Source organism: Mytilus trossulus, chromosome 4 (assembly GCF_036588685.1).
Source record: "Mytilus trossulus isolate FHL-02 chromosome 4, PNRI_Mtr1.1.1.hap1, whole genome shotgun sequence".
NCBI lineage: Eukaryota > Metazoa > Mollusca > Bivalvia > Mytilida > Mytilidae > Mytilus > Mytilus trossulus.
Genome location: NC_086376.1, coordinates 20,755,676 through 20,899,442, shown reverse-complemented (window position 1 = coordinate 20,899,442; position 143,767 = coordinate 20,755,676). Strand labels below are relative to the sequence as shown.

Here is a 143,767-nt window from a genome sequence, read left to right as displayed (position 1 = left end):
TGTCTTTATGTCCAAATTTCCTCTAGGTGGCGTCCAAGGATCGGAACAGCAGGTATGTTAAGATAAGATTGTGTATATGTTTGTATGTCTTTTTGTCCAAATTTCCTCTATTTAGTGTCCAAGGCTTGGAACAGCAGGTATGTTAAGATAAGATTGTGTATATGTTTGTATGTCTTTTTGTCTAAATTTCCTCTAGGTGGCATGCAAGGATGGGAACAGCAGGTATGTTAAGATAAGATTGTGTATATGTTTGTATGTCTTTTTGTCCAAATTTCCTCTAGGTAGTGTCCAAGGCTTGGAACAGCAGGTATGTTAAGATAAGATTGTGTATATGTTTGTATGTCTTTTTGTCTAAATTTCCTCTAGGTGGCATCCAAGGATGGGAACAGCAGGTATGTTAAGATAAGATTGTGTATATGTTTGTATGTCTTTTTGTCCAAATTTCCTCTAGGTGGTGTCCAAGGCTTGGAACAGCAGGTATGTTAAGATAAGATTGTGTATATGTTTGTATGTCTTTTTGTTTAAATTTCCTCTAGGTGGCCTCCAAGGATCGGACGGGCAGGTATGTTAAGATAAGACTGTGTATATGTTTGTATGTCTTTTTGTCCAAATTTCCTCTAGGTGGAGCCCCAAGGATTGGAACAGCAGGTATGTTAAGATAAGATTGTGTATATGTCTGTATGTCTTTTTCTCTAAATTTCCTCTAGGTGGCGTCCAAGGCTTGGAACAACAGGTATGTTAAGATAAGATTGTGTATATGTTTGTATGTCTTTTTGTTTAAATTTCCTCTAGGTGGCATCCAAGGATGGGAACAACAGGTATGTTAAGATAAGATTGTGTATATGTTTGTATGTCTTTTTGTCCAAATTTCCTCTAGGTGGAGCCCCAAGGATTGGAACAGCAGGTATATTAAAATAAGATTGTGTATATGTTTGTATATCTTTTTTGTCCAAATTTCCTCTAGGTGGCGTCCAAGGCTTGGAACAGCAGGTATGTTAAGATAAGATTGTGTATATGTTTGTATGTCTTTTTGTCCAAATTTCCTCTAGGTGGCGTCCAAGGCTTGGAACAGCAGGTATGTTAAGATAAGATTGTGTATATGTTTGTATGTCTTTTTGTCCAAATTTCTTCTAGGTGGCGTCCAGGGATTGGAACAGCAGGTATGTTAAAATAAGATTGTGTATATCATTGTATGTCTTTTTGTCCAATTTTTCTCTTGGTGGAGCCCTAAGGATCAGAACAGCAGGTATATTAAGATAAGATTGTGTATATGTTTGTATGTCTTTTTGTCCAAATTTCCTCTAGGTGGCGTCCAAGGATCGGACGGCCAGGTATGTTAAAATAAGATTGTGTATATCATTGTATGTCTTTTTGTCCAATTTTCCTCTTGGTGGAGCCCTAAGGATCAGAACAGCAGGTATATTAAGATAAGATTGTGTATATGTTTGTATGTCTTTTTGTCCAAATTTTCTCTAGGTGGCGTCCCAAGGAACGAAACAGCAGGTATGTTAAGTTAAGATAAGATTGTGTATATGTTTGTATGTCTTTTTGTCCAAATTTCCTCTAGGTGGCGTCCAAGGATCGGAACAGCAGGTATGTTAAGATAAGATTGTGTATATGTTTGTATATCTTTTTTTGTCCAAATTTCCTCTAGGTGGCTTCCAAGGATCAGAACAGCAGGTATGTTAAGATAAGATTGTGTATATGTTTGTTTGTCTTTTTGTCCAAATTTCCTCTAGGTGGCGTCCAAGGATTGGAACAGCAGGTATGTTAAAATAAGATTGTGTATATCATTGTATGTCTTTTTGTCCAATTTTCCTCTTGGTGGAGCCCTAAGGATCAGAACAGCAGGTATATTAAGATAAGATTGTGTATATGTTTGTATGTCTTTTTGTCCAAATTTCCTCTAGGTGGCGTCCAAGGCTTGGAACAGCAGGTATGTTAAGATAAGATTGTGTATATGTTTGTCTTATATTAAGATGATTTAAGTTTGTATTACAGATGGAGGAGCCCAGATGAAAGTTCAGTACTAGACCTGCATGAAGGAAAATTGTTTCATTTTGGTTGATAGATAATGATGATGCAAGTATTTGGTCATTACAATTGTGTTTAAAACTATTTAAAAAAAAAATTAAAAAAATCTGTTTTTCCTTTGAAAGGCCACTTGAAATTTTATTACAAAATTGTCCATAATTTCTTATAATATCTAATGAAAAACAATTTTAAAAGAATCATTCTAATTGTAAATAGACTAATCCCCCAATTTAGAATTTGAAATTAAACATGCACCACATTTATTTCTGAGTTAATTTATTACAACAAATGTATAGTCTTAATAGTCTTAATGTAATGAGTGACAATTTGGAAATTTACATAATTATTAACATTTTAATTGGGAAAATATGACTGTTTAGAATGTTCAAAATTGATACATCAGATTGTTTTGGTTAGCCACCTGCACATTCTGATAATTATCTGCATACATTAATTTCAGAAATAATGATGTTATCATTAAACAGTCTTCATAAATCTGATTTAAAGTTAAAATGAAAATGGTTAATGAATTATAGGCAAAAAGAGCATACTATTAGACACAGAAAATTGCGCCATTGATAAAGATCTGGAAAGAAGCTTAAAGGAAGGACCAAGTGTCAGTCGAGATGGCAGATGAGTAGCAACTCCATGGAAGATGTTTACTATAGATCGATCTTCAACCAAGCCCAAGGTTTTTGCCATGTAAGCAACCAAGCAGCAAGGATGGCAGCTGGAATGAAGATTAATTATTATGTTGATCTTCAACCAAGTCTGAGGCTTTGTCATGAAAGTATAAATGCAAGTATATTCAAGGATTATCTATAAGGCAACACACATTTTTGTTATTTTTGTTATTTTGTACATTTACAACACACAAAAATAGATATTTATCAGTTTGATAAATGTTTTCAGGTACATGAATAAAATTTTATACCATGAAAAGTCAATCCTGACAGCATTTTTACTTCAAGAGAGACTAGAACAATAAACAGTAAGAATGTTTCTTTCAGTGGGAGATAACTCACTTTTACGCAATCAGAATACAGAATAGATTAATAAAAATTTAGGGTGGCAATTTAACAAATTTGTTAAATATATAATTTGTGTCAATTTTAATTCCTTTTTAGGTTATAAAACAGTGCCAATGTTTTCATGAAGGGGAGTAAGACTTGTGGTATAATATATCTTAAATACAAGTACGTATATAATTCCTCTATTTGAACAAATTTTATCATCATAAAATAAGTTTACAGGGAAAAAATGTTCACTAGGCTTAAAGTTGTAAGAGGTCAAATGTTTTTTGTTGTTGACTAAAGGTCCTAAACTTTTGAAGTTTTTCCTCCCACAGCTCACTACTGATGACCTCTATTTTCGGCGGCATGACCTAAACAGGAAGTTGTATAAATGACTGTTTTTCCCAGATTTGACTAAAAAGCGATAAGGTGTATTGTTCACCAAATAAGATGCTGAAAATGGTCCCATTGATGCAGGTCAGGATATGAAGCTTGAAGGAATATAAGTATATTTCATTTATATTGACAAACAGCAGCCTTATAAATATAATCTAACTTATAATTTTAGTTTTTGTTCCAGTAGGCAGCCAGTCCCAAGTTTCAGTCCAGATGGCAGATGAGTAGCAACTCCATGGCAGATGTTTAATTAAATCTTCAACCAAGTCGGAAGTTTTGCCATACAAGCAATACAGCAGCAAGGATAGCAGCTGGAATGAAGATTAATCATTACATTGATCTTCAACCAAGTCTGAGGCTTTGTCATGAAAGAAATAATGCAAGTATATTCAAGCAAATTAATTCTGCACATTATCTGAAAAAAGTGATAAAGTCTATATTCTGGATTAATATCTAAAAGGCAACACACATTTTTGTTATTTTGCACATGTACAACACATTAAAATTGATCATTATCAGTTTAATAAATGTTTTTCAGGTACATGAATAAAATTTTATACCATGAAAAGTCAATCCTGATAGCATTTTTACTTGGAGAGAGACTAACTAGTACAATTAACAGCAAGAATGTTTCTTTCAGTGGGAGATAACTCACTATTATGCAATCAGTATACAGAATAGATTAATAAAAAATTTAGGCTGGCAATTTAACAAATTTGCAAAATATTTAATTTGTGTCAATTTTAATTCCTTTTTAGGTTATAAAACAGTGCAAATGTTTTCATGAAGGGGAGTAAGACTTGTGGTATAATATATCTTAAATACAGGTATGTATATAATTCCTCTATTTAAACAAATTTTATCATCATATGAGTTTACATGGAAAAAAATGTTCACTAGGCTTAAAGTTGTAAGAGGTCAAATGTTTTTTGTGGTTGACTAAAAGTCCTAAACTTTTGAAGTGTTCCCTCCCTCAGCTCACTACTGATGACCTCTATTTTCGGCGGCATGACCTAAACAGGAAGTTGTATAAATGACTGTTTTCCCAGATTTGACTAAAAAGCGATAAGGTGTATTGTTCACCAAATAAGATGCTGAAAATGGCTCCATTGATGCAGGTCAGGATATGAAGCTTGAAGGAATGTCTTGTTTTCATTTATATTGACCAACAGCAGTCTTATAAATATAATCTAATTTATAATTTTAGTTTATGTTCCTGTAGCCAGCCAGTCCCAAGTTTCAGTCAAGATGGCAGATGGGTAGCAACTCCATGGAAGATGAATATGATTTTCAACCAAGTCTGAGGCTTTGTCATGTAAGCAATCAAGCAGCAAGGATAGCAGCTTGAATGAAGATTAATTATTACATTGATCTTCAACCAAGTCTGAGGCTTTGGCATGAAAGAAATAATGCAAGTATATTCAACCAATTAATTCTGTACATTTTCAGGAAAAATATGATAATATTTTCAGGAACAATGTGATAAAGTCTTTAAGGATTATCTATAAGGCAACACACATTTTTGTTATTTTGTACATTTACAACACACAAAAATAGATATTTATCAGTTGGATAAATGTTTTTCCAGTACACGAATAACATTTTATACCATGAAAAATAAATCCTGTTAGAATTTTGATCTCAAGGGAGACTTAATAGTACAATAAACTGCAAGAATGTTTCTTTCAGTGGGAGATAACTCACTATTATGCAATCAGAATACAGAATAAATTAATAAAAATTTAGGCTGGCAATTTAACAAATTTGTTAAACAAAATAAAAAAAAAATAAAAATTTTTGAACCAACCGTTTTGTCAGAAAAATTACACTGGTTATATAGCGGTTTGACAAACACCAATTTTGATCATTGAGAAGCTTAATATTCACTTTACAATACAACGTAATTAAAACGTTTAGCTGACTTTACAGAGTTATCTCCCTGTAGTGTTAGGTACCACCTTAAATTGTAAAAACATTGTAAAAATCATGGGAATTTACATGATCTTAAATAGAAAATTTTATAAATCTATAAAATAGTTCTTTCTTACTTTTAAAAGTCAATTCATATAGCAATTTCCAACATCAATCTGCACAGACAAGCTGTAATACTAACCTGAAAAATAAAATGCTTAGTCATTGAAAATGGTAAAAAAAGAATCACTGTTGGTATGTCTACTTAAGTACATTCTATAGAAATAGGTGAAATATAACATATCAAAGTGAAAGAAGATGCAGAGAACACATCAATGTGACAATAACTGATTCAATCCACTTCATTTGAACTTTGGTGGATAGTTGTCTCATTAGCAATCATACCTTATTTTTATAACTATACACGGGAAAACAATCCAATTAGGTACAGGAGCTTTCTGTATAAGAGTCTTGATCAGAGGAGTTGTGTTCAGAAGTTTTTTCTTATGATCACAATACTTAAAATTGTGAAAGACTTCCCATAACTTCTTTCAAAATTGTCAAATCAAAATGGTGGTACATTATGGTCTACTACTACACATGATGGAATACAATTTGACCAAGTATGATGGTTTTCCGTCTAATCAGCCAATCCTACGTCACCCTTAGACTTCTATGAAAACCACATGTCTAGCTTTCGTCTTAAATTCACAGGCTTAACAAAATTTAAGGGCATTTGGGTGATCTGTAATTAACAAATAACAGGCTATTATTTGAACTTGAAACTATTTTTAATTATGACATTTACATTATTTCTTCTGCTTGAAATTTAAAATAAATTCCTTGGTTATTTGGTATTATAATTTTTGAGCAGTTCTCAAGTTCATAAACCTATGCAATGATTCTTTCTTACCTCAAAAGTCCACTCCAATAATAATTCTAAAACTCTATCCATACTAAAAAGCAGTAATTATTGCTAGCCTGAAAAGTAAAATGTTTAGTAAATCAAAAGTTCACAAAAAATATAAAATCAGTGTTGGATCATGGTTTGTATATGATTGTGGATTTCCTTATTTTCTTGGCCACTAATTCGTTTTAGATTGAGGAACAATGGTATTTTTGTTGGTACTTTGTTTCGTTGTTTAGCCAAGGTCTGCATACATTAGTCGTTGCAATGACATCAGTGTAATCAGTTCAAATTTTTAGAACCTTCAGCCAACACAAAAAAAGGATTAACCTCTTACAACTTAAAGCCTAGTGCATGTTTTTTTTCCCTGTAAACTTATATTATGTTGATAAAATTTGTTTAAAAAGAGGAATTATATGCAGACTTGTATATTAAGACGTTTTAACATACTGATAAAATATCTATTTTTGTGTGTTGCCTTATAGATCATCCATTTATACGTACTTGTATTTAAGATATATTATACCACAAGTCTTACTCCCCTTCATGAAAACATTGGCACTGTTTTATAACCTAAAAAGGAATTAAAATTGACACAAATTATATATCAAAGTAAATACATAGGTAAAATTTTATGAAAATTAAACGAGCCAAATTAATTTTAGTGAAAGTGTTGGGTACCACCTTAATGTTTTCTGGATTGACATGTCAAGTTTTAGGAAGGGAAAAAATATTATTTTGAAAAGTTTCTCTGCTTTAATTGTATAATGTTTTAAGCCATTAGCCCATATGGGGATAAAGTGCTTTTCAAAAATTTCAATAAAGAAATACAGTTATTCCCAGTTTAAATGCTATTTGTTGCCTATTACAGTTTCTGAAAATATGACAGAAAATTGAAAAGTTTTATTCTTTTTCAGATATTCAAATTACTGTGGCTGAAGGATATAAATGTGTGATTATTTCTTCATACTCATAAATTAGAGATGTTGTGAAGATTCTTAACATGTTGACAGCTGGGCACTCTCTCTTCAGAAGACATAAGATTTAAAATCCCCATTCTGACAGGACATGACTGCCAATCTGTATATCCTACCTGAGTCTCCTGTGCTACCAAACAGATGCATTGCTTTTGCAAGGATTTTACTGCCAGTCTGAAGAAGACCAATAGTGACCATATTTTCCTTTGGGGTCTTCTTGACTCTACAAAACAGTTTCCATTATGAACGGTTCATATAAAATAATTTTATTTCTTCTTTCCATATTTTATTGGTAAATTTATTTTGGTTTTTACTGCCAACTTCACAAGGCAGAAACCACAGGTAAACTTAGGGGTTCTGCATAATCCTTTCAAAAGTTTTGATTGCTGTTTTTACAAGTTGTGTAGTGTACATGTGTTCATTCTTTCTACTTGTATCATATACCTGATTTTTTATGGATAAAACTCTAAAACTATTGTAATTTGAGCACTACCAGAGTAAATGAACTGTTTTACAAAGCATTTATTTAATTTTTTATGTATTGAGTTTAGGCCAAGTCCTAAAAAATAGTAAAATATTGATGAAACATCTTACTTTCAAGGAATGTAAAATAAAAGTTTCTGTAAAACAATAATTTGTGTACTAAATGTAATGTAAAATTTTGTATATTATTGAATTCATATGAAACTTTTTTTCTTCTTCTGTAGGATAGTTAGTGGTTCAAATATATGCCTGTTGAGAATAACATTACATGCAAGTTTTCGGAATTTCCACTAAAAAATAAAAATAAGATTTGCATCAAAGTACACTGTCTGCAAAAAAGTTCAATGCAAGAGTCTTATAATACTCAGGACTTTTTGTATCATGTCAATTAAGCATAGAAATAACCAAAAAGAGACAAATTTCTCTTTCCTAAAGCTTCTATATGCACTTGTATATGTAAATATGTGTTACAGCCTAAATTGACCTGAACTTATTTTTAGTAATGCATCGCCTTAGACCATTTCCTAACTGTGAGGTATGCTGTTGTAACTTTTCCATCCAGAAAGAAGTATTTATGGCAAAATTGCTTTTAATTTGGTGAACAAAATTACAATTGCTTAGAAGCACCCCCTATTTTATTTAATACATGTACAGAAAATAGCAAGCCCCCTATTAATATATGGTGAAATGAGATAAAATCAACTTGGTTGTCAGAATGTGATTATCTCCCCTTATTTAAAAGAACTTATGCCAGTGTAGGAATTTTACAGGAAATATTTCGCCTCAAGTCTTTAAATAGGCCTAAATCAAAAATGATTCATCAAACACCTTGTTCTAAACTTAGCAGAACAGTTAATATGCTGGTCAATGCCCCATGTCCTCTGCAAATTGGATAACTGTAAAGAAAGTCCTTAAATGATAAACAATTGTTTCTTTGATAAAAAAAATTAATATAAGGGGTAGGGGTATACAATAATCAACTAATGCAAAGGTTGTCTGATTTGATTTCAGTAAAAGTCAATAAATTGGCTTTCATTTTTATGATTGAAAAATGAGGGGAGATAATTTTGACATAGTAAAATCCTGACTGCAAAAGTAGTAGGACTGAAAATTTCAATATTTTTTATCTTAACAGCATGCTAGGTTTATTTTGAATAATGAGTTTAACAAAAAAGTGTAAATTTCAAAAGTTATTGTTAAATGGAAAATGAATGAGAGGTTTCCTGATTTTAACTTGATCTTTTGAGGAACATTTTTTATGCATTTGGTTCTAACATAATAACCTCAATAAGTAAATTCGTAGTTTCCAATTTCTGTTAAAATTAATTGCAGAAATTAACTTAAGGTAAAAAAATAACAGCATTGTAGACATATTTCTTGTTCATTTGGGTCTTTTAAAGGCTATCTCTTTACTCTTTAAGATATTTTATTTTTAATCCCTAAACAAAATTTGCTAGACTGACCTGTAAAATAAGATTTTTCTTTCTTTAATTCGTAATTATCTAATATATCGATCTATTTGTTTGTTCATCAATATCTCCAATTCAAATCTCCAGTATTTAATCCCTAAAGTGCCTCGGGTATATATATGTAAAGTTGGGTTACATTAAAACAGAATTTAAGGTTTCAGCAACACCTAAGGGATTGCTGCAGTGATTTAATAAGATAGACAAGTGTTGGTTCCTACAGCACCCTCGCCAGGATTAAAACTACAGAAGAGCACAAAATTCCCAACTGAAAATGTGTTCTTCACAATTTGTCACCATAAGAAGAAATTACAAATAGAGTGTGAGTGAAGGTATGACAGTAAACTGGAATAAGAATGTTAAATAAAATATGTTTTTGCAAATTTGGACGACAATTAATTGCAATTATGTACCATTTCAACAATAGAAGTAGTATCGACTTGCAAATCCATACCATTACAACACTGGAAGTAGTATGGTTGTCTGAGCGAAGCCAATTGGAAGCATGTACCTCTTAGTGAAGCTTATTGGGATCACACCCTCTGTCTTGTTGCGAAGCTAATTGGAAGCAGTACATATATACCTCTGTCTGCTAAAGCTAATCAAAAGCAGTACCCCTGGCATAGTGGTCCTAATTAGAGGCATGTAACTCTGAGGGAAGCCAATTGGAAGCATGTACCTCTGCAAAATTTGATTAAAAAATTATTCAACAAATTTTATTTAACATTCTTTTTAAAGTTTACTTGCATACCAACTCTCATTTTCTATTTATAATTACTCCCCTTGTTGACATTGTGACATTCAAATTATGACTTCACCATTTAGTAGATCATTCTAATAAATTACTACAACACACGATCAAGTATTGTTATAAGGGTAAAATACTTTATTAATTTTAGTTTATGCAACTTTAAATGATAACTTATCTTACTGTAACTTTTTGAAAGCTAAGGTTCCTCAAGATCTATAGGGAGATCAATGATATAAGTTTGCTGTGAAGGGCATATGATACAGTAATAGGGGAGGTAATGACGTTGCTACTGTTAAATGTTACTTTTAGCCATGTCAAATAGTTACATATCAGGAAAAGACCCATTTATTGACTGATTTGATGAAAATTAATTCATGGACATTTCTTTTTAAAAATTACATTAGGCTTGAATATGTTTAAAGATTATTTGTGCCAATTTGAAGAAACCACCCATGGAGTTGTTCTAAATAAGATAAATATACAGCTTATTATGATGTTGTTGTTTTTTTTACTAAATTCATGTATAAAGATCATTTGTGCCAATTTAAAGAAATAATCACCAATGATATATTTTAAATTAGATAAATATGCATTCAAAAATGAAGTTTTTTTACTGAAATCGTGAAAATATGTTTTTACACAAATTTAAGTCAAAACACACTTAATATGTGGAGATGATATTCCAGGTTTTTTTTATTACAAAACTCCCCTTGTGTTTATCTTTTATGACAAAAAAGTTCAGTATGTCTTCGTGAAATCGGATGCATGACAAAAAAAATTTTTTGTAACTTTATCTATACAAGAGTTGAGGGACAGAGTAACGTATTGATTGATGGGGCATAAAATATGTTTGTAGCTACAACTACATGAAGTTGGAATATCACATTTATAGATGTTCCATTAATTGTATGAATTTTTATAAATTAATTTGTATGATTTCAAGATAATTATGGTTTTGATTTGCTTTGAAATCTTTTTTCGTCTCTTTCATTGAGTCCATCAGGTTCAAGAGTTCGTAACTGGTGCATCCAAAATCTCTCTTTTTTGTCTTCCTTGTGTATCCCAATTTTGATTTTTAGCAATGAGTTGAAATGTGACGTTTTCAAAATCATGTCCTGCGCTTAAAAGGTGTCTTGTAATTGGGCAGTTCTTTTGTTTAAAATGACCGATGGTTATTTAGTCAGATGTTAAATGGTGTTTCTGTTTCACCAACATATTGTAGTTTGCAAGTTCCACACGTTAGAACATAAATGCAATTTTGTGTTTTGCAATTTGATATTGTAAATATGTTCTGATTTTTTTTTGTGACTGTGCTGATGAACAAGGTTTCTATACTAGAATATCAAAAAACCTCAAAGATATTCTAGTATCATCCAAAGTATCTAAATGGGAGATATCAACAATCAGAGGTTATAAACCATGCGGAAGGGGCAATTGTAAGTGCTGCAAAGTCGCCAACATAGAAACCCAGTTCATTAGCACAGTCACAAAGAAAAATTACAACATATTTATAACATCAAATTGCAAAACGCAAAATTGCATTTATGTTCTAACGTGTGGAACTTGCAAAATACAATATGTTGGTGAAACAGAATCACCATTTAACATCCGACTAAATAAACATCGGTCATTTTATACAAAAGAAAGGAACTGCCCAATTACAAGACACCTTTTAAGAACAGGACATGATTTTGAAAACGTCACATTTCGAATCATTGAGAAAAATCAAAATTGGGATACACAAGGAAGACAAAAAAGAGAGATTTTGGATGCACCAGTTACGAACTCTTGAACCTGATGGACTCAATGAGAGAGACGAAAAAAGATTTCAAAGCAAATCAAAACCATAATTATCTTGAAATCATACAAATTAATTTATAAAAATTTATACAATTAATCGAACATCTATAAATGTGTTAAACTTTTATTCCAACTTCATGTAGTTGTAGGTACAAAAATATTGTATGCCCCATCAATCAATATGTTACACTGTCCCTCAACTCTTGTATAGATTAAGCTACAAAAATATTTTTTTGTCATGCATCTGATTTCACCTGGAGAGATACACACGCTTGATGAAGCTAATTTGTTTAGCGAAATATTACGTATTTCTATTTAAAATCTAATAGAACCTTTAATGTATTAATTAGCGTGTTTAAGTTATATTCTTAGACATTTATATATATATATATATTAAGACATATGTATGTAATTATTTAATAAATTCTGTTGTCCACTATGCTTGATGGGCTATTGGCAACACTATATATATTGTATTCATTTATGCCTTATAATAGATATGAGCGTAAAGTATACATATAGTTATTCAAATGCAAAAGGTTGACTGGAGATTATATCTTTAGTACTGGTACAAGTTATTGAAATCATATTGTATAATGTATGTTTATATTGATAATTTGTCTTATTAAATGGCAGCTCACAATATGCTGTACTCAAGCTAGTCAAGAAAAATAAGTTTGTTGTGGGTTTTTTTAAGGAGTTAAAGATCAAATGTATTTAGTGGAAACAAGACTAGTTTAAGATCATATGTCCTTCAAGCTGTCTGAGTTCATATTGATAAAAATAAGATGTGGTATGATTGCCATTTAGGCTCAACTCTCCACAAGACACTAAATGACACTAAAACAAACAACCATAGGTCACAGTATGGACTTCATCAATGAGTTAAACCCATACTGAATAGTCCGCAATAAAAGGCCATGAAATGACAAATTTAAAACATTTGTTTTGTTAAACCTATATATTTGAGGGAAAGAAGTTAAGGTAATATTATATATATTTTATATATAAGTATATCTGAACCAGTGACAACTCTACAATAGATTTCATCCATCAGATCACCAGCAGTGATGGTGATACAAGGCTGACATTACATTCTGTATATATAATTCCTATTAAAATCTGGTGAGCGTTTATTTGGCGATTGCAAATGGCAGTCAGCAGGGTTTAAGAACATGCATTGTTCAACCTGCTCAAGTCAAATGCATTTTGTTAAAATACACTTTTTCACTTTTTTGGTCTTTTGGAAAATGCTGTTTGTGCTGTATTTAGATCCCACTAACAAGAAATTTGTTTTGCATTCACACATATAAAAAAAATTGCAGTTTTTATCCAACACAAACATGTTTGAACGTAGTTTTCAATTTCGACTTATATTTTTTGCGTGTGAATAAACTGGTATAAAAAATTGATTTGACATAACCTTTGTTAATACCCCTGCTATAAAGAGCGGTATATAGTGGTGGCAGATGTCCATCAATCCGTCCCTATGTACTTCTCTTAGAACTATAATTTCCACTCCAGATTTCAAGTACAGCTTGAACAAATCTTTTGAAATATCAAGGCAATGTCATGGATCATAAAATTGAGGGACAGTTAGATTTTTATGGTTTTGACATAAGTTGAACAAGAAATGGCCTAATTACCGATAAAATATGGGTTTCCATGATAACACTGCTTCACCAAATTTATCAACATGAAGTTAGTATAAAAAGTTGTGGTATGATTGCAAATGATACAACTCTCCTCAAGAGACAAAATGACAGAAATTCACAACTATAGGTCACTGTACAGCCTTCAATAATGAGTAAAACCCATCCCACATAGACAGCTATAAAAGGCCACGAAATGACAAATGAAAAACAATTCAAACGAGAAAACTAATGGCCTAACTTATTTACAAAAACAGAAAACAAATATGTAACCCATCATCAAACAACAACCACTGAATACCAGGCTCCAGACTTGGGACAGGCAAATACATATATATATAAATAAACATGTTATGTGGATCACAACCCTCCCTAACCTTGGACAGTGGTGTAACAATACAACATAAGAACAAGCTATAACAATTAGTTGAAAAAGGCTTATAATGGTCCCTTTTGCAAACTTGAAAAACTAGAGGCTCTTAAGAGCCTGTGTCGCTTACCGTGGTCTATGTGCATATTAAACATAAGGACACAGTTGGATTCATGATTTGTTTTTTTGTGTTTTGGTGATGGTGATGTGTTTGAAGATCTTACTTTACTGAACATTCTTGCTACTTACAATTTTCTCTATCTATATAGACTTGTCCCTTTAGATACAGTGGAAAATATTTTGTAAAAATTTACAAAAACTTTCCAAATTAATGAAAATTGTAAAAATGACTATAAAAGGCAATAACTCCTTAAGGGGTCAATTGACCATTGTGGTCATGTTGACTCATTAGTGGATCTTACTTTGCTAAACATTACTGCTGTTTACAATTTATCACTTTAAATAATAATATTCAAGATAATAACCAAAAATGGCAAAATTTCCTTAAAATTACCAATTCAGGGGCAGCAACCCAACAACCAGTTGTCCGATTCATCTGAAAATTTCAGGGCAGATAGATTTTGACATGATACACAATTTTACCAGACACATTTTTTAAACAAGATACCTCAATGATGATTGTGGCCAAGTTTGGTTAAATTTGGCACAGTAGTTTCAGAGGAGAAGATTTTTGTAAAAGTTAACAACGACGGCGAGACTTGGCCCTCCACCTCCCCTGTGGTCCAGATGAGCTAAAAAGTACAGCAAAATAAACCACAAAAGAGTTAACACATAAATTAATTGAATGTTAACAAGAATGTGTCCATAGTACAGGGATGCCCAACTCACACTATCATTTTCTATGTTCAGTAGACTGTGAAATGGGGGTCAAAACTCTAATTTGGCATTAAATAAGAAAGATCATATCACTAAGTTGCAAGTTGATTGGAATTCAACTTCATCAAAAACTACCTTGACCAAAAACTTTAACCTGAAGTGGGACAGACAGAGGAACAGACCCACAGACCAGAAAACATAATGCCCCTCTACTATCGTAGATGGGCATAAAAAATAAAGTAAGATTTGCGCATGTTCAAGTAAAAATGTAGTGTTGCAAGAAGGCCACAAACAAGTTGGGAATTTTTTCCTCAGAGGTCTAATTTTTAAAATAAGGCTATCTCAATGTTTTGCAATTGGAAACTCCCAAAATAATCTGAATAAAAAATAAAATTACATGTGCATCATCTCCTTTGTAGGAGTTATTGATGCACCATAATTCATCCAGTCCATGCTTAGGTAAAAGGGGACATAAAATAATAAGGGATGGAAAAAAAAACGCCATTATAAAACCATTATGAAATCATGTTATATTACACAATGAATTTAAAGGGGCAAAATATATCACAATGGAAACTTGACTACAGTTTGACAATATAATCATAGAATACAAACACTTCTCAACATTATGATAAACTTTATTTGGAGAAAGAGTATAACAATAAAGCAATATAAACAATGAATAAAAAATAACTCAACATACTTTCCTGCATATCATTTATGCCTATTTTAAAGCACAGAAAATAAAAATAAAAAATATATTTTTTCCATTTAAATTTGTTTTAAGGTAACATTTAGGAGTATATGCACTGCAAGCCTCAATTTTCTTATCTTTAAATTAAGTCATTAGCAATCCATTTGTAAATAAAAGGGCTGAATATCTATTAAAATCAGTACAAAAGATGAATTTTGTGGGATTTGCATGAAAATCCATATACACATTTAGCACAGTTTGTTTCGAGCAATCCAAAAATTATTAAAATCTTTCTACAATTTATTTCTAAAATTGTATATATGCTACAACATTGCAGTTGATGATTTAACCACACTATTAAACTGTAAAATAAAAAAAAATCAATGACCAATTGTATTTTTTTTTCTACACTTGTGTAGTCAATAAACATGACATACCCTTTTCAGTAGTACTAATTTACTATTTCTTTTTGGATTATTTTTCTTTCAATAAACATCTACTAACATTGTTAAAATGGTCGTAATGGGGGTGTACCTTCACAAGGAATAACGGTAAAAATTCTTGCCAAATGAAGCTAACAGTAATTTTTGGTACATGACAATTAAATGTACACTTTCTTTAAAAAGATATTATTACTTAAAATTGCCAAAATTATACAATTATTCATTAAGGCTTTGGATCTTCTGGTAAATTATAGCTCATGTTAAGTTTGTTGTTTGGTAATTGGTATCAACTGGATAATTAAGATCAGAAAGGTTCCTTGTGATGTCAATATGACATTGTTAAATATGACCTAAAATGCTTATTTTTGCATGTAGTTTTGGGTTGAAACAAATACATGCATGAGTGAAGGCCTATTACCTGTAACCAAAAAGAAATTTTACACACAAAAGCATCTTTATAAAACACATCTTGAATAAAAATATAATTGTGGGTGATATCTAAATGTTAATAAAAACAAGATCTACATAATGAGGGTATTTTGGCAGTTTTGCAGTAAATAAATGTGTGTAGCCCATATGGAAACATGTAAGACACAATTCAAAACGTAAATACTTCTGATTTGTAGTCTAATGTCTTGTGAACATTTAAATAATGTTCTTTAATGGATGTATTGAACTATTTTGCTTGTCCTCAGAGGCGGATCCAGAAATTTTTATAAGTGGCGGCCAACTGAATGCCTACGAGAGGGCCAACTCCAGTCATGCTTCAGTGCTTCCTATATAATTTACTGAACTTGTCCAACAACAACGGGGGAGCCTTTGAATCCGACTCTGGTCCCATTCAGCGGGAGGGAGGATTGCGACATTATTATACCTTATACTTTTCCTTGATTTAAAATAAATTGTTGTGACTTTAAGATGTTCTTCATTTTGAAAGGCTCTCTGTGACATGCCAGTGGGATTTATGTATGTTTTTATTTGCTTTCTTTATAAAAGTTTACTTATAATCTCTAACAAAAAAAAGAAATTAAATATATCAAAAGTTGGAATATTATAAAGCATAAAAAGTATACTGAAGATATGTAAAAAAAATATACAAAATTATATAGAGTACATTAATTAACAAAAAACATTAAATCAGTTTGATTTTAGTACTACTTTAGTCAGTTTAAACTGAACAAGTTAGAATGAAAATGTCTGAACCCAATTCCATTGGCAGGTTAATAAACTGTCAGCTCACCATATTTAAAAAAATGTCCAGAAATACAAAACATATTTGAAAAAAATATAGCAATGAAAATGATGAAAAAACAATTTTACTCTTTTGCAATAGCATTATTACCATAATTTTATGATTTATGACTTAGATGAGATAAAAATTCCCAGATTTCCCCAAAATAGAATACTTAAATATCTTTTACTAGACTTTATAAGTTTATAAAAGAACACTATTTTTTTTTATATAACATGTAGTAGCAAAATTTGTTCATATCCATGTGTTCATGTGTAAATCACCCAAAAAATATTTAACTGTGATGAAAATCATTAAACACCTTCATTTGTCAAAAACATTTCAACATACAGGTTTATTGAGTATAACAATGAACTTTAAATACAGTCATAAGTTCCTTCTGCCTAGTTCTGTTAAATAGAGAGAAAAAAACCCACTCATTCTATCAGATGATTCAACTAATATGTTATTGTATTAAAAGTTCTCAAAGTGATGTTTGAAAACAGCTCCTTCCACTTTATTCATATCAGCACATGCTCTATCTAGACCTCTGGTTAGAGGAGCAGGCCCACAGCTAAATACACCAAATAAATTCACCTGTAATCAGAAAAAATAATTGTCATACATTGTTACTTATAGGATACATACCCATAGCCAGGGGGGTTCGGCAACCCCCCCCCCCCCCCTCCCCCCTTGAAAACAAATAAGCACTGTTGAGGTCAATGTTCTGTTCCAATTGTGACTGTTAAAGTCGAATTTGAGAGTCCAATGACCCCCCCTCCCCTCCCCCTTAGAAATTCTGGGCTATGGGCCTGGGATAGATGCATAAATCTCTCTCTTCATATAGATACAAAATAACATGTATCTTGATAGTTTTATTATTAGATATTTTATATTGTTCTTAAATCCTATGGCTAAGTTGACCAAAGACTTGTTTGGCATTTTTTTTAAACCACTTTTAATTTCATAAGTGTAAATCAAACCATGTTCAAAAGCAAGTTGTTAATGTTGAAATACAAAATTTCAAAAAATAAATCTCTGTAATGCCAAAAAGAAAAGATTTAATTGCTAAAACATTATCAACAAAAAGATGTTTGTTTACAATATCAGTGACTTTTCAAACTTTTATATAAATGTGTGTCAAACTGTTCAATTCCATATTTTTTTACTATGTTACACAGGTGAAGTTCTAAGATTGGTGTAAAATACCACAAATATGTGTTGCTTCTAACACAATAAAATGCCCCATCATTTTAACACATATTCCTAAATTTCACCTGTTAACCTGTTATTGAAAAATTCACTTTAAATGCATTAAATATCTTGTCAGTCTACATAGCCTTACATTTTGATGTTCCAACTTGATATTTCTCAGTATATCTGTCATTTTAGGTCTACCAAAATGTGTAACAGCACTCAACCCAGTGAACAAACTCCTGCCAGCCACTTTCTGGAAATGTCTCTCACAAATGTACTGGAATGAAAGTTAAACACATTTTTTAGATATACACATTAGTATTTTCTTATAGGTAGTCTGAAAGAGTCATAAAAGACATATTCTATACATTGTGGACTTGCTAAATGGACATCAAGCCTATAGAAAATTTATAATTCATTGAACATTTCAATTTGTGGTTTACCTGTAATAAAGAAGTACATGAAAATTGGTACCCTAAGCATAATGATTTTATAATATAACTGTGTCTTTGGACCTGCTTTCACAGTTTAACTATATAGCATTGAGATGGGAGCTTCTGTGACCTTTGACCTAAGAAGTTGTACATACATTATGACACACCCTCTTTTGTAAGTTAATATTCATGTAAAGTATAAACGTTGAAATAATAATTAAGAAATAATTGATGCCAGCTATACTTTATTGTTGTTTTAACATGGGTAGGCATTATATTCGTGATTATTTTTGCCAGAGCGATAGCGAGGGCTAAAATAACACGAATATAATGCCTACCCATATTAAAACTACAATAAAGTATAGCTGGCATCAATTATTTCGATTCTGATTAGGACAATTACGGTAATATCTATGTTCGCTGTGTATAAAGTGTACGGTATTTGTGTAGGCTCTTCCATCAACCTTCCTGTCGATTTTTATCCAACTAGTTCATACCAGTTTAATTTGGCAAAGTTGTGTAAATTTCTAAAATTCTAAATTGAAACAGATATTAATAAATTAATTTATTAACTAAAACAATATTTGTGTCACAATATAACAGAAAAGTTATATTTCAACAGTCTTTTCCTTTGAGGTCAATTTCTGACACGCACATTTTCAAGTCAGTCGTCAATGGCGGTGGATGCACAAGGAGAATCGGGTAGGTCTTTATTTACTAAATTAATCGTAAATATTCCGCCGGTTAATATTGAAGCATTGGTAAATATGTTCATATCTGATAGAGGATTTCTTGATAAAGTTGTGCTGACATTCGAGACTTGGCAGGAGGGGCCCTTTGACAGAAATCCATTTATACTTGCGGTGGCTACACTGATCAAAAGGCACGCCTTTGTGCATCTGACGATTTCAAATGCTGTATTTATACATGAGATTAAAATTAATACTGGGTGACAATCTTGTTGCATTTGTAAAATGGATTGGAAACCTTGGTGGTATATTGGTAATTACGCCTATTTGTTTTTATAGGAGAATGGGGTTCGATTCCCTGCTAGGGTCAATCCATTTTATCAGAAATATGAAACAATTTTGTCATTTCAGTACAACAGTAATAGTAACCTATTCTTTATTTTATATTTTATCGTCGGAACATATGTTTCAATGAAATTAATATACAATGACATGCCTTTTTAACAGGAGAGATGAAACGTGTTTTTAGGGGGAGGGGTTTTGAAGTTAGAACAGCTAACATGGACGTTGCTGTATCTAGGTCAACTATTTTCAATTACGAATTGTAACACATTGTTGTCATTGTTAAAGTATTAGTAACAAAATGTGTATCATTTAAGTGTTTGAAAGAGTTTTAATTTAAGGAAATACATTAAATGCATACCATTTTGACGAATTTCATTTTTCTGCCGTAGTCAATATACGCATGTGTAAACTAATTTTATTGGATAATAAAGTATGGTTTCTTTACAAAGCTAAAGAAGCACGTCATATTAGAATGGTTCTCAATGTATAGAGCGGACACTACCTTTACCATATGACATGGGTTGTCAACTGAAACCAAATTTTTACCTTGAACTTTGACCTTAGATGTTGTAAATTCATTATGACACACCCTTTGGTGTTGGTTAATATACATGTCCAGTATAAATCATAACAGCTCTCATAGATAAGAGTGGATACAATCTTTTCCATAGAACAGGGGGTGTCAACTGAAACCAAAGTCTTTGACTGAGGAAGTTGTACAAATATTATGACACACCCTCTGGTGTTGGTTAATGTACATAGCAAGTATAAAGTATAAAATTATAACTGTTCTCTGGATATAGAGTGGACACAAGTTGTTATGGATGGACAGACTTATCACTATAATAGGGCCACCTGCCATTTGGCAGGGCCATTATTATTCAATACTCATTCTAAAACCTACCAGCATGGTGGTCCTGATATCGTATTTCTGTTGAAACTGTGTAATGAATATATGTGTGTCCACAAATCCATTGGCATCATTCTGTTCCACTTCTCTTATAATATCTGTCATCCATTCAAATTGTTTCTGTGTTCTTGTTACCCATAGAAAATATACCTATAACAAATAAATCTTTTACAAATATACCAATAATACCACACACAGTCCTTTATTATTTGTCTGTTATGATGTGTGTAATCATTTCAATCTGTTTTCCAGTAAACATGAAAAAGAAACTCTTACATTTCGAGAATTATAAGACCATATATTTTTTTTGACTAATTAAGAAAGTACAATCACTGTGATATAGGAAGTGAAGTAATAGATGTTTGCAATTTATAAGGATTGATAAAGGTAAGTAAAAAAAAACATTCCCAAAAACATAAAATTTCTTTAATGTAAATACTTATCCTTTTGACTCCATACATAAAAAAAAAATGTTTCCCCTGAAATATTGGTATACTGAAGCCTGTTTAGTGGTTGTCATATTATATAAAAAAATATTTAAGGCTTGCTGTTTGGTGTGAGCTAAGGCTTGGTGTTGACCTACAATTGTACAGATTTAATACATTCTGACTTGGATGGAGAGTTGTATCATTAGCACTCAAACCACATCTTCTTATTTATATTTACATCAGAGTTTGCTGAGAAATGCACACAACTGCTAAGCGCTCTTTAAAGGAGTTCTAGTTAATAATATATGTGTTTGTAGTACTCTAATAAAACTTACTTTTTTGCAAGGGAATCTCATTTCATCAATTTTTGATTTGTTAACGATGTCCTTCAGAATGGAAGCAAATGGTGTCACTCCTATACCACCACCAACCAATATGGCCACTTTGTATCTGTACCAATCCTGGTGACCTTCTCCATAGGGGCCATCTAAATAAAGCTACAACACAAATTGTCTGTCAAATTAATGCTAAAAAATAGTGAAAATTTCATAAAGTGAGTGAATGAACTTTATAATTCTTAGCTTCATTCATTAATTTTGTTACCCAAAAGATTTTTCATCAACATAATGATCCCTAAATACTGAAAAAATGCACAGTAAATTTGACATATCATACAAAATGTGATCATAATAAAGACTCAACTGTGAAAATGGGATAAAATCTCTAATTTGGCATTAAAATTGGAGAGATCATATTAAAGGGAACATGTTTACTAAGTTTCAAGTTGATTGGACTAAAACTTCATCAAAAACTACCTCGACCAAAAACTTTAACCTAAAGCGGGACATACGGATGTACAAACAAACAGACGCACAGACCAGAAAACATACTGTCCATAAATGGGGCATAAAAATAATAATCCTAAAGATAATGGCTCAAGTTAGCTCCTACTTATTAATTCTAAAATTATATATATATATATGTTTAACTTCTTTCCAACACAAACAGTATTTCATGCATTTTTATTTACCTTAGGTATTTCTTGTCCAGTTTCCAGGTTGTTAGCGTCATATTCAGCTCTAAGATTTGTGGTCCATGGTCCAACTGCTCTGATGTGTAAGCTCAGGTTCTCTTCATGTGGAGCTGATGTTAGGGTGAAGGGATGGTACTCATTAGATCCAAGGTTTAAACAGGAAATTCTCACCCACTGACCAGATTTGTATTCAAAGTTGGCAGGTCTCTTGAAAATTAGGGCAGTTACATCTGAAATAAGTCAAATTTTCAATTTTTCCTTTACTGGATTAAACATAAATGTAAACAAGTTCAATCCATAAAAGATCAAGTAATATACTTTAGATGAGTTGTTTTTTTCTAATAAAAATAGTACTGAATAGAAGACATAGTTCTGTGAGGCTCTTTTACATGTATTAATAATTCATAAAAAAGCTTTTCAGTCAGACAACATAGCGGTGGCAACTGAACTATTATTTGTTTTAGGATTCCTATTAAATCTGCAGTAGGATCATGATTTATCTCCCTTTACAAAATTAGAGGATAAATTTACACATTCTTTGGAATTCAATTCTTTTGCAAAGTTTATAACTAAGTGTGCATTTTTCAATCTGGTTGACTGTTATTCCTTGGAGAAACATCATCAATTCAATGAGTTAAAGTTTTGTCATTTTTAAGCTGTCAGGTTGTTGTCTCATTGGCACATACCACACATCTCCTTTTGTTCATATAGTGTATCACTTACCAGAGGGAAGTAACTCTGCCTTTTTAACAGTAATTTCAATGTTATTTCTACTCAAGCTGATCAACTTGTCTATGATAAAGATAATCATTGGAGGAATAAAGTACCACTGGAACAATGGAGGCTGGACAAGTCTTCCTGAACCATGGAGGATCATCAAAATATACAGGATGATGTATAAATTATGAGTTTTCCAAAACGCTTTAAATGCATGGGCTCTAGCATAAGGCATAGCAAACACATACATGACAATGACAACAAGGGTTGCTAGGACACCAGTTAAACCTGAAATAGTAGATTTGACAGTTTACCTTACCGCACAATATTATGACTGTTTCTCAAAAGTAAAATTAGTACATAACAATACTTGTTTGTCCATTTTCTTTCTAATTTTTTTTGCCTGTATTTTATAGGGTTTTTTTTTTACAGTTTCTGTTTGTACAAATGTTTCATCATTTGATTTAAAGGGTTCTGTGGTATTTTTTTATGTTTAATGTATTGTTTGCTTTGCTCTAAAAAAACATGAAATACTTGATCCTTGATGGTTAAAAGAAATCCACCATTGGTTGTTTGTAAAGGTATTTTTACAATTTTTGTTTTTCTGTTCATGCGTCTCCATTTTTGGGGATTTTTTTGTGTATGCTGATCTTTGTATGACTAGGTAATGTCTTTGAAAGTATGTCTTTCTATCTATCAGTGAGGTGGATTGGACCTTTATCAGGACTATGGGATCAGGTGTTTTTAAGCTCGGGATTTCGGGATTGACCCTTTCGGGATTGACCCTTTCGGGATTGACCCTTTCGGGATTCGGGAAATCTTTATTTGAATTTCGGGACCTCAGGTTTTTGTGTTTTTAAGTCCGGGATTTCAGGATTTCATGTTTTTAAGCCCGGGATTTCGGGATCAGGACCCCTACTATCCCCCTCATCAGTTGGTTCTGTACTATGAATGTTCATTCAGCATGATGTCTGTTTCAATGGATTTCATCACCATATCATGTTGTTCAGGAGATTAAGACAAGCAGTGGTAAAAGCAAATATAACACATTGAAGGCTAAAATGCAACAAAAAATATATCTGAAAAATTATGTAAATTTTTTAAACTTTGCCTTCTTAATGGTGGATAAACAGTTGGAAATCTTATATATAATTACCTGTTATTGTTCCGTAAGTCCAATAATGGAATGAGGCTAATACATCAGTACTACAAAAGAAAATAGGTGATACAAATTGTAATGATGTGCATGTGAAAGTTTCCACACTCAGTAATTCAAACAGACTTAAATGAGATTTAGTTCAAAGTGACAAATTTCATTTAGTGAGATATGAATGCAAACATACCTGTTCAGCAAGACAATTATTATTTTGCATTTCTTTTCATTTAGAGAAAAAGATATCAAGTTTATGGTACATGTATAATCAAACATAAATCTTCTTTAAATTTTGTTTGTTTGTTGCTTATCACTTGTCTTAAAATTAAAAATGGAAATGGGGAATATGTCAGAGATAACTACCCGACCATAGAACAGACAACAGCAGAAGGTCACAAGAGATCTTCAATGCAGCGAGAAATTCCTGCTTCCGGAGATCTCCTTCCCACATTTCTAAAGCAAACTGTTTGAAGGTAGTAAGTTTAAGATTTTGTTTTGAGGACAAACAGTGCTATTTAAGAAGACTATCATATACTTACGCTCTGAAGTATTCCGTGAAATAACAGTTGAGATCACCAGAAGCTTGTGTAGAGATATGGTATAAATTGAATCCATGACCAATAATATGTAAAACTGAAAAGAAGTAATCCCAAAGTTATACATGTGTGCTATGGAATGGTATCCAAAGGATATACAGAAACATTCCTCAAGATGTACAACTGTAGTATTTAAAATAAAGCAAAGTGGATTTATTATTCTTAGTGGATTTTGTAGTCACCTGGAAACCACAAATTTTAATGTACAATGAATCCCAAATGTTCAATAAGAATGTGTATGCAGACTTTGGCAAAACCACGAAATCAAACATCTACAAAAGTTTCCTCAATCTAAAAAAAAATATATGAATCCACGGTATGCCATTAAAATTTCAGGTATTTTTTTAAATGAAGATCCTTTTCTTTTCAAAAAGGGTATAATGTTACTTTTGTTACATCATCAATTTCCTTGTGGTCATTATCTTGATGCAGAAAAGGAAATCTGTGTTTTAGGGAAAAAATCAACTTTCAACCAATAACAAACTAGATATATATAATATGTTTATAAGCTTGTCTAAGTCTTGTTTCCAGGACTTTGTTGAGGTAAGACAAAATCATTTATTACTTTATTTGTTTAAATAACATCACATTTACATATAATTTGTTTCCATTGAAGAATATGTTATAAACTTATAGAGCAGCCACTTACTTGTGAAAACTAAAGCCAAAGCAGCAATATACTTGTGGAAAAGATGCATAGAATCCCATGGGAAAAACCTGTGTAAAAATGTCTCTCTGAAAAACGTGATCATATTTCGACTCATTGTGATGAGTAAAGTTGAGTAAGTAAACATCATAGCACTAGCTGCTCCTCTAGTTGTAGTAACACCATCACCAGCAAGTCTTCTCAGTCCCGCATGTTCTCTCTCAAAGGCATAGTCTGAAAATATGTGTATATGTTGATTCATCAGACTTTTTTCTATTCAAATTTATTATTATATTGCCAATATAATACTTGTTACACACAAATTGTCTGAGATATTGCTAATACATTGTATTAACCTATCATATAAAATTAGAAAAATCTGGCAAGAATTGTACCTCTGAGAGCGCTAACAAGGCATTTTTCATAAATTTAAAATTTCCATAGAGCATACCCTGTAACTCTTTTAAAAGAAGTAGATCAGTCACTAGTATTGAACTTGTTCAAGATATTACTAATATAAACCTAAAGTATAAATTTTATTATTCCTGCGAGAGCGCTAACAAGACCAGATAGGTGGGCAGACAGACAGACGACTGGTAAATCTATGATACACAAGGGACAAAAAAGTGGTAAAAATTGTCATTTAAGGGTAATTACTCCCATTAGAGATCGTCAGACAGTATTAACATATATAGACAATTTGTAGAGCTCAATAGACCACTTTCGAGTTCATCCGTCACCGGCAAAAACTCGTCAATTATACACGCCTTTATGATGTCATTTACCAGATAGAGGGGCTCGCCTGTATCCCTGCACTATTTACATTCATCAAGCGTCTTAGTGATCGTCTTTGTGCAGGATAAACTAGAAATAATGGTTGTCCTGTAGGTACTTACTGACATTTCCCTAATGACAGCAGTGTTGATTGTCAATTTTGAGAATTCAATTTGCCGAATAATTCGTACAATATAGAATTATAGTTTTCCAACCACTCGCTCAACATTGGAAGGAAGTGACGACGCCCCTAAACGCACAAATGACGATGATAAAGGCACGTATTATTGACGAGTTTTTTCCGGTGACGGATGAACTCGAAAGTGGTCTATTTTTTGAACATTTCTGCTCCAGTCAGATTTTTTCTTGTATTTCAGCTTTTAAAATAGTAGACAAGTCTTGCATTTTACCCTTATGTTCTAATTTTAGCCATGTAAGCCATCTTGATTAGCAGGCAGGGTCATTGGAAACATTTAAACTAGATAACTTAACAGTAAAAAATCAACATTTCAGGGGCAATAAAATTAAACACATACAAAGTACCCATTGTAGGTTATCTATAGCATTAGGTCTGAATAGACTTGATAAACATCATAGCACTAGGCGCTCCTCTAGTTGGTAAGACTTTCAAAACCACAATCTGAGCACCAAGAGTTGGTTACTCATGGAAGGACTAAATAACCACACTCCAAAGACTCAGTGTTGGCTTCCCATTGTATGACTGAATAAACACTAAAAGATCTCAGATAAGCCTTCCTATATACTCTTCTTTTCAAAGGAATATAAACATCGTAATAGTTTTCATTGTTATTTTTGACTTTACACAAAGAAATAATGCTGATGACAAAACATAATAAAACTTACAAAATGCTCTTTCTAAAAATACTCCAATTAAAACAAGTGTGTAAAGTGTTAACCAAAAGATCTGTAACTGGTATGTAGCCACCCATTGTGAGAAGTTATACCACTTCTGTCCAAATGCTGTTCTAGGATACACGGCAAAATTGGTTGGGGCACTCACACTCTGCTGTCTCTTCATACTTATATTCTTTGTTCCAGGTTTCCTGAATACAATAATATATAATGGTTTTATACAGTTATCAATGGGTTTCTGTAAAGGTCTTTAAAGCTCATTGCAATATAACCACAAAAGAGCTTACATTTACTTGAGAGCAGTGTTCACAGTATTGCATCATTTATTCAAAAATGCTGATAAAAAATATAATAACACAAACTGCCTTACATTTCATCGCCTTCTCTGAATTTTTTCAACTTAAATTAATTAAAACACAAATTCTTTGTGCAGAATTCTGATATGGCAATATTTGTTTATTGACATTTGTTCATATTTGTATCACAATATCATAGGGTTATTGCCTGAATATTGGGGAATATTGTCCAAAGTAGAATTTTATATTGCACGAGCTTGCCAATCCAATATATGTTCTACAAAGGAAGATATTCAATAATGATTCTTATATCATTTGCATATCTATAAATACTTGAATTGGATTGGTCAAGTAGACTTTTTCTATTGGTTTACACTTCAATAAACCATGTTTCCGAAACTACTTTTGTAATCTATTCATGCGCAATACACATTTTGGCAGGGATACTGAGATTTTCAGCAAGTTGAGATTTTAAAACAATTGCATAACAGTTGTTTCTATTCTAATGCATATATAACCAAAAAAAAGAAATAAAATAAATGCACTAAAGCTTCGAAAATGTATAAAAATATAATTTAAATAAATTTCCGGGAAATTTCACGAATGATTTTGCGAATTTACGTCATGGCAAAACACGACGTCATACAATTGAAAACTTTCAGACGGAAGATTATTTCGTTACTTGTGCGCTTCCAATTCGCATAGTATCTAATTAAAATGAATTTTTTGAGGTAGGTGCTAGTTCATTTTAGATTCTGTTGCATTTATCGAACATTTGAGTTTTTTTAGAAAGTCAAGATGGCGGCGTACTCCTTAGTTACAACATGCCGTTGTGCTTTTGATGGTACATATAGTAGCCATCAAAGTAATAATGTAAATTAATAATCGCGTTTGTTTGGATGAAGAATTATAAGGATTAAACACATTTTTTCTAGAGGTTACTGATGTGTAAACCGGGTCTCTAACTCACAAACTTGACATAAAAGTCCTTTGGACTTTTATTCAGTTTGTGAGTTAACCGCCCCGGTTTACACATCAATAACCTCTAGAAAAAATGTGTTTAATCCTATAATATTCATGCAATAACACTTTTATCATATAACAATATAATATTTGAAATTAAATATTGATTTAAATTAAGATTTTGTCGTTGATGACATCATGAATTTTGAAGATTTATTGCACTAGTGCAATATCAGAATTTATTGCACGTTAACTTTTGGTTACTTTCTGTGGGAAATATTATATTGCTATACAATAATATACTTTATCATGCATGCTAATGTTTTCAAAATTTCGATCAGGATTTCATACACAATTGGTCCATATGTGCATATCTTATACTTATCGATATTGTTTTAATCTAAATTTCTAAGATTTAAAATGATTAAATATGGATTAGGATATATTTTAAATCCTAATTCTATAGCCTGCTTTTGGGTTTAATGTTTATACTATATATATACAGTCGGAAACCAGGTTGAAATAGTACAAAAGATTCGAAGCTCTCTATTAGAGAAGGCGATAAATGTTTACTGTATTGTTTACTATAGTGACAATTTTTTTTAAAGTTAATAGAAACAAACAAAACTGCAATTTTCTTCTCAATTACGAGGTGTTTTATTTCAAAAACACCATTTGCATAAGTTTTCAATTTATCTAGTACATAGTTAAGCAGAACAATTAGATATCAAGTCGACGACATGGGTATCTTTCAAGTTGGATGACAAAAATGCATAACCTCCGATTTTTTGGAAAAAAATTACCACGGACGGAAAAGATATCAATCTATTAGTTCAGTAATTTTCGTGTCTGCCCTTCCATTATGTGACTGAAGAAAAAATTCCAAAAATAGGTAACAATTGTATCGAAAAGAGAAAATCGAGTGAACCTTTTTATGTTAGGGCGTGTTTGAGTTGGGTATTTTGTCTTGATATCGTTCAAAGTAAGAATATTTCATACATCGTCTCGCTTCAGATTCTCTCATTTTTATATATTAAAGCTACAGGTTGACTTTATAACACACAAACATAACAGTACTAAAAGATGAAATATAAGGGTCAAGTGAAATACCTATCTAATGAGTCACAAAAACAGGGAAGGTGTGTCCGAATAGCTATTTTTTACTGAAAGTACTTGACGACAGTCTTACAAGTTGGATGATGAAAATGCATATCTTCGAAAAATTCTAATTTTTTGTGTGTGATAACTTGGGTTTATAGTCTTCAACCACTAAAAAAATCTAGTCTGCCCTTCCACGAAATATTTAATTAGATTTTTATTAAATGTTTATGATTTTTCGAAAATTCTACCTGACAACCGATCAGACAATAGTTTTAAGTTGAATCAAAGCAGACAAGATCATTAACTGATGCTCATTAGCTAGTTGATACATTTGTCTTTTAAAATATAACTGACATATAAGGATCGCATTGGTGCAATGTGGATAAATTTATCGGTTTCCAAGAGCAAAATTGGTAGCGCGTCATCGCTACAATGGCTTCCATTTTTACGATTGTGAAAATGAACTGGCGTAATGGGGAGATAATTGTGACGAAGTAGGATCCTGACTGTATACATATTATGCATATGATAAATGAACCTTTCTCCAGATTACAGCTATATAAGGTTTCAAGAAATAATATTAATATACTAAAAATTCTAGAATACCCATTTTGTATATTAAGAGAAGATTACTAAAACAGGAACTGATACCTGATGAATTGGACAGTTAAATATAAAACGATAGGAATTTTTTATTTCAGAATCGAAAGAATTGTACAAAATTTCATTATTTGCCACCAAAATGAAAACCTAAATATGCCATTGGTTTCCTTTTCACTGTTAATGACATTGGTAACCAATCACAATATTTTAGTGTACATGTTTGAAAATATCATCAAGTTTGCCTTGATTCTGAAATAGCCAATTACTAAATCTAAATGATAATACATGGGAATATTTTATAATTTTGTAATTTTCTTATTGTGTAACAATTTCACAGAATCAATTTTCCTATCATATATATAGATTTCTCTGTACAAGTTTAAAATTTAAATCAAAAAGCAGACAAATTTATTTTATATACTTTTGCAATACATACTAGTAAATACATGTATATGCTATACATATCATAAATAAAATAATATTCAATTAAATAATGGCATACACCAAAGAGAATTTTCTTTACCTTCCAGCATTCCTGTGTAAATGTGAGTTAAGCAAAATTTGGTTGTTATTTGTTGCTGTTTGCCACATTTGTTTTTGGTTTATTTTATTTTTGCATTATCATGTTATTATTTTCTCTCTTTAAGCCATATGTAACAGCATTTTGTAGCTCACCTTGTGTATGGGTTTTCTTCATTGTTGAAGGCCTTAGCTCACTTTTTGTACTTTTTTTTTTTAATAATTGTTGAAAGCCTAACCGTGACCTCGAGTTTTTTTAAACATACTTCAGCCTTTGATCTCTGGTGGATAGTTATCTCATTGGCAAAATTAAATACCACATTTCATTATTTGTATATAAACAGGAAATACATAACTCTTTTCAAGGCACAAAACTCTTACAATTGATTCGTTTTTAATAATTCGACAATCATACTTATTTGTAGATCTAGGTTAGCTGATCATATTAGCTATTTAAGTTTTTATCCATCTATTATTGTTTTAAAGATGATATGCAAAAATGGAAAAAAAATGGTGAAAACTGTCATTGAAGGGCAATAACTCCAATAAGGAATTGTCAGATGTTTCGACAATGTGAAATTATTTCAGATCTTGTCTTGCTGATCATTTTTGCTACCTTAAGTTACTATCTATCTATAATAGTTTTCAATTTATTTGACAAAAGAAATTGGTAAAAATTGCAATTCAAGGGCAATAACTCCTGGAAGATGTTGTGCTCATGTGTGTGGCCCAGTTTGGTTAGATTTGTCTCAACTCTTTCAAGGTGAGAAGATTTTTGTTGAAAGTTGGCAGAGGAGAAGAATGGCCAAGTGTTGGGTAAAGCTCACTTAGCCATTTGGAAAATTAGAGCTACTTACTATTTATACTATTTTAATGCATGTAACTGCAGGATCTTCAAGACCTGAATTTGTCTTTCACATATAAATAAATTATGAGAAGATGGAGATAAATAAACTTACATGGTATTATACCCTCTAACTATAGTTGATCCTCTAGCTTTTAATGTCTGTCTTGCTCCAGATCTTGTTCCCTCTTCTTTTGTTGGCATACTTATTCCTATGGAAACATGTAGAAATAAGAATGACAAGTCTTTCATGTTAAATAAGGTGAGGGCACCTTTAAGACAAATTATGCAGAAAAGACCTACAGATTTTATAAGAGACACACATTCAGTTATTTGCATTGAAATATATCTTATGCTGTTTCAATTGTTCTATTGATTTGTATAAAATAAAGATAATTTGACTGAATCAAAAGCATTTTCAACAATATCACATGCAAAAGTTACAAAACTATTTTATATTTATTTCTATGTGATGTTTATAATTTCTGACATCATACACGCTAAGTAATGCATGTGGTTTTTAAATTTGATAGATGCTTTTTGTGCAATTTAGTTAAATATTTGTTTGTTTTGAGATTGTGACACAATGATGACTGCTGTTCCCATATTGTGACTATTTTACCTATTATGTCTGTATTGATCACAAATTGTTGTAAATATAATGGAATTTGATACAACTGTCATATAGGAAAGAGGTTTAGGGCTACAAAACCAGGTTCAATCCATTATTTTCTACATTTGAAAATGCCTGTACCCAGTCAGGAATATGACAGTTGTTGTCCTTTCGTTTGATGTGTTTTATCATTTGATTTTGCCATTTCATTAGGGACTTTCCGTTTTGAATTTTCCTCGGAGTTCAATATATTTGTGATTTAACTTTTTATGCATACATATACCTAGCATAGCTTGTTTTAAAAATGTAAATCTCTCGCACAGAATTTCGAGAAAAAAAGTTTTAATGAGAATTTCAGAGCAAACTTAATTACCATCAAGATTTAAAGTGGCTTTGTCTAGGGTATGAGCGTATTCTTTTGAGGCAAATATCTTCTTAAAGTTTTCTAATGTCATGTCACTTCCCTCCTGTACTCCTGCAGTCCTGTACATAGATGTTACCAATTGATCAAGCTGTCTCTGTTCCAATGAAGAATCAGACAGTTCTAATAGAGACCTATAATAGAGGTTAATATAATGAAAAGCATGATATCAATTATATATCGTAAATAAAATATAACATAAAGCAATATAAAACCTCCAAATGACACTCTTTTAAACCAATTCAAATCCTAAATCATCTTGATAGACCAAAATTTATATTCATCGAGGAACATATATTGTAACCTCATTTTGAAAACTGGATAATGGAAACTAAGGTTAAAGTTAAATTATGACATGTGGCAGGCAGATACATACTTCCAGCCAATAAACATATCAATTATAGTTACTGAGGAACAGACCTCATCCTGAAAATGAGCATGAAAACTCATACATGTCAAATATCTTACCTATTATGTCCAGTTACCAATCACATCTTGATAACCTTACTATCTAAGCCTAAAACTGGGGTCAAGGTCAAATGACAGTAATAAACACAGAACTGAAAATATGTGGTTTGAATGCTAACAATATAAACCAGACTAAAGAGGCAAGACAGTTTTATTTTTATTAACTTACTTAATCATCAAGGCAAACTGTTTCTGTGTCAACACGCCACGTTTAGATGTATCGTACATTCTAAACATCAACTCCACTTTACCTTCACCGTCATCTACAAATATCAAATATATCATATTAGACAAAATGTGGACAACATTTAATAACAGTAGTTTTGAACCAGATGCTCCGCAGGGCACATATTTATACGACCGCAGAGGTAGAACCATGAACAGTGGGGACAAGTATGGACACAACATTTAAGCTTGATACAGCTCTGAATTTGGATTGTGATTAAATAGTTGACACAACATAGGTTTCTGATACAGAATGAATGTGGTCTAAGAACTAAAACTTAAAATTTTTAAATTGGACATTTACCTTTTATGGTCCAATATCCAAAATCTAAATACATGGTTAGATTCAGCACATCATGAACCCCAAGAATTCAATTTTTTATGAAATCAAATAATGTTCAATTTTAAACCCTTTTGACCTCAATGTTTTATTCAGCATATTGAAGAACCCCATGTATTAAATTTTAGTTAAAATCAAACAAAGTTTAATTTTGGACCCCGATTTCGACCAACTTGAAAACTGGGCCCATAATCAAAAATCTAAGTGCATGTTTACATTCAGCATATCAAAGAACCCCAAAAATTTAATTTTTCTTAAAATCAAATTAGTTTAATTTTGGACCCTTTGGACCTTGATAAAGAGCAATTTGTAAACAGGATAAAAGATTAAGAATCTAAATACACGGTTAGATTTGGCATACATCAAAGAACCACAACAATTCATTTTTTTGTGAAATCAAACAAAAAAAAAGTTTAATTTTGGACCCTTTAGGCAACTAATTCTTTAACTGTTGGGACCAAAACTTAATCCCAACCTTCCTTTAGTGGTCATAAAGCTTGTGTTATAATTTCATAGTGCGAAAACCAAATGTCTTCAGACGACAACAAGGACGACGACCAATATACAACCAAAAAATTATCAATTTTTGCGGTCGTATAAAAATAAGATAGAAGTTATCACAAATATGCATACAGTGTAACCTGTGTAATCAGCCATACTTGGGGGCCAGAAAAATGTTAGATTAAGCAGGGTGTCGGAATACTTAGTTTTTTCTGCTAGGTAAGGCATATTTAAGGACCATAACAATGTGTTAAAGTAGGTTGTTCGAATACTCAGATGTTAGATTAGGAGGGTAAAACACAAATGCAAATTTTTCAAGAAATATTTTTCTTTGTGTTCACCTTGTCAGAAAATTAAAATGAGCATGAATAATATAATGGCCAAACAAACAATAAAAATTGTAAGGTATTTACATATCATGGTATTCATTTCATATAAATCAGTCATGTAGTTATTCAGTAATACTGTTTTGAAAAATATTAATTTTAGTTGAAATGTTAGGACATTTTTGACAGGGAACTCACTTTTGTCCAATGACTGTATTTTGAAATTGAATAACAAAAATGTAAAATGAAAAATAAATCAAAGCACACATAGAATGGAGAATAGGATTTTTTAACAACCTGAAGACAAAACAACAAAGAAATCCAAGAATTCTTTAAAGCTAATAAATCCAGTCTTGTCAGCATCCACCAATACGAACATATTACGAACAAACAGTGATGTTGGTTTGAGTTGAAGAGCTTCTGCAAATTCTGTTCTGGTCAGCTGAATATCTGCTATCTGCTTGGATGTTTCAATGTCAAGGACACCCAAATCCATAGCATCCATGTTGGTATGTTTGAAAGCCTAAAAATAAAGGATAATTCATGAAGAGACATCAATAATAAACTTTGAGTACGTCCCACATTTTGAATTATTTCAGAAACTGATACATTTTTATACAATAGGAAAGGGAGAAAAACACTCAGAAAATATATTCATTCCTTAATCACTTTTCTAGGGAAAGAAAATATTACAGCAAAATTAATAATATTGAATGACAAAAGGAAAGGCACTATGACATCACTGTATTTAATCATAAAAGGTTTCCTGAAATGCAATTGTTTAACCACTCAGACTTATTTTTATCCTCCTTTTAGAAAATAAAATGAATAAGTTTGAGATTTATTTCATTTATTTCATTTTGACAAGTATAGATTATACTTGAAACAAATTGCTTTCTCAAACTGTCAGTTTAAATATTCAAGAGTTGACATGAATATTAAGGTGTAAATGAGGAGACATGAAATAGAACTATATATTTTTGAACTAATTTGACAAAATATAACCAACTACAGGCTCTTAAAGAGCCGGTGTTGCTCACCTTGGTCTATGTGCATATTAAACAAAGGACATGACACAGATGGATTCATTACAAAATTGCCCTTTGGTGATGGTGATGTGTTTGAATTTCTTACTGTACTGTTAAAATTGACTATAAAGGGCAATAACTCCTTAAAAGGTCAACTGACAATTTTGGTCATGTTAACTTATTTGTAGATCTTACTTTGCTGAACATTATTGATGTTTACAGTTTATTTTTTATCTACAATAATATTCAAGATAATAACCAAAAACGGTAAAATTTCTTTAAAAATTACCAATTGGGGAATGCAGCAACCCAACAACCAGTTGTCCAATTCATCTGAAAATTCAAGGGCAGATAGATATAGACTTGATAAACAATTTACCCCCTGTCAGATTTCCTCTAAATGCTTTGGTTTCAGAGTTAGGCCAGACTTTTTTTATTATCTGTTTAACGAGAAAATTTGTAAAAAAATAGGGTCGAGGGGACGAAATAAAAAAAATAATAAAAGTGCAAAATTGGTCCAGTCGACACTAAAAATAAAAATAAAACCAATCTAAGTGACCTTTTTTTTTTTTTTTTTTTTAAGAATTTATCAAAATACAAGAACAATGGAAGAAAACAGACCTCTAGATTGTGAGCTGGGCTACTAAAATTTTGATAAAATTTAGTTCAAAATACAAACATCATTTAGGAATAATTTGGTCTGGGCTACCAGCTTGGGTTTCCTAAGTTTTATTCCGGTGTAGGGTGCAAACGTGTACTGTAGGACGGGGAGGACAGGGGTAAGGGAGACAGGGAGAAAGGGGAAAGGAGAAAGAGGGTGAGAGAAAGGAGAAAGGGGGTAGGAGAAAGGAGAGGAAGGCTGGGAGAAAGGAGAAAAAGTTGAAGAAAGGAGAAAAAATAAAATATCTCTCCTTTTAAAAAATGATCTTATATTTCAAGAAAAAATATCAAAAGGAGATGTTTTATTCTAATGGGAGGAAGGAGAACGGGGGTAGGAGAAAGGAGAAATGGGGTGGGAGAAGGGAGAAGGGTACCCCCCTGTCCTCCCCCTCCTGTAGGGTGCGAAAGTGAAAGGGGGTGAACGTGAATAAAAAAAGTGGTTTTTCAAATGATTTGGTCCCATCCATACACAAAATTCAAAAAGCATTATTGATTTTAATTGATATCTTTGATACTATTTTAATATGCATACTACGATACTACTTCAAAGGAAAAATATAAACCCAAACTCTTCCAAAACGTTGACCGGCATGTCAGGTTCAACATCTGCCTCCTTGGTTATAATGCGGCTGATGCCAACATCTTCCGGTAACTCATTGGACAACATGACCCCGATTGCCTCATCTCTATTACACTTAACAAATTTGAGTGAACACGAACTTCTCTCTAGTGATCGGACTTAAAGTTTAATGTAAAAAAACGGTCCCTTCCCGGAAGTCGCCGTTTTGTTTGACCATGTGACAAGAGATAAATTAATAATCGCAGACCCGAACTCGTAATTTTTTTTTTTTTGAGGATTTCGTTACAGTCGGCGGAAAAAAATAAAAATAAAAGTAGGAAGCACTACTTTTATTTTTATTCTGAAATCGGACAATGTGGAGTCGGCGGATCTCGTTAAACAGATAATAAAAAAAGTCTGGCCTTATAAGCCAAAATCTACATTTGACCCCTATGTTCCATTTTTAGCCATGGCGGCCATCTTGATTGGTTGGCTGGGTCACCACACACATTTTTTCAAATAGAAACCCCAATGATGATTGTGGCCAAGTTTGGTTAAATTTGACCCTGTAGTTTCAGAGAAGAAGATTTTTGTAAAAGATAACAAAATTGGTAAAAATTGACTATAAAGGGCAATAACTCCTTAAGGGGTCAACTGACAATTTTGGTCATGTTTACTTATTTGTAGATCTTACTTTGCTGAACATTATTGCTGCTTACAGTTTATCCCTATCTATAATAGTATTCAAGATAATAACCAAAAACGCCAGATTTTCTTTAAAATTACCAATTCAGGGGTACGACCCAACAACAGGTTGTCCGATTCATCTGAAAATTTTAGAGCAGATAGATCTTCACCTAATAAACAATTCAACCCTGTCAGTTTTGCTCTAAATGCTTTGGTTTCAGAGTTATAAGCCAAAATCTACATTTTACCCCTATGTTCTATTTGCAGCTATTGCAGCCATCTTTGTTGGCCGGGTCAGCAGACACAATTTTTAAACTAGATAACCCAATGATGATTGAGGCCAAGTTTGGTTAAATTTGGAACAGTAGTATCAGAGGACAAGATTTTTGTAAAAGTTATGATGCCGGACGCTGGACGCCAAGTGATGAGAAAAGCTCACTTGGCCCTTTGGGCCAGGTGAGCTAAAAATAAAATGTATATTATTATCTCCTGAAACTTATGGATATGCTTTTAAAACCAATTGTTTTCATACCTGTAGACAAATTATTCTGAAGAATTTATCAAGTAATTTTTGTCTTTGTTCCTTCGTAGTGGCATTTTTCTTGATGACTTCCTCTTTGAAGTTAATTTTCTGCAGTGATAATCCAATGCCCCGGAGGAAAGGTTCCAGCTTCTGTATAAACTCCTGTCTGTCCATAGCATCACTAAACTTCAGCACCTATAAATAGAACAAATTCAATCAAATATTTAGAATGCGATGATGAACTTAAGGTCAAATATTTAGAATGTTATTATGAGCATAAGGTCAAATATTTAGAATGTTATGATGTATTCAAGTTAAATATTGAGATGCTACAATGAACTTAAGATCAAATATTGAGAATGCTATGATTAACTTAAGAACAAATATTTAGAATGCTAGAATGAACTTAAGATCAAATCTTTAGAATGCTAGAATGAACTTAAGGTCAAATATTTAAGGTCAAATATTTAGAATGCTAGTATGAACTTAAGGTCAAATATTTAGAATGTTATGATGAACTTAAGGTGTTGTCTTTATAAGTTTCATAACATTTAGTTAAGGTAAAGTAAAGTTAAAGTTTCATTTCATTTAGTTAAGGTAAATTAAAGTTAGTTTCATAACATTTAGTTAAGGTAAAGTAAAATTAAAGTTTCATAACATTTAGTTAAGTTAAAGTAAAGTTAAAGTTTCATAACATTTAGTTAAGGTAAAGTAAAGTTAAAGTTTCATTTCATTTAGTTAAGGTAAAGTAAAGTTAAAGTTTCATTTCATTTAGTTAAGGTAAAGTAAAGTTAAAGTTTCATAACATTTAGTTAAGGTAAAGTAAAGTTAAAGTTTCATAACATTTAGTTAAGGTAAAGTAAAGTTAAAGTTTCATAACATTTAGTTAAGGTAAAGTAAAGTTAAAGTTTCATTTCATTTAGTTAAGGTAAAGTAAAGTTGAAGTTTCATAACATTTAGTTAAGGTAAAGTAAAGTTAAAGTTTCATAACATTTAGTTAAGGTAAAGTAAAGTTAAAGTTTCATAACATTTAGTTAAGGTAAAGTAAAGTTAGAGTGTGGAAACAACAAATTCATAAATTTATTTTCATTTATAAAGGGACATAACTTTAGAACATTGAAAATATGAAAATAATTCACAAACAAAGATTCCTAATAGTCTGATACTTTTGGTGGCTCCTGAAATTTATTTGATATGACTTACCAAATCAATTTCCCCCTCAGTTCTGACTGACATGACAGTTCCTGTATCTTCTGATACCCAAATATGCAGTTTGTCTATTTGTTTGCTTCCATGACTCCTAAGATCTATCATCCTTAGAGGTTTCCCACGACGATCACTGACATGAATTTTCTTTCTATTTTCATCAAATTTGATCTTGACGTGTCTTTCCCCATCATTTGGTCCCACCCATTCTATTGCTGTGAAAAGAAATATTAAAGATTTAGCTATTATTTGGTTTGTTCCAACTATTCTATTGTTAAATGATAGAATTCTTCTGTAGCATTTGAATTGACTTTTTACACATTGTGACTTGGATGGAGAGTTGTCTCATACCACATATATTTATTTATATCCTGTGATTCAGTTTATAAGTACCTAGATGTTTATTTTTAATTAATGAAGTAAACTTTTTCTATGACTTTTTTTTTGTAACCATACTTTTAAAATATTACAAACCTAGATATGTGTGTGGTTCCTTGGTCTTTTCTCTCTTGACAATTCTTTGTCTTGCTTTAGCTAATTTCTTTTCTCTGTATTTAGCCATACATATCATCAGTCCTATAGTAGCTATAAAATACATAACATTTTTTATTTCATGGAAATTAAAAGGCAAATTTTAAAATAATTTATCTACACTAAAAATTTAACTCATTATTCATTATATTAAATCACAAGCTTAAATTGATGAAAAAATCTATTTGAAATTGGCATTGATTAAAAAATGAATTGACTGGCAAGAATCATTCGTCATGCAATTATCTAATCAATCAAGATTGGAAAAAAATATCCCCCCCCTTTTTCCACATACTTTTTGAAACGCCCCTTGGAGCAATAATCCAATAATTCAATCACAGCCTTTCCTTAGTAGTATGGAACCTTGTAGTACAACTTCAACACAAGTTATTGTCTGGAAACTAGAAGAATGCTTGTTTTTGGCCCTTTTTCCAACATGTTTTGGGCAATTAACCCCACACTCAATCCCAGCCTTCCCTTTGTGATATGGAAACTTGTGGTAAAATGTCAGAGAGATTCATACACTTGCACTCAAGTTATTGTCTGGAAACTAGAAAAATGTTTGTTTTTGGTCCCTTTTTGGCCCTTTATTCCTAATCTGTTGGCCCCATAACCCTTAAAATGAATCCCTGCCTTCTACTTGTGGTATTAAACATTGTAGTACAATTTCCGGGCAATCAAAATACTTATATACAAGTTTTTATCCTGAAATTAAAAAAATGCTTGATTTTGGGCCCTTATTCCTGCACGGTTGGGACACACATCCCCAAAATGATCCCAACCTTCGTTGTGTGTGGTATTTGACCTTCTTAAGAAATTTCATAGAGATCCATTCACTTAAACTAAAGTTATTGTCCTGATACCAATGTGTCTTCGCCAATGTGTCTTCTGACGACGACACAGATGAACACCCAGACAACAACAACATCATACCATTATAATTATGATCCAAATATTTTTTGCGGTAGATAAAAATCAATTCTTACCTGGAATAAACAGAGCTACAGCTAGGAATGTCAAAGGAAACGACACTTCACTGCCAGAAAAATAGTCATATGTCTGCCATGGTACACAGTTCTCAATGATGGTACGGTTATTCCCACTGTTTGGGGGAACAGATACTGCAGTATTTATATTTAACTGAGCAGGTTGAGGACATGGATCATTGGCTCCTACAATAAATGTTTTTTCAGTTCTTATTGTGCTTATTAAGTGGGCTTTTGGAAAATATTTTGCTGTGCTTATTCAGTAGGCTTTGGGGTATCACAATAGCAATGGCTAAAACAGTTTACCCAATCACAGTTTGAATTCTTCTTCCACAAGCTGATCAACTTGCAAAATATTTCAACAAATAACTCAAGTGAAATGTTGTTAGTATGAAGGGATTGCTGTGTAATAAAAAGTACCTGTAATACACAGCACAGCAAGATATTCAATTGCTAAATAAAGGAGTGGTAGTTACAGAACTATTGTTGTAGAGTAAATTCACAAATTATTGTGTGCATTTATTATTCAGATTTGAACAGTCCCAAACAAAATTTTGTAAAAGCAATTTTGTTCACAATTTAAGCCAAAACAATCAATTTTATATGTAGGAAGAAATCTGTAGAAGTCAAGGTAGTGGTAATATAGAATATTAGTGTCAGTTTAAAATCTTAGAAATTCTGAGGATATACAAAGATGCCAACCCCCTTTTAACACAATCAGAAACAATCCATGGATATAAATGTTGAAAATATTCCCCACAGCCCTATATTTTGACCTTTGAATTAAATAGTAGTGCCTTTGAACTTTCCATTCTACCATATAATTTTTTTCAAACTTCATAGTAAAAGTGGTACAGTTAAGGAGTTCCTATGGAAAATTGCATTGTAGATATTTACAGAAAGCAACCTATATCCCTTATTTTTTTGTAGCAATATGATTACATGAAAAAAATAATCTTAACCACATTACAGTACCATTGTGTATAAAGACATCCTGCTGAACCTCTCTGTTTTGACCATTGACACCTGGCTGACCTTGAACCTTGACATTGGTGACTTTAGCAATAACTTCACCTAGTGTTGTGGAATTTATCACATTCAATTCAGCATCACTAAACAAACTGAAAACAAAATGGAAACACTATATTAACATAATTTTCTTTATATATTTTAGAGTTAAGTATGACAGCTATTTTTACTGAACTACTGTAGTACACATTTTTGTTAAGGAGCAAGCTGAAGCCCACCTCTGGGTGTGGGATTATCTTGATGTGTCAATTAAGATTAATTGGTGGCCTTCATTTAATTTTTACTTCGTCCAGTGTTCTAACTAATATGAACTTTTAAAAAATTAGAATCATGAGTATTTCATACAGAAAAGATTCTATATCTGTGTTGCTAAAGCCAATGTAACTCAGTGCTAAGCTATCAAGTATGTTTTGAAAATTGCAACTAAGCCCCAAAAAAACCTAGTGATCATCTGTTGATTGGACCTTATTCTGTAAATAACAAATACTGAAAAGTAAAAAAAAAATGTTCCATCTGTTATAATATCATAGAACATTTCTTCCATTTCTTTTAAGTAATATCATGGAGAAACTTTTATTTCATGACAACTTATCCTTTTTCCCAGTATACTCATACCATAAAGTGAAAACTTACCAATTTTCACCATTCTGATCCATTCTCATACCGTTATGTGAAAGCTTGCTCATTACCCTATTCTTATACATGTACCATGATATAAATAAAATATAAAAAAACTAACCCATTTTCCCTATTCTTGTACCAAAATGTGAAGATTACCTATTTTCCCTATTCTCGTACCAAAATGTGAAGATTACCCATTTTCCCTATTCTCATACCAAAATGTGAAAACTTATCCATTTTACCTATTCGCATACCAAAATGTGAAGATTACCATTTATCTCTATTCTCATACCAAAATGTCAAAACTTATCCATTTTACCTATTCTCATACTAAAATGTGAAGATTACCATTTATCTCTATTCTCATACCAAAATGTGAAAACTTACCAATTTTACCTTTTATTATACCAAAATGTGAAATTTTTATACATATGTTCCCTATTCTAATACCAAAATGTGAAAACTCTATACATATGTTCCCTATTCTCGTACCAAAATGTGAAAACTTACCCATTATCCCTATTCTCATACCAAAATCTATCACCATCCCTGATTCTACGGAACTGATCTAGAGTTATTTCTGTAAACAATGGTCCTGGTCCATCTAATGTGGTTTCAATCAATCCCCCAACAAATAAATCAACATCGTCTGGTGCTGAGGCATTGAGATTAGCATTTAAATATACTGCTTTTAATTGTTGTATAGCCTACAAAATATATTAAAGATGTGACATGTTAAGGGTATCTATGTACGGTAACCTGTTTTCCAGAAATTATATAGCCATTTGCCTACATAATTTCTAAACCTTCTGAAAAAGATTTTTCATCAAACAGATTCAACTGATTGTATATTTTTTATGTTGAAATACAAAATGAAAGTAAGGGTGACAAATCATACTAAGCATGACTCCTTCAGGGGCGGGAATTTCTGTGACTTTCTGTCTGCATTGAAATCCCATTGACAGCTTGTCTGCACTTTGGTCGGGTTGTTCTCTCTTTGACACATTCCCCATTTCCATTCTCAATTTTATTTTAACCCAAAATATGAATATAGAATACTTTTAGAAAGAAAAACTTTATAAAAGCTTAGTTTGGACATTTTTATAGCAATTCAAAAAATAAAAGTTCCTTCAGCATGGAAATGACTATAATATACCTATACAAACTGATGGACTAATTTGGTCACAACATCATTAAAGTGGAGTTAAAGTTTTATAGGATTGTAAGTATGTTTTATTTTATCACCTTGCACTTTCACATTTTGGCTGAACAATTTGTTCAATATTCTGACCAGTTGATCAATTTGGTTTAATAAAACAATTGCAATTTGGTCAAAATTTTGAATGAGTTGCAATTGCTGGATAGCAACACTAACTGTCAAGTCACTGTAAAGAAAATAGATCATTTTAATCTGCAAATTGGAGACCGCATGAACTTCATTTGATTTAACAAACAAATTGGCACAAAATTGACCTACTCGTTATTAAAGATTTCATAAAATTATGTTGGGTTTTTTCCTATGCACTAAGTTTCCTAGAAACAGATAATCACAAAAATATATAAATTTTTATAGAACAATTTAACAAATAAATATGGTAATTGTATCTTACTTTTTCGTTTGTTTCAATAGAGCCATTATGCATTGCTTCAAAGCTTTCTATCCTGGGCAGACCAAATGCCTCTCTTACTGACTGATAATCAGGCAACCCATGGTCTCGTGCTCTCTGAATATTTATTGCACCTAGATCACGTCTGGAGAATTCTAATGGTCCAAATACATCACCTTAAAAATAATATTGAATTGTTGTTTAAAAAAGTTGACCCCTTTAAAATTTCATAATTTTTAACCATTAATCTTCATGATCATCAAATTTGTACAAAACGAATTCTTCACGGACAGAAAAGTACTTGAAATTTAGCACAGTAAATGTAAAGTGTCTATATATTAAATTTGATCATTTTAAACTTACATTTTCATTCTAGTATTCCGTGTCAATGTAAGGATCTTTTATATATGCAATAGACATCAAATAACAAAAATAGCATCAGGATAGAAATGTATTTACACAATTCTAATCACAGACAATTCATCTTTTGATTTTATAATTTAAGATGCTTCTGGAAAGCCTCATTTTTTATATCCTGGGATGTGTGAATCTCTGTTCAAAACAAATGTAATATATGTGTTCCTATAAAAACACTCTGCATATAAGAGACAACTATCACTGATATATACCTGCCAAATCAGCTACCATTATATTATCCTCCCGTTCTGCTAAGGTTGAGGCCATCCCTCTAAACAAAGCATCAACATCTTCTGTTACAGATTCCTGTTAAAATAATAAAATTATCTGTTAAACACCAGCTTTAAATATAGAATTGCTTGATTCCAAAGTTCAAGAGCTCTAGCTTGTAGTTCCCGAGACAAAAAGTACCAAAATTTTATGAATTGGTAGACAGAAACAAGAATGTGTCCATAGTACACGGATGCCCCACTCGCACTAGCTATCATTTTCTATGTTCAGTTGACCCTGCAATTGGGATCAAAACTGTAATTTGGTATTGAAATTAGAAAGATCATATCATAAGAAGCATGTTTACTAAGTTTTAAAGTTGATTGGAGTTCAACTTCTTCAAAAACTACCTTGATCAAAAACTTTAACCTGAAGCAGGACAGACAGACAAATGGACCCACAGACCAGAAAACATAATGCCCCTCTTCTATCGTAGGTGGGGCATAAAAACATGGACAAAAGGATGAATTGACATAAATTGGTTTACCCCACTCCTTTCAGAGCAATTAAATAGTAAAATTTATTTAGGAGTTCTGCAGCCCTTTTCTCCATACATAAACTTTCATAAGGGCCACATCAATGCAATATGAAAACTGACCAAATTAAATGTGTTGGGAGAGAGTTTAACAACAGTAAATCCTTTGTTTGTATAACTTTTTAACTTCGTTACCTGAGAGTTCCAATAGGCATTGCACAATCTTAAAGCATGAACCTCTTCTGGTTGACCAGCTATGTTAACCTTACTTGGAATCCATGGACATCGATTCCCATTACTGGGAGCAGCTCTATAAAATAACAAAAGTATCAATTAAACAGAGAGCACCTCTTTAACAAAATGTACCTCTTTATTATTTAACAAAGTGTACCGCTTTACCATTTAAGAAAGCATATCTTTTTATTTTGTAAAGCAAACCTCTTTAACATCTATATTGAAGTGACCACATAGATCCAGCATGGCTGAATCAAAATCAGAATTGTTTAATTGGCAGAATAGCTCAGTTACACGATAATACTATCATCGAATTCAAATTCATGCTAACTACAGTATTTTTAAATCACATCAACCTGTTTTTAATTTGAATATTTTTTTAAAAGATTACCCTTCAACGACATACAGCAATCAATTCTTGGAATTACTTTTCAAAGTTTGGTGTTTATATAAAGTATGCTTACCTTCTCCACAAACCAGGTGTCACCAGTGTATGTCCAAACCTCATAGCTGATGTCTGGAACTCATGTGTTATACCAGGGTGAACTGTTGGGTCATAACCTACAACACAAAATTTAATCATAACTTACTTAATATATCTAGTTATACAATGCATGACCACTGATAAAAAAAAATAGCCTAAAACACAAAATTACTTATAATATTTTTAACATCTTTGTTCAGCATTTTAAAATCAAATTTAATATTAAGAAATAATTCATGCAAGCTATAGACTTCATGGAAATAGGTTGACTTTCATGTTCAATTTTTTTCATGAGCAATTTACACATAGTTTACCAAAATAAGGTTAACTTCCAAATTTTACTTATGGTTCAAAGTATTTTGTCCTGAAACCCAATTGTTTAATGTCCAGATAGCATTAATCATACAACAAGCCAAATTTCACTTTGTTACAACACAGCGATAAAAGCCATGACTTATAAATGGTGACACCAGGGGTTTCATTTTGACAGGTATTTTCCCTGTTTGTAGATGGTACTTTTCAATATCTTTATATAAAATTCCTATATTTAGGCTGTTCTTGTCAATAGCATAGGAGGATAAAATACCAAGTAACGCCTCTTAAAGAATGTTTTTGTCATTGATTTGTGTTAATTACCATGTGACTGTACAGCTCCTTAGAGTAATTTTTACTTTTATATGGCGCTTTATAAATTTTCATTATTATCATTATTATTAATGGCCTGTTACACTCAGTACATTCAAAAATGTACTCAAAGAGGGATGATAAGGGATATCTGTATTAGACAAATAAAACACTGGAAGTATTTCAATATGTTCTTGTAGCGCAAATGAAAATTATTACAAACCTCTATATGGTATTCTTCCTCTAATGTCGAAAAACGTCGAATTATCAGCTTCGATTTTCAACCATCTTGGAAGCCAATCATAAAACACAATTTTCTACAAAAAACAGTAAAATTTCATATTTTCTATAAAAACAGTATAAATTCATATACTCAAGATACTTTTTTTCTTATGGTATTTGAGTGATGACATCTGAACATGCACTGAAATGGGGGTTTTACTGGCATGCAGGGGTCGAAATTAGCGCTAGTCCGGTAGTCCGGGACTAGTAAAATTTGCGTCAGACCAGTAGATTTTGTCAGCTGGTGGTCCAGCTGAACAGTAGAAATTTGTCGATAAAAAATCACTGATTGCATCGCAATCTCCGTTTGTTTTCAAAAAATTACCTGTGAAATTAATTACACGTTACTGGGGTGTATTACAATTGATCAAGTTAATTAATATCTCGGGTGAGCGTCCTTCACAACAATATAAAATGTGGAAATTATTGGAATGAGTTTAATATTATGAAACCGCCGGACAAAAAATTAAGATAATTTAATCCTGTCCCTTCCTGCTCATTCTGCTGATGCAGAAAGGGGATTTTCTGAGATGAAACTTGTAAAGAATGATTGGCGATCAAAATTGCGTCCAACTGTTTTATCAGATCTTTTATTCATTATGTTTCACACTGAAAATATAGCATCATTTGATCCAGTCCCGGCTATTCAAATGTGAAATATTTCTGGACAGCGCTCCAGACAATCTAGTCAGGCACCCTATGGTCGTCGTGAGGATTGCGATGACGTGGAAGACAATGTTGAAATTTTTTCTGTCCTTGATCCTGATTTTGATAAAAAAAAAATCATTGAGATTACCGTAGCCTTAATCAAAATCAGAATTGAGACTATTCCTTTGTTACTGTCTAACTTATGTAAAAGAAAGCATCAAAATTAAACATCTGTCATTTATATTAGTGTTTGTCAAATTAATGTCATTTTTGCAGGACCAGTAGATTTGGAGCCGGACCAGTAGAGTTTTCAGTCCACTGGTCCGGCTGCCCAGTACACAAAAAAGCTTAAATTTGACCCCTGCTGGCATGTATAAAATACTGACAGGAAGAACAATGGCAATAGGATTTAATTTTCTGAATTTGGAGGTTTGGTCTTCCAACAAACTATTGGGATCTCTACTTGCAGATTTGTTTTTGTATTCCTTTGAAGCAGAATTTATCCAAGGGCTTGTACAGAAAGGAGAAAAGAAATTAGCCCAGTCTTTTAATTTCACCTTTCGGTACTACTCCTTGGTTTTGATTGTTATTGTCTTACACCACTTTTAAGCACCACTTTTGGGCTATTTCATGACGGCCAGTTTTTATTATTGGAAGAAGCCAGAGTGCTTGGTGAAAACCACTACCCCTTATAGGAAAACTGACAATCTTAGTCAATAAAATTGGAGATGAGTGCAGGTGCAAGAGGGTGGTTGGAACTCTCAACCTCGTGTTGATTGATTAGTGATCACAGTAGTAACTACTTAGACCACTCAGTCACTGTGGCCCCATGGCAGAAGGAAGGCTAAGTTGTCCTTTTAAATCAAAAATATCAAAATAACTCATTGTTATATCAAGCAGTATTTTTTTCTTTCAAAGTGCAAAAAATTTTCCTGTTAGCTTTCAATAATTTTTAAACTCGAAAAAGAGTAAAATTGTCAATGAAAGAGAAACTCCTTATAGGGGTTGACTGATAGTTCGGGGATGGACTGTTAATTTATTTGTAGTTATTGCCTATGTATATCTATGTTTTCACATTTTTCTTGATTTCTTTAAAATGTATCATTAAAGGGAAATTACTCCTGCAAGGAAAACTAACTATATCCATCTTGACTTAATTAGAGATCTTGTGTTTCTAATTCTTTTTTATTTACAGTTTCTGAATGTACATTTTAATGCCTTCAGCACTATAGTTCTGTATTATTTTTCTAATAATGTTAGCAGTTAAAAAGTATCTCTTATCATCTTTGCCAAAAATGAATCATAATATTAAAATGTCAAGCAAGAGCAAGAACTCTTTTAAGAAGTTGACAAAAGATTTTGACCCTATTGCTTTAATTTTAAAAGATCTTGTTTAACTATGTTTTTAAATTTGAAGATTTCAAAATAATATACAGAAGTAAAAAAATCACCACGAAATCACCAGGGGCAAAACCAAGGCTTCCAAAACGGTCATATATGCCGGTCATTTGTATAATGTCCGGTAAAAGACCGGCTGGGCAAAGCATGAAACGGTCATCTACTTTTTAGCTTCAAAGGCTTTTTCGGTCATTTTAACATATAAATTCACGATCTTTTTGACCTAACATTTTGCCTTTAACAGCCATACATTTCCGGTCATAAAAGTGACATGATGATTAATTACTATCAAAACAACCCTTACTTCAATACTTTCTAATTTTAATCAAGGCTAATTAGTTGTTGGACAGCTATAAACTACCTGTTCAGGTGACAGGTAAACTATTTTCAGTACCGGACATCGTATAAATTAATCGGTCCATTCCCAATTATTTTCGTACATTTCAGCAGCTTGCATCTAATTGATTTAAAATATATAATAAATACATTTATAAACATGATTTGATAAATCATTTAAAAAGGTTTTAAATGAAAAATCGTCAGCACTACGTTGTATGAACAAGAACACGTGTGCGCATGTGCACAGGTGGGAAATTCAATTATGCATCCTACATTTCTTCAAAAATGCTAAAAGTATCATTGATACCTGTATCTAACGTTCATTTCAAGTATTTTGTTGAAGAAATAACGTGGAAAGAGCTTCTTCGCTCAGTAGTTCTATGTAAACGTACACGGATTTTACGTATCCGTTTATGGTCCATGTTTTACCATTGTCAAGTCAACATCCGGTTTTGAAAAATGTGACTTTAAAAACGAAAATAAAGTTCTAGACAACTTCATTTTGCACAAATAAAGAGTCTAATGCAGATATGAGCACGCTGATGTGCACACTTTAAATGATGCAATGCCAATTTTAACAGTTTATGTCAGAACATCAAATTCATATCAAAGTAAAGTTTAATATCGATTTTAATCTAATGTCAATCATGGCCATCTGATTACCATAATTGCCTTTTGTGACTTTGTCTTAGGAATTAAAATTCGGATCAAATATAAAATGTCCGGCTGGCTCAGAAAAATTTTGGAAGCCCTGGGCCGCAAAACCTACTATAACAAAACGAACAAATTTGTTCAAAAAGATACCCATCTAGGTAAATACCATGTAACAAAACTGTAAACTAATTTTTATGAGCAATTTATTTTGTGACTTTCACAAGTTGAAAAATAACGTGAATATAAATGGTAAAAAATATGCAAAACTTGTATTTTTTCTTATTCATCTACACTTGTCAATTTAAAAGACGCCAAAAGGCTAGCATAGGTAAAAGTAAACGCAAAATAAAGTATTCATACAAAATAACTAAAGTTGCTTTACTGTAAACAGAACAGTAATCAAAATGTCTATACCTGATAAATACCAACAACCATCTTCCTAGCTTGATTAAATATTCTCTCATCAAATTTAAATAAATCTTCCTCCGATGTCCACCCTTTGCTGGTGGCAGTCTCGTTGGCATAGTAGTTGTGTAATCTGAACCAAAGTACTCCAAATGACAGCAAAAAGGGGTTTTCAAAACCTCTGGGATTACCAAGTCCTGAAAGATTATAAATAGATCCTCTGTCAGTTATAATATACCTGATCAAGATGAGTTACTTACATATATTATGGTAAAAGGGTGTCTTATTTCATCTGCAGGAACAACTAAAAGCTTGTTGTTTGCTAAAAATTTCATGGCAAATATTTAATACATTTTCATTACTTTAAATTCATTTATTTTTGTTGAAACCTATTTTCGTGGATTAAAAAAAAAAAGTATTTTCATGGATATTTGATTGCATGGTTTTTCCCAAAGTCTACATACAAACCTTCTTACTTGAATACTTGCAATGCATGTTTACCTATACCACCAAATGAATGAATATTGCTATTCCAAAATTAAAATGATTCCACAGTACTCCTACCTTTAAATACTTAACCCAAAATCTTTAAAAAAAAATCTAAATTTGCAGTACAAAAAAAGACAATGAGAAGTCCTTCTACATTGTTCATGAAAACCGGTCTAAATGACACTTACTCCAAAATCTATTAACCCCTCTGAGTCTGGTTTCTCTTGTTGTTTCTCTAGGATTGGGTGGATTAGCATATGGTAGTCTGATGTTATTTCTATCAGGTAGACTCATGCTTATAGGATGTGGTTTATCATCTAATGCTTTCAGACGTCCTCCACGGAATTCCCGTATGGCATCTGTCCATGCTTTTGCTGGTCCATACATTAGCTGACCGTCAATAAATGGTGTTATTTCAGATATCTGTAAACATCATTATCAAGTTAGTTTCATATAAAAATATGTCACTTCAAAAAATGACTTGCAAACTGGTACATAAAAAACTTTGAACATTATTATGTCTATTTGAATTTGAAGTTATCTTTTTTCCAGTAGGACATTGCTTAAAATAAGATTGAGACAGTGGTTCTCATTTCCAAAATCCAACTTTTTTTCACACTTTTTACCTATTTTTCCTTGATTCTTATGTTCCCCCTTATGTATCCTACATTCCATAAGTGCATAATCCTCCTGAGAATTGGAAAAATTTAACTGACATTTGGTAATCAGAAACAAATCAAAGCCAATTATTGCTTGAATGAACTTTATACTGTTGATAAAATATTGAAGTATACATCAACTTTTTAAAAGCAGTTAAATCTTCACCATCAGAAAATATTTCTTTTAAATGGGCATAACTGAAGGAGATGTCCATTATTATACTTATTACATCAGATTTCAATGAGTATGTAGCTAAAGGTAATATCTTTGGTTAGCTTGATTGCTAGCTGAACCATGAAGTCATTGTTAGGTCAGGTAAACTATCCCCTTAAAGAGTAGACTAGTCCTACAGATAACCGCTCTATTTGTCTGTAGGACTAGGCTACTTCAAAAGGAGGGTAGTATACCTTACAATGACTTCACTGTTCAGCTAGCAAGCAAGTAAGTATACCTGTTGTCTAGGGTTATTAGGTGATTGTCCTGTTCTGAAGTCATATCTGGACCGTATAAATGGTAACTGTACATTGCCTTTACCCTCTGTATCAAAGAGGTCATGACCCTTAGGTACATCAATATTTTCAAATTCTCTAGGACAGCCAGGTCTCTGAGAATCCATGATTTCTTCTACAACCTGCTGACCTATAATATAGTGACAAAACAACTATTTTATGATTAAGATTTTGAGAAAACATTCATACAACATCTCCTTATTTCCATCGAGTACACTTCTCAAGACAGAAGTATTGAATACTATTTGGAGCTCACCAGATATATAGACCTTGTTTTCAGCTGTCTTATTTGGGGAACATTAAGGTTCATGTGGACCCTATGGCTAAAATGGTTGTATTTTCACCTCAAAATTTACTCTGAGTACAGACAAACCTGCGAAACCGTAAACAAATTCAGGCATAGCATGCCCTAGATAAATGAATTTTAAGTATGTTTTATGCTTTAGAAAAATAAAAACTTACCAGGATTTTGCCGTGCACTTTTTTTCATTCCTCCACAAGGTGCAAAAATAAACTAAGTTGGGAAACAGGTTTGAGAACTTCCCAACAGGTAAAAATTAAAGTGAGCGTTTTTAATTGACATGGAGATTAGATGGACAATAGATACCTGACAACAATTGGTTAGTTAAACTGTGTACGTGAGTGGACCATATTAAGGTAAACTCAACTGTTTGTTAATTTTATCATCTTCTGCAGAGTTGAAAAAAAGTGTACGGCAAAATCCAGTTAAGTTATGAATTTTCTAAATCATACAATGCATTTGAATTCTATTTATCTAGGGCATGCTTATAATGCCTTAAAACTTTTCCAGATGCACAGGTTTGTCTGTACTCAGAGAAAATTTTGAGGTGAAAATACAACCATTTTAGCCATAGGGTCCACATGATCACCTTAAGAGAATGGGCAGAGGACGTTTGCGCTTTTTTACCTGTTAAACGATAGGACATTTGCGCTTCAAATACTATGGACATTTGCGCTTTTCATTTTGATTTACCTGTATTAAATTGATTGGACATTTGCGCTTTTTACCTATAGTCGACTACCTGTAATCTTAATGAGAACTTATCACTATGTAAATAAATTTCACTTATATTTGTCATCAGTTAGTTCACAATTACACAGTCTTGATCATGGATTTTCAAGTTATAGAGACTAGACCGGGTTATGGTTGTTGTTAGCAATTTATTTCCATCAGCTCTCTTGAAGTGCTGCCGTTTCAATCTGTCCCAAGGCTGGTGGAAAAAAATCAAGGATTAGGACTCTCCAAAGAATACATGGAATGTACAACTGAAGTGGGAAAGAGAAACTCGATCATTTATTTGAGATGTGGGCTAAGTACCAATCAGGACAGATAACAAGAGCAAAATTTATTCACTCATTGATCTTCAAATATCAAGCTTAATTTGACCTGTAATTGTGATGACAGTACTTGATTTTATTTCGTAAGAATGTTTACTTTTAGCTGTACACACACTTTTAAACACATATCAACAATGTGCTATGAAATGAATTTTAAACTGTTAAAGTCAGGATAAATGAGGAGGGTAGTCATAGATATATATATAAAACAAAAGCGCAAATGTCCTATGTAAAAAGCGCAAATGTCCATTTATAAAAAGCGCAAATGTCCTATGTTTTGAAGCGCAAGTGTCCACAAAAAAAAGCGCAAATGTCCTATGAAAAAGCGCAAACGTCCCGTGCCGAAGAGAATAAAATCCCTTTTGGCAGTTGGGAATGATGCTGTGATCTTATCACTTATTAAATGACAGAAACTACCCCACTGTATGCATTATACAGGGAATGTGACAGCACTACATTCTTTGTATACCATAAATACTTCATCCTATTAACACAGCTAATCATCACCATGGCAGCTTCTTGTATACTGTATGATACACAGACGCTGATGTTACTGTTCACAAAATATTTTATTTTGGAATGGCCCTGATCAGATAACTCTACATTAAGTGATAACAACTATGACTATGATATAATGACCTTCAGAGGTAAATCAAATATTAGAGAAATAAAATGAAAAAAGAGTACAGCACCTATTTTTAAAGACTGCATAGGTTTACTGTTTAAATCTATACGTCTTTTAGGAATTTTCAATTATTTGTTTTGTTAGGTTGGTGCATCATTGGCCTAAACAAGGCATATCCTTTTAACATTAATGCATTCCTGAGGGAATCAAATGTGTTTTCTACAATATTCTTCAATCATGTAAGAATCATGTAATATTAAATTCTCCTGGAATAACATAAATATCATAGTTCACAAAAAAAAGAAACATCATGTACTAATAACATGAAAAAGGAAGTCCTTCATTTTTTAACAAACATATAATTTTGTATAAATGAAAATTAAATCTAACCTAAATTTAAATTAATATGCTAATATAATCCTCATAATGATCTTACCAAAATAAGTAATCATAGCATTTCTTCCTCTTGGTGATCCTAGTCCCATTGGTCCTCTAAGTGCGGCACTACTGATATCGAAAGGATTCGGCCTCATCGGTCCGGCCATGTGATATACTCCATCAGCATAACCAACTTTACTTTTCCGTAACAGATGAGTATCTATAAAAGTAATTTATACCTTAACAGGGCTTGCTTAATACTGAAAAATTTACCTATCAAAAAATTCTCAATACTTACAGTGATAGAAATAAAGTCAGAACCCATACTTGACTCGATATAAATCCAGGATTTTCAAAAAAAAAAGGCCAGAGCTTCTAATTTAAGCAATGTTTAAAGTGGAACTTGTTAAAGTCTATACATAAACCATGTTTATAGCTCCATGAGTGGAGCGAGGGCAAACTTGGTTCCCTCCCCCTAAATCTGCCTATGCTGACAATGGAAATGAGTTCAATGCCAAGTCTTTTTATCATTAGATTGTTAGGTCACAATTTATCGACAGCCACCAGAGATAATCTGATCTTTATGTACCTCTCATTTAAGTCAGCAACCCAGCCTGTGTTAATCAATATGATTGTTATGAACCATTCATCTTACAGTCAAATTACTAACCAACTGCTCCCCAGTGTCTGTGTTAATTAATATGATTGTTTAGAACCATTTATCTTACAGTCAAAATACTAACCAACGGCACCCCAGTCTGGGTTAATCAATATGATTGTTATGAACCATTCATCTTACAGTCAAATTACTAACCAACTGCTCCCCAGTGTCTGTGTTAATTAATATGATTGTTTAGAACCATTCATCTTACAGTCAAAATACTAACCAACGGCACCCCAGTCTGGGTTAATAAGATTATTATACCATCCATCTAACGGGTGAAGCTCAGGGTCAGGAGTTTCCTCCTCCTGGCAATCTGAAAGCAAACAAAGTCAATTCAAAAATTAGTATGTTTTAAAATAGTTCAAGTTGCTCGATCTTTATTTTTCTAAAAAACAAGTTTATAAAATTGTAACTACAGAATATTTCTAATCAGTGGCGGATCCAAACATTCAAAGTGGGGGCCTGCTGACTGACCTAAGAGGGGGCCCGCTCCAGTCACACTTCAATGATTCCCTATATAAGCAACCAAAGTTTTTCCCAAAAAGGTGGGGCACGGGGCCCCCTGCCCACTCACTAAATCCGCCTCTGCTAATCATAGTAGAAAACTTAAATATTAAAAAGCATTTGTAATACCTAACTTATCAATTTCTATACAAAATAAGTACACAATGTTTTCACTATTTTTCAAATTATAAGTGTTGATACTCCTTGACCAGTCCTGTGCATTGTCAATAAATACTAAATATAATAGGTTATATTGTAACGGTTTATTTCTTTCTCTGTGATATTTTATCCTGAGGATAATTTGTCATTTCACAGGTAGATTTTTTCCAGAGGAGTGAAAATCTAGATCTGTGTTATGCAGATAGTCTTGATAGTATGTACTGGTATATATTTGCCGTAAAACATTTCCCAGAATAGAACCATGTGAAATATAGTCCCATTAACTAGTAAGTAAGTTACTCGCAATCAATATATACCTGACTATAATTATAAAATGTTTCACAAAGGTAGAACAAATTCGCATAATTTATCAAAGGGAGGTAATTATGAGCAATTTATATTTTGAAGATATTAATATAATAATATTCCTGAGTCTATTTCATAGTGAAATTTTTTTCTTGAATCTTATTTTTTATATATTCATTTATATAAAAAGATGACTAACAACATGATTTTTTAATAAGACAGATAAAATTTAACAGGTAAATACTATCCAGCTGTTAAAATTGATTTTGTTCCAATATATTGTTATGCTATAAATTATCTGATTTCCATATGCAACTACATCTATTGTTTTTCTGTTTGTCTTTTTCATTTATAGCCATGGCGTTGTCAGTTTGTTTTAGATGAGTTTGACTGTCCCTTTGGTATATTTCCTCCCTCTTTTTTTGTCCCCAGACAAATCTTTTTATATAGTTAAAATATTATCATTATCAAATTCTAATTACTTTTAACAGCAGTAATGCAATTATAGTTCTACCTTTACTTTTTAATTTATAATTGTACTGAGATCTGAAAACAACTCACTTTTACATGTATTTCACTTACCTTATTTAATCAGGACATCATTTCACAATTAAGATCTTTGAAATTATTTCTGGTTTTCTTTCTTATGTTTAATCATAGATGTAATACCCATCTATGGTTTAATGATATTTTTCTTTTTAAAAGAATGATATTTACTTGAATATTTTCAGGATTTTTTTTCAATGATAATTTGTGAAATAAATCCCATTATAATACATTTTTTTTACAATATAGGTTTAATTCAAATACGCTATTATTATTTAATAGTATTTGTAAAGGATAAGTTTTTGCTAAGAACTATTTATATAAGTTTATTACCCAGATAGAATTTCACGGCAAAGGAAAAAATATCCCAGGGAAATATTCTCCTCCGAATAAAAAAATAACAACAACTACTGTGACATTTTTTCCTCCGGAACAAATTTCACCCGGATATAATTTTGCTTTACAATATGACTACATATATAATGAACTCAATTTACATTTCATTTTTTGAGGTTTTTTTTGTATGTTGTCTATATTCATCACATATTGATCCTATATTGTAATTGTTTTAAAATATATAAATCTCTATTCTAATTATGCCCATATAATGGGTTCTCTTTTGGAAATAAAATTTATTTTATCTTATATGTGCTTTATCTAATAAAATCCTAAAGTAAACCTGAAGACCCAGACTGCTCAGAAAATATATAACTATATTTATATTTTTCTACTGAATTAAAACTATAATTACAAATATTAACTTAGTCCAAACAAGGATTTATATAGTATCTTACTATACTTGGCCCAAATAATTAGAATTATATCTTGACAGACTATTGTTTTGTAGTACATTTGCATTTCACCCTCTTTTATTACTTATTTCATGAAGTTCATTTACTTTGCCCTTAGTATAAGTCTTTCATAAGATTTCATCATTCCTATTCTAGCTGGAAAGAGAAAATGCAAAATCAGGAAATCTTCCTGTTCTCGTTTTTGTGTTATTTACTTCCTTGATTTCTCTGATTCAAGATTTCCCAATTTCTCAATTTCTTAATTTTCTCAATTTCCCAATTTCTTGATTTTCCAATTTCTCAATTTCGCTTTTTCAAATTCCCAATTTCCTAATTTAACGTTAAAGTTAACAGAGAACACGGGCAAACACATCCTGCCACCATTTGAAAGGATATTTTATGTTTGCTTTGACGTTCTGTAATTACTAACTATAGCCTTTCAACATGTTCAATAAAAGACTTCATATTAAATATTTGGACTAATATTTATGAGATTGCTAAAAGATCCAATAAATAATGTACAGAGTAACACCCCCCCCCCCTTTTTTTTAAAAACATATAATAATGTAACTTGACATTCACAAACAAAGTGATTTCTGATAAACCACTTAAGACATTATCTTCCGGAACAAATGTTTACATTGTCATAGACACCTCTTGGGATCTCTTTACTCTTGTCGATTATTTTTAGCTAAGTTGGGTAACTTCAGAATTCAGTTCTGTAATAGTACTGTAACATCACAGGCACTTGTCTCAGAAAAAAAAATCCTATATACCTTATTATAACACAAGGTACTTAACTTGCATTTTAGAAAAATGTTGGGTGGTGACGAAGTTCCGTTATATGCCGCTTTATAGGCTGTCAACCCCACTAAAGCTTGTTATAATAAGGTATATAGGGAAAAAAAATTCTAAGACAAGTGCCTGTGTGTAACATACATTGTTTAACAAGAATGTGTCCATAGTACAAGGATGCCCCACTCGAACTATCATTTTCTATGTTCAGTAGACCGTGAAATTGGGGTCAAAACTTTAATTTTGAATTAAAATTAGAAAGATCATATCATAGGAAACATGTGTACTAAGACTGTTTCAAGTTGATTGGACTTGAACTTCATCAAAAACTACCTTGACCAAAAACAAAATTTAACCTGAACTTCACACTATCATTTTCTATGTTCAGTGGACAATAAAATTGGGGTCAAAACTATAATTTGGCATTAAAATTAGAAAGATCATATCATGGGGAACATGTGTACTAAGTTTCAAGTTGATTGGACTTCAACTTCTTTAAAAACTACCTTGACCAAAAACCACAGGCACTTGTTTCTATCCATACGAAGGTCGACTATCCATATAAACAGACTTCTATTTATATGGATAGTCGACCTTCGTATGGATAGAAACAAGTGCCTGTGCCAAAAACTTTAACCTGAAGCGAACGGACGCACGGACGAACGACGTAAAATACATTGTCTCCAATATGAATAATCGGTTCTCTTCTGCCTCAGACTCAGCCTCCTATCAGTTGTTGGAAAGATACTAACGACTTCCGAATGTCTTGAAGTAAATTAAAAAAAAACCGCGGGAAACTATTTCTATTTTATTTTTTATTTTATTTTTGTGATACGTAAAATCAGTCATAGGCGGATCCAGGGGGCATAGGGGGGCCCAGGCCCCCCTTTTGAGGAAAAAATTGGTTGCTTATATAGGGAATCATTGAAGCATGACTAGAGCGCCCCCCCCTTTTAGGTCAGTCAGTGGCCTCCCCCTTAGGAAAAGTTCTGGATCCGCCACTGATATTACCATGTGTGCATTGCAGCAAAGTCATAATGGTGTATAAGATGAATTTTCCTATTTTTGTGTAGCAAAGGTTAAACTGGTATTTAAAAGGACCTTGTAGATTTCATATACTTTAAGTCTTTATTTCCGGATCGTTCTTTAAATAACGGTTGTTTTAAAATGAAATTTTAAAGAATTACACTTTAAGAAAAGACTTTGTTCTTTTTTGTATTTACATTGATTCTATTTTCGGTTAATTTAATCTTAAAAAGATACTGTTTAAATCCGATCAATGGTCCCCCTTCCTATCAATTCTAGAAATTGTACACTGCACAAGGTCATGAATTCTCATACTATTCGCTGAATGTCACGTACTAACTGTTTTTTTTTAGTCTGGGTAAAACATGTTTATTATTTGTAATTGGTTTTAGTCTAGCTGTCAGTGATTGTGACAGTACCCGATCTTAATTCTGTTTGTATACTTTTATCCTTATGTTCATTTTTTCCGGGGGGGGGGGGGGGGGCGGGGGGCTTCGTATCAATCTGTGACAAGTCATGAACTTCCAACAGATTTTTACAATTTTTTCTTATATATTTTTTGTGATGTAAGTTAACACCATTGTCCAAAGTTAGGTATTGGTAACCAAACTTTGATTTTTTTCGATGAGAGGACATACTCTTCTTGAGCTTCAAGAAGTCTGCTTAATATTATACGAACAAAAAGATACGAATTAAAGAACAAGTAAACTGGAAGAGGTGTACAGATGTCAATGGCTATTTCCATATTATACAAAATTTGTAATCAGCAAGAGCTATAAGATAACGACCGTCATTTTCCTGACATGGTACAGGACATTGTTAGAAAAATGGAGGGCTAAACCTGTTTTTGTGCATGGTTAACTAAACGTCGCGCTTGTAAAACTTATCATGATTACACATGTGTTTATAGATGTAATCGATTACATTACGTTTACATGTAATCAGAAACTGAATGATTACTTATTACATGTAATTAACATGTGATTACATTGAAAAATGTTTTCGTTTAAAATACTCATTACAATTACTCCATATATATCTGGTGTAAAAATGTCTCAAGAAGTTGATGGCGACGGCCTTTTGCGATACACCTCAATATCAAATGGACTAAATATTCGTATAAATCAAGTATTTTGATGGTGCTATTTCCAGGTAATTGTTTAAATCATCAGAGCGATTTTTGGGGTATTATGTTCATGATGCTTTGCCACTAATTTTCTCGAATAGAACATTTCACGGTAAATGGAAAACAGATATTTCAAACTCCGTGTTTCAACATTACTAAATATTTCAACTATTTTTTATTGAATTTAATGCATGGATCCCTGTATAGTATGCTCATGGCTATTGTACAAGATCGAAATTTTCACAATTTCCATGACATTGGCTGTTACACTTTATTGTTCTTGTGATTCCATAATAAAATTTTCTGAAGAGTATAACTCTGTATGGCTGAAGATAGCATGCATAGACTTTTTTGTGTCATCCTTTAAATTATTTAGTTTGGCCGCTGATTTTTAGCCCAGTCGGGATTTTAATTCGGATTGACGTCTATGATTCAGTCTGTAAACTATATCATCTTTATAACCAAATATTTTTTAGTATCAATAGTTTTTATGGATTTTTTATTTTCGAAAGTGAAACATCAACAAAAACAAAATCAAACAAAAAGAGGGAAGGAAATCAGTAAAGATGTTTATGCTGATTTTATATATTTTAAAATTTGTTAAATTATATTGTAATAATGATTGACATAGCATTACAATGCTAACATATATATATATACCTTGTGACCCATAACAGGAAATGCAATACATGTATATGTATTCAGATGAAAAAAACAAATAGCATTTTATGCTTTTAAAAGAATATAAATTACTTTAATGTAATATTTTGTTTGATAACTTACCAATACTGAAAGCCAGGAGAAGTAAGAGCCAACAAACTAGACCATCCATCAGCCAAAATCAGCTAAACTGGGATGTCAAAAGTACCCCTTCCGCTATTTGTGATTCAGCAAACAGGAACAAAACACTTAACTCATCTTATCAAGCTTATAAAACGTTGTCTGTATAAGTATAATATTAATAGTGTGAACAATTACACACAAATAAATTGTGTTGCTACATCGGCCAATAAAGAGTTTAAAAAAAAAATCATTAACCAAAAATATTTCATTTAATAACCAGTTAACTAATTTGTGTGAAAGTTTTCGGGGATTTTATTTTTTTGTTTTAATTTATTATATAAAGCAGATTGACATGTAATGCGTGATGTCTTACGGATGAAACAAGCGTTAATATATGATTTAATAACTTATTAACTTTACACAAATCCTTGAGATATTTTCAAGAGATTACAAACCAACGGATGTTTATTTTATAAAGACGGCTTCAATGACTTATGAAATTATATAAATTGAAAAATAGAATACGTTTTCGACATAACATTGTATTTATAATAATTATATACACTTTATATGAAAACAGATTATCCGATCCAAACAAATAAATCTTAATGTATTTGTAAGAGTTCGTAATTCGTTATACTTTTGATCTATTGCACCCTTACCCGCCTCGGTGGTCTACTGCATGCATGGTATAGCATGCTCGCCTCGGGTATTCGTAAGGGTTTGAGTTCGACCCTAGACAACGGGGTTAAACCATAGGTCACGGTTGCTTCTCCGCAAGACTCCATTTGGACTACCTTTCCATTGCTGAAATTTCATATTGTTATACTTTTTATAAAAGTTTATCTTAGATTTTGAAGACTTCAAAGAAAAAAAACACTGTGACTTAATCGAAGGGTTAATCCTTTATTGCAATCCTTTGTATAGCTAGTTGTTATAGAGTCTTCTAGGTGAAATTTTGCTGAATTAGTACAACGTTTGTTAATTGTTGAAGCCAGCCTTCTTGTGCGAAATTTGTTCGATGTTGAAGACCTTTTGGTGGCCTAGCTTGTGCTGTTTTCAGTTCTAGTGTCGGATTGTTGTCTCTAAGACACATCCCCCTTTCCATTCTCAATCTTATTGTGAACAAATGGCACTTTATTGTAAGCTCCTAACCGTGATTTTCACTGTCCTTCATTAATTTAGAATACATATCTATTCCCTAGACTAACTTGCTAGTATCTGTTTGTATAAATGACTTACATCTAAAATCTAAGTAGATGCGGTATAATTGCTAATGAGACAAATATCTATAAGAGTTCACAAGCTAACCTATTATAGGCAACCGTACAGCCTTTAACAACGAGAAAACCTTATATCGTTTAGTCGGTAACCGATTTAAGCAATAAAACCAACAGCCTTATTTAGTATTAAACAATTTTGTATAAAGAAATAAACATGACACTAACCAACACATGTTTGTAATCAGCATCAAAATACTGCAACATAATCATGTTTTAAATTTGTATGTGATTTTTTTTTGGTTTAGTGTATGGTACACGTTTGCTGTCATTGTGTGCAGCGCAGTTCAACATAGAACCCCGTGGGAAACCAGGGAATGCCAGAACACACTGTCAAACATCCGAACACACTATCCTCACTGATCTGTGTCCACACTTGTAAACAAATATATTTTATATACAAAATATGTATAAGATATCTTATATACTATGGAAGATATTTTATATATTTTAGAAGATATCTTATAAGGATTATGAGATATCTTATAAATTTTATAAGATATATAAAAAAAAACTAGATCATTGTTATATAAGTTTCTTATATGAAACTATCTCTTAAACTGTATGCGATATATGATATATAAGATAAAATATCTTGAATGTGGAAGAAAAAGTAAAACTGCTTGTCCTTGAAAACTGTTAACTTTCTTGCAACTGTATATGTATATATACCGTGGTTCATTTCTGTGCAAGAAATGCTTCAGAATTAATATTGTATTCCGGAAATTGTTATACAAATGTATATATAATATGTAGTTTACACTTTCCTGTTAATTGAATTTATTTTTCCTTCTTCGGCGTCTTAATAAGGTATAGTTCTGAACAGTTATTATCCGTTTGTTCGGTCAGTTGATAGTATAAGTGTTTTCCGGTTTTTCCAAGTGACTTTGTTTTTCCGTATACGTATGTTTAACTTGAAGTTATGTCAATTTTTCATTTCTTAATTGTTATTACTCCCGAAACTCTGTCCAAAAAATAAAACCAACTCTTTGTTTTGATAGGTATATTAAGATAAATAATGATTCATTTCATTACTTTTCGTTAATTAATATAGTCTTTCTCCTCGACGGAGAAGCAACAAAAGGTTATAAAGTGCGATATAACTTGACTAAGACCCCGTTCACACTAGCAATGTTTTGTATCGATCTAATTTGAATCGATCTAAATAAAACCAGTTAGCGTTCACACAGTCTTTAATCATAACGATCCCAATCGGTCTAATCTAAACCACTGCGTTCACACTACAATTGAAAACGCAATCGATCTAACCTTTTAACCGTAAAAATGTAAACATTGTGTATAAATAGAACTTATTTATCAAATTCATGTATTGATACACTGATACACACACTTGAAAAAAAATGTTATTGTTTCACTTGAATCACAAGTTAAAATTTTGATACTGGTGTTATTGCAGTTTTCTTTAATTTTGAAAAAAAAATTAACTGTAGCTACGAAGTCACAACACGACGCCGGAAATACTGCGGTTCCTGCAATTTGAAAGAAAAAAAACCAACATAAGAAAAGAAGACACAAATTTCGCAAATTTATGCTACGGCGGAGACAACATGTTTTCAGTTTGTTTTAAATGTCTTTTAACAGCGAAATACGGGTTAAACAACGAACCTCTGAGATAGTTTTGCCGCTATACATGCGCATACGTTATTTTCGATTCAATCGTACTAGTTTTAACCGATCTCTGCGTTCATATCTAAAGTAAGATCGGTTTACTTTAGATCGATTCAAACTAAACTACCTCTTTCGGTGTTTTAGTTTAAACCGATTGAAGATCGATTCAAAGCGTGCATATTAGCCCTTAAACCGATCTATATTGAACCGGTCTAGTTTAAATCGATGAAAATGTACTAGTATGAACGGGGTCTTAGTTGACTTTCTGTTCAGACGATGTACAGAACCGTCTGTAACAAATAAAGTTCTCCCATGCACTAACAACTAAATGATAACTTTTGTCTAAATATTACAGTGTCGGACTGAAGGGGGTCGGGATTATTGGGTATTGGACCAATTAGGTTTCAGAATATCAGGGCTGCAAGTTCAACATTAAAAAAAACATTGTTCAACCTTTGAATTTTCCCCATTCCAGGCAGATATATGAAAGCAATATACAAGATTCCACTTAGTCTGAGGGCTGTCAGCTGCAATTTTCGTGTTAAATGATTTAGACTTGATTAAAAGCATACAATAAATAACGATTGTTATCAGTTAAAAGATAGATAAACATTAATTTAAATTGAAGTTATGTCAATTTTTCATTTCTTAGTTATTATATTTAAACGTCCGAAACTCTGTAAAAAAAAATAATACTAAGTCTTTGTTTGGACGGGTATATTAAGATAAATAATTATTCCTTTCATTATATACCTTTCGTTAATTAATATGGTCTTTCTCCTGGAAGGAGAAGTAACAAATAAATGGTGTATTGCAGTAGAGGATCCAGGGAGAGGGGTTGGTCTTTGCACAATCAATGCATTTGAATGGGAATATGTAATTGAAACCCCCCTTTTTAATGCGCCCCTGTATTGCGATATAACCTGACTTCCTGTTCAGACGATGGACAGAACCTTCTGTAACCAACAAAAACAAGATTACATTACACACACTTAAATGTCTCGCCTTCTTTACTTATCATTGATATTATGTTGATAGTCCTAAGTATAAAGCTTTATTAAAAACGGTCACATAAACTTTACATTAACCAAGATAACTAAACAAAGACCAATGAACCATGAAAATGAGGTCAGGGTCAGATGAACCATGCCGAGTAGACATGTACAGCTAACAATGTTTCCATACAACAAATATAGTTGACCTATCACTTATAGTTTAAGAAAAATAGACCAAGACACAAAAACTTAACACTTAGCAATGAACCGTGAAAATGAGGTCAAGGTCAAATAAAACCTATGCGACTGACAGAAAGATCATAAAATATTTCCATACACCAAATATAGTTGACCTATAGCATATAGTATTAGATAAAAAGACCAAGTCTCAAAAACTTAACTTTGACCCTTCAACCATGAAAATGAGGTCAAGGTCAGATCACATCTCCCGCTAGACACCTTACAATCATTCCATACAACAAATATAGTAGATCTATTGCATAAAGTATGAGAAAAACTGACCAAAACACAAAAACCATGAAAATGAGGTTAAGGTCAGATGACATCTGCCAGTTGGACATGTACACCTAACAGTCCTTCCATACACCGAATATACTAGCCCTATTGCTTATAGTATCTGAGATAGGGACTTAACCACCAAAACTTAACCTTGTTCACTTATCCATAACTTGAGGTCGAGGTCAAGTGAAAACTGTCTGACAGACATGAGGACCTTGCAAGCTACCCACATACCAAATATAATTATCCTATTGCTTAAAATAAGAGAGAATTCAACATTACAAAAAATCTGAACTTTTTTTCAAGTGGTCACTGTACCATAAAAATGAGGTCAAGGACATTTGACATGTGACTGACGAAAACTTCGTAACATGAGGCATCTATATACAAAGTATGAAGCATCCAAGTCTTCCACCTTCTAAAATATAAAGCTTTTAAAAAGTTAGCTAACGCCGCCGCCGCCGTAGCCGCCGCCGCCGGATCACTATCCATATGTCGAGCTTTCTGCAACAAAAGTTGCAGACTCGACAAAAACCATTGTTCAATGTTCGCATTTCCCCATTCCAGGCAGATATATGTTAGCAATATGCAAGATTCCACTTTGTCATAGGGGTGTCACCTGCAATTTTCATGTTAAATGATTCAGCCTTGATTAAAAACATACAATAAAATAACGATTGTTATCAGTCAAAAAAACAAACAAGTAAACTAGAGGCTCTAAAGAACCTGTGTCGCTTACCTGGTATATATGTGCACCCGGAGGCGTCCTTCAGCTGGTCCCTTACAATATGTATACTAGTTCAATGTAAAAGACGTCATACTAAACTCCGAATTATACACAAGAAACTAAAATTAACTAGAGGCTCTTAAGAGCCTGTGTCGCTCACCTTGGTTTATGTGAATATTAAACAAATTGTGTTTTGGTGATGGTGATGTGTTTGTAAATCTTACTGTAATAAACTGTCTTGCTGCTTACAATTATCTCTATCTATAATGAACTTGGCCCAGTAGTTTCAGTGGAAAATGTTAATAAAAATTTACCAATTTTATGAAAAGTGTTAAAAATTGACCATAAAGGACAATTACTCCTTAGGGGGTCAATTGACCATTTTGGTTATGATGACTTATTTGTCGATCCTACTTTGCTGAACATTATTGATGTTTACAGTTTATCTCTATCTATTATAATATTCAAGATAATAACAAAAAACAGCAAAATTTCCTTTAAATTACCAATTCAGGGGCAGCAACCCAACAAAGGGTTGTCCGATTCGTCTGAAAATATCAGGGCAGATAGATCTTCATCTGATAAACAATTAAACCCCCATGTCAGATTTGCTCTAAATGCTTTGGTTTTTGAGTTATAAGCCAAAAACTGCATTTTACCCCTATGTTCTATTTTTAGCCATGGCGGCCATCTTGGTTGGTTGACCGAGTCACGCCACACATTTTTTAAACTAGATACCCCAATAATGATTGTGGCCAAGTTTTGATTAATTTGGCCCAGTAGTTTCAGAGGAGACGATTTTTGTAAAAGATAATTTAGATTTACGAAAAATGGTTAAAAATTGACTATAAAGGGCAATAACTCCTAAAGGGGTCAACTGACCATTTCGGTCATGTTGACTTATTTGTTAATCTTACTTTGATGAACATTATTGCTGTTTACAGTTTATCTCTATCTATAATAATATTCAAGATAATAACCAAAAACAGCAAAATTTCCTTAAAATTACCAATTCAGGGGCAGCAACCCAACAAAGGGTTGTCCGATTCGTCTGAAAATTTCAGGGCAGATAGATCTTGACCTGATTAACAATTAAACCCCCATGTCAAATTTGCTCTAAATGCTTTGGTTTTTGAGTTATAAGCCAAAAACTGCATTTTACCCCTATGTTCTATTTTTAGCTGTGGCCGCCATCTTGGTTCGTTGACCGGGTCACGCCACACAATTTTAAAACTAGATACCCCAATTATGATTGTGGCCAAGTTTGGTTTAATTTGACCCAGTAGTTTCAGAGGAGAAGATTTTTCTAAAAGCTTACGACGACGGACGACTACGGACGCCGGACGCCGGACGCCGGACGCCAAGTGATGGGAAAAGCTCACTTGGCCCTTCGGGCCAGGTGAGCTAAAAATCATACAAGACTAACAAAGGCAAGAGGCTCCTGACTTGGAATAGTCGCAAAATTGCGGCGTGGTTAAACAGAGAGTCTTGACTAATATATATAAACGGCGAATCAATGGTATATGTCTTAAAATTGGTCTAAAGCAATCGTTGCCTCCAAACATTGGGAAAAAAGAAAATAAACCACATGTAAAATAAAAATTACACAAAAACAAGATGAGTTATAAAAATTGTAAACCTAACCTTTAACATCCAATTGTATCATTCATTCATCATTCACATGGCAAACGCCTTCAATGAAGACCTTATATGTGACCCATTTAAGATTTTCTTAATAACACTTATCCCGCTTTGCGTAAGTAACCCCGTTGTTATTTTTTTGAGTAATCTGTTTAACTCTTGGTTTTCTAACATGCCAACACTGAACCAGGCCTGTGTTTCTGTGAACTGTTCCACTGCTGGTGTTATACCATGTTATTACTAAAATACTTTTTGTGGTACTGATGTGGACTTTACAGTAATGTGTTCCACTCCAGGTGTTATATAACAAGCCAATACTGAAGACCTTTAAGTGATCCAATTGTGATTTTTTTGTGACATGTTCCACTCCAGGTGTCATACCATATCACCACTGAATACATTTAAATGACAGTTGTGGATGTTTCATTGACGTGTAACAATCCAGGTGTTAAACCATTTCACCACTGAATACCAAGTTTATGATGTTTCATTGATGTGTACCACTCCAGGTGTTATAACATATCACCACTGAAGACATTTAAATGATAGTTGTGGATGTTTCATTGACGTGTACCACTCTGGGTGTTATACCATATCACCACTGAATACCTTTAAATGACAGTTGTGGATGTTTCATTGACGTGCTCCCCTCCAGGTGTTATAACATATCACCACTGAAGACATTTAAATGATAGTTGTGGATGTTTCATTGACGTGTACCACTCTGGGTGTTATACCATATCACCACTGAATACCTTTAAATGACAGTTGTGGATGTTTCATTGACGTGCTCCCCTCCAGGTGTTATAACATATCACCAATGAAGACCTTTAAATGACAGTTGTGGATGTTTAATTGACGTGTACCACTCTGGGTGTTATACCATATCACCACTGAATACCTTTAAATGACAGTTGTGGATGTTTCATTGACGTGCTCCCCTCCAGGTGTTATACCATATCACCAATGAAGACCTTTAAATGACAGTTGTGGATGTTTCATTGACGTGTTCCACTCCAGGTGTTATAACATATCACCACTGAATACCTTTAAATGACAGTTGTGGATGTTTCATTAACGTGTATCACTCTGGGTGTTATACCATATCACCAATGAAGACCTTTAAATGACAGTTGTGGATGTTTCATTGACGTGTTCCACTCCAGGTGTTATAACATATCACCACTGAATACCTTTAAATGACAGTTGTGGATGTTTCATTGACGTGTACCACTCCGGGTGTTATACCATATCACCAATGAAGACCTTAACATGATAGTTGTGGATGTTTCATTGACATATTCTATTCCGGGTGTTATAACATGCCATCACTGAAGACCTATCACTATCAGTGATATTGATGAAATTTCCTGTGACATGTTCCACTTTGCCTTATAACATGTCATTACTGAAGACCTTTAAGTGACATACATGTGATTTTTTCTGTGACATAAACCATTTTTGATGATATAAAATTTCCTCACTGAAGACCTTTTAGTGACACAGTTTTTATTCCCTGTCACATGTTCTACTCTTTGGTGTTATTACACAAGACCTTTTAGGGACACAGTTGTGATTTTTCTCTGCGACATGTTCCCTCATGGTTTTATAACCTGTCATCATTTAAGACCTTTAAGTGACACTGTTGTGTTTTTCTCTGAGATACGAATCACTTTTGATATTGCAACATGTCGAAATGAAGAGTTTTTTGTGATACTGCGACTTATTCATTTAGTGAGCCAGCTGAGATTGTTTTTCAAATACAAAGTTTTAAAACAAAAAGATTAAAATCAATATTTATTGCATAATTAACTAAATTTAAAGTACAAAATACAGGAAAATCTGTTATAATATGATTACAACCTGAAGGCACAGAATTTTGATTAAGGCAAATTATAATAATACAGTTAACCTCTTTATACTCAGTAAACTTTCAATTTCATAGATTCAATTATTTTTGTTTTTTTGTTGACAATTTCAATTTGTTATTCTGTTGATACTATCAGTCATACTTAAATCTAATGGCTTTCTTTTCTCTGCAGAATCGAGAAAACAGCATATTTGTGTATATTTAGGGGAGACAACTCTCAATAATCTGCCAAATACCTTATGAAATTTAAAATGCCTTGTTGCTAGGAAAAGTAAAGGATCTTTACTCCTCTCAGTGTGATAAGATATTAAAAACAGTCCAGTTTATTAAAAGAGATTCACTGTATACAAAATATTTGTTAAAACGGAAATATTTGGAAAATTGATTTGTACAATAGTAGAGAATATATAAATATAATAAGTTTAAGTAAATGATGCATTTTGTATTTAAAAACTGTTGTTCTATAGTCATGATAGTGTTTACATTAAATCCAAATTTCATTTTAGCACTTTTTTTATTCAGGATATATATTTCAAGAATCAACAGTCAATTGGCCCTTTCAGAATCTAAAGCATCATGGGTAATTTCATTGTTCGTACCTTAAAATGAAAATAACGTCACGTCATTGGTTTAATTTCCATAGTTTATGATATTTTTAACCAATCAGGACGTTTTGGTGTACACTTTTGAAAATATTACCCAGGATGCATTAAATTCTGAAACGGCGATTTAAAACTATTAAAACTATTAAAATAACACTCCAAGGAAGCCATCTCAATCAGTTGGTTACTCTTTTTCTTTCCAACACTATTTTATGTGCATGAAGAATGTCTTAAATTATAATAATTTCTTAAAGACAATTATAAATGGATTTCCAAAAATTCTGCACAATCAAGCCTGCATTTTTTTAAACATGATTTGCTGTACTCTGACCCTAAAAAATAACACCTGATTTTAAACCATATTTTATATATTTATATTTTTATATCTAATGATTTTCACATATAATTTGTCATCATGGTTTCTACAGCACCTCATTCAATATTGCACATTTGTTAATACATGTGTATGATTATCTACTACACAGCACATTTGTTAATACATGTGTATGATTATCTACTACACAGCACATTTGTTAATACATGTGTATGATTATCTAATACACAGCACATTATAAGTACATTTGTACAATCAAAATGTAGCCACTTCAACAATAAAGGACTGATGTAATCAAAGCAATGCAAGTCATGTAGCATAATAAGGGGTTATATAAAATCAATGTTCTGGTACCAGTTTTACAGTAACACATCTCAAGTAAAGTAATAGAAAAGTAATGTAATAGAAAAGAAATGTTATAGAAAAGTAAAGTTATAGAAAAATATATGACTAAAGTTACATTTTTGTTTTTTGCTCAAGTGTTGTTCTATTCTTTCAAATTGTCTGACTGATGAATCAAAATGTCTATACTTTAATCAAATTAAACTAGATTTTATAATAATAATTAAAATCTTGTATGTAATGCATAAGAAGTTGTTATTGAATCAGAATCTGAGGTCCATAAAACATACAGAAAAGAGAATGAAATTGGACTAAACAAATTTTTGAAGATAAGTCACAGCTTTGAATTATATGATGTTATGATAATAAAAATAATTTTAGCTTTTCAATGGGTTTAACACATTTTCTCCTTGACCAATGGAAGTAAATTTTCTTCAGAATGTGCCCTCAAGCAAACATACTTTCAATGAGTCAGTGACAATATGTTTTACTCATTCAAAAGACTATGATTGTGTTTGATTTGTTTCCAGTTTTATGTTGTTAAATTTTTTTTATGTACAATTCTATGTACAACAAGGGTAAAACTAAATGCCTCCCTCTGCTACAGTGAGGGCATAATAAAAAGCAATTAAAGAGAACATGAACTATGGCAAGATTAAAAGGGTATCCATCCCAAGAAACTACAAACTAATTGAATGCCTGTATTTACAACCTATAAGAAGATAAATGAACAATGATATTTTTCTTTAAAGACCAGTTCCATCTGTAATCTAATGGAATCCAGATTACTAAAATAAATCTAGAGTAAAAAATTGTCATTTCTACCACCAAAACTGAACTGATAGTTCTTTGTATTTTCAAAAACATTCTATTATCTTAAATATATAATCGTTATATTGTCAAAAATGCCTCAGGAGAAAGCGATACTGTTGCAAAGATTTGAGTTTGTAGGACACCAGAAAACAATTTACAGATGTATCATACACATAATGAAAAGGGAAAGGATAACGTGATGTTCTAGCAATAAAAAAAATGTGTCCCAAGTACACGGATGCCCCACTCGCACTATCATTATCTATGTTCAGTGGACCGTGAAATTGGGGTCAAAACTTTAATTTGGATCATATCATAGGGAACATGTGTACTAAGTTTCAAGTTGATTAGACTTCAACTTCTTCAAAAACTACCTTGACCAAAAACTTTAACCTGAAGCGAACGAACGGACGAACGGAGGCACAGACCAGAAAACATAATGCCCTTCCACTATAGTAGGTGGGGCATAAAAATGTAATTGTGAACAACTTCTTAACATTTTTATCTATGAGAAAACATCAAATTTTTATGTCTGATAAAAAAAAACTTTATTCACACTGTTTGTGGGATAATACCCTTTCTCAGTTTTGTTATTTTTTTTTTGTTTTTTTGGTTGGGTTGATTAAAAATGCAACAAAGTTTTGCCTTACATATGCTCAGACCTTTCAATCAAATAAAATTCATCAAATCCTATTAGAAAGTCAATGTTTGGACCAATTAATTAAGGAAAATTCAATTATAATGTAAAAACGTAAAAAAATCAAGTTACAATTGTTTTGGTACCGTTTCTAATACTATTACAAAGATGTTAATTTACAAAAATAACACTACATTTACAGAAAAATAACATACTTCCAATTTATAGAATGCAGATAATAAAAGTTTACTCTCAACCCATAACAGTCAATCTATTTTTTCCCAAATTAATGTAAAAAAAACCCTACTCATGTTGTCTATAAAGTATTCAAAGTTGAAATTAAAACAGAGTAAAAGAACTTTAACTAATTAATGACTAGCTAATTACAGATTAAATGCAATATATATGTACAAAATAAACAAACATACAAAGTTACTTAACAATCCAATTTCCAATAAAATTACTTTACTATAAAATATTACAACATATATCTACTCATGTATTTTTATCTACAACTTTACATTTACTTACCGGGGTAGTCTAGTCTTTCCAATGGATTTTTCTTTATTAAAAATGTACATGAACTGGTACCAATACAACAATGAACTGGCTCTATCATAACAATGACACCACATATAACATTAAATGTAAAAATTATTATAAAAAAAACCAAAAAAAAATATGTTGACAAGGGAAGATAGGACATAAGCTTATTAAAATCAAGTATTGGTATTGACTAAGTTCAGTTCTTAGCACAATATTAGGTTGCACAAAATTGTTGAAAAGCATCGAGTATCTTAAAATTGTCAAAGAGCAAAAGAATATGTGTAAAAAAATACCAAAAGGACTCGTCTAAAGAAATAAATTTATGAAAGACATCCAAATCTGATGTAAATAAACTTATCATTGAGCATAAGTGTCTTCATGTGAATTTAAGACCAACTGATTAATTTAAGAACATACAGAGTCAGGCCTCTAGATATAAACACAAAGGGAAAGAGTTTCATAAAAAAAAAATAAAAAAAAAAAAATGTGTCATCAAAACAGTTTAATCTTAAAATATGGGATAAGAACCCTTGTTAGCCCCTTGTTATCTGAAAACTATTAAAATTACAGCACATCTATTGACAATAAAGCATTCTGCAATAAAAAAAATAGATAAAAAAGATACCATTATACAACCGCCATTGTGTGTGTTCATGTAGAAAACTGCACTATAAAATAAATTCAAGCAAAAGCTGTTAGTTTGATAAGAGTTCTTCTATATAAAAAAATGTTTATATATACAAGAGATCGCCTCTTTAAATCAAACTTGGTACTGTAACATAAGTTTGGTCCCAATAGATCTATAAAACTTTACAACCTTGATCTGTGAGTGAGATTCTTTGCATTGATGGGAAGATATCCTCTATAATAAAACAAAAACCATTTAACAAAATATAAATGACCTATATACAAAGACTATAACAAAAAGTTAAACAACATAATTATGAAGTTTTTATACAGGGCTGTTCCATTAAAACATACATGGAACCCAGGGCAGGCATTTTGAAAATTGTGTAACTGTCTATGCAAGCAACTTTAGAGTATCTCGGTCATTTTCACTTTAGAAAATAGTCTTTTAAATAAAATTGAGAATGGAAATGGGGAATATGTCAAAGAAACAACAATCTGACCAAAGATCAGATAACAGCTGAATGCCACCAATGGGTCTTCAACACAGGGATAGAATCCTGCACCAGGAGGTGTACTAGTTCAGTGAAAATGGATGTCACACCAAAACTCCAAAACATATGAACTAAAATTTAAAAAAAAACAAAGGCCAGAGGCTCCTGACTTGGGACATAAAACTTGTATATGATCTGAAGTTTTCAAGGGCTTTTTGTCAGTCCCATGTATGTTTTTATGGAAAAGCCTTTATAACCGATGACCCTGTCATGAGTTTAATACTAAAATTAATTACTCTATGAAACAGAAAAACGTATTAAATGTCATTCAAATTATCTATCTTCCTTATTAAAAAAATAACTCTGTTCTAATAATCCAGAATTAATATTTACAATCCATATAAGCAGACTTACATTTGAAGTGAAACATGAAAAAAAAACCTTTCATCCATACAAGGAATTGGGAACTTGTGAGAATTGGATATGGCTTGATATCAACTCTTGTTATTCAATTTCATTTAACATATAAACATATGAACACATCAAAGGAATGACATAGCTTGAGTTGATAACAAGAAATATTCAATTTCCATGTGATATTTTTATTTAGAATATCCTCATGTAGAGATAAATTTTGTTAATAATACTTATCAGATATTTTACACATAAGACGCTATTAATACACGGAAATTATGAGCAACATAAATGTTGTAATACCAAAAACCACATTAAAAAATACATAAAAAAATCTATAAAAAAATTTATTAACAATATGGCTGTAATATTATGACAAAAGAAATTAAATATAATTTCATAAATATATAAACAGAATACTGAATATTTAACCAAGGAATGACTACAGATAAATTAGAGGATATAAAATACATAAAAATATATTACACTAAAACTGCATACTACTGGCAAGTAGATGTTTGTCTATAATTAAACCTGAAAATCTACCCTCATTTAATGTACATGTATTAGTAGTACTCAAATTTAACATTTTAAGAACATGATTAAGTAATGACAGCATTTAAAACAAAACAAAAATAAAAATAAAAAACAAAATTTGTTAAGTACCAAAAGCATAATATAATGCCCTATGACACACTTTCAGAGGTACGGAATAAAAACACTAACGTGAGGGTACCAAACTTTACATATTTTAACAAATTTTCCACCATAATTCATTCAAGAAAAATTTACACTCTGTTTTTATATTGTAAATGTATTCCTATCTTCTATAAAGAACTAAATTCCGATTGCCATTTGAGGGAAAAAATACAAACTTATTAATATGGCACTCACTAACATTGTGGCAATTTGGATCACTTCATCAATTAAAATGTTTTCAATTAGAAGTATGTGTTAAAATCACATAACATTTGTGAAAGACACTTTTCATAATGCATATAATGCCTTATTATATCAAAATACAACATGAATTTTAGAGTTGATTAAACAATTATCGCTAAAGTGAAATTCATAAAAAAAAAATCTGTAAATTTTAGATTACCCTCATGTAATTACTATAAAACAGTCATTAAAACAGTTTATAAACAACAAAAAAGTACCAGAATTTCTTTCATGGCAAAAAGATTTTTATTTATGTTTTTTAATAATAAAAGGATTATACACTAACAACATACATAACACAATCCAAAACACAACAATTATGTACCTCTATTGCTAATTGTTACTTTAAGATAAAACATAGATAAGAATTGATTATATATTTATTTAAAAAAATATAAATTTTATAATGATTTTGAACTGATTTGTCTGCCTTATTTATTCATTTTTTCACCTCAACAATATAAAACATATTAGTGTAATCAGGTTTATAAAAAATAAATAAAAACATAGATTGTGTAGTTATTTGATTTTTTCATTGGTGGATTCTGTCTTTAACAAAAAGACAAAATTTGAAGTTATATGTCATCTATTATCTCCCTTTAACGAATTATTGATTTGACAAATGAATCCAAAATTGTCAGTTGGTATCAGGACATACCAATACCAAAGGCAATGCTTTTCAGTTTTAATAAATTAACTAATGCTACTTGATTTTCTTTCCAAAAAACATACAAAAGACAACAATTATAAACATTCTAAAAACATGAACTATACAAAAACAATAACACTATATAAAATGATATAAGTACTGATTAGAAAAGTATATACTTATATCTCTGAGACTTAACAAGTAATTAGAACATAATTAAATTCAAAGAACTGATTCTCTGGATGTGATTGTCTCAGGGAGGTGGTTAAGACTTGCTGACTCTCCTACCTCAATCTCTGCATCGTCGTCCTTATAGGGAAATGATAGATCTCGACAACATGGACAACATCTACGACAAAACAATACCCACAGGTATACAATAACACATGTCCAACTTGATCCCATCTTTACCCATACTGCTGACCAGTTTAGGCCAAACTTGTTTATGTCAGATTCAGCAGGCCTGCAAAACAATAAGTATAATGATCTGAAGTTACAAAAAAAAATCACCCTTTTTTAAGTCATAATATTCATTTCTCTAATTCTGAAAAAGATTTATCATTTTCTGACCTGTGACATGTTGATTAATGTTATTTCTCTAATTCTTCATCAATTTATCCCTTTCTGTACCCATTGTAAAAATATTTAATCAACGTGTAGTTCGTTTGATCTAAGTTTTTCATTAGTAAAAATTACATTATTACTTCAAATTTTCTTGCTTTCATCTGAATTTCCTATTGTGACGGCATGAAAAAAGGCAATAATGCCTGATGACATCACATGACAGGTATGCAAATTTAATGATTTTTAACAAGATGTGTAGTATCTTTGAAATATCAATCAATTATATCAACAATGATCAAATGAAACAATTATTTATCATAATATTTCATACTACAATAAGGAGATGCTCTAATTAGCCACTAGAGTACAAATGGTGTTATTGTAAGCTATTATATAGTAAAATCCTACTGTAAATATTTACTGACCTGTACCAGTTTGTAAGCTGCATCATGACATACAGACTAGCTAAACAGAACACAAAGTGGAAGAATGCGTAGTTATAGGATGTACCATTGTTTTCATTGTACACAACAGGTTGGCCTCCTTTCTCAGTCGGATTATGTCCTTAAAAATAACAGATGTATTAATCATCAACAAATAATTAAATTTAAGCTCTCAATTGTCTGTAAATCAACAAAAGTCATCGATAATTGTACATATGGATATCTTTTTGTTCAGTCTGTATTTTGAAAATGTTGTGCAGTCTTATATATATATTCCAATTCATTATCCCTAGCCATGTTATCTAACATATATCAAAATAATATGCAACCAAAAGACTTAGACATGGAGTTATTTAATCACAGGTTCACATGCATTCTTGACTGCTAATTACAGAAAGTTCTTTTTTGTTATTGCCTTGAAAATATTATGAAATTTTTGACATCATCATTATCTGTAGGAATAACAAGACAACGACTACAGGCCTCTTGTTTTGTTACAGTTAATTAAATTACTAATACTGACTGGACAACAACTACAGGCCTCTTGTTTTTTGTTACAGTTAATTAACTTACTAATATTGATTGGACAACAACTAAAGGCCTCTTGTTTTTTTGTTATGGTTGATCAACTTACTTATACTGACTGGACAACAACTACAGGCCTCTTGTTTTGTAACAGTTGATTAACTTACTAATACTGACTGGACAACAACTACAGGCCTCTTGTTTTTGATACAGTTGATTAACTTACTAATACTGACTGGACAACGACTACATGCCTCTTGTTTCTGTTACCGTATATTGACTGAACAACAACTACAGGCCTCTTGTTTTGTAACAGTTGATTAACTTACTAATACTGACTGGACAACAACTACAGGCCTCTTGTTTTTGTTACAGTTGATTAACTTACTAATACTGACTGGACAACAACTACAGGCCTCTTGTTTTTGTTACAGTTGATTAACTTACTAATACTGACTGGACAACAACTACAGGCCTCTTGTTTTTGTTACAGTTGATTAACTTACTTATACTGACTGGACAACAACTACAGGCCTCTTGTTTTTGATACAGTTGATTAACTTACTTATCAGTGGCGGATCCAGAGGGGGGGTTCCGGGGGTCCGCACCCCCCCTTTATTTTGGCCGATCAATGCATTTGAATCGGGACATATGTTTGCACCCCCCTGCACCCCCCCTTTGCCCTGGGCTAGCACCCCCCCTTTCGAAAATACCTGCATCCGCCACTGCTTATACTGACTGGACAACAACTACAGGCCTCTTGTTTTTGATACAGTTGATTAACTTACTTATACTGACTGGACAACAACTACAGGCCTCTTGTTTTTTGTTACAGTTGATTAACTTACTTATACTGACTGGACAAAAACTACAGGCCTCTTGTTTTTGATACAGTTGATTAACTTACTAATACTGACTGGACAACGACTACATGCCTCTTGTTTCTGTTACCGTATATTGACTGAACAACAACTACAGGCCTCTTGTTTTGTAACAGTTGATTAACTTACTAATACTGACTGGACAACGACTACATCCTCTTGTTTTTGATACAGTTGATTAACTTACTTATACTGACTGGACAAAAACTGCAGGCCTCTTGTTTTTTGTTACAGTTGATTAACTTACTTATACTGACTGGACAAAAACTACAGGCCTCTTGTTTTTGTTACAGTTGATTAACTTACTTATACTGACTGGACAAAAACTACAGGCCTCTTGTTTTTGATACAGTTGATTAACTTACTAATACTGACTGGACAACGACTACATGCCTCTTGTTTCTGTTACCGTATATTGACTGAACAACAACTACAGGCCTCTTGTTTTTTGTTACAGTTGATTAACTTACTTATGCTGACTGGACAAAAACTACAGGCCTCTTGTTTTTGTTACAGTTGATTAACTTACTTATACTGACTGGACAACAACTACAGGCCTCTTGTTTTTGTTACAGTTGATTAACTTACTTATACTGACTGGACAAAAACTACAGGCCTCTTGTTTTTGTTACAGTTGATTAACTTACTTATACTGACTGGACAACAACTACAATTTTCATGTCTAGGTTCCAGTATATTTTCTCTTGATCCCCTTCTGATCCCAAGTTTATGGGACTCCTTTGAGGATGTTAAACTGTAATTGAAACAACAAGATAAGATGAATAACATTTGACATTGATACATATAGTACTTGCTGTTGAGGCTGAGCACATGCTATGAATGTTATAAAAAGGTGTTTTAGCTTGTGACTTTTATCCTTTTCTTTTACCATAAAAGGGGGGGGGTTACCAACTACATGTCCCTATTCAAATGCATTGATCGTCAAAAAAAAGAGGGGTTCCAACCCCTGGACCCCCCCCTCTACGAGAGATTAACTACAGTCTAAACAACAGATAAAGATACCAATAGTCAGATTGACTGCTTTATATTGATATATTTTACAATATCAATATGAAGAAACTCTGATCATTGATTTATATTGATCATATTTGTGTATTTTGCATCAAAGACAAAAGTGATTCTTTCGTTTTATTTCACCAGCAAACCTGAAGATGACGTGATAACTTTGGGTATAACATGTCAACATCAATTCATTTTCCATGATGTTTGGTGAAATATCAGGGGCAAGGTTATAAAGGTCAAGATCATTATGAAGTCCTGGTATGCACTTTTATGAAGAGCTGAGCAGAAAGATATAGACAGTGGGAACACTAATAATAAAGGTTAAACAATGAAGTAAGACAGTGTAAAAAGGAGTATTATGAAATGAGTCTAAAAGAGAAGATTTTTTAGCATCACAGATTTAGTTTTGATGTACAAATAGTGTGTCAGCATATGTGACATTCTAGTTAAAACATCTGCATTCAGCAAAAAGTAAGTTTCTTCTTATCAAATTTCGATATAACAATCTCTTATCTAATATCTGTACCAAACAGTGGCTTAAACCTAATTTCTTAGCTAGCTGTGTATGATGTGTAATATTAAATCTACATAGTAAATAACAATAAATCAGTAGTCTTAATGAAACATGGAACAGCTTTGGTGTACATTTAACAATTACCTTGCATAAACTGCCATAATAAATGTAATCACCAGTCCAGCATATGCAGATACCATTTCACTATAGGCAAATGATGGTTCAGGTCGACACATTATCTTTGTTGTGTTAGTCATAACATGAAAACTGTCTTGTGGTCCAGAGGCATGGTCCATCTTCCTGAGAAGTTCATTATCAGAGGGTGGAGAACCAGTGCTTGATGGATCTATTTGTCGCATAGATTCTAATACTCTAGTCCGGACTGTTTCTAATATCATCGTAACTTTAAAAGATTGATTAACTAAATTATAAAACAGAAGATGTGGTATGATTGCTAATGAGACAACTGTCCACAAGAGACCAAAATGAAACAGACATTAACAACTATAGCTCATTGTACGGCCTTCAACAATGAGCAAAGCCCATACTGCATGGTCAGCTATAAAAGGCCTCGATATGACAATGTAAAACAATTAAAAAATTTAAACATTTTGTATGAATTGGTTGTTTCTGGTATTTAATGCCACTTTCAGTACACTTGGCTGTAGTCATGGCAGCCAGGTATAACAAAAGCATACTGGAAAGTAGTAGATATTTAAAACAAAATAGTTTCTGTGCATAGGTGTAAAACTGTAAATATCAAACTACCCGGTATGTAGAATTTATTTTATCAATTAATTTATCATACGTTTAGTAGTAAAGACAGTAGTTTTGCATATGTGATAAATAGCCTGCTGTTTAATCCATATCCTGCAACTTTGATGCGCACTCTGTTTTAGATAAAGTCAGTTTTTTGTTTTTTTGGCTCAAAAAAACTTTTCTTCAAAATATGTCAATTTTTTTGAATGACGTCATTGTTTGGTATGTGACGTCACGAACGTCAAGTTTTCTATATTGTATGTGACGTCACGAATGTCAAGTTTTCATATTTTTGGCACACTAAATGCAACTATAAAAAGTACAAAACACACAAATAGATACAATAATAAACAAAATAATTTTTTAAAACAACAGCACACAAATTGTAAGGTCCTTTGGATAAGTATAAATTGAGCAGTTCTTTAAAGGCCTTTGAAACAAAACAAAAGTAAAATTAAAGGTAACACAGTGCTATGACTCAGAAAACAGATCATATAATATAATACTCTTCTGTTGAAATATATGATAAAGCGTATAATACATGGCAAAATCCGTATCACATGCCATATCACCCTCGACCAATATCATCCCTCGGGCCTAAAGGCCCTTGGGCTGATTTTGATGTCTCGGAATGATACAACATATGATACGGATTTTGCCATGTATTATTCTCTATGTATCAAATGAATGGTGAGTCTAGTATTCCTTGTATGACTGATTTAATTTTGAATTATATAAAAAATGTATGAATTTGCAAAAACAAGTTGGATAAACTTTGTAAGATGTGACAATACCATAGTGGGCCCTTCGTTTACCATAGTTTGAAGGGAACCACTAATTTTAGGTCAATGATAGTCTGAATGATTGTTTTATTATTTGTTTGTACCCTTTATACTGATCTGACAACAAACTTTTTTTACATGCAAACTATGCAAAATTTCAAAAGCCAGTAGACCATGACTGAAGAAATAATTGCTTAAACAATCGTCATTGACCAATGCTAGCAATGCTGATTCTCAAATATCATTGATTTACCAAACGAGGATGAATTGGATGTAAAAAGCTACGCAAAAATGTATCTAGAGCCTGGTTAATGTATTAATATGTACTTACTTTCTTCTGGAGGTTCACTAGACAGGGCTGACCAGGTTAAATACATCACATATGTACTTATAATAGATGCTTGTAGAAGACTGTTGTTTTTATTGTCTACAATTAAAATAAGGCTGTTATATTTCACTTACATTATACAATATCAACATATAATTGTTTGAAAATATATTTGTAATTTTTCCTTTTTTGTTGTTCAAATTTTTTACAACAGAAATTTTTTGACCCAATATCTTTTTATTTTATTAAAAGATACATATCTTTTATACTTAATGCTGTGTTCATATTTACTTGTGGTGTATAAATGTATCTCTAATTTTTACACCATTTATCCCTTAACTGATATGTTGATTATTTTTATCTAATCAACATGTGGATTGTTTGATCTCAGTTCTTCATTGGTTAAAATTTGATTATGATGTCGAATTTTCTTACTTTCCTTTGATAATCCTATTGTGACCGCAAGAAAAAAAGCTACCATGCCTGATGACGTCACATAGAAAGAACACAACTATTTGCAGATCATTTGAAAAGAAGAATTGAATTTGTCTGCATATTGTTTAAAAATCATTAGAGAAACAGATTCCACCACCAAATCTTGTGTAATAAAATATTTATCCACTTGTCAGTTAAATTTTAAATATTTAAAAAGCTCGGCACGCCTCACGTTTTAAATTTGAAAATTAAAATGTCTCGAGTGGATAAATGTTGTGTCACACTCCTGACAGTGGTAGAATCTTTATATAACAACTTTGTTTAGAAATGCTATTATATAATTACATAAATGTGATTTCAACCCCAAAAAGGTGTTATTACACTAACAGGAAACTGTTGAAGGAGAGAAATGATGTTTAAACAATATATATTGTCTTACATTTGGTTGCCACTGGTAACATAGTAACAAAAGATAACAGAATACAGAGTCCCACATTCACTCCAATGAATACTTTGTTATGAGTACATCCATTCTTGCTGGTATAGTTAACAAACAGCATGATAGTTCCAAAGACACAGATAGCATACAACATGCCAGCACAGAGCATTGTACCTGTAAGAGAATGAATTAAACATAGCAAAGATAGCATACAACATGCAATTGGAAACTTTCATTCTAGTCAGGTAAAGCTTGTTAAACAGTAAGAAAAGAAAGGTATTAAAAGAATTTACAGAAATGTTTTAGAGGATTATCTTCCTTTTATCTGTTGAAATCAAGTATGAATCTGGCAAAGGACAGGCACAACAAACACCATCACGTTCTGGAAATACTGTAACGGTAAATGAAAATAAATATATGATTAATGAGTAGTTATTTAAAAACTTTTTTAATATTTAAAAAAAAAGTTGTAGAAATTGAAAAACTAATGATATGAGAGGGCTTGGGAATACTTCTGGTGTCATGTAACAATGACCTTGACATATTTGCTATAGAACACTTAAGGTTGCTTCACTCATTATATATGACCATATATTTTAGTTTGGTTCAAATCCCTAGTAGAGACTTGTGTATAATTTAGAGTTTAGTGTGACGTCCATATCTCTGAACTAGTATACATATTTTTAAGGGGCGGGCTGAAGGATGCCTCCAGGTGCAGAAGACCCATTGGAGGCCTGTGGCTGTTGTTTGCCCTACGGTCTGGCTGTTGTTGCTTTGACACATTCCGCATTTCCTTTCTCAATTTTATATCATTACAATCCTGACACAAATTTCATGCACTAATTTTTGTCCTGTTAAGTTACTTAAGTAACAGTAACTATGACTTAGACTTACATATAGTGATCTCAAAAGTAAAAAGGTTATCCTCTTTTTATATGTGACTCTATATCAAAGTTAGGTTGCAAATCAGCAATAAAGTATTCAAACTATAATCATTATTATCCATGCCATGGTGGACAGACTGGTGGATGGATGCGCCAACAGTTAAAAAACCAAGCTTCTCTATAATAAGGGGGATAATAAATAAAACATTAATATTCAACCAGAAGTTACTGTGGATTCATTATTATTCATTGGATACTTAGTAACAATTTACGTGGATTTCATAGTTACACAGGAACCACAAACTCAATTGTTTAATGAATTACTAATTTTGTACAAAAATGTATGCAGACTTTCGAAAAACCATGAAATCAAATATCAACAAAAACGCATGATTTCCAAAATTGACACAAATCTGGTACCCATGAAAAGAAATGCATCCACAGTATTCAGGTTTATGAATTTACTTACCACAATAACCAATCATACTTTTCTTATTTTTCTTTAGACCAGTCCTTTAAAGTATAAACATTTTTTCAGTGTCATAGGTATAAAAGGTGTTTACTGAAGTATATTTCATTTCTTCATATATAATTTTAGATGATGGAAGCATTTGACGACCTGGACTGGCTATACAGCCCTCCATGGTCAGCAATCTTCCCGAAGGAGTTTGGTGAGAATTAAAAAAAAAATTCTCAGTTCGCCAGGAACAGATGGAAGGTGCCATTTTGGGAGGCAGTCATCTTGGTTTTCGTGAGTTAAATGGCAACCCATTATCTAACACCTAGGATACAGACCCTCGGACATAAGTCAGTATAACACTCCCACATCAATAATGGGTTTTGGAGTGTATGATAACATTGTTTTTTACATCGACAACAATTTAGACTGTACAGCATTGGATTGGCTTCTGTCATTAAAAGTAGTAAGTCTTTGATCCATCTATTAATTAATCCTCTTCATAGATAACAGGTTAAGAAGAGCAGACCCAGCACATCCTTTCAGTTGTAATGACTGAGATAATTTTATGGGATAATATTTACACTTTACATAACCCTTTTAAAAGAATCATGAGTTTTGATTGGTTGATAGCTAGTGTATTTTATCAGATGAATTTTTATATTTCACCAAGTGCTGCTAGTATACATGTATACACAAATGTATTTATATACAAACCACATATTTATTGAAACAAATTGCACCATAATGAATACATGTAAAAGTATGTTATGACCAATTGTGGCCTCTGACTGTTGTCTGCTCTATTGTCAAGTTGTTGTCTGCTCTATGGTCAGGTTGTTATCGCTTCAACACATTCCCTATGTCCTTTCTCAATTTTATGTTAAGCCAATGGAATTACTTATCATCAGGTGATTATGCTCTTAAACTTGAAATCCAAATACCGGTATATGGATTTTTTTCTTTATTTTATATTTTTTCCTGATTTATTTTATATCAAGTTATCATATTGAATTTCAATCAACTTGGTAGTTTTTTCATTACCAAAATTAGTTCATCTAGCAAGTTATTAATTATGCAGCAACAACACAATTGTGCACTAATAGGACAATTTTCTTTCAATTTTGCAATAGAAAAGTAGTTAGCAGAGACTATTAAATATAAATCTGTGAATATCGTCATGGATGAATGATGGTATGGTTTATTGATGAAAAGAGATATTATTGTGACAAAATTCCAGAGCATTTTTCTTGTTATAAATCAAACTTGCCTGGTTCATATGAATATTGTTGTTTGAATAACTTGGCCATGGCAATTAGACTACCCTTAATGTTGAACTCTTTAGTTTAATTTTTTATAAACAATATAATAAGTTGTTCAGTATAATATAACACCTATTGACTGGTTGTGCGGGTAATGGCATGTTTGTTGTCCCTTCACATACCAACTATTGCTCTTGGCTTTGCCTCAAGCAATAGTTGGTATCTCAGGGACAACAAACTTGCTATTACCCTCACACCCAGACAATAGGTGAATACTATTACCCTGCCCCATACCTGTAATGTTAGATTAACATGAACAACCAATTTCAAAACTTACCAATTAGCATTCCAGGAGTGTGAAAAGTCCACCAGGAGAATGAGTTGTAGTAAAATAAAGACGAACCCTCCGACCATACCAAAATACATCCAGTCTGTGAAAAGATCAATGTTAATCACTAATAGAATAGGTGAAGAATGGACATGAATGTCAAACTTTGTCAAAAGGTACAAAATCTATACAATTAATGTGAGCCACATTATATTCAGATTGGTGTGGTTTTCTTTTGATCTTTGATAGGGAAAGAGGGAAATTTGTAGATATTTAAAACTGTTAAACCCCACCACATAGGGTGCCTCTACCAAGTTCTGGATCCAGTCTTGTTCCTTGTTTTCTTTTGGGTTTTTGAAATCTTAATATTACTGGTAGTTGGTGTGATCTGCTGTATTGTCAGACATTTTGTGAAATTTCTGTTATTCATTTTAGATATAACTTTAATCTTATCTTTACACATACAAGCAATGACTTGATCATGTTGATGCCATCTTATAAAGAAGGAAAGAGGGAAAGTTAACAGGCAAATAATATTTTATATCAATTTTTTCTTCTTAAAACTTCTTATAATATCTACCTTTTCATGAAAATAAAATAGTATGTTTGAAAAATGATATATAGTACACATAGAAAAAATATTACTCTTTCAGGGAAATGATCATGACATCAAATAATAAACACTTGAAAATAATCTTCCATCAAAATAATAACTTGTTTATTAAATCTCATTCGCTTTTCTAGACAAGAAGTTGTAGAGGACAAAGATTTTTAATATTTAGTTATCTGAAGAACTCATGGCAATTAAATTAATCATTAACTCTACAGATGAAATATGGCATATGATCTTTAACACATAACTTAAATGAGACTTTGTTTACAGCTGTGTAACTTACATATACTGTATTCTGATGGCACAAAAAATCCTCCAGCACAACATCCAATCAACAGTAAAAACTTCCACAACCAAAATCTTTAATAAAAACATTTTTATATGACAATGAGAGAGCAACTCAAGAATATAAACAAATCCAAAAGATTTCCAGAATACAACACATGGTTTATAATATTGACAATTTACAAATATCTAGTCAATATGTCAAGTTCTTATATTTATTTTTCCAAATTTAAAGTTGGGGGGAAATTGTAGAAAATTCAAATTTTAAAGAGACATAACTTTTATACTTTTTGTAATGTGCTTTTATTTGTAAATGTGTATTAATACAATATTATTTGGTGACTGAAATTTGTTTTTAACTTATTAGAAAAGGTTGCATCAAAAAGATATTAAATTCACATTTATCAATATATGTTTTAAAACAAAGAAACCACTAAAGAATGTATTACCCATTATGCCACGCTCCTCTGCACTGAGCACTAGATGATACACAAAGTGTCGTGATAAACATGATAAAGCTGAACACCACCATTCCAAAGCACAGTCTATATACTGCTTTATAACCAGTTAACCTGCCACAGTTGGCTCCAGCATTTAACTCTAAACATGTCTCATTAAATCCTGGTATCTACAAACAAAAATACATTATAATTAAGTAATTATATATAACAAATGTCAGGATTTAATTGAAATTACCATTATGTTGTCTACAAATACTAATACCTCAAATAACCAACTGTCAGGATTGAATTGAAATTAAAATTTTATACATAATTCATGTAATTAGTTTGTTCTACATTCAAAATTCACCATAGTACAAATTTGATGTAGCTAATAACTATATAAGTATATTTCAATAATGAAACAATGATACAATTTTATTGAACAGGATAGCAAGCATGATAGCAAGGTGAATTATCGACATATCCTAAATATTTCAGGATTTTCCTATTTATTTATTTTCAAATTTCTTCCTGTAATTGATAGATTGAAAAATGAAGGATATGAAATAGATTAACATTTAAAGGAAATATCATGAAATACAAGGAAATTACCGATATATCAATGAAAGAGCTGTTTTTGTCTTGACATTAAATTATGGTTCCCTCCAAAAAAGAAATTTTGACATAATACTTTTCATAAATCATATATTATACATTTTGCTGCATTATAAATAAAATTTTGAAAATAACTGCAGTTTTGTCATGACTATATATGAATAAATATTGTTTGCATGAAAAAATAAACCTTCAGTTATGGGACAAAAGTGAGTTCTCACTCAAAAAAAGTCTTATCATTTCAACTAATATCAATATTTTTCAACAAAATATTACCAAGTGTCACGAAAATACCTGTTTTGTTATTGTACACAATAGTTCCAGGGAGTGAAAAGGGTTAAAGCATGTCAATCTGTTCATTTGTTACATTTATTTCCTCCTAAATAAGGAGCACACTTTGTTAAGTACTGAAACACCCCTTTTATTGATAATAGACTTGTTAAGTCATGTGATAAGTAAACCTTCTTGACAACCCTTAAATTGGGACTTGGACTCGTCCATTTAGGTAGTATATAAGAACGCACAGAAATCAGTTCAGTGTCACCGACCATGCAAGGGCTGTATAGCCAGTCAAGGTCGTTAAAAACTTCCATTTGTTGTTCAGTGTCACCGACCATGCAAGGGCTGTATAGCCAGTCAAGGTCGTTAAAAACTTCCATTTGTTGTTCAGTGTCGGTGTATAGGCCATTCTGAGCGATTATAATTAATTCCTATATAGTGTGAATAGTGAGTATAATTTGTTCTTTGGATTACAGTAGTGAATTCCAAGTGAAGTGTGGATTATTAATAATAGTTCTAATATTCGGAATTCTAATAATATATATTCAAGGAATAAATAAGTGATAGCTATTTGACTATCTATTTGACAAGCTATTTGACTAGCTATTTGACAAGCTGTTTGACTGTGAAAATATATCGTGTTCAATTTGATACTTTATTAAGTATAGTTGGGTTAGGGGACGACCATTTGATATTCTGGGGGGGGGGCCAGGAGGATTTTGAAAATAAATAACTCAGCCTTGATAATCACAAAAATAAATGGTTTGTTCTGTGGTAGTTTGAAAATAAATAACCTGACTTGCAATGTTTTGAAAATAAATAACTCAGCAGGTCTATAGCTTTTTGGGCCTTCAGCGGTTCCAAAACCCTTAAAAAATTTGTTGGCCTCGCTCCGCTCGGCAAAATATGTTTGACAATACTTTAAAAAGAGGCTAGGTAAAACCAAACTATATTAACTTTAATACTATGTATGTATGCAATATTGCTTTGGAATATAAATGATTCATTATGCGAAGAAAATTATAAAATACTTTTAAATCTAATTATACCAATTGTCTTTTATAATATACTTATTACTATGTATTTGGTCTTTTGTGGATAGTTGTCTCATTGGCAATCATACCACATCTTCTTTTTAGGTCTTTCCACTTTTCTGTGGAAAGACCTATTGTTTTTCTTCTGATTATTATTTTTTTTTTTTTTTCTTCCGCCTAATTTTGTTCTTGCGATAAACATTTGTTTCGCAATATGTCGCTTAGATATTTGGTATATGATATCGAACAATTGATGCGCTTTTGAAATTTACCCTGCGTAACCGAAAACTTTTCTTTGTAGGAGTTATCTCCCCAAACACTGTTTTCCTTGTTAGCGCATCTCCTTCGCATCCGTAAAAGATTATGACAATTTTATTTTACAAAATTGCTCGTTATATCCTTCGCATGATTTGTCCTATTTTGACCGAAGCGATATGACCGCTCCATATGAGAGTTATATCCCCTTATGCATCTGATATAAGTGATATGAATTTCTATCTTATAAATCATAAGTGATAGAGACCTAGGATCTTTTGATTTGAGGTCCTTGGTCCCAAAAAATGAAAATTAGGTCAAGGTCAAAGGTCAAGGTCATATTCTAATATTTGAATTTGGCTTATTTTCACTTATATCCAAAGACTGTATAAGATATCAACAAATTATTTTTACTAAATTGTTAGTTGCGACATGTCGTAAGATGTAAATTTTGATTGCAAGCGTACGTTGAATGTAAAAGGGAGTTTTCTCCCCTCTTGTATTTAAAAAGACGCGTTTGGTGATATAACTCATTAACTAAATATAATTAAGACTTATGGTCTTTTGATTTGAGGTCCTTGGTTTATGAGCTTGAAATTGATCTCAAGGTCATAGCTTAATTTGACCTTCTAGATTTTGACCTTTGCTTTTATTCTATATGTATACATGATAAAGATATACAACTTTTAGAAAAAGGTATCAAACCATTTAACCTTGAAAAAAACAACCGGAAGTGACCTTTTGTAAACCGGAAGTAGCTATTTTTTTGTACTTTATTAATATAAAAGTATATAGAACCAGATATTTTTGGAATCAGTGTCAAGTAAATTTTCAAATATAATCGGAAGTAACATTTTTCAAACCGGAAGTAACAAATTATCTCCCTTATTTAAAAAAAAATGTATGGAAACAATATATTTTTGGAATCAGCTTACTAGGAGCTATCATTTGACGATTGAAATGACATTTTAAACTTAGTTTCACAACTTTTCATATCAAAATACATTGTTTTGATGGAAAGACCTTCAATTGTTCTCTGAACAATTGGTTTTTAATTTATTTTTTTTTCTTCCGCCTAATTTTGTTCTTGCGATAAACATTTGTTTCGCAATATGTCACTTAGATATTTTGTATATGATATGGAACTGTTTATGCGCTTTTGAAATTTACCCTGCGTAAACGAATACTTTTCTTTGTAGGAGTTATCTCCCCAAACACTGTTTTCCTTGTTATCACATCTCCTTCGCAACCGTAAAAGATTATGACAAAATTATTTTACAAAATTGCTCGTTATATCCTTCGCATGATTTGTCCTATTTTGACCGAAGCGATATGACCGCTCCATATGAGAGTTATTTCCCCTTATGCATCTGATATAAGTGATATGAATTTCTATCTTATAAATCATAAGTGATAGAGACCTAGGATCTTTTGATTTGAGGTCCTTGGTCCCAAAAAATGAAAATTAGGTCAAGGTCAAAGGTCAAGGTCATATTCTAATATTTGAATTTGGCTTATTTTCACTTATATCCAAAGACTGTATAAGATATCAACAAATTATTTTTACTAAATTGTTAGTTGCGACATGTCGTAAGATGTTAATTTTGATTGCAAGCGTACGTTGAATGTAAAGGGAGTTTTCTCCCCTCTTGTATTTAAAAATACGCGTTTGGTGATATAACTCATTAACTAAATATAATTAAGACCTATGGTCTTTTGATTTGAGGTCCTTGGTTTATGAGCTTGAAATTGATCTCAAGGTCATAGCTTAATTTGACCTTCTAGATTTTGACCTTTGCTTTTATTCTATATGTATACATGATAAAGATATACAACTATATCAAACCATTTAACCTTGAAAAAAAACAACCGGAAGTGACTTTTTGTAAACCGGAAGTAGCTATTTTTTTGTACTTTATTAATATAAAAGTATATAGAACCAGATATTTTTGGAATCAGTGTCAAGTAAATATTCAAATATAATCGGAAGTAACATTTTTCAAACCGGAAGTAACAAATTATCTCCCTTATTTAAAAAAAATGTATGGAAACAATACATTTTTGGAATCAGCTTACTAGGAGCTATCATTTGACGATTGAAATGACATTTTAAACTTAGTTTCACAACTTTTCATATCAAAATACATTGTTTTGATGGAAAGACCTTCAATTGTTCTCTGAACAATTGGTTTTTAATTTATTTTTTAAAAAAACCATATGGTCATGACCCCCCCCCCCAGAATATCAAATGGTCGTCCCCTTAGTTGATGTGATTAGTGTCTAGTGTAAATAATTCATTTTGCCATATTGGAATATTCTGTTATTGTTATATTAAAGTGATTATAGGATAACTTTCATTTTGCTACCTAGTGATCAATTTGACAAATAGTGCAAATTGATAGTGCCATTGACTTGTTTTGTTTCATTGCGCTGTGCAGATTGACAGTGCCATTTGACTTATATTTCTTTCATTGTGTTGTACAAAAATAGATTTGAAAAGTATGTTTGTTAACTGAATTCTACCTGGCTGTGGTATAAATCAACCATTTTATAGTGCGTTTGCAAGTGTTTCTTGTGTCATAGTTCTATACATAGGTGTTTTAGTTATCATTGTTTAATATTGGAGTGACTTGCAAATAACGATTCTGATTGATATTTCGGGATATACTTTGGAAACTGTGATTTGTCTATTTAAGTACTAGACCATTTGATTGCTCGGGTTTACACATTACACCAAGTAACCGTATGAGCGATTTTTATAAAATAGATACCAAAAGAAGAAAAGATGTAAAAATGTCTGAAGTTTGATTGTTTCTTTACTTAGTCATAATTTTCTTGAGTTTCGTTTTCATCATCTGATCAGTTAAACACAAATGCAAGTTTTTACGATTTTAATTGGGTTAGAATAATAACAAACGTTTCAAGAATTATTTTTTTTTGTTTATCACTTCAGAAAATTAAAATGAGCATCAATAATATTATAATCAAATAAACAATAAAACTTCAGACATTTCTACTTACATTTTTGGGTATCTATATTATGAAAATTGCTCATATGGTTACTTCGTAATAATTTTTTGAAAAAATATCACTTTTAGTTGAAATGATAATACTTTTTTTGACTGGGAACTCACTTTTGTCCAATGACTGTAGATCCTTTTCAAGATTAATTTGAATTTGCAATTTACTATGGTGATCACACCTAGATTCCTACAATGTAGAAAATCTAGAATTATGTTAATTTTTACTTACATTTTCCATAATAGCATTTTCAAAATTTGGTGACAGCATAAAACAGGCAACCAGAAAACCAATGACAAAAAAGATGGTATACATGATACGTGTAGTTGTTGATTCATTTATTGGTGGCAGGCAAAAACAGCAAAGGCCACATGATGCCTTCCAAAAGCAACATTGTGCCTGAAATACAAAATAAATTGATTTCAAGTTGATGCAAAAAATGGCAGAATTTTCAACATCAACATAATATTGTAATGTTTACCTCTAATTAGCTCTAAGAACTTCTGTGATATATATTTGATACCTGAACAAAAAAATATATAATTTAACATGATGATATATATCTTTTAATCTACACTGCATAAAATCAATCTATAAACTACATGTACATGTATGTCTGAAAGATAAAAGATAAAATTATTAAGGATTATCAAGATTTTTTTCTTAAAATAATAGACAAAATATTAAAAAGATATTTAATTAGTGTGTTATCTAGGGTAAATAGCTATAGTCTTCAACAAGTGAAAATATTAAGTCACCCTTTCATGTAATATTTTTAGATTGTTACATGTATAGATATTTTCAACTTTTTAAAAATTCCCTCTTACAATCAATGCAATCATACAAATAGCTTTAAGGTGACAAAGGCCTAAAAGTACATTAAAATGATGACAAATAGCTACATTATAGTGGATACATTTTTAGTTTTCAAGAAGGAATTTGACAGTATTTCATCCTTAAATGATAGTTTCAATTTTCTTCTATGAAAAAAATTAGTTGGACAATTGGGGAGATCATTTTGCATGTTTTGGCAATGTCAGAAGAATCCTGAGTATTGATAATTGAGCAAAGGCGGATCCAGGGAAAGGGTTCCGGGGTTGGAACCCCCTTTTTTGTCCTGGGTTAAGAACCCCCCTTTTTAAAATGGCTGGATCCACCCCTGTTTAGTTTATATCAATTGAGTTAAAAATGTGCACTGGATGACCTGAATCAAATCCGCATATATATTACCATATAACACAAGTATAATAAATGCTTATACAGTATTCTAGCTACAACATTTGAACAGGGCACAAAGCCCGCCCTTTTTCAAAAACGCCTGTGCCCTTTTTCTGTTGTTCCTCGGACGCACAGAATTTTTATTACCGAAAAATCAGCATTTTTCTGACTTTAAAATACCGGCAAAATCGTAATTGTTCCATGAACAGGAAGTTCAGCTACCTGTGCAAGCTGTCAAATTAAGTGACCCATTAAGTGTATGGCTTTACCTGAAGGCTTTGGTGTCAAACACATGGTTAATTAACACCAATTACCTTAGATTTAGGTCATAAATAATTTGTGAATTTCAAAAAAGTTTGACAACAATTTGATTACTTCCCCTTATTTATCACCTGTTCAAAATATATTACTTAAATTTATGTTTCTTTTTGTTAAAAAATTAATATACAACAAATTGAATGCAAATGCATATTTGAATATTAACTTAAATTATTTTCACTTGAATACACTTCAAAAATAAATATTTTTAAAATTATATTTTGCATCTTTACTTCCATCTTTACGAGGAATTCCCAATGTTACTAAATAGTAATTGGTCAGACTGATATGGTGAAAGCAACTACAAGACAGCTGAGCTTAATATTCATAGCTAGGTAAAAGATTCTCAAACGGGTTTCAGCATGATGACTATAAAATTTATGGACTGATGTCAACTATAAAAAAAATGTGCCAAAAGAAAAAACTTACATAACTCAATTTTACCAGAAACTTGATGTTTAAATAATGCATAATAAAAATTATGTGCTAATTAACTGTGAGGCTTAAATAATTGCCCTCTTTTCAATGATATAAATTTACGCATAAAATTGCCCTTTCTTTCAATCAAATTCACCCATAAAATTGCCCTTTTCAAATTTTACTAGAAAACTGTTATGGTATGTTAAAGTAAGGATAAAAAATAAACTCACGCCCATTCATGTTCGCAACCACTCTTGTTCCCCCCTTTCACTTTCACACCCTACATGTTCTCACTCAAAGTCTGTTTGCACCCTACATGTTCGCACCCAATTTTAATTGGCTTTGTGTTAAATAACTATAGCTTTGTAATCAAGTTTTGGCAAGTGGGCTAGTGTATTCTTATAATTGTTGCCATTGTCTCAAAATAAAGTGAGACAGCATTTTTTTTTGTGTTGAATAAATCTTAATCATGTTTTGGATAGTGTATTGTTAAAAAAAAATCCATTCTAAAAAAAGTGGGATTCTGTCAAAGTTTTATTTTCATAATTTTGTGTTGAATAACTCTTAATCATGCTTTGGTTAGTGTATTGCTATAACTTTGTTTCATTGACATGTTTTAAAATAAAGTGAGATTCTGACCACGTTTATTTTGTGTGTTGAATTATTTTTATCATGTTATGGTTATAATAGTGTATTGTTATATTTTATTGTTTCAGATCAAAGGGACCAAGCTGTTAAAAACAATTATCTTTTGTGTTTTTCTTTTAAAATCTTGAATGTTTTACTTTACACCTAAGCAATTTATAACAACAATCATGATTGTCCAATTATTCAACTGGAATATAAATTAAAATTGGGCACGTACATGTAGAGTGCGAACAGACCTTGGGTGCGAAAGTGCAAGGTGCAAACATGTAGGGTGCAAAAGTGTATCCAGCGAACAAACCTGATACAACTTCATTTATACAATTCTAAGTTTGAAAGCATCTACATGTACATGTATACACACAGGATTCTGTAGATTGTATATGTTAACGTGCCAGTTTTGATTTAGAAGGAAATTGACAACTTAAGAAAATACATAATAACTAAACCAGTGAAATACAAACACTTAGTCCGAGATTACTCTGACGTCCGACGGCTGTTTAGCCAGACAAGCCTGCCCCAGCTTGTCTGGCTAAACAGCCGTCGGACGTCAGAGTAATCTCGGACTAACAAACACTGTGTTCTATAATTTTGAATACTCTTGTCATGGTTAGAAAATACATAAGATGTTACACCATCAGGTTTCTGCTGGAGGTCGCCATTTTTGTATTTTTCAAAAAATTATGGCAATTTTAAAAATTGTCATGATTGTAGAACATTTCAATAAACAATGATAAATAAAACATATGTATTTTAATTTTAAAAATTTATGTGTGATATTACGCAAACCTAACAAAAAATTTGTTACAGCCTAGGTTTAAAATTGTTTCCCAGATTTTTTTTTGCTTGATTGAATTTATTTGTTTAGAACAGTGGTACAATGTATATTAAAATTGCCTTAACTTGTTTATAAAGCCTATAGGCTATAGTATTCAAAATGTATAGAACAAATTGAAAGTGATTGACTGAGTTTTATGAGTTTACATAGACGGAAATGATGAATTGTACTTTGATCAAATGAAAAACAGTATCCAGTATAGTACCTGGGAAGAACAGCACCCGCCCATTTAGAGTGTGTGTGCAACAAATGAAGTAATCGTCGAAAAAATGGATATTTAAATAGATTCAAAATGTCAACATAAAGATGATGATGAAGTGTAGATTCGTATGATGATTCAACAAGAAATTTGGAATTTTTAATAGTACTACTTTTGAAAATATCCATGCATATTGGACATAGTTTATATATGTCTAAATTGAATAAATGTATTAGTATTAATATATTAAAATTTTAAACCAATTCTACATATTTCAAAAAATTTAAACATGTGTTTTCCATTTCAGGTAATCTACACTTCACAATCTCAATTACCGGAAGTTGCATGTGCTTTGCAAAAACACGAAAACAGCAAGAATGGGAAAACTTAACGTTTCCATTCTTAGATATCTAACAAAAGAGGATTTTCGCGTGTTAACTGCGGTAAATAACTTATATCAACCTTACAAAAGCTGTTGGGTCATTAAGGGACGGTTTATCACTTCCCATTTGACCATCCTTCATCTTCTCAAATATCTGAATATTGAACTGTTGTAGTGTTGAAAGGTCTTGAAATAATATGTTTTATGTTTTGATATTTTATATGACATATATTCTATGATAGACATGATAATCTCATCCAATTTTAATTTTATTATCATTTATATGTTTATTTGTTAATATGAGGCTGGCATTACCCATGTTACAGTACTGTTCAAAAATATCGATTCGATAACTTTTTTCTCCGATTTCTGTGTTTCTCGGAATCACACTGAGTACCGCGGATTTCACTCCTAAAATCCTCCAAAGATTCTCTCCCAACACCGCGTGGCTGTTAATTGGTTTATTGCCCATCGGATGTACTTCAAATTAACGACGCGTGACAACATAATTGGATTACCCAGATAATTTACCTTTGAACATTTAATCGATCTTGGTTGCACAGGTGTGCTTTAAAATCACGGTATTATAAATGGAACAAATGTTTTCCTTTCTTTGACAGATAAAGATGTGACAATATCATTTAGAATAAGATAATTATTATCTTTTATATTTGTGTCTTATGCCGTTATCTTTAAAATAGAACGTACATACGAAAAAGTATGAAGAAAATTGTTATTTTGTGATTCTATTACAGTCCGGTCAGGTCATACATTGTGTTCTTTCAGCAAGGACGATTTTGCCACAATTAGTTTCTTTTATAACTTATTCAATAAGCAATATCAGCGCATTAATTGTTCATTATTAAAAAATCAACTGGCTAATAAAATCATGTTTTTTTTTCGGTATCCCGATTCATCGGATCATCAAGTAAACTTAATTTATTGAGCAATGTTAAATATGATGTTTCACCACCTCGGTACATTTATACAGACTTGAATAATTCAAATTACGAACAGAAACTGTTAAATTACAACTCTGTTGACAAAGGAAATAATTTCAAGTGATATTGATAGTGCTCGTCATTTTCGCATTTTACGGAACGGTTTTCAAATTGACGAAAGTATTTATATCAATTTCGACATTTGAATTTGGAAAGTGAAAAATATTTTCACATTAATTATATTATAAATGTACTATAATTCTACCGTTGTTTGACAAGTTTATGACGCTCAATCATTTTACGTTTACAAAAGATGTTAAAAGTTGTGATGATAAGTAATCCGCTTATCGCTATCCGATAGGTCACTAATCCTTTAATTATTAATAAAATTTATCAAACCTCATAATTGCCCATCATAATATTCTATTCCCAGGGGTGTGGAAATGCTATGCCCGACTCGCCCGACTCGTACATTTGAACAACCGGACAAGTAATTATTTTTGTCTTGGTTGCCCGTGGACAAGTAAAAAAATATACAAGACAAAGTTCAAATCCAACAAAAACATAAAATTAATTTCAAAACGTATAAAGATGTTTAATATATGTAAAAGAAACCAATGTTCAGCAAGTAAAAACATCAATGTTCATGACGATAAATTACATTAAACCGGAAATAGATCGCTTACCAAAATAAATTAAAAAAAAGTATGCGAACCCGAGTCGCGTAACATTGCCGTTTGCTTTGTCCATTGACCCGGGATCGTCGATTAGGTTTTATCCATCATTTACCGGAAGTGCCATTTCTTTAAATTTTGTATCGAGATTCAGATTGATAAATGGGCAGGAATTCACTAATGCTCCTTTAGTGTGACATTGTAAGAAAAAAATAAAAATCATTATAAGCTTCTAAATTTTTTACAACTTATTGCTACAAATGGTGTCCTTCTATTTGTAACCAAAAAAATCATTTTTAAACTTGCGTCAGTTTGGAACCAAAGCAAATAATGAATTTGGAGCATGTAACATGGACACTTTTTCCAAATTGAGATTAATGATTCCTTAACTTATTCAACATTCAATATCATATATATTGATCACAAAACATTGTCTATCATCAAAACTCTAAAATGTATATTTTCATTTCTTTCAGAAATTTTGTGAAAACAAGTTTCTTCTACTTTTCTGTCAATGTTACATGCAATGTTTATGAGAAAAAATACAGTAAGAATCATTTTCTTTCTGAACATGTAAAGGCTCTTTTTCATTGTGTTACCCTCACATTAAAAAATTGTATTAATATTTTTGCAATTATCTCATTTCTGTCATAAAATAGTGACTTAAATGTTGCATGTAACGTGGACACAAAAAATATGAATAATGAACCATGCCAGAATTGACATTAAAAGATATAAAAAGCCTCCAAACAACCATCTGAATGTAAATTAAACAATTATACTGCCACATTTCTCATATATGATATTATTTAAATAGTGGTTAATCATGTTAATACCAAAACCATTCACCTAAATTTCAGACAGCAGACATATTTTTTAACTATACCAGAAGTTATGCTTGTTCATGGTGGTACACTATGGAAGGCTAAATTAAAAGATATTCAAATGTCAAAATAACCAGAAAAATAAAATTAAGACCAAAAATAGATCAATTGATGAAGGAGTCATCCAAAATTTCCACAACATGAAACATTTTTATATCAGTAAGTAAGCAACCGGTTTTTTTATGCACAGGGATGAGATTGATAAGAATACAACCACACAACCATCAGCATCCACACAGTTTCTCACTCAATAACTAATACTGACAAAGTAAGGTACAAACTGATTACATGTTTATTGTATCTCTCATTCATGTGACACAGTTACACTTAAAACTAATAGTATGAAAAACCAAGACAAAACATGGACAAATCTACGAGAGGTTGATACAGCTGCATTTATTGAGAATCTTATTTTCAATCGCTTACATAACTTCTATAAAGAACAATTTGGGCTTCATCTTTGAGGTTGTTGTCTGATAGACATATTACCCCATATCTCGTTTTATTTCTGCTGGTTAATATTACATTTATGATAACTTTTTAAGGTTTAAACAATAAATTTTATTTCAAACATTCAAAACAAGTTTCTTGTTTCTTGTTTTCTGTCTCCAACATCTTCAACTATCTATCTGAAAAAAGAAAAAAACAAAACAACAATTAATCTACCCTCAAACAGAACCAAAATCCATGCATAGATTATAAAATTTACAATAATATAGAAACTCTCAAATATCTTGTTTCGATTTTTCAATGCCATTTCATCTTGAAAACTTGTTACCTAAACTACAGGAAGCCACAATTTAAAGGGCCCCATAATGACCAGTGTAAAACAATTCAGAAGAGAAAACCAACACCCACTAGACCATAGTCCTGTTTTCAACTTTATTTGGCCTTCTTTTACTTTTTTGTTTCATTGGCGTCACTTAAGAGTCTTTTGTAAACGAAAAGCGTTTCTGACCTACAAAATTTCAATTCTGGTATCCATGATGAGTTTATTATTATTATTTTGAAATCAGAAGGAGCCTGAACCTCTTATAATGCAACAGATATTCTGGAATGTCAATTATTGGCATAACAATTTTAAAAAAAATGTTACAAATTGAATTCCTCATGATTTCTATAATGAGCATCAGTAAATACACATGATACATGTGTTGACTGGTGATTGAAAAGGGATAAATACACAAGATTTTGAAATAACTATCTTCTACACTGCTGTAGAATAGTCAAATTGGAGATCACTAGTATGTCTGCATGCACAGTCACCATCATCTGGTTTTCTGACACAGAAAAACACTACTATCTGACTGGCTGAAAGGACCGTCACCACCTGACTCACTAATAGGGACCTTATCAGACTGGCTTACACAGACATCATAATCTGCCAGGCTGATAGGGTTATCACCATCTGACAGGCTGAAAGGGATATCACCATCTGACTGGCTGACAGGGACATCACCATCTGACTGGCTGACAGGGACATCACCATCTGATTGGCTGACAGGAACATCACCATATGACTGACTGACAGGAACATCACCAACTGACTGACTAATATGAACATCACCATCTGCCAGGTTGACTAGGACATCACCATCTGTTGGCTGACAGGGATATTACCCTCTGACTGGCTTACAAGAACATCACAGACTGACTGACTGACAGGAACATCACCAACTAACTGATTGACTGATATGTACATCACCATCTTCCAGGCTGACAGGGACATCACCATCTGTCTGGCTGCCAGGGACATCACCATCTGACTGGTTGTCAGGGACAGTATCTTTTTGCAGCATCTTCCTGAGAGTTTTCTTCGTCACATTTATTGCTGATCATCTTTTTCTTTCTTAGGTTTATATTGCCTGTAGATTTTTTTCATTAAAAAAAGCATGTAAATTTTCAAGACCGACACCAATTTTGTTGTCAATGAAGAAAATACACTTCTATAAAGAATATTTATATTTAGAAATAAAGATGAAGTTTGATGGTGGTAAAACAAGTTAAATTATCAATAATCTCTTTATAGAGCAAAGGAGTTAGTAAATGTTATCAGTTCTGTTCATGCTTGTAACATTGACAGAAAAGTAAAAGGTTGTATGTCAATGTTACATACATGAAGACCAGAAGATATAAGTGGTGTGCTTAATAGTCAACTTTGGAGAAATAATATAATTGCTGCCCAGTAATATCTAATTAATCATTTAGGTTATAAAATGTTATATAAATGTCTGACTTTAAGGAAGTAATACCTTTGCATGTAACATAAAATAATCTTGACACAAAATATTGTTGTCAATGTTACTAACTAGTGTTAAAAAAGAAATTAAACAGGAAAACATGAAAACGCTTTAATTTTGTAAAATAAAAATAAGATAATAGCTCCATATGGCAGTAAATTTTGTTTACGCATGTAACACTGGCCTGAACATGTAAAAGTCTAAATAATAGACTCTGTCAATGTTACATACACAATTTCTTAATGAAAAAAAAGTTTAATTTGGGTTTACTTTATACATTATTTTTTAAAGCAATTGCTTTCATGCCGTCGCGTATGGCCATCTTTGTGACCCAGATCAGAGACTCCGCCCAGATCAAGCCATAGTATTTTGTTAACCAGACTCCTGGTCTGTCATTCTTAAACACCTATGTATGTTTTCTAATGCAATACATAGCTTGAAACTTTTGAAAAACGTTAGTGGATTTAAGAAGTTTCAGCATACGTTCTTGTAGATGTATTTTTGTATTTAGGGGGACAACCGTTTGACTATCAAAAAACATAGACGTCCGAGTGAAAAAAATGCAATTCTATACCTGCGATTCCGTTTTCCGTTCGTACGATGTTTCAACAAAATATGGAATCATTTCAGTTGTTGATTTAGTATTGAAAATTTGACTGAATTATCTTTTATAATATACAGTTTTATATGTTTAATTGGTGTTTTTTTAAGAAAGAGGTCAGGTGCTCTTGTTCATTCATAAAATTGTCGTTCATTCATAAATTTATCGTAAAATCAAAATCACTACACAGGTTATCAGGTTATACGTAGTGTCAAATGATTACCTGTAATCTAAAAATAGACAAAGTTAACTGACCTATTTTGTTGATTTGTTTGCGCAAATAATATAAGGAACGAAACCCTTGTTAAAACACATAACAATAAGTTTGTTTTCCTTTTATGTCATAACTCCGTAAGATTTATCGATCACCTTACTAATGAAATGGACCCGTCCAAACGTGATAGATGCCAAGTCCAGATGAAGAGATATTTACAATTTGGAATTTTCTAGTTTCATAGACTAAAAAAAGTACATCCTTTTTGGATATCATATTCAAAACTGGGTATGCATGACAAATGATGAAACCATTATCCTCGTCTTTCCAATGGACGAGTCTACTACGTTTGTTGACCCTCGACGGTCCACCGTGTTAAACTTTGCAATTTTATTTCACATGTTTTCGAAATATTGAAGATCATTTTCACAATGTTTCCTGAAAATTGGATAAATATCAAAGCAACTTAGAGCTGTTTGTTCTTGTTCGTATAATGACGATTTAATGTCATGTTTGTCTGTGATGGCCCCTCTTTTTGGGATTGCATGAGAATTATAGTTATCTCGTACCGCATTAGGATGACACATATCAACTGAGCAATAATGTTGGGGACTTAGTTTTTAAGAAATGATGACAAAGTAACATTATGAAAATATTTTTAGTCAGCTGAAATATATATTTATTTTTTACATGTTTATGTCTTGTAAAATATTTTGTTTCTTTCCCGTTTTTCAACATTTGCGTCTGGAAAGTTGAAATGTTTTAACTGAATGGTAAAATTTAAATTAATTATGAAAATTAAATCAATAAAGGAAATTATTGCCCAGTTACAAACGCTACTAGGGGATAATCCATAATAATTTCTCTTGGAGTTATATGTTTCAGCACATGTATATTTGACCCCAACTTTAGCCTGGTAAACGTGTTGTCTCCTTGTGAAATATAAAACATATTAAAAATGACTTTCTGCTGAAGTCTTTAATTGATATAAAGTTAAAACCTTCTTAATTCTCACTAGACAACACTCCTGTCATGTTTAATTCTTAAATATATGTGGATGAAAAAAAAGTCCCCAAAACATAAACATGGCAGCAATTGCTTTTACAGCCTTTCAGGCTTTGATTAAAATAAGTATCATAATAATAACTTTGAATATTAAAATTTAGATTAACTGTTGATTTTAACACAGTAAAATCTTCTCATGTAACACAAAAAAGACCTGATACAAAAATCGTAGTCCATGTTACTCATAAAGTTAACATAGGAGCATCAAAGAAATTGTGTGATGACAATATTTCAGATGTTAGTCATTTATAAACTCAGATAAACTCATTTTAAAGCTCATAACAGAGGTTTGGAAATCAATGCTTTTAAAACATTATAATTCTGGGTTATGTATGTAACATTGACAGGAACACCAACAAATGATGAGGAAAAATTGCTGGTCAATCAGGAAAAAAATAAACACAAATAATTAAAACTCATTTATTTCTTTAATATCATTTTAATGAAGCAAATTTAAATTTCAACAAGATTTTATTGATTGAATAATTGTATGCACATTTATTAGGTTGTAGCATGTAACCTGGACGCAGAAGATGTGTCAATGTTACATGCCTTTAAACGATAAGAATTACAAGTAAATATTATAAAGTCTAGAAATCAAGAAAGATCAACAACTTCTCTGTTTAGAATTCAGCATAAATTTACATTTGATTTAATATTATGCACTGGCCAATTATGCTTTAAGTGTAATAAAGTAATATTGTTTTTATTCTGGTGTCAATGTTACATTTTATGTTTTCAAATTAAGTGGCCAGTTATCTTTATAATGCTGAGAATGAATACAAGTACTAGTTAATCAAATTGGCAATTAATCTGTGGTATTTCATGTAATAAATTAGATTGATAAGGCAAACCGTACAAAAAAAAGCTTTTGCATGTATCATAGACACCTTTCCTTGGTAAATATTTTCGTGTCAATGTTATGTACAGATATCTCTCCAGCAATAAAATGAATATCGTAAGGGTCAAACCTGTTTAAATACAAGATAAACTTATATTTTTTGACAAAATTGCAAAGCAAGTCACACATCATTATCAAAGAACCTAATTTACACAGAAAGTGCATGTAACACTTCATTGTGAGGTCAGATTAACCTGGTCCCACTCTCTTATCATCTGCTTGATCACTGGTAGATGCCAAGTGTGAAAGATGGCAAAGCCACATTTTAATGTAATTGTCAGTGGGTTGAAATGTGAAAAAAATAATTATGGTAATGCTTACTATAAAAAGTATGCAACTGTTATAAAAAGATGAGTATTATTGGGCAGTATTGACACGAAAATGAAATAAATTTTCTTACCTTCTATATTTTTCAAACTTCAGTTGATTGATAAAAATCATGAAATCCAAATTGTACCCATTGTTGACAGCTTTCAAAATTTGCCATGCTGGACCAATAACTTGTTTCCAAAGCTAATCAGCTAATGAAAAGGTGCATGTAACATTTGTTGACACGAAAAGTTACATGCACTTGTCCATTTTCAAACGTATTTTATTTGCAGCAATAATCGGATTCTGTACAAAATGGGGTTTCTAAATGATAGACCGATCATTTTGCAGTTGATTTTCAACTATTATAGTAGAACAATTCTTCAGGCATATTCTGAATATGGCTAGGGGTTTTGCCACTGCAGAAATGTCACACTTTTTGTCTACAGTTTTCAACTGCCAGCACTTAACAAGTGCTGATTTTTTGTTGATTTTTTCAATTGGATCCAATTTTTTTGCATTTGGCAATAAAGACTAACCCACTTTGATATTTAAACAATGTTTATTCTCCAAATTTGCATGATTTCTTTATTTTTTAATTGGATAAACTCTATTGACCCTAAAATTTCACTAGCGAATTCCTGCCCAAATACTTAATAAAAAGCTGGGCAAGCAAGACAAAAAGAGTCATGAGTCGAGTAGAAAACCTTAAATGTAAATGGAGGACACAGAGTATTTAAAAAAAAAAACGGAAGCGAAAATTTCAGACATCGTGAATATCAAATTGCCCCTGGTTATCTATGGAAATTCGGAAAATAAATTAAGTTTTTGTCTTATTTATAGATGAAAGATCAACATTATTTGTTGTCAAAGTGGTAAAAAGAAGACCGAAGGGACGCTTAATTGTCCATCAAGACTATAATAAATAATCAAGACAATAATAAATAATCAAGAAAAAACAAGTGTGTCAGTTGAGAGAAACACCACGAAATCAATAGTTTATCTATTATTTAGTTTATATTTCTTCAATCACTGTCCTCAAATTTAGTATATTACTGGCTTCAATTTTTATTCAAAAACTGCTGCAAAATTGTCCTTTTATACATGTCATTTCATTGGTTGGTTTGCTGTTAGTTTTCTGTCCAATTGATGTTAACCCTATCCTACTTTTCTTATTTTTTACACATATAAACAAATGGATTTCATTTGTTTGTGATGCACAACAGTGCTAAGTAAAAATCATATATTAGCTACATAAAACAAGAAATACTTCAATATTTATTGGGATCATCAGGGCAAGTAAATTTTTTTCCGGACAAGTAAAATTTTAGGTTTCACTTGCCCGGGGACAAGTGCTCACAACAAATATTTCCACACCCCTGATTCCAGTTAAATCAGTCATCATTTTATTTTCAAAATTTCCCAACCGCCTACAATTGGCATTTCTTTATCGTATTATCATGATTATTGTCATTTGAATACAATCAGTCACCCGGACAATTTCCATCATAATTTCAATTAATACATCACCAACTGTAAATCTATATTATTGACCATGGACATATAACTAATGTACATTGTACTTTCTTTTTTGAAAGATAAAACATTAAAATTCAAATAGTTAAAAATGTGTTCACGTTTATTCGGATAAGAATGATATTTTCCCGATAAATCAATTGTAAAAGGACCTTCTGGATCCTCAATACGATTGCACAAAAATGTCGTTCTGCAACTTTAGAAACCTTGAATGGACTTTCCCACGGTCGGCCAGAAAGGTCACCTGAGTTTACTAGTACGCGATATTTTTTCCCGCCCTTTAAAAAACTCGTGCTGTGGATAACATTGATGTTAACTATTTTTAGCATTTAACATTGTTAAGTAAGTCAAGTTCAAGTTCAACCCAAACTGTTGATAACTGAGATGTGTATCGTGGAATTGTCTTCGCACGGCAAATAGTTGTTTTTAAAATCTTTTGTTGAAAATACACAAATTTACATTCATTGTGCGAAAGTTAATATTAAACAAAGACGAATTAATGCAGCTGGAAGTATTCCTGTTGTAACGGAAATGTATTATTATTCTGCTGTACTGCCAACCAAGGAATTGTATATTTAAAAGGAATTCCTTTTAAATATACAATTCCTTGTGCCAACAAATCGTAAAACGAAAATGCCGTAATTGTTAAGCATAACGAATGGTGAATAATATTTTCCTTTTTACTTGAATATACAAAACTTTCAAACACGTAATTTTATTTAACTGCTCAGATTAATTTAGCGAAAGTTATTTTTACACAAGTATGCTCATTTCGTAAATAAAATATTAATTTACTGGTGAAGACATCGAGGTCAAAATTAAGTAGTTTTCATTTTTTATAAAACTTAAATACAATTGAAAGAATTAACAACAACATTTTGCTTTTAAATCTTTTATTCATTCCAGCAATTAGATAATCGTAAAAAGAAAATGCCGTAGATTTACACAATTAATACGGGGCAATCATTTTGTCTAATGAATGGTGAATAAATTTTCCTTTTTACTTGCATATATAAAACTTTTAGACTTATAATTTTTAAATAAAGACTTTAACTTTGAAGTAGAATATTTTGTTTTTCACATATTCCGCTATATTTTATAATCGTTTTTTTTTTTAAAGCAAGTACATTAAGGTTAAGATATTTTTAGATGGGCTAACAAAAAATACGAAAATATTTTGACTTTAGTTTTTATTACCTCAAATGAAATTTAATTAGTATAAAAGACATTTAAAATTATACACCTGTTTGACACTTAAACTGGTACAGTAGACCAGAAATATAACTCTATATTACTTCAACCTTTACCTGTCAGGTAATCCAATTACCCATTCAGTCTTGTGCCGGTATAGATCAAATTGTAGGATAAGGGCAATTAATTCCTCGGTGTAGAGAGTGAGGTCGTTATCACAATAAACATTTACCTGATTTTGGGAGAGATTACTCCCAAATTCCTCCCAACATTTTGGGAGGAATATCGGAGTTTGTCGGAGTGGCTCCGACATTTTCCTCGGTGTAGGGTGTGGGAGAGTTGGTACTCTTGAACTGTACTGTACCTGTGAATGGGGACGAAGTCTGTATGATTTTAAACCAAACATGTTAAAAAGAGAAACGGAAATACCGTAACGTTTCCGATTTTGGTTCTGTTGTTAGGGTTGTTAGCTGTGACGTTATTTAAGTTATGAAGTCATAGATTTTTTTTAATGATTTTATTTTATTGAATTTTCTACTGCAATATGCAACTTTGTCCCCACATGAATCAGACTGTATTGCCTGCCAGTATTATGTACAAAAATGTATTGTTGAAGTTATCAGCACCCCTTGTGGCGCAACACAATGATTACATTATCTCCCTCCACCATCCAACGATCCCACCTATTGTTAAAATATCTTCTGCCATCGTCAAAGTATACCTGGGCCTAGCTGCCGAATTGTAGCTCTTAAGTCCTTATGTTTTTTTTTTCTACTTGATGTTGTGGACCATATAGCTACGGATTTTTCCTATTTCAAAATGATAGACCACTGTCAAGTTCATATGTCGCCGCAAAAAAATCTTCAATTATGCGAACTTTTATGAGTCTTATGACGTCATTTACCAGATAGTGATCGTCATTGTGCAGGATAAACTAGAAATAATGTGTGTAAGTACTTAATAATTACAATTCCCTATTGACACAGCTGATTGTCAATTATAAGAATTTAATTTGAAGAATAATTCGTGCAACATTGGAACAGAAGTGACGATGCCCCTGAACGCATGAATAATGTTCACTAAAATCGAGTTTTTGGCGGAAATGCTTTGTATTGCAATTGTGACCAAGGTTCAAGTCGCACTTATTTAAAAAAAATTATTGTTTATAATCCATGCAAACCTTCATGTCAATATATATAGTTCATTCGTTACATATTTTTTTAGGATATGACATGTACATGTATGACGTTCCTATTTATGTTTGAATATTCATTTCCTTAACACTTTTATCTAATTAATCCCATTTGTATACTTTCTCCACCTATTTTGTTTATATGATGTTACTTTAATCCAGCGATTTAAAAATCACTCATTTAGGTAAGTCCACTGTCTGTATATATACATGTACATCAAAACTCATCTGTATACGAGCAATACATTCCACATTTATTTTGAAGAAATCTTTATTTCTGTTTGTAGGTTGAAATGGGATTAAAGAATCATGAGATTGTACCAACTCCACTGATTGCTTCGATTGCACATCTACACGGAGGGGGATGCCATAAAGTATTGAGAGAATTATGTAAACATAGACTTGTGGCTTATGAACATGCTGGTAGAAAAGGTAGGTAAATATAAACAGAGAAGTTGGGAGAATTATGTAAACACAGGCTGGTGGGTTATGAACATGCTGGTAGAAAAGGTAGGTAAATATCAATAGAGAAGTTGGGAGAATTATGTAAACACAGGCTGGTGGCTTTAATATGAACATGCTGTTAGAAAAGGTAGGTAAATATAAACAGAGAAGGTGAGGGAACTATGCAAACACAGGCTGGTAGAAAAGGTAGGTACATATAAACAGAGAAGTTGGGAGAATTATGTAAACACAGGCTGGTGGCTTATGAACATGCTGTTAGAAAAGGTAGGTAAATATAAACAGAGAAGGTGAGGGAACTATGCAAACACAGGCTGGTAGAAAAGGTAGGTACATATAAACAGAGAAGTTGGGAGAATTATGTTAACACAGACTGGTGGCATGAGATTGTACCAACTCCACTGATTGCTTCGATTGCACATCTACACGGAGGGGGATGCCATAAAGTATTGAGAGATTTATGTAAACACAGACTTGTGGCTTATGAACATGCTGTTAGAAAAGGTAGGTAAATATAAACAGAGAAGGTGAGGGAACTATTAGTGTTGTTCCGATGATCGGAATAAGTCGGAAATCAGTTGGTTGGGACTGGCGATGTCGATAATCGATTGGGATTTTGTTCAATCGATTGTCGTTAAAGTTTCCGGACTTTGAGCTTGTCAACTTCCGGTCCGTTTATTGTTTGCATTTCATATGCGCAGTCAAACAATATTAACAAAAAATATCAGTCGATGACAGTAACAATGTCATACATCCTATAATTAAAGAAATAACTAATTTCCTTCTTTATAAACGTGACAAAAAGCATTTGCAGATTGATGGAATGGTATTTAAGATTAATAACTTTGTATGAAATACTTTCTTTCAATTCCGGTACTTGTTACTTGAGAGCGTACAAATAATTCTGATTTTAGACAAAATAATTCCGTTGCTTCATTAAAACGTGTTGCAAGTTGCCTTTTATTAATGTGTTATCCATTTGTAGCATCAAAAACGTCATATTCCTTTCCAGATTGCTTGCCAAACATCGTTTACTTTTGAAAATTTTCCGAAATTTGTCTGCCATTTATAAAAATATAACAATCACGAATCTGATACGGTTCAACTATGTAAAAATTCCGCATTCTTGCAATTGTAAGTTTCGACACACGAATGACACAATAGACAACTTTCGAGTTCATCCGTCACCGGCAAAAACTCGTCAATTATGCACGCCTTTATGACGTCATTTACCAGATAGAGGGGGTCGCCTGTATCCCTGCACTATTTACGTTCATCAAGCGTCTTAGTGATCGTCTTTGTGCAGGATAAACTAGAAATAATTGTTGCTCTGTAGGTACTTACTGACAATTCCCCAATGACAGCAGTGTTGATTGTCAATTTTGAGAATTCAATTTGCCGAATAATTTCGTACAATATAGAATTATAGTTTTCCAACCACTCGCTCAACATTGGAAGGAAGTGACGACGCCCCTAAACGCACACATGACGGTGAAAAAGGTGCGTATAATTGACAAGTTTTTTCCGGTGACGGATGAGTCGAAAGTGGTCTAATGAAAGAAAATAATGATTACAAAAGTAATAAAAGCGTTCTACACGAATTAACAAACATTGGCTTAATACCCATGTTTACTGTAAAATGCAAATGCATTGTTTTATTTTTTTCTGGTAATTTTAAATTTCTAAAAGTTAAAAAAAACTTTATATATCTTTTCCTAATTTGAAGCATCCAAATGTTCATACAGCTATGTTATTGAATTTTTTTTGCGAGTTTCACCATTGAAATTTAGAAATGTTAGTGTCACTGTTGGTAATTATGAGATAAAATATGTTCAATATGAATCTTGATTCTTATTAATTCATTGTTTTAACTGCTAAATAGATAATTATCAAATGTACTAGAATTATAATTTAGTAGTAATTATGCCAGAATATGAAATGGAAACAAAAGATCAAATATGAATACTGGTATATAAACTCTGCAATGATATGGATATACACATTAGACAAGTACAATGAGACTAAATGCATGATTTCCTTTAAAAAAAGAGGGCAAGGTGTTATGATCCGATTATAACCGATAGTCAGTTGGTTGCTGTCAACCGATTGTAATAGATAATCGATTGGTAATTTCAACCGATTATCCAACACTAGGAACTATGCAAACACAGGCTGGTGGGTTATGAACATGCTGGTAGAAAAGGTAGGTAAATATCAACAGAGAAGGTGAGAGAATTATGTAAACACAGACTTGTGGCTTATGAACATGCTGGTAGCAAAAGGTAGGTAAATATGACAGAGAAGTGTTATTAGAAGCTATAGTTAAGCTATGTTATTTGAAATATATATACATAGCTTCTTGTTTTCATCATACACCTCAATACCTTTATATCTTTAGTAGCTTGTTATACTAATATATAAACATGATAAATGGATGTCAAACATCAGTTCATATATATACCATGTTTATTGATACAAAAAATGGGGAGAAAATAAGGAAATTATACATGGTTATTACTTAATATTCTATGAAATAAAAAGATTTTAATAAGCTTATGAATTTACAAATAGTGTTTGAGATTTTGATTAAGAAATTTATTGAGAAATGAAGGTACTGTAGGACAAAAATTGTAATGATCAAGACTTAGAAAAAACCTAGAGGTTACCAAATATTAAGGAAAGTTTTCTTGAAGGGTGTAAACCCTGATTAAAATTCTCCCTTGCCCTGCTCTTCCAAATTTAAAGTAATCTTTAAATTCAATAGGCTATAAATAAGACAAACACAGATATAGGATTAGTTGCTGGCAGTAACATATTATTTTCTCTTTCAATACAATATTTTATTTTACTTTATTGTACAGATTTCTTCAATTTAAACAACGTATAAATACGTGACATTATATAAATAACACATAGCTGAGAGGGTGATAGAGCAGATTGGTACCCCGAGAAAACATTGTCAACCGCGGCGAAGCCAAGGTTGACAATGCCTTTTCGAGGGGTTCCAATCTGCTCTATCACCCTCTCAGCTATGTGTTATTTAATTTATTATACTGAATGTCCTATCATGGCTTTTACAGATTACTTTTATTTTAAAAATGTTTTCTATGACGTCACGTTCATAACAACGTTACGGGCATTAGAAAAAAAAACAACAAAAGTCAAGCAAGATGTTTTATTTTATTTATTTTAACAGTCGATAATAAAATCTGAGCCAAAACGTAGAACTTAAGCATTGTATTTAATTCCTTGATGTAAATTCAATTCATTGTTCTTTAATTATCGATTTCTGATTGGTCTAGCCGAGAGGGTAACATTCAAAAAAATTGTCACCCGCTCAGCCATGTGATAGAGTAAATTGACACCCTCGTCTTAGCCAATCAAAATATGGCATTTTAACGTGAAGTATAATAAATAACATTGTTCCTCTTTCGCATGGTTTCTTTTTCCATGGCTAATACTTCCAACACATGTACATATAAAAAACATAACAGCAACTGTATATATACCAATGTGACCAACTTCAATTCGACGAAACTGCGAGCACCTTCAATACAAATTAATACATTTAAATGCTAACTTTATATAGTACCATTAAACACCACCCGTAGAAACTGCAAAAACTTTCCTCATGCCTTATGCACCTAGCATCAAACTTTATAAATAGTACATACTGTTGCAGAACCAGTATCAGGACTAGTTATACTAGTTCCAATCTATAAATAATTACTAGTACAAATAGCAAACAGGAAAAACCCAATTTCAAACTAAATAAAATATATTTATATCAATAGTAAGCATGGTCAGTGAGGCTCAAAATACTTTCCTGAGCATGCATTAAGTATTTGCCACAATCTTATTATCAGTCTGATGCTGTGATTATGAGGTGTTGGAACTTTAGTTATTCCTCTTGAAAAATTATTATATTATTAATGACTGAATTTGTATTTGTTAGCTGAAGGTTACAGACTTACGATAGCTGGTTATGACTATTTAGCATTGAAGGCACTTGCCAGTAGAGAGACTGTATATTCCCTTGGCAATCAGATTGGTGTTGGCAAAGAGTCGGGTAAGAAATACTGCTAGATATGTTTTCTTTGGATTTTTAAAAAATATTTGGGTTAAAATTTAATCAGGAAAAATCTTCTTATGAATCAGTAATAATTTTGGTGGCATAAATGCACTGTGCAATGCAGTGATTTTTGTCACTATTGTTTAAGAAAATAAGTAAGATTTTAGATAGAAATGGTTTACTTATTTTTATGATATTTTTTATCGGGTTTGGAAATTAAGACTTGAAATTTATTTAATGAACTTGGGCCTCTTTGAATTAAAAAAAAAAAATCAGAAAAATATTTTGGGCCTAAATACTAAAAGCTCAGGGAGAAAATTTTAAATAAAACAAAAAAATGGAGATATAAATCTCGATATTTGATATTTAATAGTTTATAAAATAATTTGCATAAATTTGATTGAAAATGTTGCTACTTAACAAGTTCATCATTTGTTTTATAGTTTGAATTCTCTTTTATTTATTTTACAGATATTTACATCATAGCAAACAGTGAAGATCATCAGTTTGCAGCTAAATTTCACAGGTATTTTTGTTTATATATATTGTCTTGCATGTATTATTTTGCCTCAATGAAATCAAGGAGGACTGAATGTTCTTATACACTATACACTAACACTATAGGTTTTTACAGCTATATCTAAATAAAGATCTAAAAAGATGGGCTATCAACTTTTTTTTAAAGAGTTATGTCCCTTGGAAATATTAAATTTATGGGAAATGACCATATGTCCCAAAAATCTTTTCCGTTCTAACTCTATTTGTCTCAACCATATATAATGAAACATATGCACAATGCTTATTGCCACAAAACACAGATCAAGTTTAAATGTTGGTGGTGTCACTTTTAATATTCTAGAGTTGCCCCTTTACAAATGGAAAAATTGCAGAATTTGCTGTTTCTGTTCTCTAAATTTAATTTGCCTCAACCAAATGTTATGAAACTTACACACAATGAATGCTTTTATATACCTCAAAATGCAGATCAAGATTGAATTTTGGTGGCTTCACTTTTAATGTTCCAGAGTAATGCCCCAATACAAGAGGCAATATAGGAAAGGTGTACTGACATAAGTAGTCTCTAAACACATTAGCTCCATGGAGCTTTCGTTAGTAGAAGCCATATTAACTATGTGTATCAGTGAAAAAAATGTAAAAGCATAAAAATATAGTATATACCAATACACATAATTAACAGCGCCTGGTGATGTTTGATAGCCTGACCGGTTTCGGTCCATAAAGGACCTTCATCAGAGGCAGAATGGTGGATTAATGTTTGCACCCTATTTATATAGATATGGTAACCGGCGGTTGAGTTAACCGGCGGTTGGGTTAACCGGCGGTTGGGTTAACCGGCGGTTGAGTTAACCAGCGGTTGCGTTAACCGGCGGTTGAGTTAACCGGCGGTTGCGTTAACCGGCGGTTGAGTTAACCGGCGGTTGAGTTAACAGGCGGTTGAGTTAACCGGCGGTTGAGTCTACCGGCGGTTGAGTTAACCGGTGAAAAATCCCAGTGGGATTTTCCATGGTTACAATTATCTATATTTAGCTAATGTTCATGTTACAGTAAACTTTTTGACATGTTACGGTAAACATTTTTACACTATACGGTAAACATGTGACCTGATGATATAACCATATTTGGGCTTTAGCATTGGATAAAGGGTGTTTTAATAATTTAAGAAGTACATAGTAATCATTTAGTCTTGATCTTTGGCTTATGATCCACCTAAATATCAAGTCTTGGAATAGTATTTCATGGTAGTTATGTGATCTTAATATTTGGCTTATGATACACCTAAATATCAAGTCTTGAAATAGTACTTCCTAGTAGTCATGCAGTCTTGACCTCAGGCTTATGATACACCTGTATATCAAGTCTTGAAATAGTAATTCATGGAAGTCATGCAGTCTTGATCTTTGGCTTATGATACACCTAAATATCAAGTCTAATAATAGTATTTCATGGTAGTCATGCAGTCTTGACGTTTTAGTTTGTGATACACCAAAACATCAAGTCAAAACTATTACCCCCCCCCCTAACCAAACAAAATTTGGTTTAGGGGGGGGGGGGGTTCTTATTGAGAATGCTTCATTTAAGCCTTTAGTACTCCTTTCAAGATCAAAGGTAGATGAATATTAATCCTCAGCGTTAGAAAGTTTTCAACACCTTAAGTTTGTAATGTAGGTATTACATATATACATCAATTTCAGGTAATCGCTAGGCTTACGCTTAGAGGTCCTATGCCAGTGAAAAATCAATAGGCAATATAGGAAAGGTGTACTGACATAAGTAGTCTCTAAACACATTAGCTCCATGGAGCTTTCGTTAGTAGAAGCCATATTAACTATGTGTATCAGTGAAAAAAATGTAAAAGCATAAAAATATAGTATATACCAATACACATAATTAACAGCGCCTGGTGATGTTTGATAGCCTGACCGGTTATCCAATGCTAAAGCCCAAATATGGTTATATCATCAGGTCACATGTTTACCGTATAGTGTAAAAATGTTTACCGTAACATGTCAAAAAGTTTACTGTAACATGAACATTAGCTAAATATAGATAATTGTAACCATGGAAAATCCCACTGGGATTTTTCATCGGTTAACTCAACCGCCTGTTAACTCAACCGCCGGTTAACTCAACCGCCGGTTAACGCAACCGCCGGTTAACTCAACCGCCGGTTAACCCAACCGCCGGTTAACCCAACCGCCGGTTACCAAATCTATATAAATAGGGTGCAAACATTAATCCACCATTCTGCCTCTGATGAAGGTTCTTTATGGACCGAAACCGGTCAGGCTATCAAACATCACCAGGCGCTGTTAATTATGTGTATTGGTATATACTATATTTTAATGCCCCAATACAAATTAGAAAACATGCTGAATTTTTGTACCTGTTCACTTACTTTAGTTTTTCCCAACCAACTTCAACACAATAATTATTACCACAAAACTCAGATCAAGTACAAATTTGTGTGGCGTCACTTTTACCATTTCTTAGTTATGTCTCTTCATAGCTTTATATGATATGCAAGCAGGGGTATCACCTGTTTCCAAGGGCACATCCCCAATTTATGTGAGTTACATTAAATGTATATGTATATATGCAGGGGTAAAAAAAAGATGTTACAGCTTACTAGCCCAGGGCTAATAGGTACATGTAGCATGAGTTTACTAGCCCTGTTAGAAGAACTGATAGCCCATCAAAACTGACCTGCTAGCCCTAGTATTCATTTCAAATTCAGACTTTGCTGTATCATACAACAAATTTATAAACTAAGTATTTATTACCTGTTGTACAGTAGACTTCAGCAAATCGGATACCCAAAAATTATGTCAACAAAAAATATCACATTACCCAATATATTCAATTAATTGATAAATGTATCTTCATTGAAAACTCTGCAATAATGAGATGACAAATCCCGAGTTGGTACAAGCCTTGACCACTGCTATACATGTACATGTATATAAAAAAGGATTGGAATGATTTTTATCACATACATCATCATGTTTCAGGGATCTCCATGGATGAAAATTGAACGATGGAGGAACTTTCACCATCACAAACCGTATCTACACCATACAGTGTAACCTATCGAAAGTATTTCATCCCTCCATATAAGGAATAGTGAACAAGCTAATTCATTGTTTATATTTATTTGAATTTTCATTATTAATATTTTCAATAATTGCCATATGTATCTGTTCAACATGGTCATGGTCTCCCCTTCAGTTGAGAATGACCAAAAGCTGTCATGAAAGTCCCCATGTAGTTTTCTTGCTATTTTTATGCCCCACCTACGATAGTAGAGGGGCATTATGTTTTCTGGTCTGTGGCTCCGTTCGTTCGTCCGTTCAGGTTAAAGTTTTTGGTCAAGGTAGTTTTTGAAGAAGTTGAAGTCCAATCAACTTGAAACTTAAGTGCACATGTTCCCAATGATATGATCTTTCTAATTTTATTGCCAAATTATAGTTTTGACCCCAATTTCATGGTCCACTGAACATAGAAAATGATAGTGCAAAGTTCAGGTTAAAGTTTTTGGTCAAGGTAGCTTTTGATGAAGTTAAAGTTACATCAACTTGAAACTTAGTACATATGTTCCCTATGATATGATCTTTCTAATTTCAATTCCAAATTAAAGTTTTGACCCCAATTTCACGGTCCAATGAACATAGAAAATGATAGTGCGAGTGGGGCATCCATGTACTATGGACACATTCTTGTTGGTAATTGTTATGGGGATTAAAAATCATGTGGAGCTTATTTTTTAAATGGCTCATTTGCAGCAACAACAAAACGATTCGTACGGGTTATGTGAAAGGTTAAAGAGATTTGTAAAGCAAAAGTTGACAAATGAAAAGGTTTTTAATGACTTTATCTAGAAATTTGATGCTATGCAACATGCATCTTTCGAGTTTGAATAAAAACCGGAAACGCAGATGTATCATCTACAAAATGAATTCAGAATTATAATACAAAATTTCTTTACAGGAAATATTAAGTTTTCACTCTTTTACTTTTAAAGTAACTCTATAGTACCCTTACAGAAGTACTCGAGTTATTTGCAATGAAATAATAATAACTGTTTTAGGTCTTATATTGTACTTTCTGAAAAGAGGGATGCTGATTGGGCAAGTCAAAATAAAAGCACATATTCGACTTGTTAAACTGTTTTCTTTGTGACTGGATTATTAATCTATTTATTTAATCTAAATTATCATAAGTATTTGCGGAAACTGCTGTAGTCCTGGCATTGAAGGCATAAAACTTTGCTCAGTGCTTGGAGCACAAAAATCATGCTCAAAAAACATGAAATCCAGCAATTTGATTGGTTGATTTTTGAGTCTGAGTACAAAAATCATGCTCGAAAGTTTTATGACCATGAGGCCTGGTCGTCAGGCTAGTGGATTTTTTACCCCTGATATGATTCTTGTGTTAGTCACATTTTTTGTCTCTATTTATCCCTAATTAAACATATACTGCTGAAAAAAAGTTATCACCAATCAATCAATCAGACCCATTTCATATTTATATTAATTTAGATTGGGAAGGACTTCATTTAGACAGTTAAAGAACAAGAGAGATTACCACAAACATAGGAACAAGGCATCATGGTTATACCTCTCCAGGCTGGCAGCCATGAAAGAGTTTGCTTACATGAAGGTAATGTCTTGCCAAACTTGATGCTATAGGTTTATAATAAATTTATTGATTTTGGAATATAAAGCAGTTTAGGGGAAATAGATAAGATATAAGAACAATTGAATGTACGAGATACTTTTTTTGCCATAATGCATATTTTCTCAATTATGAGAAGAAATCAGTTTTCGAGTGATTTTGATCATCAAAGGAGCAATGTTTGGTTTGTGAAGGTAAAAGTTTTGAATTAATGTGAGCGAAGTTTTAAACTGTTACACTTTCTTTTGATACTATGAAAACCCTTTTTTATATATATATATTTGATAAGGTTTCAAACCATTAAAATATTTCTATTACAAAATATTTCATCACTTCTTTCAACAGATGCTTAAATCACTAGAGTTTGAGTTTATAAACTTTTTGTTTTTTTAGGCTTTGTATGACAGAAAATTTCCAGTACCAAAACCAATAGATTTCAACAGACATACTGTTATAATGGAGTTACTTAGTGGACATCCTCTGTAAGTTTAATATTAATTATTTTAGAATTTATGAAAATAAACAAATTTAAAGAGTTAAGTGTATAAGAAAAAGGCAACATTCGTTGTCTTATTAATGAGTATAACTGTAATGCTTAAGTCCACACGGTTGGATGGAGTCATCTTTGTGTGTAGATCTACAATATTAATCTTCACCTATAAAAATGTGTTAATTTCATCATTTATCACAACTTTCGCTAGTGATACATGAAAATCATCACAAATTGGTGTATTCTTTCCATTCTCAACTTATACTTTTAAAAGTTATGCCTAACAAACATACAAGGGACGTAAAATGATGTTGCCTTAGACAGAATACTATAATGGAAGGATAACAATTGTAATCAAACTTATAAGCTTTCTGTCATGTTATATGATATATGCTATTATGGATATTATTTTAGAATCAAACAATTCTCTTTATATGTCATGACAGGTGTCAAGTTAGAGAATTAGGAGATCCAGCCCAAGTGTACAGTGACTCTATGGAACTAATTGTACGATTAGGGAATTGTGGAGTCATACATGGGGACTTTAATGAGTTTAACCTGATGGTTGATGATGAGGGGAATTTAACTATGTATGATTTTCCACAGATGATATCTACATCACATATTAATGCAGAATGGTAGGTTTTATTAGACAGGAACATTAAAGACCAAACAGCCTATTGTTTATGCGCATCAACTAACGCAACTTGATAGTGACATAAAAGCTCTATGACGTTGTTTCTAGCAATGAAAAAACGTCAAATTATAACGTCCTATTTCGCGTTTTTCACGAATTCCAACATGGTGTACACTTAAAAATACGTCTCCCAAGAAAACAGGAGTTGAGCGTCGAGCTGATATCTTGTGGAAATTTAACACAAATGGACACAAAAGATACTACACTATATTTAACCTTCGTTCTAATAAAAACAATAAAATATGAAATTTGATCTCTACTTTTTTTGCGCCGATCAGCATTTCATTTTTTTTATTCTTTCACATGCTTAGATTTTGTCTTTCATTTGCCGATTGTGTACAGGTTACCGGGGTTATTAGATAGAGAGAAAGTTATTTTTATGTCCAATTTATGTTTTCTGGTCTGTACGTCTGTTCGTTCGTTCGTTCGTTCGTCGGTCTAATTATGACTTCAGATTTAAGTTTTTGGTCAAGGTAGTTATTGATGAAGTTGAAGTCCTATCAATTTAAAACTTAGTATATATGTTCCCTATGGTTTGATCCTTCTAATTTTAATGTCAATTTTTAAAAATTTTCAAAAATTTAGTATTCAGAAGGTATGTCTGGATGATTCTCGTAAAATAATGTCCGATCTTGCAATGAATTTAAAATTTATTTATACTGCTTATCTTATAATTATGACAAAGGGTCATTGTCGTTTTTCATTTGTTTCATTTCAAATTGTCTTAAGAAAAAATGATAAACATTTCGCCTGATCTGACTGAAGCTTACAGCTAATTTCCTAATGTATGTAGATCAACACTTTAGTTAGATGCTTGCTTTGTTTGTATATTTTGTATAATTATATTTTGATAATGTCCAATTGAATTTAAATATCATATATACAGGTTTACATACCTATATATGAAGATGTCAATCTTAATTACAAAGCTTAAATAAACATTTATACAAACAAAGCAAGGAAGCCAACCAAAGTTTTACCCTACATGCAGTAGGAAACTAGCTGTAAGGCAAAACATATAAAATAGTTGTAAATCTAACTTATGAAAAAAACAATTGCTCCAAGGATAATATCCAACATAAAATCTCTCCCTTTCATTTAGCTTAAACTATGACCGGAAAGATTGAAAACAAATTTCGATTTTCAATGCCGGCAACAACCCTGTCCTTTTTTTTTTAATTTCCCAAATTAGCAATTTAGATTTATAATATTTTATCCGGTTGGATAAATCTTATTTTTGCAGTTTTCAACAGAAAATTATTTCCAAATTAATTTTTGAATTAAAAACTTTTTGTATTTTATATATACTGTCTCGTTTATTCAAAACACGTGAGGTAGTAATAACAGGGATTATATTTCATGATTGATGTATAACGTTTTAGAAACAAAAACTTTAATTCATATATTATAACTATAATTTTAATATCCTTATATCTTTAAAAATATTCAGAAATAAATAAATTTGGTGTTTTTACTGTCTTCTGATTGGTTAAAATTATTAGTTTTATTTTCAAATATGTTAATTTTGATGGCGACACGCCCACTCTGACGTTGAGTATTCATAGCCAACATGTGTGTACGCTTGTTATTGTTTATATAAATAATATAAAAAGTTCTTTGAGCCTTATTTTTGATAGAAATTTATTTATAATGAATGGCAATGATTTATTTTGATTTTATTGAACCATAAAACTAATTTTTGACTCTTCACATTTTACATAATCCGCCTTGCGGATTATTCAATGTGAAGAGTCAAAAAATAGTTTTATGGTTCAATAAAATCAAAATAAATAATAGCCATTCATTAAATAATGAGTTCACAAACTAGATGGAATAATTTCTATACGTTCGTCTTAGTCGGGAAATACAATGGTATAAAGAAGTCCGTCCATGCTTTTGAATGTCCGTCTGTCAACAGTAGCAAATGAGATCGTTACGGCAAACTTCTGAAATTGACGCGAAAAAAACACCACACACATTTAGTCTGATATAGTCAAATACTCTGTAGTTAGCCAGTGCCATCTTTCATTTCTTTGTTTTATTTTCAATATTTTTGCTTATGAGGGGTAGAGGACAAAAAACAGACTTTCCTAACAAAAGCGGCGAGAAAAGTTATTTCAACAATTTTCCATTCCGACGGATGGGGTTTCTGAAGATTAATATTTGCGGCAACAACATCATAAAATCTGATACTGATACGTGCATTTAATCTCTTGTGTTACCGGATAATAAAGTAGGATAATATAGTTCTTGGAAATTTAAATGTGGGTTTTAAACGTCCAATTTGCGATTCTTTTCAAATAGTGCGCCAGCAAGGAAAGTTTGTACTATGACGTCAGATGCAATGTTCTGAAGAAAGACAACTCTTTTCTTCAAAACGAACGAGAAAAAAAACCATGAAAATTACTAATAACTTTTTTGAAAGGTCGGTGACATACTCTTTTTTTGGCTTTATTCTGAAGAGTACACATGGCACTTTCCTTCTTGGAATTATTATGAAGAAATCACTGGTAGATATTTTTTAATACTGGAAACGTTTTTCATTTTTAAGTTTTATTTTTGGCGGGAATGAAATAAATCATATTTTTAAAGATCAAAACAGTATGAATCTTAAACTTTTGAACCTATATTTGAAAGATACAAATCTACTGTTTAACGTGAAACAAGAATTATGCTTGTAGGTTGTATATAAAGGATTTTTTGTAGAGTTTATATGACAAGCAAATATTATGTTAATATTCGGGAAAACACGAAACTGAGGTTGCTATAGCGACAAAACTAAGTCGGTGACCCCCAATTTTTTTCATCATATTTTGTTTCTCAAATCATGAAATACCTTTACACAAAATTTTAAGGAAAAATCACTGGTAGAAATAAATAGGCTAGTTTGGTCTTTAAAATCCTTCCTACTATCTAGAAAAATATTCTTGCAGTACGTTGAGTAGTTTTTTTCAGGAATTGAAAAGTTCATTATTGTCTTGAATCATATGCATAAAAAAAAATCTTATATTATGCAAAAATGTTTTGTCCTGATAATTTTTAACAGATCAATGGATACTGCTTGTAAAACTTCAACAAAATCGTTTGTTTGTAAGGTATGGGCTTGCGTATATTTTACAATTTCAATTTTTATCCCTGTTAATTTCATTAATGGAGAAAGCCTTAAAACCTAATAAATGTATAAACAAAAAAACAAACAAATACACATATCTAAATATTTCGGTACATAATTGTACATTGTACTTTTATTTCTTATCAATAAAAAGTTCTAAATTTATTTCATACATTATGTCATATGTCATGTGTACACTCTGTTGTATATTACATCATGTCTCATAATATATTTATTTGCTAGGTACTTCAATAGAGATGTAACTTGTATCAGAGAATTCTTTATAAGAAGATTCAATTATGAAAGTGAACTGTTTCCTACTTTTGCTGATATCAAGTAAGTTTTTGTTATGTGTAAATAACTGGACAGAAACATAACAACACAAATGAACAAACAAATTAGCATACATTCTTCAATGATAGACAAGTAATTTCAAATACCATCATAATGTACCTAGAATATCTTAAAAATAAGTAGGAAAAAATAAATAAAAATGAAAAAAAATCTTTGAAAAAAGAGAACATTTTAGTTAAATATGAAACATTATTTCTGTATTTTACTGATGACCCCATGGCCAACATTACATTAATTGAGTTTATTTGCATGCTGAGGACATGTCAGTACTAAATAAGTAAAAGAAAACCAGGAAAAAAAGTTGAAAAATAAAACTAAAAAATGGACATGATTTCAATTGTTTAAAATTATTTTGGGATTTTGGTGTGATGAAAACACCAACAGAGTATTTTGCTTTATATGATGTAATGAGAACATTCTGGGTTCTGTTTATGCAGGGCAGTTATTTTTTAATTCACTGTTTTAGAATCTAATGCATACTGGGTGATATATTCAAAAGCGTACACCAAAACGTTGTTCTTGGTTGAATATGTTCTAAACAATTGAAATTAAACCAATGATATAACGTTATTTTCATTTTGGTGTACAAACAATGAGATTACCCTTCTGAAAAGGCCAATAGACCACTTTCAAGTTCATCCGTCACCGGCAAAAACTCGTCAATTATGCACGCCTTTATGACGTCATTTACCAGATAGAGGGGGTTGCTGTATCCCTGCACTATTTACGTTCATCAAGTGTCTTAGTGATCGTCTTTGTGCAGGATAAACTAGAAATAATCGTTGCTCTGTAGGTACTTACTGACAATTCCCTTGATTGTCAATTTTGAGAATTCAATTTGCCGAATAATTTGTACAATATAGAATTATAGTTTTCCAACCACTCGCTCAACATTGGAAGGGAAGTGACGACGCCCCTAAACGCACAAATGAGGGTGATAAAGGCGCGTATAATTGACGAGTTTTTTCCAGTGACGGATGAACTCGAAAGTGGTCTATTGGTTGTGTCAATTTAGGTTAAGAGTTCTTGATGGGATTATTGTATCATATACACATACTATCAAAATAATAAAATTGACTAGAAAAAAGGATTCAGTTATGCCCTTTTTCTATATTTTTTTTTACTGTATCATAAATATATATGAGATAGTAAAAAACTATTATGATTTGATCTGATTTCAGGCGTACAGATGATTTGGATGTAGAAGTTGCTGCCAGTGGATATACTAAAGAAATAGCTCAGTCATTTAATGAGGTAAAGTTTAGTGATCTTTTTAAGGTGAAGGAATGAAGGTGTCTTTACCTATAAATATAATTTATTTTTGATATGACAATTCAAAATAGTTTGATGATCTCTAAAATTCAGAACAATTTTACTTTGTTATATGTTTTAGACCAAAAGTTAATGATGGACCTCTACTTTGCAAAGCTTGGTTTTTCACTGATCTTGGCTTAAAGGCTTTATTTACAGTTTTACAGTTTCATCTTCTTCTTTTAAAGTAATGAATGCTCTAAGAAAGTTATTAGAAGAAAGGTTTAAGGATGACTCTTGAAAATATGTGGTAATTTTAAGCTGTTTGTACTCTGAAACTATAAAGCCATATTTTATAAGATAAATGATATTAAAGAAAATCTCATGTAAACATCTATCATTTCATAGGGTGGCATGCATGGTGACTGTTGTGCCACATAAGTTACCATTGGACAAATAGCCACATAGGGCTCAAATTAAGTGCCAGTTAGCCTAAGAATCAGGCAGTGGTTAAAACATGACCAAAAAATCCCATCCAATTTAAACTGCATTCTATAGGAACAACGATAATGACACCAAGTACACTATTTCAACATTTATAAATATAAGTATTAGTTTCTTGTTTTGAAATTTCTAAGGTTTATATCTATCTTCTTTTTTTAGGCAGCAGAAGAACTTAATATTTTAAAAGGACCTGAAGATGAAAATGAAACTACTGAAAGTTCAGAGGAAGCATGTGGTGATGGAGAAAATGAAGATAGCAATTCAGATGGCAGTGAGGGTCATGAAAAGGATGATCCTGATTTACAGTTAGAGGACAAAATTGATACATGTAGCTTAGACAAATTAGATAGTGCATCACCTAGTAAAGCAAATCCTGATAAATTTGAAGTTATTTTGGACAAAGGCAGTGACAGGTTAAAGGAAAATAATTCAGAGGATGAGGGTAATGATGAACTTGAAGAGTTAGGTGTATCTAACAGAGAATACAAGCCTTTTAGAAATGAGGAAAGTATGGAACACATCAATGAACATTTAACTACTCATCAACGACAAAGAAATTCAGACAGTATGTCAAGTAATGTTTCTTCTGTGATGGCTCCTGATCTTATCAAACAGAAGGTTAAAAGACAGATTAAATCTACTAAACACAGACAGGAAGCTAGGAGGATAAGAAAAAGTGGAGAAGCATCATTAGTCACCAGAAAAAAGAGAGACACACAAAATGACATTGAACAGAGCATGGGTGCTGTCTGGGGAATGTGATTTATTGTTATGAATTAAAAAATGTAACCCAGCATGGAAAAAATAAATCATATAAAAAGATTCTTCAATTTTATTATAAAATTTATAAGGATACATTTCTCTGCATCACTTAGTGCTTAAACAAATCTTGAAATTGTACTTTATGTTGTCTTTTCATTTATTAAAATGTCTCATTAACTTTCAGTGAAATTAAAAATCTTAAGTTTTGATCTGACATTTGTAGATCATCAGCCCTTGTCTAGAATATGACCATAATAATTGTCATTTTGTGTTCATCTTAATTTTTCTTCTTCATTTAAATCACTAGTTAACTTGAAATCATAGATCTCATTGTTGAAGGCCATATCATTACCTATTATTTCTTATATCATTTGAACTTTGGTGGAAAGTTGCCTCATTGGCAATCATACAACAACCAAAAAAAAGGGGATAATTTATAAAAAAAAATACAGCATAGTGTATTGCACAAAAGCTTAAATTTAAATCATATAATCAATTTTAATTTGTTTGGACTACAGTTATTCTGTGTCAGAAACCTATTATGTGTCAAATATTCAATTTCAATCCAAATTCAGACCTGTATCAAGCATGAATATTGTGTCAATTCTGCCAACTGTTCAGGGTCGGACCTCAGCAGTCATATCCAGCTGAGCACAGCAAAGCATTTTATTGTGCTTTAGTCTGTTATTCTTATACTATATGCAATTGGTAAACTAAATTTGGTTAATGCAATGATTGTAAAGGTGTACATGTCTAGCTGGCAGGTGTGATCTGACTTTGACCTCATTTTCATGGTTTAGTGGTCTGACATTGAGTTTTTTTGGGTTTTTTTTCTTATACTATATGCAATAGGTGAACTATATTTGGTGTATGGAAATATTTTATGATGAACATGGCAGTCTTGCAGGTTTTATTTGACCTTGACCTAATTTTCAAGGTTCAATGCTCAGTGTAAATTTTTATACGACCGCAAAAATTTAAAATATTTTGGTCATATATTGGTATCACGTCGTCGGTGTCTGCCTTCTTGTCATCAACGTCTTCTAAATGGATGATTAACATAAGATTTATAACCACTGAGGGATTGATTTAAGGTTTTTTTGTCCCAACAGTTAAGGTATAAGAGGGCACAAATAAGCATTTTTCTTGGTTTTTGCACAATAACTTTAGTATATGTAAATAGAAATCTATGAAATTTAAACGCAAGGTTTATGACCTCTAAAGGAAGGTTGGGATTGAATTGGGAGTTTTGGTCCCAACAGTAAATGAGTTTAGGAATTGGAGACCAAAAGGGTCCAAAATTAAAAAAAATAAATATTATTGGTTCTTTGATAGGCCGAAACTAACCGTGTATTTACATTCTTTATTTTTGGTCCCGTTTTTAAATTGGTCTACATTAAGGCCCAAAGGGTCCAAAATTAAACTGAGTTTGATTTTAACAAAAAATGAATTCTTGGGATTCTTTGATATGCTGAATCAAAACATGTATTTAGATTTTTGATTATGGGCCCAGTTTTCAAGTTGGTCCAAAAATTAAACTTTCAACAAAAATTGAATGTATGGTTTTTTTTTATATGCTGAATCTAACCATGTTTTTAGATTTTTTATATTTTTGGCCCCTTTATCAAATTGGTCCACCTTGAGTTCTAAAAGGGTCCTAAATTGAACTTTGTTAGATTTCATCAAATATTGAAATCTTGGGGTTCTTTGAAATGCTGAATCTAACCATGTATTTAGATTTTGGATATTGGACTATAATAGGTAAATGTCCATTTTTTTTCTTAGACCACATTCATTCTGTGTGAACTATTTAATTACAATCCAAATTCAGAGCTGTATCAAGCTTCAATTTTGTGTCCTTACTTGCCCTAACTGTTCAGGGTTCAACCTCTGGGAACGTATCAAGCTGTGCCCTGCTGAGCATCTGGTTGTGTTTTGGTCTGTTTTCCTTGACTATTAGCCAAATTTCACCTGTATTTGTTGGATGGAAGGATTGTGAGCTATACATGTCTGCCTGACATGGATGATCTGACCTTGTCCATTTTCATGGTTCATTGGTCTATGTATATTTTTCATGGTTCAGTCTGTTTTCTTAGGGTCCTATGCTAAACTAGGTCCCCTGCTGGTGGCCATCTTGGATGATGGATCAGCTACAAAGTAACAACAATTGGTCAGCACCTCATAAGGAACATTCATGCCATGTTTGGTTTTGTTCCATTCAGTGGTTCCCTAAAAGAAGTCATTTATATGCATTTCCCATAGGGTCCTATGATAAACTAAGTCCCCCTCTGGCGGCCATCTTGGATAATGGATCGGCTACAAAGTAACAACACTTGGTCAGCATCACATTAGGAACATTCATGCCATGTTTGATTTTATTCCATTCAGTGGTTCTCTAAAAGAAGTCATTTGTATGCATTTCCCTTACTTTAAGAATGAAACTGAAATGAAGGGATTTTGATACAACAAGAAAAACAACTACTGTAAGTTCAGAAAATATTGTGATGTTTCTATTATTGCGAAAATTGCAACAGGTTTTTAATTGCAATAATTTAAACTCATGTTTTAGTCTAAAATGACAAAATCACAATAATAAATGCACAAAATAATTCTAAATTTTAAGTACATGTATTGATTTGTCTAAAATAAATTCTTCTTTGCATGTACACCTGATCAGCCAAACATTTAAACATTATAAAAACCCACGGATACTGAGAACTTTAGAAGCATTATCATGATTGTGTAGTGGTTGATGGTGACATATTGAAACTGAAATAAATGATTTAATATGATCAAAGAGCAGAGGTAGATTTAGGGGGGGGGGGCCTTTTTGGGAAAAAATTTGGTTGTTTATATAGGGAATCAATGAAGCGGGCCCCTCTTAGGTCAGTCAGTGGGCCCCAACTTATGAACATTTCTGGATCCACCACTGAAGAGAGGAACTTTGGTTGCCTTTAAATGCTTACAACCACCACATTTGAATTCTGGTGGATAGTTGTCTCATTGGCAATCATACCACATTTCCTGATTTTTATGTCAATTATTTTTGAATGACATATTTTTATAACTGTCTTTAGTATTGTTATCATAACTAATGGTAAGGGAGATAAATCTTGAAAGCTGATTTTTCATTAAGTGAAGTGTGACAACCAAGAAAGAACATTAAAAGCATAAACAATGTTCATGTCCATGTGGAAGAAGAAAAATATACAGACCGGTAACAGAAAATATTTATTATAACAAATTATTCAACAACAAAAATTCCATAGTATTCACAAAAAAGATTTCTACATTTCCCAGATCCAGTCTGTAATACATTATACACATTAAATTATACCCTTAAGAGAATTATTAGTTGAAAGGAGAGAGATATTCTAAATTATATGATTTGAGCCAAATCTATTTTACTTTATACATAAAAACATATTTAAACTTATCTGTTCAAATTAATGCATAAAAATATTCTCATTCTCACACAGGATTACAATTTATACATAACAATATGGAATCAAATATAAAAGGACACAGTTATGCATTTCCGTTTAATGATTGGGTAGATATTTTCATTGATTTCTTCTTATATTGGAAACACACACTTAAATACAACAGGAAATCTCACATACATTTTACAAATTTAAAATCACAAAAAGTAAAACAATAAAAAAACAAAACAATGTTTCCCTTAAACCACAAAAACAGGATTTCTGCATAAAAAGTCCTTCAGTGTAATATATAAATAATTGCTATGAAAAAAATATCAAGTTCCTTCATACATGATCTTATCATAAAAACATAAACTGTTCTGTATGTACAAATCACAATAAATTAAAATAAAATTTAGCAATCAATAGATTTACATTTTTAACAATCAAAAGGTAACATTCTTTTAATTACGGTCATGCAAGGGCTATATAGCCAGTCAAGGTTGTTAAACACTTCCATCTTCATTCTTTTAATTGCGGTCATGCAATGATAATCTTATTTATTTTAACTAGTTTTATATAGAAATTGTTTTACAGTCTCTCATAATTCTAAATAGAATGGTACTTGTATTTTATATTTGTGTATTGGCTGTTTTATATTGTGTATATACTCTGTATGTACTGTATATTTATGTATTGCAAGTAGTGAGACTTTAATAAAATATTGAATCTTTTGCAAGGGCTGTATAGCTAGTCAAGGTTGTTAAACACTTCCATCTTTATTCTTTTTATCAATGGGTTTATTTGTGTCATATTTTACTAATATTACAACCCTGAAGTTTGATTGGTCAAAATACAAAAAAAAAATATATTACATATAAAGGAGAACCCTACTTTTGCTGACAATGTATTCTGATTGATAATTTTATAATGTGTAAAGCTAATATCAGTTTGTCTTCTTTGTTCCCCCATCTCCTGCTGTTACTTCACTCTTACTTGATGTAGAATTCTAAAAAAAAAAAAGTAAAGATAGGTTTTAAATAAATTATTTTGACAATATCAATGAAATCAATCTAATTTTGTCAATGTAATCATGAGATGGTATTTAATTTACATATGTCATGATTTATTTTTGTCAAGGAAATAATTTGACAAAAAAGTTTCCATAATATAAATACAACAATAATGTCCAAGATCAAATTGTAAAGATTTTTTCTAATGGGCCCTGCCCAGGTAACTCTTCAAAATGAAATGAAATAAATTATATTATTTTTTTAACTAAGAAATAGAGAACTTCAAAACATGTAGGCAATTTTGGCTTTATATTTACATTCTACAAGAGAACAAAATATTCCATTGCACAAAAAAAAAAAAATTTATCAGGAGAAAAAGCAATACATTTTTTTAAATACATAATCAAATTCAAAAAGCTTCTCAAAATCTGATTTCTTTAAATGGTAAAACAATATTAATATTGAATAAAAACTGGATGATGTTCCCTGGATGTCTTTTGTTTCATTGCTTTGTAATTAGGTTGCGGTCTCATTGTTGTATTTCCCGTATGTACATCTCTGTTTTTATGCATATATAATAATTCCACAGAAATTCTCTGAACAGCAGCAAAATATTTAAATTTACTAAAAATACCTCATCAATTTGTGTTTCATCTGTCTTCTTCATCGGACACTTCATTTTTGATTCCTACAATAATTAAACCATGTTAGATTTGGGCCCTTAAAGCACAATGAACCACGATTTGACATAATTTTTCCTGTTAGTTTTCTCAAGGAATTGATGGTGTTTTATTTTCATTTTTTTTTACATTTGATTTCAAGACTAATGACAGTTAAAACTCTATAAACTGTCACTGGTCATGCAATGTGAAAAAAAACATGATGGTTAAAACATTTCTATTCTTTGTTCAATACATGTAACTATTTTTTTAAAGTTCAAAAGAACTCTTTCTTCAAGATACAATGTGCATGTACAAAATGTATTTTGTTATAATTACATTAGATGTATGTTTCATTATAATACTTTATTCTGATTGGCTAACTGCACATCACACTTTATTCCTCAAGCAATTGCATCACTCAATAAAACTTTTCATTCATGATAACACGTGGTCCCATAACAAAGTGCACAGGTCAATTGAATAAAAAAGGTATAAAATTTGTGTTTTCATTATCATAGCTAAAAAATGTAATTATAAGTATTGAATGCTTCTGTTTGTAACTTCATAGGGTTGTAAAAGCGTTGACGGTGCACACATTTTTAGAATGAAGCGCTTCCACGCTTCTTACAAAATGTACTTCGGTCACCGCTTTTACACCCCAATGAATTTACAAAAAGAAGCATTCAATTCTTAATTGAAAAACTGGTTATTTCACTTTTATTTGATCACTGAGACAGATACTACATATGGTAACAAGAAGAATACAGTATTTACATTTATACAAACAATACAAAACAAGGGTGGGTATAAAAAAGGAAAACACATATTTAAGCAATCATTTTACAAAATGTTCATAATAAGTTTACTTATAAATAGTGTTAGATTTTTTAACACTTTTATATTACTTAGTGACAATAAGCCTATCATTTTGGCCAGAGTTGTCTTTCAAATAGGTTTGAGTATTCTCATTATTTGTCTTTAATCCAAGTTGTCATTTTTTCTCAAGGCAAAGTGTATTTCAATTTATATGTATACATGTATAACATATTTTCTCCACTATAAACGAATGTTACTTTAAACAAAATATATAAGGACTTTGTTAGCTAAATCTACAAATTTTAGATATATATAATTATGAATTTTTATTACAATAGATTAATATGCTACATAATCTTCAAGACTGCTATGTTATAAAAAACTTATTTATATCCTACTAATTATAATATATCTGATTACCAAAAAGCATCATGAAAAAACCTTGTCAAAACACTTTCACGGATGGTTGATGTAGCATTGGTTTCAAACTATCAGGTCTGTTTGCATCCCCAACGTTAGATGGTGAATAATTAGATATTTTATCATAATTAATTACAAAATATTTTAAAAACACAAAACCCCAAAAAAAGGTTGCTAATGTACCAGACTTTGGGCATGAACTTGTACGGTGCGAGAAGGGGTGAACGTAAATGGATGCGAACAAGTTTTGAGACTAAAGGATGTGGATTCTGTACCAACATTGAACATGTTGAATAGGGGTAGAATTTAGATAAACATGAAAATAGTATGAAATAAAGGAAATCCTGTACATGTTTCTAATCAACTATTCTGATTTCATAATGTAATCCTGTAACTTTCAAACTATTTTTATGTTCATTGAGTCTATCACGACAAAATCTGCACTGTTATTCAATATTGCTGCCATAACCTTGAAAATAAGATGAGTTCAATTACGAGTCCAAATAGTATACATGTAGCCTAGTCAATCTAGCTCTAAAATCACTCAACCTCCAACTAATTGCAACACAAGCTTTTTTTAGTGAAAATTATAATATAGACTTGTACTAACAGCATACTAAAACTATACATTGATATGATTTGCGGAAAAGGTTTTTTTGGGGTGAAATATGTGGTTTTTAGAGAAAAAATGCTGAAAACTGGAAAAGAAGAAAAAATATTATTCATTGTTGCATTTTTAGACCTAAAGCTTGTGGAAGACAGGAAATCTTATCTTAAAAGACTATAAAGTAGTCCATTAGCTATTATTATTCATATTGAAGTAATTTTGAGGTGAAATGAGTGATTTTTAGTGAAAAAACGTCGAAAACTGGAAACACAGAAAATCTCCGTTGTTAATGATTAATATTTTTTGAAATTGATCTACATGTATATAGAAAAAAGAACATACTATTTTATGTTTATTTTGTGAAGCTCTTTAGTTATCAGTATTAATATTTGGGTAATTTAGTTGAATATATGTTGTGAGACTGAAAACCCAATAACTGGAATCAAAAAAAAATCTTGGTTATTGGTGGTTAAAACTTTCGAATTGGGATATAAATAGTAAATACTTTGTGATGTTTATCTTAAGAAGTCCTATAGAAATTAGTATTAAAAAAAATGTAATTCTTGTGTAAAATATGATGTGTACATAAAAATTGTGAAAATGGAAATAAAAAGCTTGGTTATTCATGGTTATTCCTGGTCAAAACTTCTAACATAGGATCTTTATAGACAGACTTTATTATCTTATGATTATATGCATATGTATTCCTCTTGTTATCAATATCAATTATGACCAATTTGTTGTGTGAAATTTTTTGTTTTACAAACTAATCACAAAATAAGAATGAGTACATGGATGCCCCACCGCACTATCATTTTCTATGTCCAGTGGACCGTGAAATTGGGGTCAAAACTTATTAACTAAATTAGAAGGATCATATCATAGGAAGTATGTGCACTACGTTTCAAGTTGATTAGACTTCAACTTCATCAAAAACTACCTTGACCAAAAACTTTAATAGAAGCAGGGCAGACAGATGAATAAATGAATGGACACTCAGACTGAAAGACATAGTACCCCTAAGTGAGGGGCACAACAAATGAAAATTTTAAAATCTTGGTTCCTTCCAGCTTGATTTTTAAAAACGTAAAGTTGAGAATATAGAATGGAAACAGGAAATGTGTCAAGAGAAAACAAGTCCCCTTTTATGGGTCTTCAACATAGCAAGTAAGTCCAGCACACAAAGGTGGGCTTCAGCTGGACCCCTTAATTATTGTCTACATTAGTTCAGCGAAATGGAAACCAGTCTTGAAACTCCAATACATACACATGAACCAAAATTATCAACAACAAAAAACACAAATGCAAGATAAGCTAAGGCTAGGGGTAAGTGTAATAATGTGGCTGGGAGAAAAACATGTTGTTTTGAGAAGTCAACCCTCACATAGTTTCTCTAGACAATGAAGAATAAATAAACACGCAGTAAAACTCAGTTTTAAAAAAGTGCATTTTGTGGAAGTTTGAAATTGTTATCTTATGTAACTGTTATGTATTTATAGTAATTAAATATGTAGCTATACTAAACCCAAAATTAGATTGTGTTAAAAAATAACTGTGAATCAGTTTGGTTACTGCCTTTGATTTTGTCATGTTAATTGCTGGAAGAGTTATTTTTCTAGTGCCATTACATCGTCATTGATTGTAGTCCTTTTTTGTGTATTTTTTCCATCAGCTACTTTTCCAACTTTTGAATTGCATAAAGTCACAGTTAAACACATACCAATTTTACTTAGTAAGCTCTGTCAATATCCAGGTTTAATTTCAGATATGTAAGCCTTTTAATTTTTTGGAACATACACTAGTTCACTGAATTAGCATGCAATGTAGAAATTGTTTAAGGCAATTTCAAGAGAAGCTTTGTCAATATGATTATAATTTTACCTCTCAAGAGCTTAAATTTAAATAGCCATTGTATCAAAATTGTCAAATTTTAGATGTTGAAAATGAGATAAGCCGACTGTTGAATGAATTGATGGTATCACTTCCTGGAGTGTTAATAGTAACAGTGCATGGCAGATGCAGGGGGGTTCTGGGGTTGGAACCCCCTTTTTTGGTCGATCAATGCATTTAAATGGGGACATATAGTTGGACCCCCCTTTTTAGTGGCCTGGGTTGGAAACCCCCCTTTTTAAAATGGCTTAATCCGCCCCTGCAGCGCCTTTTGTGTGTACCCTGTAAACCTGTATGTGGTGGTCTGAAACATTTATCAAAGGATAATGTCAAAGAACAAACATGGGTTGTCTGCTGTATGAAATACATAATTATGGTCAAAGATATATATGCATATAAAGAAAAGCATTACCAAGATTCTTCTCTAAGATATCTCATTGAATTGATTTAATAAAAGGAAATCAGCTTTAGCATAAGAACTGTAAAAATGTGGGCGACTTATCGCCATAGATAGTCCTGTTTAATCTCTCTTTATTCATAATTATACTATATTACTCATTTGAACGAAACTAAAAAAATATTTAGATAAAATACACCTATAAATGCCTAAAGAAAATAAATGTTTAGCTTTTAAGGTCCACTAAACTTCATCAGTGATCTCTTGGTAGTATTTTTGAAACCATGATTTATTGTAAAACCTCACCATTCTAAAAGCATAAGACGTTGTATGATTGGCAATGACAAAAATGTTTACAAGAGATAACAATGATGAGGGTGTGGATGTTAACAACTAAAATATAGCTCATCGTTAAAATATAAAACTGTTAAGACAATGAATGGGAAAATAAATATGACAGACAACAAACAATAACCACCATGTACTCAAGGGCCACTTAATTGTGATAATCATATTCATAGTGTGCATGGTAAACCATATGTGTAAGTATGCACTCAGCCCTCCCATAATAAGGAACACTTGTTAAATAGCAAACAGCATAAGTGCAAATTATAAAATCATTTATAAAGAGCTCAACTTAAAAAGGTCAGCACACAGTATATACTAAACCAATTAACAAAATGAAACTGAGTTCCAATAGCTAGTTCAAAGCTAATTACAGTTGATGAATAAATACTCTTGTCACCGACTAAAATATAAATCTGTACACATCCAATTAGAAATCAGTGAAAAGTGGGTTCAGTGATGTTTTGGGAGGCGACTTTCCTGGTATGGAACGTGCACCCTTGTGGGTTTAGTGTTACAGCCAAACCAACCTTATGTATATGGTCTATAAGTACTGAGATCGTTGCTAGTTACATGAGTAGTTTATTATTTGCTTCAGGAGCCTGGAATTTTCATTCTAACATACAATCATTTAACACTCATCATTCTTTTTTTTTCTGAAAAACATTGTTTGATTCTAAATCTTAACATGTTTGTTAAAGAAGAAAAATGAAAAAAAATGTTTTCTTTTAAAACATGTAAAAGTTGTAATAAAAAAATAAATTAAAAACTTTAAATTTCAAAAAATTAGTCATGCAAAAAAAAAAAATTAATGGCCAAACACATGTGTTTTTCGAGAACACCTTCCCCTAATAAAATTTACTTTAACACTGGGGTAGATTTCTTTCAAAAACATAGTAAGATTGTGACTATATTGGTTAATCTAACTCAGAATAGTCTTCTGTTATAAGTTACATACCATCACAATTTTGGAGAATTAGTTCTTCGAATTGTAAAATAGTAGAACACAATCTCGGTCTATGTCTTTATTTAGTTATACAAACATTGAGACAGGAAAGTGATCCACTTGAAATATTATTCTTTTGAATTGACATAATTATGCATTTTATTGTATTACTTGAACTGTTTTGAAAAATAAAGAACATTTTTTGGATAAATTAATTTTTTTTCAATTTTAGCAAATAAGGGGAAGTAACTCATATTACCTTACTTTTACTACAAAATATTTTCGTGAATTAAACCACTTTCCGCAAAATATATTTTTGTATAGTTTTAGTATGTTGTTCATAGATAGTAGCAGACTTGTTTTTCAGAGAAAAACCTTGTGTTGCAATTAGTTGGAGGTTGTTCACTAAAATGACTAGACTAATGTACAAACAAAGGGCCTGTAAGTTAGGGGTACATCAATACATGCACCTGTCACGATAGTCCAAATAATTATGATGTATCAGTATGTGTTTGACTTGTAAGATGCTTAAAGAACTTCTGTGCTGCATGTTTATATAAAGATATAAACTCTTGCTTTATACGTTTAATGTTGTATGCATTGTTTAGTTTTACTTGTTGTTACATGTATCTCGGGTTTAAAAGCTCTTCAAAGTTTGTGTTTGTAATTGCTATGCTTTATACAGTCAGAGATATAACTCTATATGGTTATTCCAGGAAATAACTTGTGTGTGTTATTACAGATACTTTCACCTTAAATTTTCTAAATCTGTAATAACATATGCTTGTTATTTGTAATTATCAGATTATGTTTCAAACATAATCTGATAATTACAAATAAATAATATTACAGTTTGTAATTGCAATGCTTATACATGTTATACCAGCTCTAATCATGCTAATTTGAAGCTTTATGACGTCTTGGAAGGCTACTTTAAATATTTGCTTCAACGCCTTCGTTAGAGAAAAATTATGTTAAAATAACTTTTCAAGATGTCATAGTAATTTAGACCACTGAGTACTGTCACTGTCAATGTCATGATACTTGTGTTATCGTTATTTTTACCTCTCCTTCATTTTTCGAATTCCCTGGTAGGTATTTCAGCATGGAAGGACAAAACTTCTCCATCAAAGGTCTTAGATATCTGTGAAAGAACCATAAAAGGAAAGGAATAACTATACAAGGAACGCAAACCATTTTTATCTGTTTTGATATTATGTCAGGATGTCACCGGAAACTATAACACGATTGTATACAAAAGAACAGGCTGACGGGTGGAATCGTAGGTGTGTTCGAAAAGATTAGGAAGAATGACAGCTTTATTCTTTTTAACAGACGTTTATATCAAGACAAGACAAGACAAGACAAGACAGTATTTTATTAGAGTCTCACCTCTTATAAAACATTTACATAATATTACAATACACCTTATCGCGTTTTGTCCGCATTGCGGGAAATCAGTATTCACACAGGTTCCCGTAAGATTTTGACGTCATAACACAAAATATCTGACGCCACGATGGAAAAGTGATTGTTCTTTCCGTCAAAAGTTCAAGCGGCCGGATCAGCCGGGATTAGCGATAAGGTGTATTTCACATATAAAACAAGCGCCACTCAAAAAAGAGTAATGAGAGAATGGAATATATATAGAAGAATAAGCCTCTAAGATCATAAGAAGAATTTCAAATTCTCTGGCACCGTTCCATGATGATCCTTGCTGGCTGGACACAAACTCTGTAATCTTAAAAATATGTTTTTAAAATATATTTTAAATAAGGGAGCTATCATTTGATGTTTAGGGGGGGGGGGGGGGGGGGGCTAGGATGTCATTTGAAAAAAAATAGGCAGGACAGGAGTTTTGAGTAAAAAAAAAAGGCAGGATATGACACTTGCAAAAAAAAAAGAAGTCAGGAAAATTTTAAATAGGTTAAAAAGTCAGGATAAACTAAAAAAAATAAGGCAGGACCGAACAGAGTGGAAAATCAAAAGGTAGGGCAGAGATTACAGCTAAACAAAAATGCAGGACCGTGAAATTTTTTCATCCTAGCCCCCCATAAAAATCAAATGGTAGCTCCCTTTAAATTTAGGAATTTGACTCATCTGCATTAAGTACAAGTAGGGACCTTCCTTTAAGCACCGACTCTCGGTGCTTTCTGCAGATAAGTCGATATTAAATATCCTAGTTTATCAAATATAGGTTTCTACTTGGATATTTACAGTATACCTCTTAGTCAAATGTTGTAGTGCTTATGGAGCTACCATTTGATTTTAGGGGGGGGGGGGTGGCCAGTTAGGATGAAATTTGAAAATAATAGGCAGGACAGGAGTTTTGATTAAAAAAAAGGCAGGATGAGACAATTGCAAAAAAAAAGTTAGGACTACAATTTAGGTAAAAAAAGTCAGGACAGAGATTTCAGCTAAAAAAAAATGCAGGACAAAATTTTTCATCCCCCCCCCCCCCCCCCCTATAAAAATCAAATGGTAGCTCCCTTAATTGTTTTGTTTTATATTGGTTTTTTTTTTGTTGTATTTTTATACGACCGCAAATTTTGAAAAAAATTTCGTCGTATATTGCTATCACGTTGGCGTCGTCGTCTGCGTCGTCGTCGTCGTCGTTGTCGTCGTCGTCGTCGTCGTCGTCCGAATACTTTTAGTTTTCGCACTCTAACTTTAGTAAAAGTGAATATAAATCTATAAAATTTTATCACAAGGTTTATGACCACAAAAGGAAGGTTGGTATTGATTTTGGGAGTTTTGGTCCCAACATTTTAGGAATTAGGGGCCAAAAAGGGCCCAAATAAGCATTTTCTTGGTTTTCGCACTATAACTTTAGTTAAAGTTAATAGAAATCTATGAAATTTTGACACAAAGTTTATGACCACAAAAGAAAGGTTGGGATTGATTTTGGGAGTTTTGGTTTCAACAGTGTAGGAATAAGGGGCCACAAAAGGGCCCAAATAAGCATTATTCTTGGTTTTCGCACAATAACTTTAGTTTTAGTAAATAGAAAATAATGAAATTTGAACACAATGTTTATGACCACAAAAGGAAGGTTGGTATTGATTTTGGGAGTTTAGGTCACAACAGTTTAGGAATTAGGGGCCAAAAAGGGACCCAAATAAGCATTTTTCTTGGTTTTCGCACCATAACTTTAGTATAAGAAAATAGAAATCTATGAAATTTAAACACAAGGTTTATGACCATAAAAGTAAGGTTGGTAATGATTTTCGGAGTTTTGGTCCCAACAGATTAGGAATAAGGGGCCCAAAGGGTCCAAAATTAAACTTTGTTTGATTTCATCAAAATTGAATAATTGGGGTTCTTTGATATGCCGAATCTAACTGTGTATGTAGATTTTTAACTTTTGTCCCTTTTTCAAATTGGTCTACATTAAGGTCCAAAGGGTCCAAAATTAAACTTCGTTTGATTTTGACAAAAAATTAATCGTTTGGGTTCTTTGATATGCTGAATCTAAAAATGTACTTAGATTCTTGATTATTGGCCCATGAGTTTTCAAGTTGGTCCAAATCGGGGTCCAAAATTAAACTTTGTTTGATTTCATCAAAAATTGAATAAATGGGGTTCTTTGATATGCCAAATCTAACTGTGTATGTAGATTCCTCATTTTTGGTCTTGTTTTCAAATTGGTCTACATTAAAGTCCAAAGGGTCCAAAATTAAACTTAGTTTGATTTTAACAAAAATTGAAATCTTGGGGTTCTTTGATATGCTGAATCCAAACATGTACTTAGATTTTTGATTATGGGCCCAGTTTTCAAGTTGGTCCAAATCAGGATCTAAAATTATTATATTAAGTTTTGTGCAATAGCAAGTCTTTTCAATTGCACAGTATTGCGCAATGGCAAGAAATATCTAATTGCAAAATATTGTGAATTAGCAATTTTGTTTTTAATTAGAGTTATCTTTCTTTGTCCAGAATAGTAAGCAAGAAATATCTATTTGTAAGATTTTTTTTTATTTGGAGTTATCTTTCTTTGTCCAGAATCAACTTAAATCTTTGTTATATATACAATATACAATGTATATTCACTTTTTACTACCAACTGATAAATTAAAATAATCTTTACCATTCAGTGATAACAAGCAGTTTTTTTACATCTTAATATTTTATGATGTATTTAAATGAGTAGTTATTGTTGCAAACTCCATTAGAAATTTTAATTGAGATTAGTTTTGGAATAAGGGAAAGGGGGATGTGATTAAAACAATTGGGTTCAATTTTCTCATTTGAAATTTCATAAATAAAAAGAAAATTTCTTCAAATTTTTTTTTGAGAGGATTAATATTCAACAGCATAGTGAATTGCTCTAAGAGAAAACAAAAATTTTAAGTTCATTAGAACACATTCATTCTGTGTCAGAAACATATGCTGTGTCAACTATTTAATCACAATCCAAATTTAGAGCTGAATCCAGCTTGAATGTTGTGTATAGATATAGGAAGATGTGGTGTGAGTGCCAATGAGACAACTCTCCATCCAAATAACAATTTAAAAATTAAACCATTATAGGTTAAAGTACGGCCTTCAACACGGAGCCTTGGCTCACACCGAACAACAAGCTATAAAGGGCCCCAAAATTACTAATCTATATAAACAAAACGAGAAACGAGAAACACGTATATATTACATAAACAAACGACAACTACTGTACATCAGATTCCTGACTTAGGACAGGTGCAAACATTTGCAGCGGGATTAAACGTTTTAATGGGCCCAAACCTTCTCCCTTTTTCTAAAACAATAGCATAACATCACAACATATAAAAACATACGATAAAATATCAATTAGCAGACTTAACTCAATCAAAAAACGTATGATTACACAAAGAACGAATAAATTTGATCTTCGATATCTGAATACAAATGCCCATACTTGCCCCAACCGTTCAGGGTTCAACCTCTGCGGTCGTATAAAGCTACGCCCTGCGGAGCATCTGGTTTATATTGAGATTTCTCTGCACAAACTAATGCCTCATGTTTGTCTTTTCAAATTGAAAATACACTTACCGGGTGCACTTGAGTCAATTTCAACATCGTATTCATTGAATAATAATTTAAATTTGGATGTAACGCATCTTCTGATTGGCTGACGTTATTTTGTTATGAGCCCATAGACTAAATTTAGTCATGTGACCGTGACGTCATCAACGTTTTTTCATGGTTTTCTACGGTTTAAAATGGAATTTAGAATTAAATTATAAGAAAATATTGTTATATTTGTTCTGTCTATTCAAAATAACATAAAAAAAAGTGGTGCACACTGTTAAAATAACCCGCTACGCGCGTTATTCAGCCGGTGTGCACCATTTTTTTAAATGTTATTTCTTCATAGACAGAAAAAATATTACAGTCATTCCTTAAATAATACATTGCTACTATATTTGTTGAGTGTATTTTCTGTGGTATATTATTTTATTTTATTATTTTTTATAACACTTTATTCTTACATAATTTTGATTTTTAACGCTGTATGCTAACATAATCATATTGAACGACAATTTTATGTGACGTATAAAAATTTTCTGACGTCAGACACTCAAATCAATCAATATGTTCGTAGATAGTAGATGTTTTTGTATTCTGTTAAATTGTTCCTTTTAAAATTGTTATATAAATACGATGATGACTGATGTACCCATAGTTTGACTATTTTATTTATTGTGTCTGTTTATTTAACACATCAATGTAAATATAACGGAATTTGACGCATATCCAACTAAGTTAGATATCACGTGACTTATGTGACGTATAATATCCGCCATTTTGTATTATATTTCCCCATATAAAATGCATATATGCTTCAATAAAGTTTAATTTTCTCATAAACCTGATCCGTTTTCTTACTTTTGCAAATCAATCCTTGATATTCAAACATATTTCTATCAAACAATGTTGGTCCTAACAGTTTAATTTTTGATTAAATTCGGTCAAATCGGAATCGTAAAACATGCACTTTTTCTCGTCATTTCTCCGTTGACTGATACCCATGTCTACTTTTACAACAAATAAAGAAATTCTGTAAATAAAACACAAACTTTGCAAATCGATCAAGTATCTTCAGACATATAGCTGGCGAAGAATACTACTTAAAACAGTTTAATTTCAGGGATAATTCGGTCAAACATCGATTTAAAAAAGCGAATTTTCCGAGATTTTTTACTTTTCCGAGATTTTTCAAAATGGCGGCTGATGAATCATATGGAAATGTTGCATCAAATCAATGATTTCTATAGTAAGACTTTCCTAGTTTATATTTAATTTTGACAGATATTCATCCAGAAGCTACTGTTACCAGAAAATAGTTTACAATAAAATTGAGAATGGAAATGGGGAATGTGTCAAAGAGACAACAACCCGACCAAATAAAAAAACAACAACAGAAGGTCACCAACAGGTCTTCAATGTAGCGAGAAATTCCCGCACCCGGAGGAGTCCTTCAGCTGGCCCCTAAACAAATATATACTAGTTCAGTGATAATGAACGCCATACTAATTTCCAAATTGTACACAAGAAACTAAAATTAAAATAATACAAGACTAACAAAGGCCAGAGGCTCCTGACTTGGGAAAGGCGCAAAAATGCGGCGGGGTTAAACATGTTTGTGAGATCTCAACCCTCCCCCTATACCTCTAACCAATGTAGAAAAGTAAACGCATAACAATACGCACATTAAAATTCAGTTCAAGAGAAGTCCGAGTCTGATGTCAGAAGATATAACCAAGGAAAATAAACAAAATGACAATACTACATAAATAACAACAGACTACTAGCAGTTAACTGACATGCCAGCTCCAGACTACAATTAAACTGACTGAAAGATTATGATTTCATCATATGAACATCAGGCACAATCCTTCCCGTTAGGGGTTTAGTATCATACCATCATAGCATATATGAGAAGAACATAACCCGTGTCATGCCAACAACTGTTTTTAGAATACATGTGTTTAGTTCAGACGCAAAGACCTTATCAGTGACTCAATATTAACGCCAAAATATGCAATCTTTAATGACTTGACAACAGTATCGTAATTATATCCCTTCTTAATAAGTCTATTCAAAGGTTTTGTAAGTTTCTGATGTGAATACTGACACCTATATCTATAATAAAACAAGAGTGCACACGCTGAAATGTCTCGCCTTCTTTACTAATCATTGATAGTATGGTGATAGTCCTAAGTATAAAGCCAGGCCCGTAGCCAGGAATTTTCGAAGGGGGGTTCGTTTGACTCACAAATTCGACTTTAACAGTCACAATTCGAACAGAACATCGACTTTAACAGTGCTTATTTGTTTTCAAGGGGGGTTCGTCCGAACACCCCCTGGCTACGGGTATGAAAGCTTAAGTACAACTTTACATAAACTTAACATTGACCAAGATAACCAAATAAAGACCAATGAACCACGAGAATGAGGTCAAGGTCAGATGAACCATGCCAGGCAGACATATACAGCTAACAATGTTTTCATACAACAATAATAGTTGACCTATTACTTATAGTTTCAGAAAAATATACCAAAACACAAAAACTTAACACTGATCGATGAACCGTGAAAATGAGGTCAAGGTCAAATAAAACCTGCGCCACTGACATTTAGATCATAAAATATTTCTATACACCAAATATAGTTGACCTATGGCTTATAGTATTAGATAGAGAGACCAAAACTCAAAAACTTAACTTTGACCACTGAACCATGAAAATCTGCCGGCTAGACATATACACCTTACAATCATTCCATACAACAAATATAGTAGACCTATTGCATAAAGCATGAGAAAAACAGGCCAAAAGACAGAAAATTAACTATAACCACTGAACCATGAAAATGAGGTCAAGGTCATATGACACCTGCCAGTTGGACATGTACACCTTACAGTCCTTCCATACACCGAATATACTAGCCCTATTGCTTATAGTATCTGAGATATGGACTTGACCACCAAAACTTTACCTTGTTCACTGATCCATGAAATGAGGTCGAGGTCAAGTGAAAACTGTCTGACAGACATGAGGACCTTGCAAGGTACGCACATACCAAATATAATTATCCTATTACTTATAATAAGAGAGAATTCAACATTACAAAAAATCTGAACTTATTTTTCAAGTGGTCACTGAACCATGAAATGTGGTCAAGGTCATTGGACAGTTGACTGACGGAAACTTCGTAACATGAGGCATCTATATACAAAGTATGAAGCATCCAAGTCTTCCAGCTTCTAAAATATAAAGCTTTTAAGAAGTGAGCTCTAACGCCGCCGCCGCCGCAGGATCACTATCCCTATGTCGAGCTTTCTGCAACAAAAGTTGCAGGCTCGACAAAAAATTCTCTTCTTTTTTTAAAGGTGTTTTCAAGTTTTCTGTTTATTTCATCTTTCTTTAGAAATATATTTTTACATTCCTTTTAGAACAAAAAAAAATGTTTCATCCTATGAGAAAACAACAATGTCCAACCATAATATATAAATATTCTATACCTTTAAAATTTTATTTCTTGACCGAACATGTGAAATCTAACTCGGGTTATAATGTTACATCATAATATATTGTCAGGTAGACGTGCAAACCAAAAGCAACCAGGTGACATTTAACATCCTGTCAATGTGTATACATGTATTACCAGAGTTTAAATTTTGTGATACTAAAGTTTTCATAAATGTACAAATAAATATCTTCTACTTTCCGTGTCAAATCAGAAAAAGGAATGTTTCCTAATAAACTTTAGGAAAGTATGAATATTATGAAATTTAAAAAAAAAAATATTTTTTGCTTAAAAGGCATTCAAATATTTATATGTTTCTATAATTATCTAAAAGAAATATTCTGATTCAAATTTTAATTTCAATGAATTTTGATCATTGAATATGACTTTATTGTTATTTATTTTTTAATTCAATATAAAAGCTAAATCCAGGCGATGAATCGATATACAATTTAAATTGTGTGAAAAAAAGAGTTATT

General features: G+C 31.8%; 4 protein-coding genes across 4 annotated transcripts; 1 reads left to right on the top strand and 3 right to left on the bottom strand.

Annotated features, from left to right (window-relative positions):
- Window positions 1–15,372: 15,372 nt before the first annotated feature.
- Window positions 15,373–60,517, bottom strand: LOC134714868 (dual oxidase 2-like). Its single transcript, XM_063576517.1, has 31 exons — window positions 60,368–60,517; window positions 54,555–54,644; window positions 53,726–53,887; window positions 51,248–51,435; window positions 50,325–50,559; window positions 49,657–49,844; window positions 46,145–46,238; window positions 45,278–45,374; window positions 44,775–44,889; window positions 44,047–44,140; window positions 43,421–43,593; window positions 42,321–42,517; window positions 41,136–41,281; window positions 40,161–40,346; window positions 39,118–39,228; window positions 38,641–38,858; window positions 37,447–37,632; window positions 34,278–34,503; window positions 32,758–32,851; window positions 32,073–32,254; window positions 31,202–31,298; window positions 26,752–26,951; window positions 25,117–25,347; window positions 24,411–24,504; window positions 23,875–23,924; window positions 22,725–23,006; window positions 21,999–22,231; window positions 21,304–21,465; window positions 20,535–20,690; window positions 18,311–18,439; window positions 15,373–17,562 (listed from the first exon to the last, which is right to left on the bottom strand). Exons 1-31 carry the CDS (start codon window positions 60,414–60,416, stop codon window positions 17,440–17,442), a joined length of 4,788 nt encoding a protein of 1,595 aa, XP_063432587.1. The 5' UTR covers window positions 60,417–60,517; the 3' UTR covers window positions 15,373–17,439.
- An 8,425-nt stretch (window positions 60,518–68,942) lies between these two features.
- LOC134714869 (probable serine incorporator) lies at window positions 68,943–95,345 on the bottom strand. Its single transcript, XM_063576518.1, has 12 exons — window positions 95,242–95,345; window positions 91,829–91,996; window positions 86,400–86,578; window positions 85,949–86,025; window positions 85,062–85,155; window positions 83,475–83,518; window positions 82,122–82,295; window positions 81,251–81,346; window positions 79,523–79,781; window positions 78,489–78,595; window positions 76,418–76,556; window positions 68,943–75,891 (listed from the first exon to the last, which is right to left on the bottom strand). Exons 1-12 carry the CDS (start codon window positions 95,263–95,265, stop codon window positions 75,651–75,653), a joined length of 1,602 nt encoding a protein of 533 aa, XP_063432588.1. The 5' UTR covers window positions 95,266–95,345; the 3' UTR covers window positions 68,943–75,650.
- A 197-nt stretch (window positions 95,346–95,542) lies between these two features.
- On the top strand, window positions 95,543–124,323 carry LOC134714870 (serine/threonine-protein kinase RIO2-like). The gene is made up of 10 exons (XM_063576519.1): window positions 95,543–95,678; window positions 107,653–107,797; window positions 111,783–111,896; window positions 112,371–112,425; window positions 116,957–117,077; window positions 117,486–117,574; window positions 118,029–118,220; window positions 121,635–121,727; window positions 122,927–122,999; window positions 123,660–124,323. Exons 1-10 carry the CDS (start codon window positions 95,613–95,615, stop codon window positions 124,260–124,262), a joined length of 1,551 nt encoding a protein of 516 aa, XP_063432589.1. The 5' UTR covers window positions 95,543–95,612; the 3' UTR covers window positions 124,263–124,323.
- Window positions 124,324–127,480: 3,157 nt separating this feature from the next.
- Window positions 127,481–136,029, bottom strand: LOC134714865 (UPF0729 protein C18orf32 homolog). Its single transcript, XM_063576515.1, has 3 exons — window positions 135,846–136,029; window positions 129,332–129,385; window positions 127,481–128,693 (listed from the first exon to the last, which is right to left on the bottom strand). The coding sequence occupies exons 1-3, from the start codon at window positions 135,975–135,977 to the stop codon at window positions 128,631–128,633; spliced, it is 249 nt and encodes an 82-aa protein (XP_063432585.1). The 5' UTR covers window positions 135,978–136,029; the 3' UTR covers window positions 127,481–128,630.
- Between the last annotated feature and the right edge of the window lie 7,738 nt (window positions 136,030–143,767).

Excerpts from the sequence above, each read along its gene's own strand:
- LOC134714868 (XM_063576517.1), bottom strand. The coding sequence starts at position 60,416 with ATGGATGGTCTAGTTTGTTGGCTCTTACTTCTCCTGGCTTTCAGTATT. Across the intron at positions 41,282-42,320 it reads TATGAGAATAGGGATAATGG|TTTGTTTAGTGATGCTGAAT; the intron begins GTAAGTTTTCAC and ends TTTTGTTTTCAG. Across the intron at positions 31,299-32,072 it reads AGCCACTTTAAATCTTGATG|GAATAAGTATGCCAACAAAA; the intron begins GTAATTAAGTTT and ends ATGTTTCCATAG.
- LOC134714869 (XM_063576518.1), bottom strand. The coding sequence starts at position 95,265 with ATGGGCGGGTGCTGTTCTTCCCAG. Across the intron at positions 82,296-83,474 it reads AAGTATGATTGGTTATTGTG|GTACAATGCTCTGTGCTGGC; the intron begins GTAAGTAAATTC and ends ATTCTCTTACAG. Across the intron at positions 79,782-81,250 it reads TAGTGAACCTCCAGAAGAAA|TTACGATGATATTAGAAACA; the intron begins GTAAGTACATAT and ends AATCTTTTAAAG.
- LOC134714870 (XM_063576519.1), top strand. The coding sequence starts at position 95,613 with ATGGGAAAACTTAACGTTTCCATTCTTAGATATCTAACAAAAGAGGAT. Across the intron at positions 111,897-112,370 it reads TGGTGTTGGCAAAGAGTCGG|ATATTTACATCATAGCAAAC; the intron begins GTAAGAAATACT and ends TTTATTTTACAG. Across the intron at positions 117,575-118,028 it reads TTACTTAGTGGACATCCTCT|GTGTCAAGTTAGAGAATTAG; the intron begins GTAAGTTTAATA and ends ATGTCATGACAG.
- LOC134714865 (XM_063576515.1), bottom strand. The coding sequence starts at position 135,977 with ATGGTTTGCGTTCCTTGTATAGTTATTCCTTTCCTTTTATGGTTCTTT. Across the intron at positions 129,386-135,845 it reads ATTCGAAAAATGAAGGAGAG|GAATCAAAAATGAAGTGTCC; the intron begins GTAAAAATAACG and ends TAATTATTGTAG. Across the intron at positions 128,694-129,331 it reads ATGAAACACAAATTGATGAG|AATTCTACATCAAGTAAGAG; the intron begins GTATTTTTAGTA and ends TTTTTTTTTTAG.